General features: G+C 44.4%; 3 protein-coding genes and 2 non-coding genes across 7 annotated transcripts in view; 2 read left to right on the top strand and 3 right to left on the bottom strand.

Moving 5' to 3' along the window:
• PPP1CC (protein phosphatase 1 catalytic subunit gamma) overlaps positions 1-16,646 on the bottom strand; it is a 17,923-nt gene extending 1,277 nt beyond the window's left edge. Inside the window, exons 1-7 of the mRNA XM_006048318.3 lie at positions 16,368-16,646; positions 6,095-6,226; positions 5,146-5,376; positions 2,545-2,649; positions 1,348-1,571; positions 1,005-1,139; positions 1-53 (exon numbers count right to left, since the gene is read on the bottom strand). The exon at positions 1-53 is cut by the window's left edge and continues 8 nt beyond it. Coding sequence (XP_006048380.1) covers positions 1-53; positions 1,005-1,139; positions 1,348-1,571; positions 2,545-2,649; positions 5,146-5,376; positions 6,095-6,226; positions 16,368-16,422 — 935 coding nt within the window. The 5' untranslated portion in view covers positions 16,423-16,646. The remainder of the gene's footprint in view (positions 54-1,004; positions 1,140-1,347; positions 1,572-2,544; positions 2,650-5,145; positions 5,377-6,094; positions 6,227-16,367) is intronic.
• Positions 16,647-61,372: 44,726 nt separating this feature from the next.
• LOC112580033 lies at positions 61,373-61,479 on the bottom strand. The gene has a single exon (XR_003104391.1). It is a non-coding gene; the product is annotated as a U6 spliceosomal RNA (small nuclear RNA).
• Positions 61,480-61,848: 369 nt separating this feature from the next.
• On the top strand, positions 61,849-61,921 carry TRNAG-UCC. Its single transcript has one exon. It is a non-coding gene; the product is annotated as a tRNA-Gly (tRNA).
• A 19,326-nt stretch (positions 61,922-81,247) lies between these two features.
• On the top strand, positions 81,248-134,294 carry CCDC63 (coiled-coil domain containing 63). Its single transcript, XM_006048319.3, has 14 exons — positions 81,248-81,482; positions 94,388-94,475; positions 96,395-96,609; positions 104,482-104,579; positions 104,978-105,144; positions 108,568-108,757; positions 113,944-114,063; positions 114,701-114,882; positions 116,323-116,504; positions 117,677-117,897; positions 122,630-122,704; positions 127,194-127,386; positions 131,567-131,770; positions 134,161-134,294. Exons 4-14 carry the CDS (start codon positions 104,571-104,573, stop codon positions 134,292-134,294), a joined length of 1,677 nt encoding a protein of 558 aa, XP_006048381.3. The 5' UTR covers positions 81,248-81,482; positions 94,388-94,475; positions 96,395-96,609; positions 104,482-104,570.
• Positions 134,295-135,594: 1,300 nt separating this feature from the next.
• MYL2 (myosin light chain 2) lies at positions 135,595-143,706 on the bottom strand. Of its 3 annotated transcripts, XM_025267624.2 has the most exons (8): positions 143,562-143,706; positions 142,179-142,268; positions 139,771-139,920; positions 138,654-138,792; positions 137,720-137,798; positions 137,566-137,614; positions 135,802-135,919; positions 135,595-135,684 (listed from the first exon to the last, which is right to left on the bottom strand). In XM_025267624.2, exons 1-7 carry the CDS (start codon positions 143,562-143,564, stop codon positions 135,821-135,823), a joined length of 609 nt encoding a protein of 202 aa, XP_025123409.2. In that variant the 5' UTR covers positions 143,565-143,706; the 3' UTR covers positions 135,595-135,684; positions 135,802-135,820. The 3 variants fall into 3 exon arrangements, with proteins under 3 accessions (XP_025123409.2, XP_044786135.1, XP_025123410.1); XM_044930200.1 differs by having other exon boundaries at positions 135,595-135,919; XM_025267625.2 differs by having other exon boundaries at positions 135,595-135,919; positions 138,654-138,758; positions 139,845-139,920; positions 143,562-143,701.
• Positions 143,707-144,179: the final 473 nt, after the last annotated feature.

The following is a 144,179-nucleotide window of genomic DNA, read 5'->3' as shown; positions in this document are numbered from 1 at the left end:
GGTGTGACAGGTCTCGTGGCATTCGGCTTCTTTTTCTCTGCAGGCTTTAATATCTGCAAAGATTCAAAAAACAATGCATTTTAGGAAATACACTTAACCTCAAGTCTTACATTTCACTCAAATCTTTTGTTCAGAAAGTCTGTTTAAAATTGCCCCAACAACTTTGAACGCTCCACTGGCATATTAATACAAACCAAGCTGACAAACATTTTGGTAATAAATACTCTTATAAACCACTATGATATATGATCTGGACAAATTGTTTCGCCTCTGGATAAAATGACAGTTTTTTGAAGTCACACCTTTAGGTATTCCCTCTGACACAGGGGGTAAAGTTCTTTAGAACAGTGTTTCTCAAACCCCTAGGGGATCATGTCATAATCTCTAGGGGTTGCAAGACCTCCCTGATAATTAAAAGAAAAAAATCAAGAACACTTCTTTTAATTCAGTTAACTGATGACTTGACTTCAGTGGCTGTGTTTTTGTTTATGGTTGGGTGAGCCTGAAGTTGTATAAGTTTAATCATAGTAACTGAGAAAAAAATTGCAGTAGACTTTGTGTGTAAATGATTCTTTTGTGCCAAGTGAAGGCCAAATGATGTCATGGTCAGTCAATAGAGGTTTTCTAGAAACAGACATGGTGGGAGAGCTGAGCAATCACGTGGCACACCTGGACAGTGGCAGTAAGTACTACTTTCATGCGCAAGTGGTGATTTAATTTTAGCTGAACACGGTACTAACACCGTAGCTTTAGACTTGATGTATCATAACTTTAATGTATTCAAATAATATAAAAACAGTTAAATTCAATACTTGGGACAAAAGTTCTACGATCATTTCATTCTTTTAAAAGGAATTCACTCATTACTAAACTAGGACAAACACCAATGAAGGGAAAATAAAATTTTTCAGTCTACTCCAAATGAATATAGGCAGAAACTAGCACTTTTTAAAAATCAATAAAATGCAGAAATAAAAGGAAACAATGCTGAAAACATCCTCTACCTGAAAAGAACACATTAGTGTTTCGTCCACACTCATCATGGCACCTGCATTGTCAAACTCTCCACAATAATTGGGCGCAGAAAACAGAGTGACCAACTGCCTCTTTGCAAAAAATTCATATCCATCTTCAACCACCTTGGAGAGAAAACGTTTTCAATGTGAACAGGTGCAAACTTTAGGTGAGTAAAACCACTCTTCAGTTTCCCACTGAGCCTGATATCCTATAGGTCACTTCCAGAGACATTTTGTATAAATAAGCAATACCTACCCACCAAAATCAACAAGGAGAATCTGTGCTCACACACATGCTCTTAAGTGTACATGTAAAATTCAAAATCAATACCTGATGGGCTCTACATATAAGATCCAAATCATGCTTATGGAGAAATTTTGCAACCACTTCTGCACCAAATGTGAAGGACACTCCTCTGTCATTTTCACCCCAGCCTAAGACATCTTTATCGGGGTCAGACCACAAAAGATCACAAAGAAGACCTTGATCTGGTACATCAGTTGGTCGCATAATTCGCCGAATCTGCTCCATAGATTGAAGATCTGGTGATAAACCTATTAAATGGGGGGGGGGACCAAAATGGAAGAAAACACAATTTTAAAAGCAAAATTAGCACTTTACTATTTCCCTTTCTCTACAGAGAGACTCAATGACTTACAAAAACTTCCATGAAATCTTTGGTTATCTTTTCTTATTAGCTTTTGTTAAAAAGGGGCAGGGAGCGGCGGGGGGGGGGGGGGAGCCCACTGGAACTTGTTACATGTATTAATTTGTGGGGCAGTGTGTGCCTGAACAGGACAAGGAAAGTTACTTCAACATTCAGAGCACCCTAATGACCATTTGTAGTGACTGGGCGTAGAAGATGCAGGCACTCAGGTGAAGCTTTCTAGGAAACCTGCACTGGCCAAGGACTGTAATGTCAAACCAGCTCAGATGTAACTGGCTCTCAATCTGACTTTAAAAATCGTATGTCCAACTCTACCAAAACCAGTATGTAAGTACATAAGGAGGGCAAGGATAATGGTTTTATTAAAATATAGTTGAGTTGGCTTTTTGATGGTTTTCTAACTTCTGACACAGATGAAAAGATATCCTCTTTGCCAATACTATTTTAATTACATCATATAAAGTACAACCACCAAGCAAAGTAACTTTTAACATCTACGTCAGAGAAATTTCTGAAAGGAAAGGATCAAAAACAGTCCAAGGCAAAGTATATTCACATTTTCAGTATCCTAGAGGATCTATGGTATAGTGCATTGTTTATTTTATATTAAAAAATACTTTCTACTCTATTTTCAAGGCTAACTGTTACAGAGCCCAGAATTCTCTGTAACAAATCAACTGCATACTTTGGACTTGTATCCGGATGATCCTGGATGTGCCAGAGTGGACTCCTGGTGTAACACAGCAGTACAGGAGAGTCACCTCACAGAGGAAGTCATCCGAATGTTAATTCATCAATGTCAAAGTGTACACTCTTTAGAAGAATCCAAATCTATATGGAATTAAAATCAGCCCACATACCTCCATGACAGCAGAATATTTTCTCATCCACGATGGCTGCTATCGGTAAACAGTTAAAGCAGTCTGTGAAAGTTTTCCATAGTTTAATGTTATATCTTCTTTTACCTGTAAAAATTTTGGGATGGTTAAAAAAGAGACTGGTGTTCTGCAGGTACATACTCTCAGGATAAGTCCTCCAAGGCAATATTCAAAAACTATGCTTTTATTAAAAAAGAGAGAATTAGATATATGTAATATTTAAGGGATGTGTGATTTATAAGCAACAACTTATAGTTTCATATGCACTATTTTAAAATTCCATGCAAGGTCTGAAAACAGAATTCCAGATATACTGATTAAGGATTATCATTAAGCCTCAACAATTATTTGATAGCACCAACTCTGTTTACAATATAGTCTGCTCTGTCCACTCTCAAACCATAGGTGGGTTCCTATTTCCAAAGGCAACCAAGAACAACTCACAACTCACTCTGTCGGCTTCTTCATCAAAAATTAAGATTCTTCCTCCTGTTGCCTGAGCATCTTATTAACTTAGTCCCGGGCTGCTGCTTTCTTTCCTCTGTACATTTCCCCCCTAAGGCCACCTCAGACCGCCAGGAGCATCTGGCTCCAGAAAGATTCCTGGATAACTGCCAAGGTCTCTCTTCAAGCTTCCAAATCCTCAAGATTCTGAGCCAGAACCCCTAACGCAGTTTCCTATTACTACAGACCAGACAGCTCTGGCATCAGAAAAGTGTAACACACATTCACATTTTATCCAACAACAAATACCTCAGCTTTTCCAGGACTACAGTCGTAACACGGGCAGGGGGAATGGAGGAAATGGTAGCTCAGAGTGCTTGCTACACTTAGGAAATGTCTATCACGTTCAGCAGTGGTTTTAAAATTCCTTCATGGAAATCTACATTTGAATAAAAAATTTCAATACAGTACAATTTTAACAAAATTATCAATGTTTTCTTAAGTTGGTAAACCATCCACTGAAAACCACCTATGTCAGGATACTTTCAGGTCCACAGACGGGGTGGCAAACTATACCTCCCTGATGGGAGAGGGGAAAGTTGGAGTACAAGGTCATTCATTACATGAGTCTTGAAGACAAAGAGTCAAAATTGATACTATTCAATGCTGACCTTCTAAATCATTAAGGCTTCTAATAAAAAAGAAACCAAAAATGATGTAGCCAACACACTAGGAAGTAGATCACAACAAAGAGATTGTGTGAATTTGAACTTTATCAAATAAAACATCAAAATATTGGCTAACCACTATATAAAAAGGAAAATGCTCTAAATAGTAGTACCTGTAACAAATTCCTAAAACACAATGTTATAAAATTCTCTGCCTCTCATTTCATTACCTAAACAGTGACTGCCTTACTAGTACCTCTCTGGTGAGACTCACTGTCAATATCAAATATCCTTCTCACCCACCTCATTCTTTTTTAATTTTACTGAAGTATAGTCAATTTTCTCCCACCTTATCTTATGAGCTGGGTCTTGGACTACATACATACATACAGTCAAGGGAGAGGCTGTAAGTACGAGGACTAAGTTTATGAAGGGAACCTTTCTAGCAATGTACTTCTAACAAATAAACTAGATGAACACATCTAAGTGAAACTGAGATGGAGTAACATACCTTGAGAGACTATAAGTTATGATTATAGTGTAGGCTACGGCCACAAAGACAAAACCAGTCTTGTTATAATTATACTGGTAAGTGCTAGTAATTCAAACTCCTTAACCACTCCCACTCACAGAAATGATGAATACAAAAGGAAGATGGAGATAAGGATTAAAAATTTTTTTTTTTAATTTATAGTTACTTAAACAGCAGCATCAATAAAAACTCCACTGAAACTGATTATTTTCAAGGCTTTAGGAATCTTGTTCCTGTCAATTATCAACTCAAAGTGCACCTTCAAAATGGGTCAAACAATGTATAAATTATTCAAATACTTTTAATTAGCTTCCCCTTGCTGCCCTGTTTTCTCCTTTCAGCACACAATTTCAGATAGTGAGTACTGTTTTTCTTGGGTTTGGATGTGCCAAAGGAAGAAGAACTATATTACAAATTACAGAAGTTATTTGTATATTCCAAGTTTCCATTTATATGCAGCGTCTAGAAAAGGCAAACCTATACAGACAGAAAGTAGCGTAGTGCTTACACAGGACTGTGGTGATGCTTGTGTAATTCTATCAATTTAATTCACTGAACTGTACACTTAAAATGGATGAAATTTTATCTCAATAAAGTTATCAAAAACAAAGCTATCTATTTGGACAGGTTTTCAGAGTTGTACTAAAAATTAAAGTATCTGCAACTATTCACAACAATTACCTTAAAAGAAATCACCACTGTTATCACTATTCCTTAATCTAATCATCACATCATACAAGAATCCAGGGCATTATCATACTGTAACAAATGTTAATTTTTTTACCCCAAGAAAGCAGCCAGGACAAAAACTAGTTAACAAAATAGTAAGCATGAAAAATGACAACACTACATCTAAACTCTCACAAATCCTAACAGAAAATGTTCAGTTTATGACCACGTATCTCAATATAAGTAAATCTTCCTGTAGAAAGTACTTACATTCATCATAAAATCCATAAATTCTATTGATGCTGGCACATTCGTGGTTTCCTCTGAGAAGAAAAAAATTCTCGGGATATTTGATTTTGTAAGCCAACAAGAGGCAGATAGTCTCCAGTGATTGTTTTCCCCTGTCCACATAGTCCCCAAGAAACAGGTAATTGCTTTCTGGCGGGAAACCACCGTACTCAAAAAGTCGAAGCAAATCATAGTATTGCCCATGGATATCACCTAGAAGCAAGAATTTTATTACACAGTGTCTTTATTAGTATAGTTCAAACCACCCACATAACTAATTTACACCGTTGTGTAGTTATTTATTTAGTCCAACAGAGCTTAGTGAAAATTTTAAGTGTATATCAGAATCACACACAAAACTCAAGTAATTAATAATTTATCTTGCAGAACGGATTATTAATGGTTAGGCAGGCCTTCCTGCCAAGGAAGACCGTTTCCCTTTCAGGATGGCTGATCAATATCAGATGTCCAACAGCTCAGTCTCTAGGGACCGTGCCAGCAGAAGCAATGCACTCTTAACAAGCCCTGACCCCATGTGACAAAGGTACACACACACACACACTACACCCACCAATACATTTGGCTTTCAATCTCCCTGCTAGATACTGCCAAAGAGTATTTTCCTTTGCTTTAAGCTTATATATAGGTTCAGGCCTTTTCTTAGCTCTCCATTCTGTTTCCGTTCCTTTCTTCTGCAATGTTTGTATTTCTTTAGCAAAATAATTTTAAGAAAATTTGAAGCACATCTAAGTAAACTCGGTCCATTAGAGGTATTTATTCTAAAGCTACAATATATAATGTAATTCTAGGTTATTCATAAACAGTACATGATTCTACTGGCTAACATAATATCGTCTATATACCATCTATATATACCCTTGACTCAGTCAATTAATCACATAACCAAAGGAAACAGTGCACCAAAACTTACCACATATCTTGAGTGGTGCTTCAAGTTCTAGCAGGATAGGCTGACTGAGAAAGATCTCTCGGGACTTTAAGCACAGTCCTCTGATTTCATTCTCCTGTAGCTGGACATTCTTACCAGGCTTGGACCCTCTCACTGTAGGGGGAGAAAAACCCCAATTTAGTCAAGTGAAGTCAAAGTAAGATTTCATATAAAAATTAAACATATATGAAAAGGCACAAGCTTTAAATAAAGAGGAGACAAGAACATGGTTTAACTACTTTCTGACTAGGCAGAGGACACATAAAAATAACAATTGGCCTTGTTCACCTACAGCCCACTCACCAGATCAGCTCTTTTTGCCTCCCGTCATCTTCTCTTCTCCAGCCTTATAAATGAATTAGTATTTGTAGAGCAGGAGGTCTTAGAGACTGTCATGTTACTTAGTCAGTTCTAACAATTCCTTGTTTTAAAATATGAGATTGGAAATGCTCAGGATCTCTCCCTCCCAATCAGTGTTTTTCAGAGGACCAAAGGTCTCTCTCCATGGTCCAAGATCTATCTTATGAAAAAAATTTACTGTGCTGTTTTTCATTAAAACACCATATATGTGTGTTGTGGGTATTTTGCTATGCAACTTTCTAGGCCTGAATTTGTGAATACACTCATGTCTATACAGGGCAAAGGATGTCAGCGTGTGCTGTGAGAAAGGTTTCCTAGTAACTGGAACAGGTAAAACTTGAGAAAAAGGAAGAGATCATGGCACAGCATGCATCACATCAGAAGACTCGAGTTCTACTCACTACCAAACTGAAGCACAAGATATCCTCTGGCCTTATAATAATTCATTTATCAGCAGGTAGGCAGCAGTAAGAAATGAAATTGTTTTGACTCTAGTTTCAACAGATTAGACAGTTATTAAATATATAACAAACAGCACCGCACTGCCTGTTGTTTAGTCATCAAGTTGTGCCCAACCCTTTTGCGAGCCCATGGACTGCAGCCTGCCAGGCTCCTTCCTCTGTCCACGGGATTTTCCAGGCAAATACTTGAGTGGGTTGCCGTTTCCTTTTCCAGGGTAATAAATAACAAGTAGCACTGCATTACTAAACTTACCTTAATCTTACAGTTATGAAGTGGCTGCTGTTCGGTCTCTAAGTCGTGTCTGACTCTTAGCAACCCCGTGGACTGCAGCCCATAAGACTCCTCTATCCATGGGATTCTCCAGGCAAGAATACTGGAGTGGGTTGCCATGCCCTTCTCCAGGGGATCTTCCCAACCCAGGCATCAAATCTGTGTCTCCTGTATCGTAGGTAGATTCTTTACCATCTGAGTCACCAGGGAGGCACCAGGGAAGCCCCTTATGAAGTGCCAGGGTCTGGTTAAATATGGGGACTGATTACCATCAGTTTGCAATCAAAATCTTAACACTTGTTTTGTACAAGGGATTCATGAAAGGAGGCATTCTCTGAACTAGAACTGAAGCAAAGACACAGAACCAGACTAAGTACAGAACTAAGCCTACATCTTTCTACCATTAAACCCAATATAAAGTGATAAGCAGATTAAATCAATGTTAATTTAAACTTGATCAGTTTTGAAAGCTTTATATTCAAATTCAAAATCATCTAGCCTAATGCTAAACAAGAGCAATATGTTTAACTGGTTTTTATCTAGCTTTGTTCTGTAAATATCTAAGTAACATTACAGAGTAATAAAAATTTCAAGTTAAAAAAATCCCTGGTATCTGCGGAGAATTTTTTTTTTCTATTAAAAAGGGCTGTGCCTAAATTTGAAAAATACTCTTAGGGGAAGCCCTCCTTCAGCCTGAATAGCCACTGAAATGAAATTCTCTGAGGAAACAAGCTGAGCAGAAATGGAAGGGGGTTATTTTTTTCAATCCAAGACAATATGTAAGAAAGGATGACAAGGGAAAAGAGTCAAACTCTTAGGGGGTACAGCAAAAAGAAAACGTTGAGTGCATTGGACTGGCAACTAGAAGCCAGGTTTCTGTATTGGTTTTATAGTCTTGAGCAAATCACCTCTTTGGACTCCAAAACATGTAACTGAACTAAGAAACCACCAGTCTCATGCTGATCAAATATTAAGAAACAAGAACCGACTCAAGGGAAAGCACAGTAAGAATAACCTTTGAGGGACTACACTAATGGACACACACACAATACAACAGCAACTGAGTTGTTTGTGAAACAAAACCAACTTTTTTCCTGAACCAAAGTCACTTTTTCTTTCTAGACACACACATAGGAGAGAACTCAAGAAACCCTCCTAGTGAAAAGACAGTGGGATCACTGCTTTACTGGCCAGAAAACCCCAGTCATCAGTGATTTTTCCACAAGTCAGCCAGAAGGTTGGGCATACTGACCAACAGGAAACTTTATTTTTGGCTAGGGGACTCCTAAACGCTTCTGGTTTCAAAGGGAATCTTTTTCAGCAGAGGCCCACACTTATAAGGGAACAGCCCACTCTAAGTCTTTTAGAAGACTTATACCTATAGGGAACACAAGCCATACTTTTAATATGAATGCTATCAGATTAAATCAATGCTGCTAATACACATTTTACTGGTTTGGAGACTTCCCACTACAACCTTTAGACACAGTTCATGATAATAATAGTTTTCTTAATATGACTGTCCCCGAAGGATCAGAGCTCAGAGATTAGTAAAGAACAATACTAACAATTTTTTAAAATTTATTTTTAATTGGATAACTGCCTTACAATGTTGTGCTAGTTTCCGCTGTATAATACCTTGACTCAGCAATAGGTATACACTTATCTCCTTCCACCCTCCCATCTTCATCCTACCCCTCTAGGTCATCACACAGTACCTGGCAGAGCTCCATGCAACACTAACGATTTAAAAAGTGTTCCTAATGTGGACTGAGGATTAAATACAGTTTTTCCAGAACAAATCAAGATTCAGTTTATGTCTGAACAGTGCTCATTAAAAACACAGTCACAAAGCTTCTTAAATTCCCAACAATTAGCTCAATAAATAAAACTATATAAACAGAAACTCCATCAAAACCATCTACCAACCGGCAAATACCTGCTCATCTTTCGAGACTGCTTAGATATCACCTCACGCTGGAAAACCCCTTAGCCATCTTCTCTCCCCTTAACAAGCCGGCTTTATGCTTTCTGAAATGCTCTCCCAACACCGCCCAGCACACACTCTGTATTATAATTGCCAGTTCACTTCCATCTATTCATCCTGGTAGAATGTAAACCTCAGGACCACACCACTAGCCCTGCAGTGTACATGCCCATAGCCAGTACGTGGTAGGTACTCAAAATCTGTTGCATGAATGAAGTCTGAATAAATCTGTTCATTTGTGGCATTACAATTAGCATGCACCCCAGACTATACACTGATTAGCCAAAAATAAGAACAAAAACCGTGTCTGTGTTTTCAAATGACAAAGCAACAGCATCATTCTTACAGGCTTTACTAGAGTATTTTTCTAGTTTTGAAAATTTAGGATTACTCTTAAAGTTTTATCTAACAGAAAATGAAGATTTCAAAATGGGTTTTGGCAGTATGAGTGAACACAGCAGGCATTTCTTAGAGATGGCCTATTAGCTGACAGCATAAGAAGTCTACTTCACTGTTTTCAGTGTCCATCATAGAGAATCATGTACTAGCTGTAGCTAACACCTAGGGAGCACGTCCCACGTGCTGGGTGCTGCTGCACTAAGAGGCTTTATTCACAGCGCCATTCAGTACAGCAATCCCGTAAGTCAGGCGCTGTCACTTCTCTGTGTTACAGGCTAAAGAGGCTCAGTGACTTGGTCCAAGGTCATAGAGCCTGTGAGGAGGACACCAGGCCCAACTGACTCTAGCTCTGAAGTGGTGCTTCCACCAGACCACTCTCCCATTTAAGAATTTGTTCATCTTGAAAATATGTTTAAAAAATATATGGCATTAACTTAGAAAGAAAACAAATGAAAGCAAGTAAACAGCACACAACTGTTTTTGCCATTTTATAAGTTCATAAGCAATAACAAAGAAGAAAAAGTTAAAAAAAAAAAAAAGGAAAGAATTTGTTTTCATTATACTTCTAAACCAAAAGAGATTTTATAGGACAAACTACTAAACCTCTATACAGTCATTGGTGCTTAAGAAAAATTTGATGAGTATAAAAAAATCATAAGGCATCCTTACAAACAGGAAGCATTAAAAATTAAACGATGCAATCTACTTGTTAAGACTATCAATATTCATTTTTACCATGCTTCACGCAAATATTCAACAAAATACCTGCTGGGCACCTCCTACCTGCCAGAACCAGTGACAGATGCTGGGCATCCTCTTCTGGCAACAGGAGAGACAAGAACTGTGTCCCTTTTCTTCAGAGGTTTACATTCTAGTACAGGATTTAGAAGATAAGACAAACTAGGTAACTGCAGATTATTATACATTCTGTACCGAGAACTCCTCCTCTATAAAAGTTGTAAAACTAAAAGTTTATCTTAGGGACATCTTCAACACCATTAAAAAGACAAAGGCTTGCATATCTATTTTATCGCTATTAGCTACAAAGAAAAAATGCAAACAGAACAGTGCTGCTCAATAAACATCAGTCACTATGTACTTCAGGGCTGCCCAGGTGGCTCAGTGGTAAAGAATACACCTGCCAAGCAGGAGACACAGGAGACTTGGGTTCGATCCCTGGATTGGGAAGATCCCCTGGAGAAGGAAATGGCAACCCATTCCAGTATCCTTGCCTGGTAAATCCCATGGACTGAGGAGCCTGGCAGGCCAGTCCATGGGGTCACAATAGTCAGCTAGGACTCAGTGACCAAGCAGCAGCAGCACTGCCTACTTCAACCTCACTGTGCTGTGCATGACAGAAGAGATGTAAACAAGAGCGACCCAAGCTGGGAAGTTCATGGGTTGTCTCCTAATGGTATCTTCCTAAGTAGCAGTTCAAACTGCATGTATGAAGTTATTTCAACAATTGCCAATGAGATACAAAATATTCCAAATTCCAAAACAATTTCATTTTCCAGGCAGAATGTTTCTACCAAGTCCAGGTGCTAGGTATTGTATGGAAATAAAATCAGCAGGCACAGCGGACATATACAGATTACTGACTGATCCATTAAAATGGTCAACTTAGGTCTTAGGCCCGGGACTTCTTCTTTTTTTTTTTTTTTTTGCAGCACTTCGAGGCTTGCAGGATCTTAGTTCCCTGACCAGGGATTGCCCTCGACAGAGACAGCTTGGAGTCCTAACCAGTGGATGGCCAGGGAATTTCCAAATGTGCAACTTTTGAGTAAAAGCTTTTATCTGGCTAAAATGGCAGATTCAGAAAACTGCATTAGGGTTGTTACCAGCAAAGACTGTTCTGTTCTAACTTATATCATCATTTATCTATCTGGCAAATCACGCACATGAGCACATGATAAAAACTCCCATGCAATTTTATAGTAAACAAACTGATGAAAACTTGAAATAACTTAAGACTACTTTGGGGTTACTTATGAAATAACTTAAGACTACTTTGGGGTTACTTAAGAGGGATAAGCATGTATTCTTCTTGCCCCTTAATTGTTGAAAGAAGGTCATAGAAAAGGAACAGCATACCCACCAAAAAGCCTCAGCTCAATTATAATCAAGTTTTAAAACCTAAAATTGGCACAACCAGTATAAAAATGTCAACAGAGATTTTGCTAATAAGATAATCCTATTAAAAAGGTGGTAATCTTAACAATATGCCACATCATATTTATTTTAGGGACAATAACCTCACAACACTTGACAAATTTAGGAAAATAAAACCTCAAACCAAAACAAACAAAAAACACTGAGTTTCTATAACATCAAAACTTTCTCACAAACAACTGAGGTCTTTTCTACAAAAACTGTAAGCCACAAAAAAGTTAATCAAGAACCATTCAGTTTCAGTGCGAAGTCACCAGCAGGAAGACATCCACTTTTTGGCCATTTTAATTTCTAAGCCGCCCTCTCTCCACCTCGACTTTGCTAACTGCTGGTGTTATACTTTGGGCATTTATTGGTGACATCAATTTTCTCAAGGCATATATAGAATCAGGATATAGCTGCAAAACACTGTCTATTGCTCTCAATGAAGAACCTTGAGTTTTCTACACCTAGAATGAAGACAATTAATTGAATAATCTTTAACTCTCTACAGTCTAACCACCTACACTTGATTAGACTTGACATCTGACCGTACATTTGTGCTGAGCGGCATTTTCGTAAGGCTTAATATCAGTAACAATCTTCTCTAGATAAGGGATGCCAGTAAGCTGCAGGGGGGGCGGTGAAATTGGAGATTTCAGATAAAACATCAAGACCATTAAGTAAATCATCTATTCTTACATGGTTTGCATACAGTGGTCTGATCCTAAAACAGAAAATTTGCCCCAGAATTCTGTACATTGTTCTTGAATTAAACAACAAACAAAAATGTACAGAATTCTGTACATTGTTCTTTCCAGTTTCCTCATTTACACAGCGATTCGTATCAGGATATTATCTCCTTCACATTCCAGTTTTCAAGGTCTACTAACACCCTTGAGAGTAAATTGAGTGAAATGACCAAGTCTGTATATCATCTCCCTGCTTCAAGATCAGTAACCCTCACCTACTCAGGCAGACTGAATGGCAATGGCACATGACTGCAGTTTCACAGATACAGATCGATCTCACCAACCTCTACAGCGGATGTGCTATTAATGCATGGTGCAGCCCGGCATCCATTCCCCCAGCTTGGAAGAGGAAAGCCTGCCTGCTCCCACAGCTTACATTCCCTCAAGCACCACAGAATGACACACCCCATCCTGTTAGATTTCACTGCTTCCTCCTGCTACTGTCAGGCGAGGGGCACTGTGGGCACAGAGTAACCCTCCCCTAGCTGCGCTTTAGGATTGGTGCAAGCTGCAGATCATAGCTCTAAGACCTTTCTCTTCTTACTTGTAGGAGAGAATGCAGCATACAATTGACATGTGGGAGGGGAGGGGGAGGTCCTCACAATACAGGCTTCTTGGAAGTTAAGGGTACTAGTAACATACAACTTTACGATTACTGTCTTAATCAACAAAATGCCCTATGATCATTAATCCCAAGAAAAGCATCTATTGTTAAAATGATCTGATGTGTAAACTCATTAAGAAAGATTATTTTTGTTTTCCTTGGTCAGCATTTTAAGAATTTTTTTCTTGTGCCATTATGTTTGTCCTTTATTATCTTCAGGACCAGGGACCACTGTCTTTTTTAAACATTACAATACAAACATGTTTCATTTCACATCAAAAAACTAAACACAGGGACTATTTTTTACAAATTAGAGGATTAAATTCGTAGGGCCAGGACAGAAGTCACATTTAAATCACTAATGCAAATCAAGCAATTGTGCAGAGCCTGACACAGTCCTGCAATTTGACAACCACCATCTTCAGAGGTGAGATGCTTCTCTCAAAGCAGGATGCTAAATTACAACTGTCTGCTTTGCAAGAAAATCACTAGCCATCAATCATTCTCTGTACGAGATCACTTAACCTCACTCTAATCTCACTTTTCTCCAACACAGTAGGACTATCAGACAAATCAGCAGCTGATTTATTCTCTAAATCCAAAGTTTTACCGTGCATTTAAGCAAGTGAACATGAATAACACACAAGAGTGACAATCTCAAGGTTTTATCACCTGCAAGGCAGACCTTCCCAGGTGGGTGGCAGCATGTTGCCTCCTTAAAGAAAATCTAAAAGTTTAGAGTAGAAAATAACTGCAAAGCTGTAATGACTACAACTTAAAGCAAGGTGTTTCATTAGATAAGACTTCACTTTTGAATGGTCTTTTTAGTACTATCACTGAGCTACTTCTCAACTAGCTGTATAGTCCTCCACCTTAAAAGAAGAGACAATTCTGAACATGTAAAAAATTCTAAAAAGGTCATAAAACTCACATTCCCTCCATCTTCAGATATACTTAAATCTTAATGAAAATTTTTAGGGGAAAAACTTTGTGAGGCATTAAAAAAAAAAAAAATCACAACTTATCAACATCTTCTACCCTGGAAAGATATACACATATATCTTCAATAAATCATTTTCAAGTTTCTCTGCCAATCTAACATTGATGAGAAAAAAAAAACATTAAAAATGTTGAGCAGCTAGTTTATACCCGAGGAATGAAAACGCACTGCTTTACTAATTTCAATGAAAAAAATGAAATGTTAAAAAAACCCTGGTTTTCCAGCGCAACATAACATGTATAGAAACTATTAAGAAATGACTGATCTCACTATAAATGATCCAGGTTAATCAACGCAAATTTCTTAGCACAACTTAAAAAATAAGATTAAAATTAACAAGATGTTATATGAATATGAAAGTTATGGGCAACCCCACAATTAAGACCTAACTAATCTTAAAATTCTGTTTCTAAACCACAGCTTCCATTTTTTCCAGCTTTCTCAAAGAAATAAAGCCACACATGTCCCTGCATAGACATGCAGAATTTACAATTCCTGAATGAGAAAAATTAAAGTTCTTTTCTTACAGCAAATTGTTTTAATCCGATTCTGACCCACTGCTGTCTCACATAAACCAAAGAACTATATTAACTAATATTAAAAGTGTGATTCTTCTAATAAATGCCAGATACTGAATGAACAAGGTTTTCACCCACAAATGGCAGTGACATTTCAGGGGCTCATTTAATGAGTTTTTCTTTTGAGACACTATAAAAGGAAAAAATCTTAACACAGATTAAGAAAAGATGAAGTTTCATTCTCATGACTTAAAAGATCTGCAAATTCTAACACCAGAGCTATCCAACTGTTTACGCTCGACTCCATCTCTGACCATTTACAGTCCAACAATATTTTAGAATATAAAAGCAAAAATGCAGTTAAAATTCAGCCAAATCTACATTATCCAACACTCAAGAAAAGGATCTGAATTCTTTCAAAGTTCGGAATTAGACGTTATTATTAATAGATGTGCTCTAGAATTCGGGGGTGGTGGGTGATTTTATTTCAGCGTCTCTCCTTAAAATCCGAACTTCATCCCCCTCCCACATTAATAGAAATCAATCGCCAGACACCTCAGGAGTTTTAGGTGAGTCAAAATTAAAGATTTATTTTAACCTTTGCTCAACCACTGGACACCTCCTTCTTTCACACATAGGGTGACTTGAATGATGTTGAGTTCCTGGCTGCTTGGGTTTGAAACTTGACTGTCACTAACTGGTTAAGTGACTACACTTCTCTGGGTCTTAGGAAAAAAAGGGCATCTACCTCGTGTATTACATGAAATCTGTGTAAAGAGCTCCAAAAAAATGCCTTACACACAGTAAGCGCTTTAGAACCGATGGCTAATATAATTTATGCGATGCACGCAAAGTATTGGAGACAACTCATTAGAAAAGACCCTGATGCTGGGAAAGATTGAAAGCAGGAGAAGCAGACGACAGAGGACGAGACGGTTGGATGGCATTACCGACTCAACGGACATGAGTTTAAGCAAGCTCCGGGAGACTGTGAAGGACAGGGAAGCCTGGCACGCTGAAGTCCATAGGATCGGAAAGTCGGATGCGACTAAAAGACAGCAAAATGCAGTGAACGCAAAGCGCTTAACAGAGCTCGGCACATTGAAAAGATCCTAACGAAACTGTCATCACTGCCGGTTTCACGATTCAGAGGCATGTTCAGAAAAGAGCGCGGAGACTTCCCAGGGATAAAGACAACTTAAAAAGAATATCTGGGAGGGCAGGAGAAGATGGGTTCCAACATCTCCCTGAGAATGAATGTTCGTTACCAAGTAACAAGTAACGGGGCCCTCGACCCCAAGCCTCACAAAAAAATAAAAATAAGCAGGCTAGAAAGAAGCCCTCAAGCTTGGTGAAATCCATATCCGCATCATATTGCTTTCCAAAATATTGAGAACCACGAAGTTCGGAACGAGCAGTCCAGTAGGTTGGACTGGGGCCCCCAATATTCTCCAAAGATTGGTCCCGAGTGCCGGGCGCACGGGGGTACGTACCGGAAACGTGGGGGTGGGGAGCGGAGTTTTCAAATTTCACGGCCAGGAGAAAGGCTGCACCCTCAAGCAATGAATGAGCGGAGGCAAGAGGGTCCGCAGGTTGGGCCAAGTGCGGAACCCCGGGCAACCTCCCTCCCGCGGCAGTCCCCGGCCCGCGGGCGAACTCGCGGGGCTCACTCGTCTCGGCGCGGCAAGCCCGACAGGCCTCCCAAATCCCCCTCCCCCGCGAGTCTCCGGAGCCGCCCGCCGCCCCCTTCACCTTCCAGCAGCCGTTGGATGATGCTGTCGATGTTGAGTTTATCTATATCCGCCATCGCCTTCCCACCGCCGACCTTCCCGCAGCGGCGCCGCCGCCGGCTCGCGCCCGGGATTCACACCTCCTGTCCCACGCCACGAGCACAGAGATGGTGGTGGCGGCGGTGGCAGAAGCCGCGGTGGGTTCCCCCCAACCGCCCCGCTCCCTGCTTCCTCCTTCTCTCCCCACTGGAACCACGAGAAGAACAAAATGGCCGCCGACTCCTTAGCCAGCCTCGGGCGGCGCACGAATGCGCGCGGGGGAGTGCAGCGGCCCGGCCGGGACTTCTTTGTGGGCCATAGGGCACCCGGGAGGGGGCGGGGCCAGGGAGAGGGAAGGAGGCGGGGCCAGAACGCGGGAATGGGGAGGAGACGGTTGAGGGTAAATGCGATCGCGTGCGGAATCCTTCCGCCAAACGGGCCGAGCAAATAGGCCCCCTGGCGGGAGCGTGAGTTGCAAAGTTAAACGCGGGAGTTGGGGATGGGGGAGAAGATGCAGCTGTGCACTCGAGGGTTGCGGGCTCCGCAGGACACTGTTCACTGCGACTAAGTGTTTGCAGACCTGGCCATGTGAAAAGCCCACGGAGAGAATTTGGGTGTTCTGGAATTTCCCCTTAAGATAAATCTGTGGTAGAGGTGAACAGTGAAATAGGTTGACTCTCTTTGGCTTCTCAAATTTGCTAGAATTTAGCGGGGGAGGGAAAGATATATTTGATGGCTAATTAAAAAAGTCCTCTCCCAGATAAATAAAAATGTTAGGTTATTCTTTCTTAGTGGTGGAAATATGGGTATTTGTATGCACATTTTTGTGCACTCTGTAACTTACATTTGGGGAAAAAATTCTTTTTAATCCACCCTCAAAAAAATTTCATCATCTCTCTCTGGATTATCTTCCTTGAACTCGCGAAGTTATATAATCATCGGAACGGTTTACCCTGATTCCGGCCAGAACGAAGATGAGCGAGCGTGTGCAGCAAATAAAGGAGAATTTGCAGATTTCGCGCGTCGGAGCTCGAGGCCGGAAGAGAAGAGCGAGTTTGCACCCGCTGGCTTTGCGGTCGGGTCCCCAGTTCTGCAGATACCTCTGAAAACTTTGGTCAATTTCCCTTGGCTTCTCAGTCTCCCCAAATAATCTCTCTCCAGGAGATTCCTCCAAAATGTGCCACCTCCGGGGGCTGCGTGTCGTCTTAGCTGGGTTTGAAAGGGCAGTTACATTCAGCAAACGCATCTGCTCTTTTGGATCCTGACCTTTTCATTTAACTGCTTTTTTCCTGCAGCGCTTTACAGTTTGCAAAGCCGTTTCCCTCCCGCCAGAGAAATTAATTTTGTCTCTCAAGACACACAAAATGCACGAATTCCCAGCCCGAAATATCGAGATCATTGTGCCACCCGGGCATCCAATCTCAAAACCGGTGATCCCCCGGGGGCCCAAAAGTGGTGGGGCCCAGGCTCCTTCCACATAGACCCGAGGCCTCCCTGCTGCTGGCTTGGAGGCTTTAAGGTTCAGAGTTCCCCCTGCTTGGCGCAGCTGCTCACTCAGCTTTCCTCAGTCACCAACTTACCCTCCCGTGCTGTAACTCTGTTCACCAGAAGACAAACGTGTCCTTTGTCAGCCCAGGGCACAGAGCCCAGTTGGCGACATTCGAAGTTGATGCACAGCACCGTTGTGAACAGCTGGCTGTCAAGGTCATGGTGGCTCTCCCCGGAGTCCACGAGACTCTGGGCTCCTCCAAGGCACATAGTCGGAATGGCAATTAAAGCAGGAATATGAAAGACAGCGATTCATTCAGCAGACAAACATTTATGGAGCACCTCCTCTGTGCCAGGCATTGTTCCCCGGGGGAGAATCAGGGGTGAACAAGAAAGACAAGGCTTTTCTCTCATGGTGAGTCATCTAGTAAGCCAGACAGACAAAAACAAAAACACAAATAAAAAATATCATCTTCTGATGCATGCTACAGGAGAAAAACAAAGCACTGCACTCCTTTTCTTTGTATGTGTCAAAAATTATCTCTTTGAATCACCAAGGCAATCCTAGGAATTATGTACTATTCCTATCACACTCATTTTACAGATGAAGTGAGACACAGAGAGGTTGTTTGCTTAAAGTCACACAGCTGGTAAGTTTCAGAGCTAGAGCTGGAACTCGGCACAGTCAGAAACCAAAGCCCTTGTTCATATTTAATAAATTCCCACTGCGAATCCCCAGGACCTAGTGCAACACTGGCACACACTAGGTACATAAATGTGGGACTCAATGGAATAATCTAAAAGAGTCTTTATGGACGATGAGTGCCGTAAAATTTCCATAGACAAAGTAGCAGGTGTGTCCACATCTGCTGACATCATCAGGGCTGGAGGAAAACTTCTGACTGGACTGGGACATGGGGGGGGGCCTCTGTCTCCACACCATTCTCTGCCAGGCAACTCCCCTCCAGAGTCCACATTTGCTGAAACATGTCTAAGAGAATTAGCTAGTTCTGAGCCTGAGAGTGGCATGAGCTCACAGAGCGGGCCTGAAGGGCTCCCAAAAACCAGCAAATAACTCTGGAAGGAAAGAACAGATCCCTTATTGGCTTTCTTCCTGCCACTATCAACACTCAGGACTAGCAGACAAACAACTGCCAGAAAGGCTACTGTTCCAATTGGTGGAGTGTCTCTTCCCTCCTGTAGTTTGCCTATAGTGAGGAACATGGATTAAAATATACTTTTGAAGGGATTTCCCTGGTGGTCCAGTGGTTAAGACTCTTGAGGATCCACTGCAGGAGGCACGGATTCTATCCGTGATGGGGGAACTAAGCTCCCGAATGCCATGCAGAAAGGCCAAAAAAAAAAAAAAAAAATGTTCTTTTTGAACTGTCTTCCTTGGATCCACAGAGGTTTCATAAGGGCCTGCTGAAAATGATGGAGAGCTGATAGAATTCGGGTCCCCAAGCCCTTGAGTCAACCAAAGCAGAACCACAGCACACAGTAAGCACTCAATCAAAATGAACTATAATCACTATTATCTATTTTAGATATTAAACTTCCATGTAAGACTTGAAGAGAGGGGCTAAAGTGAAAATATTTGAAACTAACAGTATTCCTAAGGATACTTTAGACTTTGAGGGGAATCTTAGTACCCAAAGGGATTAGGCTGATAACATGAAGGAAATAAGCTGGGTGGATGTGGATGTGTGTGTGTTCAGTCACTCAGTCGTGTCCGACTTGAGGCCACGACTTTGCAGCCCCATGACTGTAGCCTGCCAGGCTCTTCTGTCCATGGAATTTTCCAGGCAAGAATACTGGAGTGGGTTGCCATTTCCTGATCCATCTTCCCGACCCAGGAATCAAATCCACATCTCTTGCATCTCCTGAATTAGTAAGTGGATTCTTTACCACGAGCACCATCTAGGTAGCCCAAGCAGGGTGGATAGGGACTGTGATAAACTGAGGAGCACACACCCCAACTCTAGTCCATGGGGACCCTGGGGACCCAGTGGGAAACTTGGGCCCAGCGAGGCCAGGTCCTCTGAGATTTCAGGAGAACTTGGGCATTTGGAGTTTGATGTGAAATGTTCCAATTTTTAAAAGTTGGTCCTGAACTCAAATTCCTCTAAAACACTATGTAAGATTTCCAAAGCATATCCATGAGCTACATTTGACACTAGGTCAACAATTCGGGATTCTGTTTTAGAACGTTGGGGGTGAATTCTTCCTCATTCTTTCCCCCAATTTATTAAGCATTGGGATTATTGTTAAGTGATACAAAGAAATGTTTATGCAGTTTGCCAGCAGATCTGGATCTGCCTGGATATCCTGGAAATTTTGAACAAATTAGGAAACCATAGGAAAAAATATGCATGAAAGCTGTTTGACAAAATTCATAGTTTTATTTTGATGGTATTACCAACAGACATGGTTTATTTTGCACACATGCATGCATGTTCAGTCACTTCAGTCGTGTCTGACTCTTTGCGAGCCTATGGACTGTAGCCCTCCAGGCTCCTCTGTCCATGGGATTCTCCAGGCAGGAATACTGGAGTGGGTTGCCATGCCCTCCTCCAAGGGATCTTCCCAACCCAGGGCTCGAACCCACATCTCTTATGTCTCCTGCACTGGCAGGCAGTTCTTCACCACTTTTGGGGAGGGGGAAAATGTTTACTGAGGCCTTACTCTGTGAGAGAAGCTGGAGAGGCAGCAGTGAGCCAAGCAGCATAGTCTCTGTGCCCATGGAAGTCCCAGTTTAGTGGAGGAGACAGAGAGGAGCAGAGAAACCAGTGTAGAAGATAATTTCAGAGAATCCAGTTTTATGAGAGAATTAGAAATGGTCATGTGATCACATGGGAGAGGGACTCAGGATTAGAGATTTGAGTCAAAATCTAAAGGATAAGAAAGAGAAAGTTATGGGAAGAACTGCCTATGCGGGAAGAGTATTCTCAACAGAAGGAACAGCAAGTGCAAAGGCCCTGAGGCAGGAACAATCTTCCAGTGTTGAAAGAATGGAAAGAAGACCAGAGTGGCTGGAGTGCAGAGTGACAGGGAGAGTGTTAGGAGGGGTCTCTAGGTTTTGGGTCAAGGAGTAACGTGATCTAATTAGTTTTTTTTAATTTTGAAATAATTCTAAACTTACCAAGAAGTTGTAAGGATAGTACAAAGATTTTCCGTATTCCTTTCCACTTGGTTTGCCTTTAATGCTAACATTTTACAAAACCATGGCTTTTTTTTTTTAAGGTAAGGAATGGATTTATTTAGAGAGGTACACATTTCATAGACAGAATTTGGTCCATCTCAAATGGCAAGAACAGACTTGGGAGAAATATGCTTCACATACAGGGTGTGGGCCATCTCAGAGAGCAAAAGGCCCCCAAATATGGTGTGGTTAGTTTTTATGGGCTGGGCAATTTCATGGACTAATGAGTGGGAGGATTATTCCAACTATTTTGGGGAAGGGGCGGAGATTTCCAGGAATTGGGCCACTGCCCATTTTTTTTTCAAATTAAATTTTTTTGGAGTATAGTTGCTTTACAATGTTGTGTTGGTTTCTGATATCATGGCTTTACTCTTAATTTTTCAAGATATTTAAATCATAAAGAAATGTTGGAGCATAATATATCATGTAACATTATTACCCAGAGAGCATCTTCTCCTAAATAAGGTCTAATTTCATTTTTAAGAGATCCCTTTGGTGTCTGTGAGGAGAACAGACCATAGGAGTAGAAGCTCTGAGATCAAGGAAAAGGCTGATGAAAAATGTGGCATCACTCACTGCTCTGAGCCTCAGTTTCCCCATCTACAAAATGGGAATGATATCACCCATCTCAGAAGGTTGTTGTAAGGGACTTCCCTTGTGGTTCATTGGCTAAGATTCTGTGCCCCCCAATGCAGGGGCCTGGGTTCAATCCCTGTTCAGGGAACTAGTTCCCACATACAGTAACTGAGAATTCTCATGCTGCAACTAAAGATCCGGCCTGCATGCTGCAACTAAGTCCTGGTGCAGCCAAATAAATAATTTTTTTTTTTTAAAGAAGGCTGTTATGGGAATGTACCTTCCCCTGTACCTGGGGAGATAATAGTTCTAATGAGGACAATGATGAAAATGATAATAATAATAATAACTAACATTTATTTAGTGCTTACTGTGTGCCAATTTCTGTTTTTCAGGCCCTTCGTGCAGAATCAGGAGAGCAGATTCTTTGGGATGCTCCCAGAGCCTTAAAGAAAGGGAAACTAAGATGGATCTTTCAAACCATCCTTGGCCCTCATAGAGTCCATGTTGATGTTGGATGTTTCTGTGTTTGAGAAGGCTCCAAGTATATTTCCATCTGGACTTACCCAACACAGAAATTAGGGTGATTATCGCCTTGCTAAATGTTCCTTAGCTTCACAAAATGACTCACTCTGGGTTGGGAAAGAAGCAAGTTATCCCAGTATTTGGAGGGTGGCTGACACTGTTGATTGGAACTATGTCTGGTAAGAGGAAGGTCACTTTGGAGTAGAGCCTCTCAGCCTGGACACAGCTGACCTTCCGGGTCAAATCATTCTTTATTGTGGTGTTGTCCTGTGCATTTCGGATGTTTAGTGACATACCTGACCTCTATCTACCAGATGCCAGAAGCACACCCCCTCTCCCCAACAGTAACATTCAAAAAGGTTTCCAGGCGCTGCCAAACATCACCCTCCCACTTCTAGGTGAGAACCGCCGCTTTGCAGCATCTGGGGCCTGTGGCAAAGTGACTTTGAAGTTGTTTTGCTCTTCTGTCAGTTTTAAATATATATATATATATATATATATATATTTATTTATTTAGTTACTTGGCTTTGTTGGGTCTTAGTTGCGGCATGTGGGGTTCATTTGTTATTTCTTTCCAGGTGTTTCACTGTGGCACATGAACTCCCTAGTTGTAGCTTGTGGGCTTAATTGCTCCTCGGCATGTGGGATCTTAGTTCCCCAACGAGGAATCAAACCTGTGTTCCCTGTATTGCAAGGCAGATTCTTAACCATGGGACCACCAGGGAAGTCCCCTTCTATCAGTTTTAATCCTATGTGTTAAGTGCTTTTCCAGAGTAGCCCCTCAACTGCTAATACTAATAGATTTTGGGGCTTCCTAGGTGTTTCAGCGGTGAAGGATCCATCTGCTAATGCAGGAGACACGGGTTCAATCCCTGGGTCTGGAAATCCCCTGGTGAAGGATTTGACAACCCATTCTAGTATATTTTCCTGGGAAATTCCATGGACAGAAGAGCCTGGTGGGCTACAGTCCATGGGGCCCCAAAAGAGTCCGACACACCTTAGCAACTAAACAATTCAGAGTTTACTATGTGCTAGGCATTGACATAACTCTTGCTTTAACCATGTATCTTCCAGCTTTATTGCCACTTAATGCAGAGCGTAAGTCAGTGTTCTTCATAAATAGACGGGGAAAACAAGGTTCAGAGAGGTGACTGCCCAAAGACACACAGCTAAGAATGGACAGAACCTGGTTTTGAACCCAGATTTGCCCAGCTCAGGGGCCATACCCTTTAAGCACTCTGCCACGCTAAACCTCTGAAGCCAGGGGTGTTAGATAAACCACATGGGGAAAAATATTTTCTAAACAGTAAAGTGCCATTTTTGTATAAAGTAGGAGAAGCAGCATGGAGACAACTTGCTTAGTACTCACAGGTTGAAAAAGTCAAGTTCTAGTGCAGAGTCCACACATGACTCATTGTGTGGCCTTGAGCAAGCCACTAACTTGACTGAGTAGGTGATACAAGCTTAATCAGCCCAGCCTCACCTTACCCACCACAGGAGAGATGGCTCTGAACAATGATGGAGGCACAGTGCTAGGAGCTTTGCACATGTGTCCTTTTAAATTTCATCCTCAAAAATTCTTGGAGGAACAAGTTTTCTTGAATTGAAATGAAACTCATATAACATAAAACTAACCATTTTACAGTGTACAATTCCATGGTGTGTTCAGTACAATCACAGTGTTACCTAGGACTGTGTTACCTATCACAGTCCTATCTAGGTCCAAAACATTTTCATCACCGCAAAAGCAAACGCTGTACCTATTAGCAGTCACTCCCTGTTCCTCCTTCCTCCAAGCTCCTGGCACCACTCAGCTGTTCTCTATCTTTCTGTCTTTGCCTATCCTGGACATTTCATGTAAATAGAATTATACACGAGACCTTCTTTGTCTGCCTTCTTTCACTCAGCATCATGTTTTTGATGTTCATCGACGCTGTAGTATGTGTCAGTACTTCATTTCTTTTTATGGCTGAATCATACTCGACTTAGCAGCAGCAGCAGCAGCACCATACTCCATTGTATGGAGAGACCACATTTCGTTTATCCATTTATTCGTTGATGGACATTTGGGTTGACCAAGGCCCCCCCTTTTTTTTTTCAGATGAGAGCCACAAGACTCAGTAAAGTTAAATGACTTCACCAACATCACAGAGGGATTGACAAGCTGGCAGCTCTGGATTTTATGCGACGAAGACCAAACTGTCTTTTAGCTGTCTTAACTCTGCTGGAAATTTTCTGATATTTGTTGATGATGGAAACATTTTAAATAAACTATTGAAAGCTTAGACCAAAGCTTAGATTATTTGGTTCACACTCCAGAGTTAACAAACGCTAACATTTGGCCGTATTTGACTTAGACTTTTTTTTTTTTAATGGCCTTGTTTAGCTCACAAGCCCTCAAAAAATTGAAGCAACACACTTGCCTATCCCTCCCCAGGCAAGTCCCAGTGTTACAGTAATAAAAGCAAAAGATTCGTTTCAAAAGAGAAACAAGAGTAGGAATGACTTGGACTTTTTTTTAGGTAACAAAAGAAATAAAGCATTAGAGTTGAGACTCTGAACCCCTTCTCCATTCTACTTGCTTCCTCCCCCTCTCCCCAGCAGCGCTTGTATAGGTGATTGTGTTTTTATCAATTTCCTGAACAAACTAACAATCTACAAGGAAATAACAATAAATGCATCCCCCCAGGGGGCAAATCGAATGCTTTTTTTTGGCTGTGTGTGGCTTGTGGTCCTCAGTAGTGAAACTCCACATCCTGACCAGTGCATCACTAGGGAAGTCCCTCGAGCACATTTTTATAAAGCCAGATTTATTCTATTAAAAAGACCGTCTTTGACCCTGACAGTAGGACTTTCCAATTTTATTTATATTACAATGTCCTTCCTAAAGTGAAATGGTGGTGATAGTGACAGCATTTTTTGGTAATGCTCCATTTGGCAAAAGAAAAAAATTCAGTAATGGGAGAACGGAAAAATAACCTGTGGCATGTTTATGCAGTGATGGAAATGAAGGAAACTAAGCTACATGTATCAATACGAATACATCTGGAAGCCAATGTCAAGCAAACAAATGCCAGGTGGGGAAGGATTAGAACTCTACCATACTATTTACATAAAAGTTAAAATGACAAAAAATATAATATTATGTTATATATCAGGACAACGTTTTTCAAACTTTTGGAGGTCACAGTGTGCTGTAAGCTGCTGCTGCTGCTAAGTCGCTTCAGTCTGTGTCCGACTCTGTGCGACCCCATAGACGGCAGCCCACCAGGCTCCGCTGTCCCTGGGATTCTCCAGGCAAGAACACTGGAGTGGGTTGCCATTTCCTTCTCCAATGCATGAAAGTGAAAAGTGAAAGTGAAGTCGCTCAGTCATGTCCGACTTGTACTCACCGCATGGACTGCAGCCTACCAGGCTCTTCTGTCCATGGGATCTTCCAGGCAAGAGTATTGGAGTGGGTTGCCATTGTCTTCTCTGTGTGCTGTAGGAAAGATACATTATGTCTCAACCCAGTACACATATATATAGATGTAAAACTTTTACAAAAATTTCACAAGACATACTTACCTTACTAAGTGTCATATGCTCCGATTATTTTTTAATCTTATCCTATAACAACAGAATGGGAAAGACTAGAGATCTCTTCAAGAAAATTAGAGATACCAAGGGAACATATCATGCAAAGATGGACTCAATTAAGGACAGAAATGGTATGGACCTAACAGAAGCAGAAGATATTAAGAAGAGGCGGCAAGAATATAAAGAAGAACTGTACAAAAAAGATCTTCACGACCCAGATAATCATGATGGTGTGATCACTCACCTAGAGCCAGACATCCTGGAATGTGAAGTCAAGTGGGCCTTAGGAAGCATCACTATGAACAAAGCTAGTGGAGGTGATAGAATTCCACTTGAGCTATTTCAAATCCCAAAAGATGATGCTGTGAAAGTGCTGCACTCAATATGCCAGCAAATTTGGAAAACTCAGCAGTGGCCACAGGACTGGAAAAGGTCAGTTTTCATTCCAATCCCAAGGAAAGGCAATGCCAAAAAATGCTCAAACTACCACGCAATTGCACTCATCTCACACGCAAGTAAAGTAATGCTCAAAATTCTCCAAGCTAGGCTTCAGCAGTACGTGAACCGTGAACTTCCAGATGTTCAAGCTGGTTTTAGAAAAGGCAGAGGAACCAGAGACCAAATTGCCAGCATCTGCTGGATCATGGAAAAAGCAAGAGAGTTCCAGAAAAACATCTATTTCTGCTTTATTGGCTATGCCAAAGCCTTTGACTGTGTGGATCACAATAAACTGTGGAAAATTCTTCAAGAGATGGGAATACCAGACCACCTGACCTGCCTCTTGAGAAACCTATATGCAGATCAGGAAGCAACAGTTAGAACTGGACATGGAATAACAGACTGGTTCCAAATAGGAAAAGGAGTAAGTCAAGGCTGTATATTGTCACCCTGCTTATTTAACTTATATGCAGAGTACATCATGAGAAATGCTGGGCTGGAAGAAACACAAGCTTTAATCAAGATTGCTGGGAGAAATATCAATAACCGCAGATATGCAGATGACACCACCCTTATGGCAGAAAGTGAAGAGGAACTCAAAAGCCTCTAGATGAAAGTGAAAGAGGAGAGTGAAAAAGTTGGCTTAAAGCTCAACATTCGGAAAACTAAGATCATGGCATCTGGTCCCATCACTTCATGGGAAATAGATGGGTTAACAGTGGAAACAGTGTCAGACTTTATTTTGGGGGGCTCCAAAATCACTGCAGATGGTGATTAGAGCCATGAAATTAAAAGACGCTTACTCCTTGGAAGGAAAGTTATGACCAACCTAGATAGCATATTGAAAAGCAGAGACATTATTTGCCAACAAAGGTCCATCTAGTCAAGGCTATGGTTTTTCCAGTGGTCATGTATGGATGTGAGAGTTGGACTGTGAAGAAAGCTGAGCCCCGAAGAATTGATGCTTTTGAACTGTGGTGTTGGAGAAGACTCTTGAGAGTCCCTTGGACTGCAAGGAGCTTCAACCAGTTCATTCTAAAGGAGATCAGTCCTGGGTATTCATTGGAAGGACTGATGCTGAAGCTGAAACTCCAGTACTTTGGCCACCTCATGCGAAGAGTTGACTCATTGGAAAAGACCCTGATGCTGGGAGGGATTTGGGGCAGGAGGAGAAGGGGACGACAGAGGATAAGATGGCTGGATGGCATCACCAACTCGATTGACATGAGTTTGAGTGAACTCCGGGAGTTGGTGATGGACAGCGAGGCCTGGCGTGCTGTGATTCATGGGATTGCAGAGTCGGACACAACTGAGCGACTGAACTGAACTGATCCTTACTATTGAAATGCTGCTGCTGCTGCTGCTAAGTCGCTTCAGTCGTGTCCGACACTGTGCGACCCCATAGACAGCAGCCCAACAGGCTCCTCTGTCCCTGGGATTCTCCAGGCAAGAATACTGGAGTGGGTTGCCATTTCCTTCTCCAATGCATGAAAGTGAAAAGTGAAAGTGAAGTCGCTCAGTCGTGTCCAACTCTTAGCGACCCCATGGACTGCAGCCCACCAGGCTCCTCCGTCCATGGGATTGAAATGCTAGCTGTGACCCTTTAAATTGATTTTAAAATATACCAGTTTAGGAGTATACCCCATGCAGTAAAAGTATAAAGTCACATGAGAAAGAAGCATACAACATTCAGAAACATGTTTCCATGTAGTGAAAATATAAAGACATTCACGAAACACATCATATTGAGGAGGAAGAAAGAAAAGAGGAGATTGGGGAGGGGTACACAGGGGGTGCAATTTTTTTCCGATGTCTTGTTTCCTGTACTGGAAGGTGGTTATATGGGAGTTTGTTATTTTAGTCTTTAAAGTCAGCTTCATTGAGGTACATCTTGTATATGATAAAACACAACCATTTTAAGTTTACAGTTTAATGAATTTTGATCAATATATATACTCATGTAGCCTTTTCCCCAATAAGATATAGAACATTTCCACCACCCCCGAAAGTTCCTCCAAGCCTTCCCCTTTTTTTTCTTTTTTTCAAAAAATTTTGATGGTACACTGCGGCATGTGGGACCTTGGTTTCCAGATCAGGGATGGATCTTGAGCCCCTTGCATTGGAAGGTGGAGTCTCAACCACTGGACCACCAGAAAAGTCCCTCCTCCTTTTGGAGTTAATCTCCCTCCACGCCTAAACCCCAGTTGCAGGCAATGACTAATTTCCTGTTTGCAATTATAGGTTACAGTGATCGTTTCTAGAGTTTTAGATGAATGGGATTATACAAAGTAGGTTCTTTATGTGTCTTGTTTTGTTCACTCAACATCATGTTTTTAAGACTGGTACATATTGTGTGTGTTGGTAATCCATTCTTTTTTATTTCTGAGCAATATCCACAGTATGAATAGATAACAATATGTTTATCCATTCACCTATTAGCAGGCACTTGGGTGGTTTCAAGATTTTGGAAAATTTTTGGTAATGTTTATGTCTGAGATGGTTTAATAAACAATAAATATACAGAGACTCCCTGGAATTCCAGTGGTTAAGATTTCATACTTCCAATGCAGGGGGCACTAGTTCAATCCCTAGTCAAGGAACTAAGATCCCACATGCTGTGCAGCATGGCCAAAAAAAAAAAAAAGAGAGAGAGAGAGAGTGATGTCTTTTAATTAAAAAAAAAAAAAAAACAAAAACAGGAATCACAAAACAAACAAACAAAAAATAATAAATGCAGTTCACACACACACACACACTCCCCTCCCCCCCACCCTGACTATGTTATTCTGGCAGTTTTTCTGGTATCACATCCCCAAGTCCCTGCTTCCTCAGCAGCATTCTGGAAAACCACTGAAGGCTGCCTGCAGTGGAAGGTGATGATGGGCTACTGGGCAGAGAAACCAGAGGTCCCAAGGGCCCATCTTGGTTTCTGCCCTGAGTTGGCCTTTTCTCCTCGGAAATATTGATTATGGTAAAGAGGCTGCTGGCTTGGCTTGGAAGCCTTCTGGGATCTCAGATTTGTGTGGCCTGAAACGCCCAGCCCTCCAGCTCCCTTGCTGAGGCTCTGAAACACACACTGACGGTTTCTGAAAGAGCTTTCCACCAGTCCTTCCATCTGCCCACGCACTGGCCCCTACCCAGCCCAGCAGGGAAGCTCCATCCAGATTTAGAGGCCTTCGTGAACCAAACCAGATCAGGCTCCCAGGGCCTGATTCACAGCAAATTGTCTTATTTGCCCACGAATGTTCAAATCTCATCTTCTCTTCACAGCCCTGACATTACAGTAGAGCTGTGGCCTTAGAGCCAGTTGGGAAGCAAGGTCTAACCCTGGGAAGGACAGAAGGGCTGTGAGTGGGCTCAGAGCAGCCAGCTCTGCCCTGCTGGTTGCCCCTTCTCTGGGTTCAGCTCCAAAGGCTATTCTCTGCCACTTCTAAGTCTGTTCCATCAAGTGCCTCCCTGTTACCTGGAATCAGACTCCAGCTCTTTCTCCTTAGTGGTTGAGTAGCCTGGGGCAAGTGACATTGGTAAGCCTCAGTTTTGTGAAGTGAGGACAGTGCAGTATTGAATGAAATGATGTACATGGGCTGCTTAGCATGGTACCCGAAACATAAGGTAGTGAGTTGTATTCTCTGAAGTTGGCCATGACAATATTTCTGGTCCAACTCACTTTCCTAGAACCCTACCCTTCCCCTATCAAAAGATGAAATCTAGGTTCCCTCCCCCTTGAGTATGGGGGGACTCTCTACAGCAGAAGTGATGCTATGTGGCTTCCCAGGCTGGGTCTCAAAAGGTAATATATACCATCCTACTCTCTCCTGGCCTGAAGTAAGTCAGACAAATCCTGTATATTCTCACTTTTATGCTAAATCTACAAAAGCCTAACTGATAGAAATAGAGAGCAGAATGGCTGCTAGGGGCTGGAAGGAGGTGGGAGAGATGGAGAGATATTGATCAAGGATTATAAACTCCCAGCTATAAGAGGAATGAGATCTGGAGATCTAACGCACAGCCTGGTGACTAATTCACAAGACTGTATCACACACGAGTTGTTAAGAGAGTAGATCTTTAAAAAATTTTTTTTCCATTTTTATTTATTTATTTGACTATTCCAGATCTTAGTTGCAGCATGCAAGATCTTCAGCTGCGGCATGTGGGATCCAGTTCCCTGACCAGGGATAGAACCTGGGGCTCCCCACCCCATTCCACTTTGGGAGTGTGGAGTCCCAGCCACTGGACCACCAGGGAAGTCCCAAGATAGTAGATCTTAAATGCCATCACTATACACATACAAAATAGTAATTACATGAGGGGATAGAGGTGTTCACCTAATGGTGGTAATCATTTTACAATATATACATGCATCTAATCTTCACATTGTGCACCTTAAACTTGCCTATGTTTCAGGTCAGTACTATCTGGATAAAGCTGGGGGGAAAGGTAGAATGGCGCTCCCAGCTCTCTCTTTCTCTTGGGACCCTGCCACTGTGCCTGAGGAAGCTAAGGCCACGTGCTGAGGGTCCAGGTAGGTGCTCTGGCTGCTGCCCCAGGTGAGGTCTGAGTTAATAGCCAGTATCCACCATCAGTCAGCATCAAGCAGTCCTTCCAGCCCCCTTCTCTTCCAGCAGCCCCTTCTCTCCACTCCTGAGCAGAGATGAGCTGTTCCCATGGAGCTCTGCCCAAATCACAAATTTGTGAGCTAAGTAAAGGATTGCGATTGTTCTTCTGTTTGTTTTTAACTTTTTATTGGAGTCGCTGTTGTTTTAAGTCAACAAGTTTGAGGGTGTTTTGTTAAGCTGCTGTGGATAACCAGAGCACAGAAAGGCCACGATACACATCGGGGCATCATTGTTTCTGTCCCTCTTTCGCTCACACTCCATGTTCCTCATTTACAGCAAATCCAAATGCATCCCAAATACAACCCTTTCAAGTTCAAGCCACCATCATCCCTGGCCTGAAAGACTTAAAACCATTTCTGCTCTTGTCTCTTCTCCAGCCAGCAGGTGAACCAGCTCTTAGAAATGGAAGTATGAGCATGCCTCTCTCTGTTCTGAAGCCTCTAATGGCTTCCTGTTAAACCTGGAATAAAATCCAAACCCTGACTGTTGCCTACAAACAGTAGGGTGCTGGAAAGTGGTGTGTCTGCTCTGAAACAAGCAAAAACAAAAAGCCCTGATAAACAGGGTTTGCCAGCTCTTGGAATTCATATGAACAAGCCTGAGACATACCACGGCTGCCAGGCCCTGCGTCACAACTCTTGTCTTAGACTCTCACCTTCCCCCTTGCACACTGGCAACCGCTCTGGCCTCCTTGCTATGTCTCAAACATCCTAAGCATGTTCCCATCCTGAAACTGTTCCTTGGCTAGAATGCTTTACCCCAGGTATTTGCTCCCTCACTCCTTTCAAGTCTCTGTTCAGCTATCACCTTGTCAGAGGTCTTTCCTGACCAACCTACCTAAAACAGCCTCAAACTCTTTCATCACCCTTTCTCTCCTTAACCCTGTTCTATTTTTCTCCACGCCACTCTCAGTTGTCTGTCATCGAATTATGTCTTTGTCTATTTTCTGTCTCCGCGTGGGCAGAGATTTTTGTCTGCTTGGTTCGCCACTATATACCCAGTGCCTGGCATGTCCAAAATGCGCAGTAAAAATTTGTCAAATAGACAAATAAATTGAAGCTACTGTAAGAGAGAACAAACCTGACTCCATATTGAATCTATTCCTTTAGCTCTAAACTTTGTGCTCTGTGGTTTGTGCTTAGTCATGCTGACTCTGCACCTTTTGTAAAAGAATATTTCCTACAGGCTGAAGTATGTAGCCCATTCTCAAGGTCCTGACCTTTAAAGCTATATAACACTTCCCCATTCAAGTAGAGATAAAAAGTTGCAGAACAGAGAATAACATTTGTCTGGTTGGAGGTTTATAGGAATTTTGTGATCAGATCTAGTGTACAGCTGTAAGAACAAAAGATTCCAGCATCAATTTGCAACTAGTCATGCCCCCTCCCATTTTGGTATAAAAGAAGCCTGAATTCTAACTCTTAGCAAGATGGTTCTCTGGGCCACTAGTCCACCATCTCTGTGGTCTGCTAGCTTTCTGAATAAAATTGTTATTCTTTGCCCCAACAACTCATCTGGATGTATTCGCCTGTCCTGGGGAAAGCAGTGTAAGCTTGGACTTGGTAACACTATTAATAATATATATGCAAAATGGGGATGATAATAGTTGAGGGCAGGACTCAATGAAATGATGCAGGTACGTGCTTAACACAACACTCTACTCTGAGGAGGAGTGTGTTGTAAAGTTGCTATTTACGTCACATCACAAGATAAGCTGAGGTCCAAGGGACAGCACCTGGGGACAGTGAGGAACAGTGGTTATCTCTGTGCAACTCACATGACAGAGCAGGCCTCTTCCTGGCCCTAGAGTGCCCACCACTGCAGGGTAAGAAAGCAGTCCCTAGGGTCAGAACACTCTGGCCTCATCGCTTTATAGACCAAGGAAGGAAGAGCACCAAAGTAATTCTCAGGGCTTGAAAAATATTGCTTGTCTTGATGGTAGGAATGTAGCCAAGGGACAAGTGGCTCTTTACTGATTCTGTTTTCCAGAGTTTCAAATTTGTGTTACAATATCATCAGGAGAAATAAAAATTAAAAGAATAATTAACTTCCTTCCCCTAACCTCCAGCTTTGTTCTTACTCTGATTTTTATTTGTTTGTTTGTGGTTGTGTTTAAAAGTAAAAACAAAGTCCTGATCTTTGGTAGTAGTTACTGAAATATTTGTGGGTGAAATGACATGCTGTCTGAGATTCGCTTCCAAGTAATTGTTTGCAAGTTGAGTTCTTTGGAAGCAGGCATTGAGATGGAGGTTGGGAGTGCAAGGCATATGCACTGCTTTGAAAAAAGACAATGGTTTATTTATCATTCAGTGTGAAAATGCAAGTTGCAGAGTAGTACATAAAACATAATTCTGTTTGTGCCAAATAAGAAGCATGAAGATAGAAGACGTTTCTGGAAGGATATACGAGAGACTGTCAACAGCAGGGAGTGAGACTGAGTGGGAGTAGGTATCTACATCCCCTTGCCGCTGTCTATGGGGTCACACAGAGTCGGACACGACTGAAGCGACTTAGCAGCAGCAGCAGAAGCCATCCTTTGCACTGTTTGTATTTTTAAAATATTCGGTTCAGTTCAGTTGTTCAGTTGTGTCCAACTCTTTGCAACCCCATTGACTGCAGCATGCCAGGCTTCCCTATCCATCACCAACTCCTGGAGCTTGGACATACATTATTTATATACTAAAAGTCCCGGGCTAAACTGTTGGCCATGATTGTTAGTCTACCTGTTAAAAAATTTATCAATTTATTACTCATTTTTAAATAACACAACAAATATATGTGCTATGGGTTGAATCATGTTTCCCAAAATCCATGTGCTGAAGTCCTAGCCCATAGTACCTCAGTGTGGCTGTATTTGGAAATAAGGTCCTTAAAGAGGTAATTAAGGTAAAATGAGGTCATTGGGATAGGCCTTAATCTAATATGACCAGAGTCCTTATAAGAAGAGGCAATTTAAAAAATTTACTTATTTATTTATCTGGCTGTGCCGAGTCTTAGTTGCAGCATGCAGGAATCTTCAGTTGTGGCATGTGGGATCTAGTTCCCTGCCCAGGGATTGAACCTGGGCACCCTGCAATTGGGAGCTCAGAGTCATAGCCACTGAACCATGAGGCAAGTCCTCAGGAAAAGAAAATTGGACACAGACACACACAGAGAGAAGACTAGGAGAATACATAGGGAGAAGACTGCGAATAATGGCTAAGAAGCAAGATCTTAGAAGAAACCAACCCTACTGACATCTTATCTTGGACTTCTGGCCTCCAGAACCGTGAGAAAATAAATTTCTGTTGTCTCACCCACCATACTTTGTTATGGAAGCCCAAGCAAACTAATACAGCTTCAAATATTTGGAAAAGACAGACATGTGGAAAGGATAAAGTCATACATAATTCCACCACTCAGCAAAACCCGTAGGAAGATGCCACTTCTGGCTCAGAGTGAGAAACATGGGGCTCTGACCACAGCTCTTCTCTCAATAGCGAAGGTGTTTCTGGCTGTTGCCTTTAGAAAGCTGGGAGGATTTTGTACCTAAAGAGCCTGCTTCAACACAAACTGGATGACATTTGGCCTTTTCAGACTGTTGTGGGCTTTTTATTCCAAAGAGTTGCTTCCCTTAAAAGGTGATAAAAATCCACACCAAAGAATTCGAGTGTGATGTGATTTAGAGCAGGGGTCAGCAAACTTTTTCCATAAAGGGCTAGACAGTAAATATTTTTGACTCTATAGGCCAAATGATCTCTGTTGCAATTACTCAATTCTGCCACGGTAACATGAAAGCATCCTGCTGCTGCTGCTGCTAAGTCGCTTCAGTCGTGTCCGACACTGTGCGACCCCATAGACGGCAGCCCACCAGGCTCCCCTGTCCCTGGGATTCTCCAGGCAAGAACACTGGAGTGGGTTGCCATTTCCTTCTCCAATGCATGAAAGTGAAAAGTCAAAGTGAAGTCGCTAAGTCGTGCCCGACTCTTAGCGACCCCATGGACCGCAGCCTACCAGGCTCCTCCATCCATGGGATTTTTCAGGCAAGAGTACTGGAGTGATACATAAATGAATGGTTGTGGCCATGTGCCAATAAAACTTTATTTACAAAAATATGTGACAGGCCATGGATCAGTCTGAAAACACTTGGTTTAGAGCAGTTATTTACATTTTAATATTATTTAATATTTTATTTAGAAGCAATGATTATCTTAAGGAGAAAGTCTCAGATATTTCTAATAAGTCCTAACCCTGTCATCTCTTTTTAATAAAGAGAAATTAGACCTCAAGTCCAGCCTTTAAGTGTAAAAAGATCCCATTAGAATTTAAGTATATATATTTATTGTTATCTTCTATTTATGGCAAATGATACTGGTTTTCCATTTATGAACATTTTCTTTTTAAAATAGACTTTAAATACGAAAACTGCAAGTTGATTAAACATGTTAAATGTGTAATAGTATAGAGGATATAAAGATACAGTATGGGACTTCCCTAGTGGCACAGTGGATAAGAATTCACCTGCCAATGCAGGGGACATGAGCTCAATCCCTGGTCTAGAAAGATTCCACATGCCGCGGGACAGCTAAGCTCATGCATCACAACTATTGAGCCCTCACATTACACCTACTGAGCCTGCACACCGCAACCACTGAAGCACCTAGAGACCACGCTCCACAGTAAGAGAAGCTACCACAATAAGAAGCCCAGGGCCCCACAATGAAGAGTAGCCCCTGCCGTTTGCAACTAGGGAGAGCCCATTCGCAGCAACAAAGACCCAGTGCAATCAAAATAAATAAATAAATATTTTAAAAAAGATACAGCAAGCATTGTGAAGACATTTGAAAAATCTTTGGAACACCTGGCACTTTTAATTTTATTTTTTACTTTTAAATTCTGTCTTTTAATATTCTGAGGGTAGTGACACATATGTTTCAGTCTGTTTGGGATGCTATGACAAACATGCCATAGACTGGATGGCTTATAAACCACAAACATGTAGTTCTCACAGTTTTGGAGGCTGGAAAGGCCAGGGTTAAGGTGCTACAGATTGAGTGTCTGCTGAGAGACTGTTTCCTGCTTCATAGACAGCTGTCTCCTCACTGTGTCCTCACAAGGCAGAAGGGGTGAGGGAGCTCTGTTAGGTCTCTTTTATAAGCACACTAATCCCATTCATTAACCTCAATTTTTTTCTCTGTAAACTGGGTTAATGATGGCACCTACTTTGGTGGAGATGTTCATGTAGAGGGCTGAAAATTTCTCTGACAGAAGCAAGAGTTCAATAAATGGTAATGTCATGGTGACTATACAGTCCGAAGTATGATAAAGGAACTTTGGTGCAATATAATGTAAGAGCAGTGGACCTTGAGCCAGGATCATTTGATGTAAATGTTAATTTGTCCATTAATTAGACCAATCACTCTGGATACATTCAGCTTCTTAGCTTCAGTTTTCATTATCTGCAAAATGGGGGCAAGGTCCAAATGATATTTTATATACATATATATATATATATTCAGGCCTCTTTATTTTTCTATTAAAAAGATGTATTGAGCCTCTACTATGTACCATGAGCTCTTCTGGGCTCTAGGGCTATGGCAGTAAGCAAAGCAGACCCCTGGCCACCTCCCCCCTCCCCCTCAAAAAGAAGCACTGGGGAGTGGCAGGGGAATTCAATAGGGAAGAAAAACAAGTAAACTGCAGAGAATGTTTTATGTATGTATGTATGTACATGTATGTGCTCAGAATTATCCAAATCTTTGCAGCCCCATGGACAATAGCCCACCAGACTCCTCTGTCCATGAAATTTCCCAGACAAGAAGACAAAAGCGGGTTGCCATTTGCTACTCCAGGGGATCTTCCCAAACCTGGGATTGAACCCATGTCTCTTGTGTCTCCTGCACTGGCAGGCCAGTTCTTTACCATTAGCACCACATGGGGAGCCACCTGAGAATGTTGTATGGTTATATAATGAAGGAAAGGGGATAGAACATTGGTACTTCTATTTGCAAGAAACAGAAAGCCAAAATCCAAGGGCTTAATCAGAAAATTTAGTTGCATATGTGAATGAAAAAAATGCATGAACAATTAAAAAAAAATTCAGGTGTGGCTTGATCCAGGAGCTCAAATGATGCTATCAGGGATGGTCTCTCTCCTGCCATCACTCAGTTCAGCTCCTCTTTGTTCTAACTCCAATCTCTCAATTAAGCACTGCCCTGTGGTGGAAAGACAGCTGCCAGGAGCTCCCATTCTCATAACACCAAGACCAGCAGAGTAGGGAGCCAGCTTCTCCCTAATAAGCAGAACACAAGTCCTGGCCTGACTCTTAGTGGTCCAAACTGAGTTGGCAGTCATTGCAGCCAGAGACATGTGAGGATCTGACTGGCCAGATCTGAGTCACATGACCATCCTGGTCATAGGAAGTGGAGTTTCTAACACTTAGACCAAAAGAACTTCCAGATGTTCAAGCTGGATTTAGAAAAGGCAGAGGAACCAGAGATCAAATTGCCAACATCCGTTGGATCATAGAAAAAGCAAGAGAGTTCCAGAAAAACATCTACTTCTGCTTTATTGACTATACCAAAGCCTTTGACTGTGTGGATCACAACAAACTGTGGAAAATTCTTAAAGACTTGGGAATACCAGACCACCTTATCTGCCTTCTGAGAAATCTGTATGTAGGTCAAGAAGTAACCCTAAAACTGGACATGGAACAACAGACTGGTTGCAAACTGGGAAAGGAGTACATCAAGGCTGTATACTGTCACCTTGCTTATTTAACTTACAAGCAGAGTACATCATACAAAATGCTGGGCTGAATGAAGCACAAGCTGGAATTAAGACTGCCACGAGAAATATCAATAACCTCAGATACTCAGATGACACCACCCTTATGGCATAAAGAGAAGAGGAACTAAAGAGCCTCTTGAAGAAAGTGAAACAGAAGAGTGAAAAAGTTGGCTTAAAACTCAACATTCAAAAAAACGAGGATAATGGCATCCAGTCCCATTGTTTCATGGCAAATAGATGGAGAAACAATGGAAACAGTGACAGACTTTATTTTCTTGGGCTCGAAAATCACTACAGATGGTGACTGCAGCCATGAAATCAAAAGATGCTTGCTCCTTGGAAGAAAAGCTATGACAAAACTAGGTAGCATACTAAAAAGCAGAGACATTATTTTGTCAACAAACGTCTGTCTAGTCACAGCTATGGTTTTTCCAGTAATCATGTATGGATGTGAGAGTTGGACCATGAAGAAAGCTGAGCAAGAATAACTGATGCTTTTGAACTGTGGTGTTGGAGAAGACTCTTGAGAGTCCCTTGGACTTCAAGGAGATCAAACCAGTCAATCCTAAAGGAAATCAGTCCTGAATATTCATTGGAAGGACAGATGCTGAAGCTGAAACTTCAATCCTTTGGCCACCTGACGCAAAAAACTGACTTATTTGAAAAGACCCTGATGCTGGGAAAGATTGAAGGCAGGATGAGAAGGGAGCAACAGAGGATGAGGTGGTTGGATGGCATCACCGACTTGATGGACATGAGCTTGAGCAAGATCTGGGAGTTGGTGATGGACAGGGAAGCCTGGCATGCTACAGTCCATGGGGTCGCAAAGAGATGGACACGACTGAGCGACTGAACTGATCTGAACTGAGACCAAAGGAACCATCATTTGGGGGAGGGGATGTCATGAGTAAAATCGAGGTGTTGTTCCTTGAAGAAGGGTGAAAAAGTAGGGGTAGAGAAACAGAGTAGGCAGTCAGTAGGTGGCAGCCAAACTTGAAAGGAATAGTTGGCCTCCTTTCTCCAAAGTTCCAACCCATCTATCTTTGGCTGAGTCAGAAGATTATTTCTGAAAATTGTCCAACAGTTCTGGTGTGTTTTGCTAAAAAAAAAAAAAAAAAAATCAGGCCGGATATGAGGCCCAGTTGTTTAATTAATGGGCCTGGAGGAAAGATAGACAGATGTACTGTGAATAGAATGAACGCCCATTGAGGTCAGGATAGAGGGGAAAAGGAAGAAGGCTGATGTGGTTTCAGGGCAGCTTCATCCTTTCAGGCATGATCTGACGCTGATGGATGTCTCCCCTTGGGTCTTTAGAGAAAGCAGGAGTCACCTGGTTGGATCCCTTTGACAGCTGACAGAGATAAGAGGAGGGCTAGACTCCAGGCTGGGAACAAGGCAGCAAAACTCTGTAGGAGTTAGCCTGGAAATCGTTGTTTCCTTTCTGCAGGACTTGAGAACTTTCCTGGGCAACTGCCAGATCACACAATTCTCCCTCCTTGCCCTGCTCAGAGCATAAAAAATAATAAAATACAAAGAAAGATGTACATCAGAGAATTAATGTTGGCTGCAAATACCAGAAACTCAGCCCATATTTAGTGTTCTCTCACATTAAAGCAAGTTCATGGGTGGGCAGCTCAGGCTTGTGTTGCCACAGAATCATCAAAGACCAAGTTTTTCTAACTTTTCCCTCTGCTTTCTTTTGAATTGGCTTATGATCTCAAGGCTGCTGGAAAACTTACTCTGTCCACTCAAGGGAGGAGCAAAGCAAGGGCGTGAATGTGTGATTCTATTAAGGGAGGGATGAGGGAACTCCAGTCCCCCCAAAGGGCCAAGTGTTAACACTTCTTTTTAAGAGTCCTCGCTTCCTATCTTAGTGTCCTGCAACTTGCAGGTGTGGAGTAAATATTGCCAAGAGAATTACATCTTCCTGGCTGCTTCGACACAGCAGCAACTCCTGCTGGTATGGAAAGTTGAACACGAAGCATTCATTGCAATTTCACTTCAAGTCAGGCACACTGCTTAGAGAAACATCTTGCATACACCCTTTTTTCCAATTGCAAAGTATCCTATTATTTAATAGTGATTTTAAACATCAAGCATCTGAGGCCCAGAGAGGTTAAGTGACTGGCCCAAGGTCACACAGTAAGTGGTGGATCGGAGACTTGAACCCTCATATGCCTGACTCCAGAGGATCTTTTCTTAGCTATTAGGGAAACTTGTTTCCTTGATTTAGAAAATGTCAGTGCTATAGCATTCATTGCAACGTCATCAGAATGAATGTTTCTGGGAGGCTTATTTTGTTCCCAATTTTGTTCTAAACATTTTATGTGAATCAACTCATGTAATCCTCAAGCACAATCCTATGAAGTAAGTACTATAATTATCCCAGTTTACAGATGTGGAAGCTGAGCCACAGAGAAGTTATTTGAGTAGTCCTTGAGTAGCAGAGCTAGGATTCAAACCCAGGCAGCCTGACTCGAAAGCCTGTACCAGATGCTCTCTGAGGCTCCTTAATATCCTTTCTGTGCAAGCCAATCTGTTGGTTCATACTTCCCACCCTGCACCTGAACAGCCCTGAGAGTGATCTTTACCTTAAAATTTGCAATCTGTGCAAGTCATTAATTTCCCTCTGGTCCTGGACCTGCAGACTGCCAGCACCTGGACTTGGCTCCATCCACCAGGGCTGGCTGGGTAAGTATGGCGGCAAATCAGAAGTGCCAGGAAGTTAACGTTCTCTGGGGAGCATCCCTCAACCAATGACTGGCAGGAGTTGGATAGATACCCCAGCTCCTGCCCCTCAGCTGGGATCATGCTGTGGTGTGTTCTACATAGTTCCAAGTGCTCCTCCAGAGCCTTGGCTGCTCACAGTGGGACTCTGTGCCCTATTATTCTGTGTATCAGACCACCTTACTTGCCTCCTGAGAAATCTGTATGCAGGTCAAGAAGCAACCGTTAGAACTGGACATGGAACAACTGACTTGTTCCAAACTGGGAAAGGAGTACGTCACGGCTATATATTGTCACCCTGCTTATTTAACATACAAGCAGAGTACATCATACAAAATGCTGGGCTGAATGAAGCACAAGCTGAAATCAAGACTGCTGCAAGAAATATCAATAACCTCAGATACCCTGATGACACCACCGCTATGGCAGAAAGAGAAGAGAAACTAAAGAGCTTCTTGATGAAAGTGAAAGAGGAGTGAAAAAGCTGGCTTAAAACTCAACATTCAAAAAACAAAGATCATGGCATCCGGTCCCATCACTTCATGGCAAATAGATGGAGAAAGAATGGAAACAGTGACAGACTTTATTTTCTTGGGCTCGAAAATCACTGCAGATGGTGACTGCAGCCATGAAATCAAAAGATGCTTGCTCCTTGGAAGAAAAGCTATGACAAACCTAGGTAGCATATTAAAAAGCAGAGACATTACTTTGCCAACAAACATCTGTCTAGTCACAGCTATGGCTTTTCCAGTAATCACGTATGGATGTAAGAGTTGGACCGTGAAGAAAGCTGAGCGCCGAAGAATTGATGCTTTTGAACTGTGGTGTTGGAGAAGGCTCTTGAGAGTCCCTTGGACTGTAAGGAGATCCAGCCAGTACATCCTAAAGGAAATCAGTCCTGAATATTCATTGGAAGGACTGATGTTGAAGCTGAAACTCCAATACTTTGGCCACCTGACACGAAGAACTGACTCATTGGAAAAGACCCCAATGTTGGGAAAGATTGAAGGCAGGAGAAGGGGGCGACAGAGGATGAGATGGTTGGATGCCATCTCTGACTTAATGGACATGAGTTTGAGTAGGCTCTGGTAGTTGGTGATGGACAGGGATGCCTGGCATGCTGCAGTCCATGGAGTCACAAAGAGTCAGACACAACTGAGCGACTGAACTGAACTTCCTTGCTCTCTTCCTGATATTTCCTGGAATCACCTCTCAAACAATTTGTAGTAGAATCTTTACCTCTGAGTCTCTTTTGTGGGGAATCTAAACTAAGTAGACTCTAAAGTCCCAACCACTACACAGACTGCCTACACATATCAACGTTATTTTTAAGTGCAAATAAAACTAGCAACTTAGAAAATACCTGGAGGGTACCTTAGACAGGGAATTGGCTAAACCAATGTTTGTTCACAAGTGTGTATATTGTCGTAGGTGCATGCGTGTATGTGTGCAAGGAGTCACCTAGACTCCTTGCCTTAAAAATGTCATCCAGTCCAGCCAAGAGCAGGCAGACTTTGAAGAGTGGATCAATTTCTCTTCCAAACAGCCTAACAAGGAGGAGCATCTAGATAAGATCAGCAGAAACGAATTTCCGTTTGTTGCGACTTTTCAGAATTCTAGCCAGAGGACTTGGAGCTGTGGGTTTTCTGTTCTTGTGGAGTTTTGATGGGGGAGGGTTTGTTTCAGAGGCCCGAGACTGGGAAGAGGAGGTTGGAGAAAAGAAACTGATGCAGCTTAGATTGAGGCTGCTGTGGGGTTCTTGTCAGCCGACACTTTACATATATTTTTGCCAGATTATATTTATCAGTACTTTGTCAAAGTCTGACTCAGCTTACAAGCCCAGTTGGAGGCCTAGGATCAGGTCATGGTCAGGCCTGGTATCTGAAACATCAGTGGAACTGGTCCTTCCACCTCAAAGAAAAGACTGTGCCTTAGACTTTGTTCTCTCCTTTTAATTTCTCCCAACATGAAATGTAAGTGCTGTTATTATTGCAATCACAGATGAGGAAGATGGGGCTCCAAGGAGTGAAATGGTTTCTTCAAGGTCAACCAGCATTAGACACTTGGCAGAGTTGGGATTTGAGCCAAAGTCTGTTTTCCTCCAAAACCCTCAGCCCTTCCCAGAAGGGATCTGTCATTGTGTGGGGTTAGCCCCATGAATGACATGTTCAGATTGCTGTTCTGCTGCTTCCTGGCTGTGTGACCCTAGGCAAATGACTTCACCTCTCTGAACTTCAGTTCCTTCCTCTGTGAGATGGAGGTAAGAACAGTGCTTACCTTGTACAACTATTGTAAGGGGAGGGATGCAGTCACAGATGGGAAGTGTTCAGTCTGGCCCATGAGCACCTGACACAATTGAACTATTATTACTATTCTCCATGAAATTTTAAAAAGAGTGTCTCATAGAGATCAGGCTTGTGGCTGCCAAGGGAGAGTGTGGAGGGAGAGGAATGGACTGGGAATCTGGGGTTAATAGATTCAAACTATTACATTTAGAATGGATAAACAATAAGGTCCTACTGTATGACACAGAGACCTATATAAAATTTCCCAGGATAAACCATAATGGAAAAGAATATTTTAAAAAGAACGTATGTATGTGTATAACTGAGTCACTTTTCTGTACATCAGAGATTAGCACAACATTGTAAATCAACTATACTCTAAAAAATAATTTTAAAAAATCAAACTTAAAATAGAGTGTCTCCTTGAGCAACTGTTTAGAAGGGTACTAGCCATTAGAATGGAGAAGGAAATGGCAACCCACTCCAGTGTTCTTGCCTGGAGAATCCCAGGGACAAGGGAGCCTGGTGGGCTATCGTCTATGGGGTCGCACAGAGTCGGACGCGACTGAAGCGACTTAGCAGCAGCAGCAGCCATTAGAAATAAAATATGAGCCAATATGGAACTTAAAATTTTTCCATTAGTCATATTAAAAAACTAAAAAAGAACAAGTGAAATTAATTTTAATTGTATGTTTGATTTAACCCAATATATCCAAAATATTGTCATTTCAACATGTAATCAAATAAAGAACATGTTATTGAAATATTATATACTCTTCTTAGAGCATTAAGGATACAAACCCCTTCAGTTCACAGCCTTACTGTGGTAAAGGGGTTTGTGTAACTCAATGAAGCTATGAGCCATGCCGTGCAGGGCCACCCAAGATGGACAGGTCAGAGTGAAGAGTTCTGACAAATAGTGGCCCACTGGAGGAGGGAATGGTAAATCCCTCCAGTATTCTTGCTACAAGAACCCCATGAACAGTATGAAAAGGCAAAAATATATGACACCAGAAGATGAGCCTCCCAGGTGGGAAGTTGTCCAATATGGTACTGGGGAAGAGTGGAGAGCAATTACTAATAGCTCCAGAAAGAATGAAGCAGTTGGGCTAAAGCAGAAACGATGCTCAGTTGTAAATATGTCTGGTGGTGAAAGTAAAGTCTGATGCTATACAGAACAATATTGCATAGGAGCCTGGAATGTTAGGGCCATGAATCAAGGTAAACTGGATGTGGTCAAGCAGGAGATGGCAAGAGTGAACATCAACATCTTAACTAAGTAAGTGAAAATCACTCAGTCGTGTCCAGCTCTTTGCGATCCCATGGACTATACAGTCCGTGGAATTCTCCAGGCCAGGATACTAGAGTGTTTAGCCGTTCCCTTCTCCAGGGGATCTTTCCAACCCAGGGATTGAACGCAGGTCTCCCACATTGCAGGCAGATTCCTTACCAGCTGAGTCACAAGGGAAGCCCAAGAATACTGGAGTGGGTAGCCTATCCCTTCTCCAGCGGATCTTCCCGACCCAGGAATCTAACCGGAGTCTCCTACATAGCAGGCGAATTCTTCACCAACTGAGCTATCACAGAAGCCATGGTCAAGCAGCAGATGGCAAACTGAACATTAACATCTTAGGAATCAGTAAACTAAAATGGACAGGAATGGGTGAATTTAATTTAATTCAGATGACCATTATATCTACTACTGTGGACGAGAATCCTTTAGAAGAACTGGAGCCCTCACAGTCAACAAGTACTTGGGTGCAACTGCAAAAATGACAGAATGATCTGTTTGTTTCTAAGGCAAGCCATTCAACATTACACTAATCCAAGTCTCTACCTCAGCCACTAATGTTGAAGAAGCTGAAGTTCACCAGTTCTATGGAGACCTACAACACTTTTTAGAAGTAACACCAAAAAAAGATGTCCTTTTCATCATAGAGGGTTGGAATGCAAAAGTTATGACCCAGAATAACAGGCAAGTTTGGTCTTGGAGTACAAAATGAAGCAGGGCAAAGGCTAACAGAGTTTTGCCAAGAGAACACCCTGGTTATAGCGAACACCCTTTCCCAATAACCCAAGAGACAACTCAACACATGGACATCACCAGATGGTCAATACTGAAATCAGATTGATTATGTTCTTTGCAGCTGAAGATGGAGAAGCTCTATATGCTCAGCAAAAACAAAACCTGGATCTGACTATGCCTCAGATTATGAGTTCCTTATTGCAAAATTCAGGCTTAAATTGAAGAAAGTAGGGAAAACCACTAGGCCGTTCTGGGATGACCTAAATCAAATCCCTTTTGATTATACAGTGGAGGTGACCAGCAGATTCAAGGGATTAATCTGGTAGACAGAGTGTCTGAAGAACTAAGGACAGAGGTTCGTAACATTGTACAGGAGGTGGTAACCAAAACCATCCCAAAGAAAAAGAAATGCAAAGTGGTTGTCTGAAGAAGTTTTACAAATAGCTGAGGAAAGAAAAGAAGTGAAAAGGGAAAGGTATACTCAACTGAATGCAGTTTCGGAGACTAGCAAGGAGAGATAAGAAGGCCTTCTTAAATGAACAAATGCAAAGAAATAGAGGAAAACAACAGAATGGGCCAGACTAGAGATCTCTTCAAGAAAATTGGAGAGATCAAGGGAATATTTCAAGCAATGATGGGCATGATAAAGGACAGAAACGTTAAGGATCTAACAGAAGCAGAAGAGATTAAGAAGAGGTGGCAAGAATACACAGAAGAACTATACAAAAAAGGTCTTAATGACCTGGATAACCACGATGGTATGGTCACTTGCCTAGAGCCAGACATCCTGGAGTGTGAAGTCAAGTGGGCCTTAGGAAGCATTACTGTAGTGTAGGTGATGGAATTCCAGCTGAGCTATTTAAAATCCTAAAAGATGATGCTGTTAAAGTGCTACATTCAATATGTCAACAGATTTGGAAAACTGAGCAATGACCACAGGACTGGAAAACATCAGTTTCATTCCAATCCCAATGCTAGCAAGGCTGTGCTCAAAATCCTTCAAGCTAGGTTTCAGCAGTATGTGAACTGAGAATTTCCAGATGTTCAAGCTGGATTTAGAAAAGACAGAGGAACCAGGGATTAAATTGGCAGCATTTGTTGGATCATGGAGACAGCAAAGACATTTCAGAAAAACATCAACTTCTTCTTCATTGACTACTCTAAAACCTTTGACTGTGTGAATCACAAGAAACAGTGGAAAATTCTTAAAGAGTTGGGAGTACCAGACCATTTTACCTGTCTCCTGAGAAACCCGTATGCAGGTCAAGAAGCAACAGTTAGAACCGGATGTGAAACAAGCTGCTGCTGCTGCTGCTGCTAAGTTGCTTCAGTCGTGTCCGACTCTGTGTGACCCCATGGACAGCAGCCCAGCAGGCTCCTCTGGCCACGGGATTCTCTAGGCAAGAATACTGGAGTGGGATGCCATTTCCTTCTCCACATGAAACAAGGGACTGATTCAAAATTGGGAAGGATTATGTCAAGGCTGTATATTGTCACCATGCTTATTTAACTTATATGCAGAGTACATCATGAGAAATGCCAGGCTGATGAATCACAAGTTGAAATCAAGATTGCTGGGAGAAATATTAACAACCTCAGATGTGCAGAAGACACCACTCTAACAGTCTAACAGGAGAAAGTGAAGAGGAACAAAGCAGTGATAGATTTTATTTTCTTGGGATCCAAAATTACAGCAGACAGTGACTGCAGCCATGAAATTAGGGGTGGTTGCTTCTTGGAAGGAACGCTATGGCAAACCTAGATAGACAGTGTATTAAAAAGCAGAGACGTCACTTTGCCGACAAAGGTTTGTATAGTCAAAGCTATGGTTTTTTCAGTGGTCATGTACCAATTAGCAATAGCAAGGTCTCAGAACCACAGGTCAGGAATGACTGCCATGTGAATGACGTAAGTGATAAGCGATCCTTCTCTGGTTTTGTCTCTGTGTAAGCCAAAGAAAGGTTATTATGCAACCACATCTCTGGGACCTTGGCCGAGACTATCTGACAGAAACTTCCAGGGCATTTGTATGTAACAGATCTTCAGAAAACACAAGGTGAGACTATCTCCAGTCCCAACTCAACCTCCTTCAACCTCAGGTTTTCTGCCTCAACTACTGTTCTAGAGGCCCGGGGGAGGGTCTGAAAGGTAGCAGTAAAATGTGTACATAAATCTGTAGGAAAAAGTCCAGAAGTCTTTTCACCAAATTGTCAACAGAGGAAATTAGGTTTAACGTCAAAGCAAACTTTGTTTTTTATCTATAATACTAATTTTTTCTACCTGAGAATGTTCATGTGTTACGTAAGTAAAAGCCAAATGAAGGAGAGACAGAGAGAGAGAGAAGGCAAAGAAAAGCAAGCATGTTTTGAAGTGCATCTCCAATAGTTTGAACAGACAACACGGTGAGTGTGGGGGATTGAAGGTGGGTGAGTAGATGGAGTGTATCCTCCCCATCTACTAGTTGTGACACCTTCGGTAAGTTTCAAATGCTCTTTGGGCCTCAGTTTCTTTATCTTTAAAACAGGAATGAGGGATTTCCCTGGCAGTCCAGTGGTTAAAACTTGCCCTTCCAATGCAGCGAGTGCAGGTTCGATCCTTGGTCAGGGAGCTAAGATCCTGCATGCCTCACAGTCAAGAAACCAGAACATACACAACAGAAGCAATATTGCAACAAATTCAATAAAGATTTTATAAATAGTCCACATAAAAAATATTTTTAAAATAAATAAATGGGGATAATGGAACCCTGATTGTTCTGAGGATTAAATGAGTGACTGTGTGAAAGGTATTGTGTGGCACATAGAAAGAGCTCAGAAAATGTTTTTGAGATTTCTGATTGGGGGAAGGTAGCAGGAAACTCTGTGAAAATACTCTGGTGTGAAAGCTGGGGGATCTGGGTGCTAAGTTTGGGTCTACCATCAACTAATTTGTGTGAACCTGAGCCTCAGTTTTATACTAATACTGTTACTAACAACAGCAATGTACGTTTTTTGAGTACTTCCTATCACCCAGGAACTTTACATGTTTGATTTCATCAGACTCCAGAACATCCCTCTGAGGTAGATACTATTATTATTTCCCTTCTCCAGGTGAGAAACAGAGGGCTTACAGAGCTGTAGCAGCTTGCCCAAGGCCACACAGCTTCTGTGTTCCAGCAGAGCGGTGTGCAGGGACACCTGAGCTGATGCCCACTGCACTTCCTGCCTCAGTAAGGTCTGCTCCTGCTTTGCTGGACTGTGACGCTGGGTGTTGAGTTGCTTGCTGGGAGCTAACAGTTCTGGTTAGAGAAGTGGTTCTGATGAACTTTGGGGCTATAGAGTTGGCCTACCTACTTTTTCATCTACAATGGAACCAAGAATAACACAGTGCCCTCTGCCTTTGAGGGTTTTCTTTCGAGCTTTCTCCTTAGGTCTTCCTCTAGATCTTCCTACCTCATTTTCTTTTCTCTTTCCAGACACCTCACTCACAAGATCATGATGAGGATCACAGGATGGAGGTGGGAGGTCTCTGAGATGCTTAAACAGCTCCAGGTCTCTAAGCCAGATGGCACAGGAAGAGGAAAAAGAGGGACGTTGTGGGGAAAGAAATATGACTCTGATTACACTAAAGGATATGAGTGGGAACTTTTAGAGAATGGTGACGTGTGCACAAGGTCCCAAAGGGAACACACGGTGTGTACACACGTGCGTCCTCACACAGACTCACTGTCTGAAACGCCCTGGCGGCCCATGTTCCGGGGAAAACAAGGAAGTCGTTAAATTATCCAGCTGTTCTGTCTAAATATGGTGTACATCTGGTGGCCTGGAAACCTCTGGGTGACTTTTCAGTTTATATTCACTGTCTTGCTGTCTGCACCCAAGCTCAGGGCTCTAGATGAAAGGGGGAAGGAGAAAAAGAGAAACGGGTGGATTGGAGGCAAAGGGTTGGTGAGTGGAAAAAGCACAGAGAGAGAGAGGGAAATTGAAGGACAAAGACAAACAGAGACTTTGAGGGTGGACTGGAGGCAAGGAGTGGGTGAGAGGAAAAAGCAGAGAGAGAGAGAGAGACAGAGATTTGCTTAGAGACAGACACAAACATACAAAGACAGAAAGAGAGACAGAGGGACAGATAGATGGGTAGTGGGAGGAAGAGAGGAAAAGGAAGAGGAAGCTCAAATAAGGAGATGGAGAGAGATAAACAGAGAGAGTGATGGAGAAAGAGAAATTCATATAGAGACGGAGACACAAACAAAGGCAGTGGTAGAACGATAGATAGATAGACTCAGGTAGAGAAGGCCTGACACAAACACACCGAGTAAGATGGAGAAATTGACAGACTGAAAGCAAGAAGTCCACATATAGAGATGGAGAGGAAGAAACATAGACAAACACATGCGTGTGTACACACACACAGAGAAATACTCAAAGAGACAGGTTCCCATAGAGATGGGCTGTCAGTCCACCGGGAAAGAGGGGGACAAAGGTAAAGAGAGACAGGGAGATTGAGACTGAGAGAGACAAATACACACACAGAGCTGGGAAGATAAAGAGACTGAGAACGGGAGAGAAACAGAAAAAGGCAAAGAAACTGAGATCCATGCAGGGAAAGAAAATAAACCCTTCAAACAAAAAGAGCCATCAGGATTTTCTGTTCTGCCAAAAAAATGCTGGGAGTCAGAGTGTGTTGTGTTAGGATTTACTGCAAAATATTAATCTTTTCAGAGGAAAGAGTGGGCATTAAAAATGTTTTTGATATAAATAATTGCTCTCCCAAAGGGGAATTATTTTATTAATTTTTTTCTTTTCTCTTAACAACATCAGAACGTTCTTAGGAGCACCAAAAACAGAATTTGAGGGTTTATCTACTTTCTACAAACATCTAGCATCCGCAGTTTCTTCTTAACAAGAGAAAAAAGAAAGTTTCCAGAGAAGAATGAGACTTGATGAGTGCTGTGGGGTGCAGAGCAGACTGCCATGTAGAAAGTTTTAGAACAGGGAAGGAAATCCCCTTGCACCTCTCATATAGTGGCTTACCAGAGGGCTGTGTAAAAAGCAGTTCTGAGGCCAGGTTTCAGGGAGAAAGAACACTGTAATCTATTACCGACGTCTGCCACCATCAGGGAGGGGCAGTCCAGATGGCGTTTGCCATACTTTTGCTATTTCTTTACCAGAATCCAGTCCTTGCCTGGAACACTGGCACAGTCTGGGATAAGAGTACAAGGGGAAACCCGAAAACCATATGTCTGAGTACATTAAAAGTTAGAAAACGGTGAGGGAGGGGACTTCCCTGGTGGTCTCTCTGTGTGTGTTAGTTGCTTAGTCATGTCCGACTCTTTTCGACCCCTTGGACTATAGCCCTCCAGGCTCCTCAGATCAGATCAGTCGCTCAGTCGTGTCCGACTCTTTGCGACCCCATGAATCGCAGTACGCCAGGCCTCCCTGTCCATCACCAACTCCCGGAGTTCACTCAGACTCACGTCCATCCAGTCAGTGATGTTGATGCCATCCAGCCATCTCATCCTCTGTCTTCCCCTTCTCCTCTTGCCCCCAATCCCTCCCAGCATCAGAGTCTTTTCCAATGAGTCAACTCTTCGCATGAGGTGGCCAAAGTACTGGAGTTTCAGCTTTAGCATCATTCCTTCCAAAGAAATCCCAGGGCTGAATCTCCTTCAGAATGGACTGGTTGGATCGCCTTGCAGTCCAAGGGACTCTCAAGAGTCTTCTCCAACACTACAGTTCAAAAGCATCAATTCTTCGGCGCTCAGCCTTCTTCACACTCCAACTCTCACATCCATACATGACCACAGGAAAAACCATAGCCTTGACTAGATGAACCTTTGTTGGCAAAGTAATGTCTCTGCTTTTCAATATGCTATCTAGGTTGGTCATACTTTCCTTCCAAGGAGTAAGCGTCTTTTAATTTCATGGCTGCAGTCACCATCTGCAGTGATTTTGGAGCCCAGAAAAATAAAGTCTGACACTGTTTCCACTATTTCCCCATCTATTTCCCATGAAGTGATGGGACCAGAATTCCCCAGGCAAGAATACTGGAGCGGGTTGCCATTCTCTTCTCCAGGGGATCTTCCCTACCTAGGGATCGAACCCAGGTCTCCTGCATTGTTGGCAGATTCTTCACCATCCACAGGAAAGCCCTGGTTAAGAATCTGCCTTCCCATTCAGGGTACTTGGGTTCTATTCCAGGTTCGGGAACGAAGATGGTACATACCGCGGGGCAACAAAACCTGCACTGCACATGCGCACACATCACACTCACTGAGCCTGCGGCGCCTCGACTATTGAACGCGTGTCCTGCAAATAGCCCGAGGAAGAGCCCCTGCGGGCAACTAAGACCCAACGCAACCCAAAATGACTAACTAAATTTATATATATATATATATATTTATTTATTTAAAGGTGAAGGAAGACTGAGGAGCCCTGGGTGAGGTAGGGTGTGAGGGAGCCCTGGGTGACGAGCTCTGACTGAGGGAGGGTGGGTGTGAGGAGTCCTGGCTGAGGGAGAGTGTGAGGGAGCCCTGAATGAGGGCGGGTGTGAGGAGCTCTGACAGAGGGAGGGTGTGAGGAAATCCTGACTTGAGGGAGGGTGTGAAGGAGCCTTTGCACCAGAAAAGAAGAAAAAAGGAAGGAAAAAAGTAAAAAGAAATCAAGTTGCCTCCATAGCCTGTCCTACGTTCTTGCTCATGGCCCTGGCAGCCCAGCCCCTGGGATTTCCGTGGCAGCCCAGAGACTGAAGGAGCGGAATTTCTTCCTGGGCCAACCTTGTCACAGCAGTCCAGACTGGTAGCTAGATTTGCAGGGTAGGGGAGGGTAACAGCTGAGCCAGGCCTAAGATTCCCAGCTGATGACTGTACCTATGTTGGGACTTCCCAGGGAGCCTACCTCAGGATTTACGATGGGTTTTAAGTACCTCCAAAATTATAGTTCCCTATTAAAGGAACACGGAGAAGGCAATGGCACCCCACTCCAGTACTCTTGCCTGGAAAATCCCATGGATGGAGGAGCCTGGTAGGCTGCGGTCCATGGGGACGCTAAGAGTGGGACACGACTGAGCGACTTCACTTTCACTTTTCACTTCCATGCATTGGACAAGGAAATGGCAACCCACTCCCGTGTTCTTGCCTGGAGAATCCCAGGGATGGGAGAGCCTGGTGGGCTGCCCATCTATGGGGTTGCACAGGGTCGGACACGACTGAAATGACTTAGCATAGCATAGCATAGCATTAAAGGAACAAGAGGAAGAATAGTTAGTTTTCTGGGGAACGTGGTTCAAGACACCAGTTTTGGGTCATTTGAGGAAGGCAGCTTTAAACTGTCCTCACTGCCTAATTCAATTCTGGGACATAGTACATGCTCAGTAAATATTTGGTCATAAATGGAATTAATTCTTTAAATATACTTTTTTGTACATGAACACACTGAGTCAGTGATTCCTCCCAAAAGAGAGGGGCCTGAGAGTGGTAGGAGGAGGCAGGCGCTGTTTCTGTTTTATAAGCGTGCTGGCAAGTGACATTTGAACCATGACTGAAGAAAGTAAGGGAGCCAGTTATCAGGTTATCTGAGGAACTATATTTCAGGCAGTGAGAAGAGCCAATGCAAAGATTCAGAGACAGGACTGCGCCTGGTATGTCTGAGGAACAATGAGGAAGCTGTTGTGCGTGAAGAGCCAGAGCAACGGGTTTTGTGGTCAGAGGGCCCCATGGCAATGTTAAGGGCTTTGGCTTTGGCTCTGAGCAAGATGGTGGAGAAGGCAATGGCACTCCACTCCAGTACTCTTGCCTGGAAAATCCCATGGACAGAGGAGCCTGGTAGGCTTTAGTCCATGGGGTCACTAAGAGTCGGACACGACTGAGCGACTTCACTTTGACTTTTCACTTTCATGCATTGGAGGAGGAAATGGCAACCCACTCCAGTGTTCTTGCCTGGAGAATCCCAGGGACAAGGGAGCCTGGTGGGCTGCCCATCTATGGGGTCGCACAGAGTCGGACACGACTGAAGTGACTTAGCAGCAGCAGCAGCAGTAGCAGCAAGATGGGGACCCTTAGAGTTCAGAGTCCAGAACAGACTTACATTATAAGAGGTTCCCTTTGGCTACTGAGTTGAGAACAGACCAGGTAGAAGCAGAGGTACCAGTGAGGTGGCTGTGGCCTAGTGTGGGTGAGAGGTTATGGTGGCTGGGCCAGTAGCATGGAGATGGGGAGAAATGCTCAAGTTCTGGACATCTGTTGGAGGCAAACAATGACAGAATTTGCTAACTAATAGGATTTGGCATTTGAAAGAACGAGAACATCAAGGATGATGCAAAGTTTTGGCCTGAGCAGTTAGAAGGATGGAGCTGCCACCATCCCTAAGTGCAGGTTAGACCATGGAAGGAACTGGTTTAGGGCAACAGATGAGGAGTTCAATGTCAGACATGAATTCTGGGGTGAGATGATAGAATCCAATTACAGGCAATACTGCATCAGGTGGTTGCCCTTTCTTGTTTTGCTCCTGGTGGGGCCTTTTAGCTTCTTTTCTATATTTTAATTCTTTTTCTTCTCTTTGCAAATAGGTTTTCTCTGAATGTTTGTCAGTGTGCTTCAGCCAGCGTGGAAACACCAAACCCTTTCCACTGCCACTTGAGCAGCTTTGGCCTCTGTCTCTTAGTTTATGGTTTAGAGCAGCATTTTTCAAATTGTGTGCCAAGGCACCCTGGGATTGTGGCCACATCACTCCAGTCTCTGCCTCAAGGAGCTCATGGTTGGATGAGTGAGATGGACAGGTGAGTCAAGACCAACAGAGTCAACTCTGAAGTGTTTCTAGAGCCTTTGACCCAGCCTGGAGAGGTCAAGGGAGGCATCCTGGAGGAAGTGACATTTCAGTTGAGACGTAAATGACTAGAAGAACTTAGGTAGGTAGGTGGGAGGAGTTGAGGAAGTGGGAGAGGGCATCTCAGGAAGAGAGAACAGGAAAGTAAAGTCCTGAAGGTGAGAAACAGAATGACGCACTGGGGAGCAGAAGCAGTTTGATGTGGCTGGAAGGAAGGGCGGAGGCGGTTAAAGAAGGGAAAGGCTTTGTGTGCTAAAAAGAGTTGGAAATAAAATACAAATTTAAAGGTATATATATTTTTAAAAGATTTATAACTGTGTGCTTGCTGCAAAGTATTCAGATATATATTAGAAATCAAAGCCCGCATAATCCCAGCCATTCCAGGAGAAGATATCTAATAATATTTGGGCATATGTCTTTTTTTTCCTTTTAAAAAATTGAGATATAGCTATATACAGAAATATGTACAATTCTTAAGTACAGATTAGTGAGTTTTTACCCATCTTCATACTGATCATCACTAAGATCAAGATATAGAACCAGCAAATTTGGAGTCTTTCTAGATTTTTTCTGTTTATTGGCTAATAACTATACATACATGTGTATATACAAATGTATATGATATATAAATGAATATGCTAATATGCAATATAATTTTATGTATATATAAATATGTATGTACTTATAGCACAGACATATATAATAACTTATGTAAATATGACTACAATCTGCAGTAGAATTCATTTATCAAAAATAGGATCGTTCTTGACTAAATATTCTGTGATATTCTTTTTTTGCTTAATGTGGACATTTTTCTATATCAGTACATAAAGATCAAGGGAGAAAGCATTTGGTTTATTCATGCATTTATTCATTTACTCACTCATTCAACAAATGTTCTTATTTTGAGGTTGTACAATATATTTAACTATGTGTCATTGAAGGGATTTAAACAGAGAAGGAGGAACAATGGAACTGGCTTTAGTTTTTAGATAGATCATTCTGGAAAAAGTATGGTATCCCTTATTCCCTTTGATGGAAGAGGAGGGGTAAATCATTTTCCTTCTCAAATATTAAGCATTTATTTTTGAGTAGATAGTGATTCAGTATTCAAGTAATTCAATATTCAAAAGAGACAAAGGACATTTTAGTGAAAAGATTTCCTTCCTTCACACCCCTCAAGCCCTCATTTCCATTCTGGAGAGAAAACGATCACCACTAACTTCTTTTATTTATTTGGCTGTGTCGGGTCTTAATTATGGATCTTTAGTTGTGGCATGTGGGATCTAGTTCCCTGACCAGGGTTTGAACCCAGGCCCCCTGCATTGAGAGAGTGGAGTCAGCCCCTGGACCACCAGGGAGGTCCGAATCAGTAACCTCAGTAACCATCAGCATCCTTCCAGAGATAGTGACTAGATATATGAGCAGACACATGTACATGTTTTTTTAAAAATCCTTTAAAAATTCATCTCTTCATACTCAACAATATCTCTTAGAGACCATTCTAAGAGATAAGGAGCATCCTCATCCTTTATTGTGACTGCACAGCTTTCTATTGAAGGGAAAGACAACTTTTGTTTTCAAATCTTGTCCAGGAGCCTGATATCTTTTAGTCCCTGCCAGACTTCTCTCTGCCTCTGGCCAGCAGACACCTAGGTTGACCGGGTGGGAGGCAGGGCTCTGAGACCTGGAGAAATTTTTTGGCCTGACCTGAAGTCTCAGAGGCTGGAGCTGGAAGGCCCCTGGAAGAGGTCTTGTGGCCCTGAGGCTGTTCCCGTTCTCTCTGTTATTTTAATAAGTTCTCTTGGCTTGTTTATGGTCCTGTCTCCCTTGTTCCTGTGGCCAAGTGGGTCAGCATTTGGCCTGAGGGTCCTCCCGCCCACATCTGTTCTTGATTTCTTTCCCATGAGGGCATCCAGCTGTTCCACAGCTGTCTCAGCGCCACCCCACCCTCGGCTTGCATCCACATTTTCTAGCAGACAGAGCCACCCTTGGTCATGGGATGAAAGCACTCATTTAATGAGTACCTGCGGTATGCCAGGTTGTCTGGTAGGCTTTTACAAGTTAGTCCATAATAGTCCTACCCTGTATACCACTTTATGGATGAGGAAACAGGCTTGGTTAGGAAAGGTTGGAGCTAGGTAATGGTGAAGTCTGAATTGGAACCCATCAACACCAGACATCTTGGTTCACCTTGTACCCTGGGGCTCCCCAAGTCATTAAGCAGTAAGCACTCAATAAATATGTGCTGACTAAATGAATGAGTGAATCTGAGAGAAATTTCCTGAGCAGGTCCTGTTTGTCAGTCACTGGACTAGGGGCTGGAGATGGAGCAGTGAACCAGAGAGCCTTCTTGGAGTAAAGTTCGAGGGGGAAGACAATCAAACAAGCAAAAGTAAGAGAGTTGGGTAGTAATAGGAACTATGCAGGAAAGATGACAAAATGAGGAAGGCAAACCAGGGTTGGGCCAGCTGTATGTAAGGACAGGACAGGGTGTGTGGAGGTGACCTTTGGACTGAGATCTGAATGGCAAGAAAGGTCCAGCTACACAATAGGTGGCAGGGAGGAGAGGATTCCAGGCAGAGAAAACAGCATGTGCAAAGGCCCTGAGATTGGATCAAGCTTGATGTGTTCAGTGATCAGAACAAATGCTAGTATGGCTTGAGCAGAGTACAAGGGAGTGTGGGAGGAGCTGAAGTTCAAGATCCAGGCAGGGGTCAGATCATACAGGGGCTTGTCAGCGACATAATGACTTGGAGAGCTTAAGTAGGGAAGTAATGTTTTCTCAGGTTACTATGTGGAGAATAGACTGTGAGGTTGCAGGAGAGGAAGCAGGGAGCATGGTGAGAAGGCAACTGTGGTCCCTGGCCTGAGATGGCAGTGACACAGATCATCAGGGTGGGAGTCATGCAGACATAGACAAGAAAATATACTGGGAATACATCTAGTAAGGAAAGTCAACAAAATTTGCTGATGAGTTATAGTTGGGTGATGGGAGAAAGAGAAGAATCAAAGATAATTCCTTGGTTTCTGGCTTGAGCAACTGGGTGGGTGATGATGGAACTGTTTATTGAGATTGGGGAGGAGTTGATTTCCCCCAGGGCTGTTGGGGAGAGAGGAGGATGAAGTAGAGATCCATTTTAGACAAGGAAGTTTGCTATGCCCATTAGACATCCCAGTGGATGTATCAGTTAACAGCTGTATGATGAGTCTGGGACTCAGGGGAGAAGGCAGAGCAGGAGACTGATGAGTCATCCATCATAAGGAGGGTATTCAAGCCACAGGTCTGTGTGAGAGTGTGTGAGGAGCAAGTGAAGACAGAACCCTCATCAGGAGATGGGAGGATGACGAGGATGCATGTTACCAGGGTGGGGGACTGCCTTCCAGAATGATGACCAGGACATTCAGCTACTCAGTCTCAAACCCAGAGGGACCCTGAGAAGCCCTGGCTGGGGTCACTGCAGTTTTCTGGAAGCTGGATCTTAGGTGCTGTCCACACGGCCTTTGATCTGCTCCCGTGCCCTCAATCTGAAGGCCCTAGACAACATTACCTGGCATTGCTATTTACCTAACACCTTCCTCCAAGAACTTCAAAATCCTGATTGGGGTCCCCAGGGAGCCTCCATTCTTCCCTTGGGGACTTTACCAGAATGCAGGCTAGGCAACTGAAACAGAATGTACCTGGTCTACGGTCACAAGGGCTAGGGTGGAGCTGCCTGCAGAATCAGGGAAGCAAACCCCTCATTCACCCATGTCCACATTGATTGGGTTGCTCATGAAGCTTTTGTTTTGCCAAGTGGAATATGAAAACAAAAAAGAACTTATCAGAATAATAAAGATATTTAGCAGGGAAGGATTGGGAGAAGACGTTCTGAATCATAGAGCCTAAGGACAGAGAAGTTTAATACAAAATTTGATAACATTTGGCTTGTAATATGTGGTATAGTGAGCTGCCCAGGTGGAGCTAGTGGTAAAGAACCTGCCGGCCAGTGCAGGAGACATAAGAGATGCAGGTTCAATCCCTGGGTCAGAAGATTCTCTGGAGGAGGGCACGGCGACCCACCCCAGTATTCTTGCCTGGAGAATCCTGTGGACAGAGGAGCCTGGCAAGCTACAGTCCATAGGGTCACAAAGAATTAGACATGACTGAAGCAACTTAATCACTCCAAAATCACTGCAGATGCTGACTGCAGCCATGAAATTAAAAGACGCTTACTCCTTGGGAGGAAAGTTATGACCAACCTAGATAGCATATTGAAAAGCAGAGACATTAGTTTGCCAACAAAGGTCCGTCTAGTCAAGGCTATGGTTTTTCCTGTGGTCATATATGGATGTGAGAGCTGGACTGTGAAGAAGGCTGAGCGCCGAAGAATTGATGCTTTTGAACTGTGGTGTTGGAGAAGACTCTTGAGAGTCCCTTGGACTGCAAGGAGATCCAACCAGTCCATTCTGAAGGAGATCAGCCCTGGGATTTCTTTGGAAGGAATGATGCTAAAGCTGAAACTCCAGTACTTTGGCCACCTCATGCGAAGAGTTGACTCATTGGAAAAGACTCTGATGCTGGGAGGGATTGGGGGCAGGAGGAGGAGGGGACGACAGAGGATGAGATGGCTGGATGGCATCACTGACTCGATGGACATGAGTCTGAGTGAACTCTGGGAGTTGGTGATGGACAGGGAGGCCTGGCGTGCTGCGATTCATGGGGTCACAAAGAGTTGGACACGACTGAGCGACTGAACTGAACTGAACTGAAGCAACTTATCACACATGCATGCATATGATATAATACCATCCTTGGTCTCTACTTGGAAACTTCAGCAGAATCTGCTGTACATCAACGCTTTGGGGGTTAAATTTGTGGTTTGGTGATGGATCAATGTGCTGAAACAGGTTTCTGGAAAGTCCTGGGGTCTGAACCATGTATGGCTTATGTTGGGAGTAGCTTTAAGGAGACTGAGGAATACCATGGAATGTTCCTGCTCCAAACTGGAACTCTGGAAGGTCAGGGAACACACGTGACTCACTTCTGTGTCCCCAGTAACCCACTGTGTAAGAATAAAGTAGGGGATCAGGAATTGTTGTGGAATGAAGGAATCAAGGGAGGAGAAGTTGAGTGAGTGAGTGAAGTGTAGAGAAGGTATGCATATGAGAGGGAAGATAAGTGGACTGACACTAACAAGAAAAACAAAAATTAAAAATCTAACAGTATCAGGTTCTAGTAGCCAGTCTCAAGATGGCCCCCAGTAATGTTGCCTTCTGATACTCACACTGGTATTCATTTTCTACTGCTGTGTAACAAATTACCATAAATTTAGCAGCTTAAAACCGCACCTGTTTATTCTCACAGTTTCTGTAGATCAGAAGATCTGTTTTCAGGGCTTCCCAAAGCTGAAATCGGGTGTCAATGGGGCTGTGATCTCATCTCCGGCTCAGAGTCCTCTTCTGAGTTCATGGGTCATTGGCAGAATTTATTTCCCTCTGGTTGTCTAATGGAGGTGCTCATATTCTTGCTAGCTGTTGACTGGGCAACACTATTAGCTCCTAGAGGGTGTTCTTGGCTCTTTGCTAAATGGCCTTCTCCATAGGCAGTTCCTACATAGTTATTTACTTCTTCAAAGCCAGCAAGAGAAATCTTTTTTGCCTTTTATTTTCTTTTATGCTTTAAATTTTCCTGATCTCTTTTCAGGGCTTACCTGATTAGTTCAGGCCACTCAGGATATTTTCCCTTTTGATTAACTCAGAGTCAACTGATTAGGGGCCTTAACTACATCTGCAAAATCTCTTCTGCCAGATAGTATCACATAACCATGAGAGTGACAGCCCATTATATTCACAAATCTCACACCCAAGGGAGGGAAGATTCTACTGGGCACATACACCCGGAAGTAGGAGTCTTGGGGGGCGATTTTAGGATTCTGCCTACTGCTGATACCCTTGTACAGATCTCTCCCACATTGAATAGGAATAACCTGTGTAACTAGAAGATTATTGCAAAAATGATGGTGTGTGAATTCTAAAACTAGGTCATAAAAGATATGGCTTCTACCTTGTGCTCTTGCTCTCTTTCATGGATTATTCTTTTTGAGGGAATCAGCTGCCATGTTAGGATGCTCAAGCATTCTCAGATATCATAAGCATGGGTAAAAAATGCTTGGACATGAATTTGAGCAGACCCTTGGAGATAGTGGAGAACAGAGGAGGCTGGTGCTACATCCATGCGGTCACAAAGAGTTGGACACGATTTAGCGATTGAACAACAAACAACAATGCACACAGAAAGAAAGAATTTATTAAAAGCACATGGAGGTGTCTGTCACTTGGCATCCGGGGCTGTCGCAGAGCAACCTGTAGTCCTAAACATGCTCTTTCCTGATTAACATCATTCAGCACATCTCCCCATTTCTTAGACTTTAAAATAACAGTTGTGTCTGAAGGCAAGAAAGGTTCATGGGTAGTGCTGCTGTCAGCGTGGGAGATGAACATTCTCGTTCTGGTTCTAGTGGAGGGATAATTTGAAAATTGGAAGCATTCCGATAAGAGCAAACATTGGGCGGGCCAAAAAGTTCCCTCAGATTTTTCCAGAACATCTTTTTTTTAAGTATTGAATTTGTTACAGTATTGCTTCTGCTTCTTTGGGGGTGGGGGTGGCTGTGAGGCATGAAGGATCTTAGCTCCCCAAGCCAGGGATCGAAACAGCACCCCTTGCATTGGAAGGTGAAGTCTTAACCACTGGACCACAAAGGAAGTCCCTCCAGGATATCTTAGGGGAAAATTCCGAATGAACTTTTGGGCCAACTCAATATACTATATTATCTTGCTAAATCCTTCCTCTTTGATAGCATAAATGCGTAAGGAACTCTCAGGCTTCTCCTTGCATTCCAGTTTGTGGTTCTGGATGTACTCACACATTAGTGCAATCTTTGCAAGCAAGGTGCATGGCCATTATGGGGTACAGAGTCTAAAATGCCAGCCCCTGCTCCCCCCACCTAATTCTCACCTTCTGGCATTCACACTCCTGTGTCATCTTCTCGCCTCTTGAGTAGGCAGAATCTGTGACTTGCTTTTAACCAATAGAATACAGCCAGGCTGATAGGATTTCATATCTGTGATTACCTTGCATAAGATGTAACTACTGTCTTGCTTGCTGACTCTCCCTGTTGACTCTTTTTTGCTGGCTTTCATGAGATAAGCCACCATATGGAGAGACTCACATGGCAAGAAACAGGATGGTCTCCAGCCAACAGCCAGGAAGGAGCTGAGATTCTCTTCTCAGTCTGGCAGCCCATAAAGAATTGAGTCCTGAACCACCACATGAATTTGGAAGTAGTTCCTTCCCCATCTGAATCTCAGCTGAGACCCCAGCCCTGACTGACATCTCTACTGCAGTTTAATAAGAGGTGAACTGAATCTGGATTCTTTTTTTTTCGTGCGCGATTTTACTTCCCTGACCAGGCATCAATCTGTGCCCCCTGCGCTGGGATCTCAAAGTCTTAACCATTGGACTGCCAGGGAAGTCCCTGAGTCTGGACTCGACCATAGAAATTGTGAGATAATAAATCTGTCTTGTTTTAAACTGCTAAATTTATGGTAATTTGGTATACAGCAATATGTAACTAACACAGCAGCAAAGGATCATTTTGAAATATTAAAGATTCACATCACTCTTAAATTTGAATATACATAGATCTAGATGTAAAATGCATGAAGTGTGCTATGTTTCTTTACATTAACTATCAGACATTTGGACTCTAGGATTGTTAGCAGTTTTATTTTTTGCTGCTTCTTTTTTTAATTCATTTTTGTTGGTGTTTAGTTGCTTTACAGTGTTGTGTTAGTTTCTGCTGCAGCAAAGTGAATCAGCTATATGTATACATATATCCCCTCTTTTTCAGATTTCCTTCCCATTTACTTATTTTTAATTAATTTATTTATTTTAATTGGAGGCTAATTACTTTACAAAAATATGGAATGCTTCATGAATTTGTGTGTCATCCTTGTGCAGGGGCCATGCTAATCTTCTCTGTATTATTCCAATTTTAGTATATGTGCTGCCAAAGCAAGCACTTATTTTTTAATATTTATTGGAATTAAATTTAAAAATTAACATCTCTAGCTTTATTGAAGCAGTTTATCTTCAAATGTTACTTTAATTTTGTCATTTGTATTTTGCCTTTTGATTTTAAAAGATAAAGTATTTAATTTTAAAAGAAAAAACATAAGTAAAATATTCTAGAAGAATAACTTCAGAAAATATCTAAAATACTTTTAATTTGCTAATTAAAAAAATTTTAATTTATGCATTTTATGAAAATGTATTCAAGTTTTGTGTCCTTTGAGCTGTAACTTCAATTTATTTTTTATTCCTTTGGATCATTACTGCCAATAGCACACAATTACATAAAAATCTTGATTATAACAACAGGGTTAAGGACTTCCCTGGTGGTCTAGTGGTTAAGACTCTACACTTCCACTGCAAGGGGCCTGGGTTTGATCCCCAGCTGGGGAACTAAGATCCTACATGCTAAGTGGCATGGCCAGAAAAAGAAAAAAACCAGTGTGAGTGATTTTGCTAAAATGAAGGCAAGAAAAACAAATTTTATGGAATAAATATATAGAAATTTCTTAATTATACTTTTTAAAAGTTTCTCATTTAGATATCACTGTTACATCAATACAACATAATTTAGTTCCATCGTCTTTGATATTTTTCCAATTTTCAGACATGTAAAAAACATAGCTTTACATGTATATTTTGACTATTTTAATGAACATATATTTTTTAAAATAAGAGGTTAGAACATGTTTTATTTGACAAATTTGTGAGCTTAATTTTTACCATGAAGACTTTTAGACACATGGCCTGTGGGCCTCCATTTGTACCCTTGTCCTGGGTGCTCTGTCAGGGTAGGTAACCTACCCAAGGTTACCCAGCTGGTAAATAGGGCTGAGATTCGAACTTCCACCTGTTTGCACTCCAAGGTCCGGGCTGTGTGACATGTGACCTGCCCTCGGTCAGCTTCTCCAATGGAGGGAGCCGTGAATGTCTCCGAGGCTGGGATACTCTGTGTGCTCAAGGGCAGAAGAGGCTACAGACTTTGTGGTTTCCAAGGCAAAATGAAAATGCATTATAATTATAGTTAATACAGTATTAAGAATTCTAAGATGCTGAGAGTAGAGCACTGAAGTAAGCAGGAGGTCTTTCTAAGTGCAAGGTATGCACAACTGCGTGGTCAGGGGCTTCCTGAAGGTGGTGACACCCAGTCCCCTCTTCCACTTATAGCAGGTATGCTTGGGTTTGGTGAAAAGAAAGGTCAAGAGATAATGGGAAAGATGAGGACCCTCCATTTATAGCACTTTCTTTTAAAAACCAGTTTATTTAAATAAAAATGTGAGTCATTCAAAGGAAAAAAATAAGGAAATAAAAGCATATGTGATATGTAGATATGGAAAAAATGTGATGAGTTATTTAAATGACGGGGTTGGGAAATTGCTGTGTGAGTGTGTATGTCTACAAGTATGTAATTGTGAGTGTGTGTGGATGAGTCTATATATGAATCTTTGTATCACTAAACATGAGTGTGAGTCTGTGTCTGACTGTGGGTGTGTGAAATGTTTGTAGAAGTGGATGTGTGTCTAAGCATGTGTAGGATTGTGTGAATGTGTATAGGGAAGTCTGTGTAGATGTGTGCACACAAACCTTTCTTATCCTGGATTCCTATTAAGAAGAATGTGAAATTTGAGCTTGCTAACATTGGATGCATTTCTAATATCTTGTGTGTGTGTGTGTGTGTGTGTGTGTGTATATATATGTATATATGTCAGCTGTCACTACAATAACGCTGTATAACAGTGAACGGGGAAATGGGAAAAGACTGCTAATGTATTGAATATGCAGTTTTCTTTTGGGGTGATGAAAATGTTCTAAAATTGATTATAGTGATGGCTGCATGAATCTGCCAAAAAAATTGGATGGTATTATTTGAATGGGTGAATTTTATGGTATGTGAATCATGTTTCAATTTAGTTGTTAAAAGCCAACCACAAACATCTATTTTCTTGTTTATTAGTCTAGAGTGAACTGTAGCTCTGCTGGAATCATCTGGGGCTTGGCCTCTGGTTGCTGATGAGTTCCAGCATATTCCACATGCTTTTTCTGTGTGTCTTTCACCCTCTCTGGCTCCGCAACAGCTCAGGTATGTTCCTTTCATGGTGAATAGCTGAAGCACAAGGAGGTGAGCAGATACATGGAAGGTTTCCTTACAGCTTGGCTCAGAACTAGCACATCACTTCTGCCCACATTCTGTTGGCTGAAAAAAATATCCTATGGTCAAGTCCAAGTACAACATCCACAGGACAGGGAAATATACTTGTCTCACTCTCAAGCCCTTCAAGGTCATATGGGGGAGGGAGTGAAGACTTGAGAAGGATAATCCAGTCTACCACAGCTGCATAATTTGTTGCTCATGACCCTTTGGAGATCTGGTGAAAGAGGTCACAGCCCCGAAGGCAACCTCAAGTGTCCCCAAAGTTTCCGTCCCTTCCTGTATTTTATTTCCTAATGCTTCTCTCTTCCCTGAGCTACTCCTTGTCTCAGGGGCTCTTGTGTCTATGTGAGCTTTTTTTTTTTTTTTAATTAACTTCTCTTTTTTGTTTTCCCTCCACTTCTTGTTAATTGGAAAGTGAAAGTGAAAGTCACTCAGTCATGTCTGACTCTTGGGACCCCATGGACTGTAGCCTGCCAGGCTCCTCTGTCCATGGGGTTCTCCAGGCAAGAATATTAGAGTGGGTTGCCATTTCCTCATCTAGGGGATCTTCCCGACCCAGGAATCGAACCTGAGTCTCCTGCATTGCAGGCAGATTCTTTAGCGAGTGAGCCATGAGGGAAGCCCCACTTATTTGGGTCTTAGTTGCAGCATGCAGGTTCTTATAGATGTGGCTTGTGAACTCAAACTCTTAATTGTGGCATGTAGGCTCTATTTCCCTGACCAGATATTAAACCTGGGCCCCCTGTGTTGGGAATGTGGAGTCTTAGCTACTGGACCATCAGGGAAGTCCCTATGTGAGCTTTCTTGCTTCCTCCCTGAGTCAAACCCAGATAAGAAACCTAGCCTCATCACTGTTTTTAAAAGGAAATCCCCTTAGTGAATTTTAGCAGCTTTTCTGAAGATATCAAGGCTTATGGATAAAGATCCCATGGCTTTTTGCACAATCTTCTGTATTTATGGGCCCACCCATCTTCCCCTCTGCCTGGAGACTGCAGGGCACTTCCTAAAGGAAGTGATGTTTGATCAGATCTTGAAGACATAGGAAGAGGTGGGCACTAGACAATGATGGGAAAGAACATTCCAGGCAGAGGGAACAGCAGGGGTGAAGTGAGAAAATGTCTAGAATATGTCTAGAAAAGGCACGTACAGTTGACCCTTGAACAGCATGGGCATTAGGGGTGTCCACTTCTACAACACACAGTTGAAAAATCTTCCTATAACTTTATAGTCAACCCTCCAAATTTCTGGTTTTGCATCTGCAGATTCAACCAACCTCGGATCACCTCGGATCAGTAGCCATTGTAGTACATATTTATTGGAAAAAATCACGTGTAAGTGGACCCTCATAGTTCAAACCTGTTTTGTTCCGGGATCAACTGTAGTCACCATGGCTGGAGTGGAAGGTATGAGCCGGGCAGTGCTGGCAGGTGAGGCTAAGTGTCCCTCTGGTCCATGAAGTGGCTTATACTGTGTCCAGCTGGGCTAGAACTCCTTTTCCAAAATTACCTTCCTTGTATAATTCTGGGTTAGCATTGGCCACAAGAGAAATTTGTGTGAGTTTTGGAAGATGGATGTGAAATTAGCAATGTTTTCATGCTCTGAAGGTCAACTCAGGGCCCCAGGCACTATAGACACCAGTGCCAATCAGTCTTCTCAGTTCCTGTGGCTCCAGTTTCATCCTCCCAGGTTCTACCTTGTCCTTGCTCTCATTCAAACCCAGGGTTCCTCCTTGACAAGTTATCTAAGGGACAAGGTCATTGAATAGATTCCTCCACAAGCTCCCACCATTATGCCCAGTCTCATCCCTGTAATCCTTTCTTCATAGTGGTTTTCTGACTGAACCCTGACTGATACAGGCAAGGATCATAAAGACCTGTGTGGGCCACCCTGAGAAATTGGAGCTCTGTTTTTAAAGTAGCTTTTCTCAAATATCATTTGTTTGAGGGCCACTGTTGGAGAAGGCAATGGCACCCCACTCCAGTACTCTTGCCTGGAAAATCCCATGTGCGGAGGAGCCTGGTAGGCTGCAGTCCATGGGGTCACTAAGAGTCAGACATGACTGAGCGACTTCCCTTTCACTTTTCACTTTCATGCATTGGAGAAGGAAATGGCAACCCACTCCAGTGTTCTTGCCTGGAGAATCCCAGGGAAGGGGGAGCCTGGTGGACTGCCGTCTATGGGGTCGCACAGAGTTGGACACGACTGAGGCGACTTAGCTGCAGCAGCAGTAGCAGTGGCAGAGGTAATGCACAATGTTCACCAAAGCTCCTTCTTCCCAAGCTTATGGCAACATCTCCAACCTCTCATGCAGCTAGGTGGGACCATGGTACAAATTCTAGCCAGCAGAATGTGGGCTGAAGTGAAGTGTGTATGTTCAGGCCTGGCCCCCACATCCTTCCGTGTGACACTGCAGACGGGCTCTTGTTTCTCTAATCTGCCAGCTGAGTGCAGCAGGTGCGATGGTGGACTTCAAGGCCTGAAGAGTTTCAGAGCCATTAGCTGGAAGGACGGAGAAGGCAATGGCACCCCACTCCATTACTCTTGCCTGGAAAATCCCATGGACAGAGGAGCCTGATAGGCTGCAGTCCATGGGGTCTCTAAGAGTCGGGCACGACTTAGTGACTTCACTTTGACTTTTCACTTTCATGCATTGGAGAAGGAAATGGCAACTCACTCTAGTGTTCTTGCCTGGAGAATCCCAGGGACAGGGGAGCCTGGTGGGCTGCCGTCTATGGGGTCACACAGAGTTGGACACGACTGAAGTGACTTAGCAGCAGCAGCAGCAGCAGCAGCTGGAAGGAACCTGGGTCCCTGAATGACTCCCTGGAGCAGAGGCCCTCATGGCCCTGCATTGGGTTGTGACTTCAGATACAGAACTTTATTTTGTAAAACCAGTGGGGTTTAAAATTGTTTGCTAGAGGGGGTTGTTGCTGTTGTTTAGTTGCTAAGTCGTGTCTGACTCTTGCGTCCCCACAGACTGTAGCTCGCCAGGCTCTTCTATCATGGGATTTCCCAGGCAAGAATACTGGAGTGGGTTGCCATTTCCTTCTCCAGGCGATCTTCCAGACCCAGAAATCGAACCCATATTCTCCTGCATTGACAGGCAGATTTTTTTTAACCACTGAGCCACCAGAAAAGCCCAGAGAGGGTAGCCGATCTTAACAAGACACCCACCTTCACAGTTTTAGCCATAATCTTTTATCATCTGTATCATTATAGATTTAATCACTTAAAATTCACTCTTTATGGCCTTAACTTATTTAAAAAGAGAGCTTCGTGTCATTATCCATAAATAGAAAAGCAGCAGTAGAGAGAATGTAATAGTAAAAAATAAATGCAATGGAAATTAAACCATGATATGAAATTCTTGTTATAGCTGGTTCCTGCCAAGGGCTCTAGAGCCCGAAACCTGCTTATATTTTGTTGTAGAGAGATTAATGAATGGTTGATAGGTGTTAAAGACAGGTAAACACCAAATTGAGACTTTCTCTTTAATGTTCTTGAACCACCAGGGATAATCACCACACTCTATAAAACTACATGAGGCAAAGAAAGCTGAAGAGTTTAAAAACATTTCTCATTATGGAACATTTCTAACACATGTACATAAATTTAATGAGAATAGTCATATAACCCGCCTTGTGTGCATTACCCAGCCTCGATAGCTATCAACTTTTTGCTATTCTTGTACATCTATTCTCCCTGCTTCCTTTTTATGATAGAATATTTTAAAATAAATCCCAAACATTATATCATTTCACCCACAAATACTTTAGTATGTACTTCTAACAATAAAGACATTTAAAAATTCACACAACACCATTATTGCATTTTAAAAACCAACAATTCCATATTATCATTTAATACTCAGCCTATGTTCATTTTTTCCCTAATGACTACAAAAATGAGTTTTTGCAGTTGGTTTCTGTAAATATGGATCTGAACAAGGGCACACATTGCATTTGGTTGGCATGTCTTTTTTAATCCTGAAGTGGATTGATTATAGTAAATGGCTTCTCTCCACATTCACTGCCTTAGCAATCTGACTTGGCAGCTTCTCCTATTGAGTGGTGGAGTCTATTTCTTGATCCTGAAATCTGGGTTTGATCATGTGTCTTGCTTTGGTCAAGAATGCAACAGAAGGGATGCTGGATGGTTTCAAGTCTGGGCCTTGGGATGTCTCACACGATTCCACTTACTCTCTTAGATTCCTATTTCAACCAGGAGAGCAAACTTAAGCAGCTTGTTACGGGGTAACTGTGTGGTGGGGTACTTTCCTGAGTGAGGCCATTCCTGACCAGCTGGTCCACAGCTGACCTGCCAGCTGACCATAGATGCATGATCAAGCCCAGCCCACATCAGCTGAGCCTAGGCCAGACCGAAAGAACCACCCATCTGACCACAGAACTATGAGAAATAGTACATTGTTATTTTAAGCCACTGTGTTTCAGTGTGGTTTACTACATAACATTATTGTGGCTGATACAAATCTACAAAATTTCTGCTCCTTTTCAAAATGTCATTTATGTGCTGAAGACACTAGGTCATTGGTTCTTTATTTTCTGCCAGTCTAGATTTTTATATCCCATGTGTCATTATATTACATTCTAGATCAGTATATCCCATGTATCATTTAATGTTAGTTCCTATATTTTTTATAAACTGGTGGTTGGTTAATCTCTAGGGCTTCCCATATGGCACAGTGTAAAGAATCAGCTTGCCAATGCAGGAGACACAGGAGATGCAGGTTTGATCCCTGGGTCAGGAAGAGATCCCTCTTCCCTGGAAGAGGAAATGGCAACCCGCTCCAGTATTCTTGCTTGGAAAATCCCATGGACAGAAGGGCCTGGAAGGCTACAGTCTATGGAGTTGCAAAGAGTCAGACATGACTGAGCGACTGAGCCATGTAAGTGGTTAATCTGGAGGCTGGATTTGATTCAGCTTGGTTAGTTGGGCAAAGATACTTTGTAGCGATGCTTCCTGGGCATCACATCGCAGGCACACTATGTCTGATTATTCCCCTTTTGAGTAATGTTAAGATTGATCAGTGGGTTCAGTGAATAATTTTAGACAAGATTGGGATACCCAGAGAGATTTCCTAGAGGAATCAGGCTTGAGTTGGACCTCTTTGAAGGGCAAGTGGGATATGGATAGGGCAAGGGAAGGAAGAAATATTCCAAGTGAAGAGGGAAGGATATATGGGTGAGTCAGAGAGTGTCCTGAAAATACAGAGCAAAAACTGGTTAATCTTCTCTCATATCAGTTTCCATTGTTGTCCTCTGCTCTAAAGGCCAGAGCAGGAATCAGATTTTAATCTCAGGTTTTAATTCTAATAGGTGCATGGAGTATTTTGTCGGAACACCTTGTGAAATCACATTCCTGCTCAGTAGGAAAGATTGCTGTGATCAACTAGTGATGTCTGGCTTGGTGGTATAGTTGCTTGTGAATCTGCCAGAAATCAATGACTCTGTCCCACCTCGGGGTCTTTGACATTGGACCCTAGAAGGAAATAAGGGCTGAGTAGCATACCTGACATGAGCTGTGGCAGTCCTTGTTGGTTGTTTACTAATCTTCATTCACTGTTTTGTCTTTGCTAATGGAATCTTCTGGCTAATGAGAAATAAGGGGAAGTCTGGTTCTGGGGCTTCTGCAGAATTTTTTCTTCCTGAATTGAAAGAAATGTGCTGTGAAGTGAAGCTTCCTATTCTTATTTGAAGGTGGTTGTATAAGGACATGATGCCTGGAGCAAAGGCAGCCATCTTGTGACTATGAGGAGTCATGGCCAACATGTCAAAGATGCTGGAGAAGAAATATGGAAAAAACCTGGGTCTTTGAGGAAGGTGTTGAGTCATAAACAAACTCTGGAACCACCCATTGCCAAGCCTGTTAATATGTAAAAAGTAAACCTCTATTACGCAATTCATGTTCGATTGGGCATTCTTTTACATACCCCTAAGGCCCAAGGATACACCGATCATCCTTCATGCTTCATGAGCATAGTTCAGACTAGCGTTTTCAAAGCATGGCTGCATCATCAAATCAATGTATTGGATTATGACCAACATGTTTAAAAGTGAAGTAACATAGATTATTGGAGAAGGCAATGGCAACCCACTCCAGTACTCTTTGCCTGGAAAATCCCATGGACGGAGGAGCCTGGTAGGCTGCAGTCCATGGGGTCGCTAAGAGTCGGACACGACTGAGTGACTTCACTTTACTTTTCACTTTCATGCATTGGAGGAGGAAATGGCAACCCACTCCAGTATTCTTGCCTGGAGAATCTCAGGGATGGGGGAGCCCGCTGGGCTGCCGTCTATGGGGTCGCACAGAGTCGAACACGACTGAAGTGACTTAGCAGCAGCAACATAGATTATATGGGAATGCACAAGGCAGGGAAAAGATAAATATTGGTTTTGCTGAACTCTTGTTTTAATTATGTGGGTTTGGTTTAATATGAGAACCAGATCTGGTTCTCCAAGGAAGCATACCTTGAGACAGAATTTAGTGTTTGGAAGTTTTTATGAGCAAGTATCTGTGAGATCAACTCCTGTGGAAGGGAGGGGATAAAAGCAGGAGTGGGCAGAGGGAGAGGTTAAGCTGGGATGGAGGTCTAGCAATGACCTTGGCTAACCCCGTAAGAAATCTGGGAGTTAAAAGGCTCTTCAGAATTGACCTGAGTTGAGCAAGATGGCCAGGCTTTTATCTTCCCCTCATTGGATATGAACTGCCTCTGGAAAGAGATGTGACCTTGGGCAAAGTTGCTCCATGAAGATGAAGCAAGGGACTCAGTCCAGGGGGTTGACAGCTGGAGACTCTCTGCAGTAGAGCCTTCCTGGAAGAGGACAGAGCGTTTCTTGTCTGTCATTATGTGTGTATGTGTGTTAGAGTGAACTAGATTGTGGTGCAAATGCATTCCTTATTGTGGGTCCTGGTCAAAGCAGTTTGCAAGCCTCTGGTAAGTCTGGATTGTGCTTCCACCCAAGTTGTTTTCCTCCTAATTGCCTTCTGGGATATAGTCGCTTTTTCTGAGGCTCCACTTGTAAGAAGCAGCCCTGTCTTGGTGAGATGGTGCCCTGGCATATTTGAACACCAATGCTGAACTGAGCTGTTGGTGCCACCCATGCGTTAATAAATGGCGGCTGCCGCCAGTGTCCCCAGGAGGATTAAGGTCAAGTGATGTCATCACGATCCCTGATGAAAAAAACACAGGAGCCCTCTGGTCCCCCAGGGTACCCCTTTAGCCTGTCTTGGGGGCTTCTTCTTTACTCTCCTTTAATTTCTTCCATCTCCCTTCCTCAGCAGGTTGTCTTTAACAAAGTGTATTTTAAGTCATGTGGTTATAAGTGGGCTAGGGGATCAGAGCAAGCTCTGCTTCTGACACAAATCTGGAGGAACTCCTGTGCTGTTGGTTTGTAAAACCCGCCATTAGTGGCTCCTTGATTGTTGCCTGTAACAAGTGGGGGAAAGGAAGGTAAAAACTGGAGGGGCTGTGCCTCTGCCCTCTGATTGGGAAAGAAGACCCCAGCATTCTTCAGAGCTGGGATTACAGTCAGGCTTCCTGTGTGCTAGAATCCCCTACAGACGTTGCTAGAATGAAGATTCCTGGGTCCCTTCAAAGATCCAGTGAGTTTGGCTCTCCAGGAAGGCAGGAATGTGACACAAATCCTTTGAAATAACTCCACTCTTACAGAAGAGTTGCAGGGGTAGTGCAAAGGATTCACGCATATCCTTTGCTCAGTCATTTCTCTCTTTCCATATATAAATACCTATATTATTTTTCATAATCATTTGAGAAGCTATAAATGTGATTGCTCTTTAGCCGTGCTTATCTCCTAAGAACAAGGAAGAAATTCTCTTGCATCACTGTAGCATAATGATAAAATTCAGGGTATTTAGCACTGATACAATGTGCATGCATGCTAAGTCACTTCAGTGGTGTCTGACTCTTTGTGACTCCATGGACTGTAACCCACAAGGGTCTTCTGTCCATGGGATTCTCCAGGCAAGAATACTGGAGTGGGTTTCCATTCCCTTCTCCCTTCTCCTTCCCCACCCAGGGACTGAACCTGTATCTCCTGTGTCTCCTGCATTGGCAGGTGGGTTCTTTACCACTAGCTCCGCTATTATCTAATCCACAGTACATGACAGATTTCCCTAATTGTCCCTCCCCCTTCATTTAAAAAATAATCCAGAATCAAGCAATGCTTTTAAGTTGTCATTTCTCTTTTGTCCCTTTTAATCTGAAACAGTTCCTTAGCTTTTTTTTTTTTTTTTTACATTTTGAAACATTTGTTGTTGTTCAGAGACTGTCCCTCAGGTTGCATTTGTTGGGGGAACCTGTATTTTTAACATTTTCCTTGACCTTGAGTCCTCTGAGAGGATTGGGCAGCCCCAAGATGCAAGTACTCAGAGCTCTTACCTCTCAATAATGCCAATGCTTAGAGGACTTTTAAAAAATAGCTTCATGGGGTACCAGACTTAGCTCTTCAGTGGGGTTTAGAGTTTGGGACTCTTTTTTTTTTTTTTTTTTTTTTTTAAAGATCCAATTTGCTCAGAACTCAAATCTAAGAGATTCTTTAATTGCCTGAGTTGCTAAGCTGGTGGAATCCCACTGGGCTTTTAATTTCTCCCGGCTTTGAATTCTGGCAAGGTCAGTGAGCAGGCTGCTGGTGTGGGGTGGAAGGTGGGCTGGTGGAGAAGGAGCCAGAGGGGTCGAGCCTTGGCAAGTAGAAAAACAGCAACTCTCTCTCCTCCACATGCACCACGTGCAGGCAAGCTCTGGAGGACTTGCTCAGTCCCCATAGCCATTTCCAGGGTGAGATATCATTAGGTCCTTTTGGCAGATGGGGTGATTGAGGCTGAGAAAGGTAACATGACTTATCCTTCACTGCTAAGTTTGAAAGTGGCTGAGGGGATTTGAACCTATGTACATCTGACTCTGTAGCCTGTGGTTACTTAAGCATTAGAGCATCCCACTCATCAGAGAATGAGGCACTGGAGGGAAATTTGTGGTCTAAATGTGAATTCATGAAGCAGGAGGGTGGGAGTGGGTCAGCTAAACCCTGGGCTTGGGATCAGATGCCTCTGGGCACTGTGTCTGGCTGGGGAGCAGGATGGTAGCGAGGTATTTTGCTCTGACACAAGGCCCAGGATCACCTGCTGCAGTCTCTGCTCGGCCACTTCTGAGGCTTGTCAGCTTATGCCTCAACTTTCCCTGCTGTAAAATGGGGATAACCACATCACCCGCCTCATAGGATAGTTGTAAGGATTACATGAGTTAATATAGTAAAATGCTCAGAACAATATCTGGTAAATACCATTGTGCTTTACATTAACGTTAATCATCGTCTTCATTATCATCATCATCTCATTATCTGTTGCAAACCTATGAGTGTGTGGAGCTGAGAAAATCAGGCATCTTTAATGAATTCACTGTTTCCCCTGCTGCCTGGCTCTGAGCTGGTCTCTGCTGAGTCACTTTACTTCTTTGTCCTCACAGGCCAAATGGAGACCTTGCCCCAACTCCCTGGACTTCAGACCCCCTCAGAAGGAAGTTAACCCTCTGTGGCCTTGAGAATGCCAAAATTTTATATTTCAGGATTAAGTTGATGAGTTCAGTTCAGTCGCTCAGTCGTGTCTGACTCTTTGCGACCCCATCAATCGCAGCATGCCAGGCCTCCCTGTCCATCACCAACTCCCGGAGTTCACTGAGACTCACGTCCATCGAGTCAGTGATGCCATCCAGCCATCTCATCCTCTGTTGTCCCCTTCTCCTCCTGCCCCCAATCCCTCCCAGCATCAGAGTCTTTTCCAATGAGTAGTTCTTGTTAACTGCCAGCACCTCCTGGAGGGTCAGCCTGGGTCCAGCTCACTTTCATAAGCTGTCCTAACACCCCAATTTCTCATTCACTCACACTCACACACACACACACACTCGGTGCCTTTATTGAACACTTACTGTGTGCCAGTCACTGTGCAGAGGGCAGGGGCTGTACTGTATCAAGGAAGATAGGAGACAAGGTCTCTGCCTTCATTGAAGCTCACGTGCTAGAGGGGGTGACAAATACCTGGCAAGTAAACAACAAATAAATGAATATATAATAGCAAAGAAAATGAAAATGAAAGTAAAAACAAGGCAAAGCAGAGAAAGGGCTAGAGAGTGACTGGGAGGGGGAAAGGAGTGTGGTGTATGAGAATTTTAGGTTCAAGGAAGTACCTTTCCCTTGATGCTCTGGTATGTTCTGGGATACATGGGACAGCAAGTTGTATCCCTGAGAATTTGTTGCTGATGCTGCCATCATTTCTAGGGGGGGTTTCCTGTCAGTAATTCTGCCCTTCCTCCTATCTGTCCTCCACATTGTGGCTAGTGTGTATTTTTTCCAGATACGATCACATCCCTCACATGTATCCCCCTGCAGCGAGGATGAGGACCAAAATCCTTCCCTGCAGTCTCTGACCTGCCTTTTCCAGTTCCTCCAGCCTCTAGCCTCAGCTCCAGTCACACACTCTCCCATGTGGGGCTTGGCCAACCAGGCTGCCCAACTCCTACCTGCTGGGAATATCCTTCCTGCCTCAGTAACACTCATTCTTCATCTCAGCTTAAAAGTCTCTTCCTCCAGGAAGCTCATAACTAAGTCAGACACCCACTTATAAACTGCCACTAACTCCCAGGACTTTTCCTACTTAGCACTTGCAATAAAACCAGCATGTAATGAATCCAATATAAAGTGAAACCCCCAGTGAAATTCCAGGGAACTCCTGGTCCTGTTGGATATTGCTAGTTTGTTGGGATCTAAGAGGATTTGCTAATTTTAAAATCAGTAAATAAAAATTGCCCCCTTCCAAGGAAAACGTTCAAAGGCCACCTTTGGCCTCCTAGGAGCACAAATTGTTCCTGGAGACTTTGGCTTGCTTCCTAGAGGATAAGGGAGGCACGAATTCACCTCTGACTGTTCCTGGGTGGTGAAGCAGGTCTGAAGCTTTTTCTAGGCAGCTCCCTGTCATTCACCCAGTTGGTGAACCCGATTGAACCTGGGCACACCCTTGTTTGGCACAGAAAACACTGACTTCTTTTTTTCCTGCTTACTTACTACCAGGATATCTTGCTAATCATCATCATAATCACTAACATCTATTGCCAATTTACTAAGCTCTTGATACCCATTAATTAATCTCACAAGGACCTTATGAGGCAAAACTATTATTATCTTCAACTCACAGAAGAGGAAATTGAGGCCTGGAGAGCTGTAACAAAGACGGCTGTGTATCCCCCAACATCCATTCTAAAGTTTCCTTCGTCTAAAGTAAAAGTAATCCAGTTTTTAGCAGAGAATTTCCCAGCCTCCTTTGCGGGTAGGTGTGGACATGGAACTGAATTACGGCTTAAGGATGTGAGGGTTCTGGAGAACTCTTCCTAAGACATGTAGACGCACTTGCTTTGTTGTTACTTCTTTGTTCCTCTTTCACCTGCTGTCTGGAACACAGACGCCATCATCTTGGGCCATGAAGTAGGGCCCTGATTGAAGGTGCATTTGGCTGGGAGAACCCTGGGTCCCTTACATGCTTGATGACAATAACCAGACCTGGTCTGGACGTTTTCAGCAGGGTGAAAGGAACATCTTTCTTCTTTAAAACTATTTTTGTTCTTATTTTTAAGAACTTTTTATTTCATATTGGAGTGTAGCCAGTTAACAATGTTGTAATAGCTTCAGGTGGACAGCAAAGGGACTCAGTCATACATGTATCCATTCTGCCCCAAATTCCCTTCCCATCCAGGCTTCCGCATAACATGGAGCAGAGTTCCTTGTGCGGTACAGTAGGTCCTTGCTGGTTGTCCATTTTAAATATAGCATGTGTACATGTCCATCCCAAACTCCCTAACTATCTCTTTTCCCTATCCTTCCTTCCATGGTAACCATAAGTCTGTGAGTCTTAAACAAATTTTATTTATTGAGCTGACTTCAGTGTCAAACACAGTGGCTGGCAGAGCTAGGATTTGAACCTATATCTGTGGGACTCTTAACCAACTTAATTGTAATTGTGGGGGTGTGTCATATAGCTCTCTAGGACAGGTGCCACTAGTGTGGTGGAATTTGGAACCAAATCCCAGGTCACCCCCACAGGCCTTCTCTGCCTGGCTGGTCTGCTGTGGACTCTGGGTAAGAAGGAAGGCCTCCAGCGAGGATTTGAGGTCATGGGGAGTAGGGACTGAGGGAATTCACTTATTTATTCCACAGATGTTTACTGAGAGCACACACCGTGTGCCAGCTCCATGTTAAATGCTAGAGCCTTCCAGATCAGAGGTATGGACTGCAGCGTGGCCCCAAGTCCCTCCCATCCCTGTATGCTCACCCTTGTCGCGATGGCATTGCTGTCCTTTCAATCAAGAAGTGGAGTCCATTTCTCCAGCCCTCGAAGCTGAACTTGGCTGTGGGAGTGGCTTTGGCCTGTTGGATGCTAGTAAATATGATACAAGCAAAGGCTTGAAAAGCATCTGTGCTTTGGGGTTTGTTGCCGTCAGCTGCTGGGAACCCTGCAGTTGCCACTGAGGGGTGGGGCCAGGCTAGCCTGCTGGATGATGAGGGATGCATGGTCATTGAGTCAACTGCTAGACCTGTGAATCTTGAGGACCACTAGGTCTTCCAGTCCCAGTTGGGCCAGCCAAGGCCAGAACTACCCAGCTATCTCATAGAATAATGAGAAAAAGTAAATGTTTAGCCACTAAGTAGTAGCTAAGTTTTGGAGTGTTTTGTTATTCAGCAAAGCCAACTGGTTCAAGGGGCATTAGTGGGCATGTGCTGGCTGTAAGTATTCTGCTTTTGGATGCAACTGTTGATAGGATTCATTATTTCACAGATCAGGAAGTCTGGAGTGGGTTAGGCAGTGCTGATTCAGCAGCTCAGTGATACTATCAAGGACCTAGGTTTTCTCTGTTTGTCTGACCAGTCATTGTGAGCGCGTCCCCCTCTTCCCTAACCTTGTCCCTTCATGTTGCCAATATGGTTGTCACATGCCCCAGGCAAGACAGTATCCCAAGCATGATGGTACAACTCAGTGGGTAAGAGCCTTCTTTTTTTAAAATATTAATTTATTTGGCTTCTCCAAGTCTTGTTTGCAGCACACGGAATCTTTAGTTGCGGCATGTGTGATCGTGTTCACCAACCAGGGATTGAATCCAGGCCCCTTGCTTTGGGAGCATGGAGTCTTAGCCACTGGACCACCAGGGAAGTCCCCCTGAGAGCCTTCTTTTTGAGCAGCTCAAAAAGAAAATATTTTCTAGAAGTTTCCACCTATAGTTCTCTGGCCAGGACTGGCCATGTGTCCACACCTATGCCAGTTGTTGGCAAAGAGAAATAAGATTGACACATTTGGCTTTGACTAATCATGATTTGTCCCCCTGAGGGTGGACACATTGCTGCCCAAACAAAATTGGGGTTCCTCTAGTGAGCAAGTTGGAGGGGAGTGGCTATTGGGGACAGTTCCTGCAACACTGGAGACATGATATGAACAGAGTTTCTGTGACCGAAATGTGCAAAGTGTGTTCAAGAAAGCAGGAAGCAAACCAGTGTGGTCAGAGGGAGGAGGTGTCTGAGGAGCATTGCCCAGAGTTGCTGTCACAGGTGTGCTGTGAAGATTAGAAAAGGGTTCTTTGGTCAAGTCAGCTTGACAAAGGTCGAGTTGCACAATGTCCCATAGTTTGTTGCTGCTGTTGGAGACACCCTAGGAGCCTTGAAAATGCCAGAATACCCCCACGAATTTCCAGGGACAGAAGCAAGGGAGGTGGACTGTGTGTCTTCCTAAGCTGGGTTGACCACAGAAGGTTATTTCCCTCAGAGAATCTCCTGGTATTTCCACTTGTAAAACAAGCTTTGGGAACTGCTAAGGGACAGTTTTGGTGCAGTAGTTCTTGACCAGGGTGATGCAGCCACCCAGGGAACAGTGGAGAAATTTTTGGTTGTCACAACCTGGGGGTTTCAGTACTGCTGGCATCTGGTGGATGGAAGCCAGGGAAGCTTCTAAACATCCTACAGTGCACAGGGAAGCACCTACAACAAGGAACTGTCCAGTTGAAAGTGTCACTAGTCCACACAAAAACATGTACATAAATGTTCACAGCAGTATTATTCACAATGGCCAAAAAGCAGAAACAACCCCAATGGCCATTGACTGATGAAAGAACAAACAAAATGCAGTCTATCCGTACAATGGAATATCATTCAGTCGTAAAGAAGAATGAAGTACTTACTGATACACATCACAAGATGAATGGACCTTGAATACATTATGCTAAGTGAAAGAAGCCAGGTACGGAAACCACACACTGTATGATTCCATTTATGTGACATCTTTAGAATAGGCAAATCCATAGAGACAGAAAGCAGATGAGTGGTTGCCAGGGGCTAGGGGAAGAGGGTATGAGTAGTGACCGCTAATGGGTATGGCGTTTCTTTCTGGATGATATAAATGTTGTAAAATTGATTGTGGTATCGGTTATCCAACTCTATGGATATACTGAAAAGCATTGAATTGAACACTTTAAAAGGGTGAATTGTGAGATATAGGAATTATATGCCAATAAACCTGTTTTTCTGTTGTTTTTTCACGTTAGTAGTGCCAAGGTTGAGAGACACCGAACTCGTAGGTAAATAAGATGACAGAAGAAAGTGGGAGGATCAGGTTAAGGGACCATGAAGGGGAGGCTAAGTAGTTTGAATTTTATTAACACTGATGGGTAACAAGATTACTGGACTCACCCCTGTATATCCATCCATAGTTCAAGATTCTTTGAGCACCTACCATGTGCTGGGCATTTTCATGTACATCAGCCCATGTAATCCTCATGATGAATTTGGAGTTAGGTCTGCATATCATCGGGGTTCCCTGGTGGCTCAGACGGTAAAGAATTTGTCTGCAATGCAGGAAACCCAGGTTTGAACCCTAGGTCGGGAAGATCCCCAGGAGAAGGGAATGACTACCCACTTCAGTATTTTTGCCTGGAGAATTCCAGGACAGAGCAGCCTGGCAGGCTACAGTTCATAGGGTCACAGAGTCGGACATGGCTGAGTGACTTTCACTTTTGCTTCACTTCTGCATCCCATTGTTGAGATGCATAATCTGAGGCCCAGAGAGGTCACTGACTTGATCAAGACTGCACAACTGGTAAATTGTAGAACTGGAGTCCGAATGCATTTGGATTTGCCCTTGACCCCATGGGCTTTCCACTGCTGTGTGCTGACTCTCAGTGAGCCATCTGCCTTGGCACTCTCCTGCCTCAGTGCTGGTTGTAGCCTGTGGTCCTGGCGATGCCCCAGGAGGCCCTCCCCAGAGTGCTGACGTTCGTCCCTCTGCCCAGGCTGCAGCTGGCATCTGGATAGGGGTTGGTTGCTTAGCAACATGGGTGCAGATTTTGCCCTGAGCCAAGGGAAGCATTTCCTCAGTCTTGGCTGCAGGAACTTCAAGGAGAACAACCCTAGGAGGGCCTGAGGGAGTGGGGTGTGGAGAAAGCAGGAACAACTATGTCCCCCAGAGGGTCTGGAGATGGAGACCCTCCTTAAGGGGAAGACTCAGCTTCAGGGATAGTGAAAGAGAACTAGGAAACCTGCGTCAATCATGATGATGTTCTTAGGGCCACAGCTACGTTTTGTGAGCACTACCTGTGTTCCAGGCACGCTGCTAAGTGCTTTACAGTCTATGATCCTTTCCAAACCCCATGCAATAGGTTACTATTATTATGCCCCTTGTGCAAACGAGGATCCAGGGCTCATGGAGGTTAATTGACTTGTCATGCAGCCAGAAAGTGGGGAAGCTGGGATTTGAACCCAGGATGTCTCAGACACCCCAGCTCAGCTGCCATTACAGCCCTGGCTGTGCACTTGTTGGAGAAAATCCACCATGGGACTCCCCAAGGCCCTGGGGAGCCTGCCCCACTCTGTCACTCTGCTTGCTCCAAACATGCCATCCTGGCTTCATTTCCTCAAACACCCCAATCTCCTTTCAGCCACAGGGACTTTGTACATGCTATTCCTTCTGCCTAGGATGCCCTTCCACCAACTCTTTTCACTTCCTTACTCCAGTTTATCCTTCTGGTCTCCAATGGAACATCACTATAGTCATTCATCCATTGATCCAAACCTAGTAAATGAGTAACTCTGAAGGCTGGGTAAACATTAGTAAACAAAATGTACATGACCCCAGCCTTCTTGGAGTTTCCAAGCTAGTGGAAGAGACAGTAAATGAATAAACAAGCTACAATTGCAGGGAAACATTCCCTGACTGCTCTGTCCTTTGGCAAGAAAAATTATCAATTAATTGTATGATTATTTATTTAATGCTGATGTCCCCTCCTAGGCTGTGGATTCACAGAGCCCAAGGACTGTAAAGCTGTACTGTGAGAGTCAGCTCCATTATTAGCCCATTTTACAGATGAGGAGACTGAGGCACAGAGAGTATGAGCAACTTGCCTAAGGTCACAGAGCTGGTAACTGATGGAGCCAGGATTTGATCCCTTGGCTCCATGTTTTCGGTAAGTAGGTTATGAGCAGGTTAGGAAGAAGGAAGAAAAGAAAGAAAGAGAAAGAGAAAAAGAAAGAAAGGGAGGGAGAGAGAGAGAAAGGAAGAAAGAGAAACAGAAACAAAGAAAAAAAAAGAAGGAAGAGAAAGAGAGGCAGGGAGGAAGGGAGAAAGAAAAGTTGAGAGAAAGGTGGAAGTGAAGAAGAGAGAGAAGGGAGAAAGGGAGTAAAGGAGGAAGAAAGAAAACAAATAAAAAGAGACTCCATCGATGGTCTGGTTGTGCCTTCCATGGACAGACAGGTCCCACAGGAAGTTGTGACCTGTTCAGAGCCAGACCCAGCCACGTGGGTCCAATCTTTCCTGCAGCTGTGTGGCAGCCCAGAGTTGCACAACAGGCTGGGAAGATCATTGCTGCTCACCTACTTGCTTTGGGAGATGGGGAGGGAGCAGGAGAAGACAGCTTTAAATGTCAGAGGGAACTTTTGGGATCAGCATTTCAACCTCAGCTTCTCTGCTGGGAAATGGGGGTCTCAAGAGTAAGATCTCACAGCTCCTGAATCCAGCCTAGGGATCTGCCCCAGTATTCTAGAGAGTATATTCTCATAAGTCTGTGTGCCAATAACCTGGGCTTTCTGGAGTCTTCTGTGGTCTCTTATCAAGGAAAGATTCTGGCCAGAGAGCACTTGAGAACAGTTTATACAAGCCTGTGGCCTCAGAACAGAGCCAATATCTTTTTATATAAAATAAGTTTGACATTATTGATTTCATACCAGGTGCCAAGCAGTATGCCAAGAATTTTACGTGGCTCCACACCTCCAATGATACATAGCGAAGACCTTGTTTCTGACACGATTTTGTTCCCCTTCTTACCAGCAGTGTGACCTTGGGCAAGGCTCTTCATTTTTCTGAGCTTCCATTTCCATTTGACATTAGAAACATGAAGGTATTAAACTTTCCTGAGTTCTTAATATAGGAAAACTTATAACTATTTTGGGGCAGGAAGTGGGCAGAGCTGATTAAGACTCTACTACTGCTCTCAAGGAGATTATAATCTCTAGGAGGAATAGCAAATGGGTTTTTTTCTTGACAATGCTTGAATCAGCTGGTAGTGGCTGCCTGCCTGGACTGCAGGCATCCTGGATCTGCAGGGAAAGAGTTCCAGGATTGATTAGTGATGTCTGCCGCAGGATCCAATGTGAGGAACTCATTATTTGCTGTGTTTGGAGTCGGAGATGCCAAAGGCGGAGTTTGGAATGGCCTTTGACGTGCCAGAGGTGGACTACTAAGAACAAAGTGAGGGTCTGCACAAAACTCTGCTGGGGTCGGGGAAGGAGAGATGGGAGACAACCATTTGCACTTCAGAGAAAATTCTGTTGGAGATGATAGAGGTGCCCAGAGGGGAACGAGGTGGACTCTAACTGTGAACAAAGTGTGTGGGGCAGCTACCCAGGCTGGAGGTCTTACAAAGTCTAAAGAGGGCGCAGGCTCTGGATGAAAAGAAATCTGAATTCAAATCCTGACTCAGCCACTTCTTTAATGTGTGACTTACCTCTCTGAACCTCGGTGTCCTCTTCTGTGAAATGGGGGGATTATTGGGTTGATTGCTGAGTGCTTGTTCTTGCCATAGTGACTGCTGGCAAGAGTAATCCAGGGAGGTAGTATTGCCAGTGCTGCTCCTTTCTGAGCTCCAGGGTTAGCGTTCCCTCCATAGCCTGTGAATATTGTCACCCTCTGGTATGATAATGTGAGAGACTGTCTCCCCGTGCTGTGCCACCTGGCTGCCTGGGTGAAGGAACAGAGGCCCAGAGAGGATAAGTCGCTTGTCCAGATCACACAGCTAGGACGTAGCAGAGGTGGGATTTGAGTTCAGGTCTGTCTTGACTCCACAACTCAAGCCTGTGACCAGCATGACCTCCTGCCCACGACCGATTTGCCAGACCTGGAAAACAGTTCGGCATCTATGATGGTTGCTGAAGTTGTGTAACTTTCCCACATGGATTTTCCTGCAGGGATCAATAGCAAATGAACTCATTTTCATGCCTGTGAAAATCCTGAGCACGGTGCCTGGTGCCCAGTGAAAGTAACTCTGAGCAGTGAGCTTGAGGGCTGCTGGGAGATTGAATCCCACTCTGAAACTAAGTGTGAGAAGAGCAACCCTGAAAGAAAGAGAGTGGCAGTTGAAGGTCCAGTGAGAAGGAAGCAGATGAGTCCTGGGGCCTGGGGAAACAGACCTGGGGATGAGAGCCCTGCTCAGTTCTCAAAAGGGCTACTGGTGTATCCATCTGCAGGGGCATCAATCAATTAAGGTCCCCCAGGGGACACAGGGCAACTAATGAGCATTAATAAAAGGCTTGTAACAGCTGTGAGCAGGAGAAAAGGAACCAGCAATGGGTGGGGCTGGCAGGAGCAGAGAGCTCAGGGCCTGAGGGGAAAGGTTGTTCTGGAATCTGGTGAGAGCTGTAGCTTTGAGAAGGAGCCAGGCTGTAGGCAGATGCAGCCTGCATCCAGACAGAATGAGGGCAGCGCCCCCCACCTCAACCTCACAGACTAAGAGGGGTCAAGGGATAAACCTGCAAAGGGAAATTGGGATGCCCTTACCACAAGGAGGCAGGAAAACTCGACAGACGTTCATCACGTGACCCTGACCAGGATGATCTCTGAACATTCGGGCAGCTGTCAAACTCTTTAATTTAATGACCATTGACTCAATCAGCTTTTATTTTCTGGGACATTAAATAACATGGAATCTGGTGGAGCTTTCGAATGATGCAGATTCAGGGCGGGTAGCTGGGGGGATTGAGAATGAGGGTTGAAGAGCTGCGTGTTTATCTACAGCCAGCCTCCGTGTTCAAGCTGAAGAGTTTCCCAGAAGGTGAGGAACATACCATCCCCAAAGCCCCTGCTGTTATTAATCAGCAAATGTCTCAGGAGCAGGTGTGCATGGGTGAATTTTGGGGTCACAGCAGGTAATTGGGTCTGGCCAGGCTGTAGCAGGTGACCCGACTGTCCGCCTGATCCTGAGCCACTGGCTAAGGAGATTAATCTAAATCTAAATCTCTTGGAGGAGAGAATGTTTTTCGAGAAACCCTGGGACCCAGAAAATGAAAGCTGGACTTAGAGACCTCAGACTCTTTCCCTTGGATCATTTAGAAAAGCTGCCACTGTGGTTGAGACCCCCCAGGGATGTGGGGCTGGAAAACAGAACTCAAAGGGGTCCGGGAGGAATGGAGATAGAAAACCAGGGAGACAGAAAATCCAGGGAGCTCATGCCCTTCTCAGGAGGGCAGTTAAGACCCAGTGCTAGTTGACGGTCACTGAATGGAGCCAGACTGGCTGGATTTGGATCCTGGCTCTGCCTCCTATGCACTGTGTGACATTGGGGAAGTCACTTCCTCTCTCTGTGACTCAGTTTCCTCATTGGTGAAATTGGACAATAATAAAAACTCACTTCTTAGAGATGTTCTGAATGAATGAACATTTGTAAATGCCTAGAACAGTGCCTGGTTTGTAGTGAAAAGCTCTGTATATTAAATGTGTGCTAAATAAACAGGTAAATTAGAATATAGGTCCTTTGTTGTCATGTCTTCCAATCTTTCAAGGGAACTAAATCTGGAAATCCAAGTTTTAATAATCATATCAATGGCAAACACTCAGGCAGTTTAGAAACACCTTAAATGTTGACTTAATGTTGTAAGGTAGATACTGTCATTATCTCCTTTTTATCAATGGGGAAACTGAGGGGCCAGATGATTTGCCCTAAAGGTACATACTAGAAAAGATTAGAATTGGAATGTAGGGTGACCAACTGTCCTTGTTTTAGTACTAGAAGGCCCACATCCCAGGAAACTCTACAGTCTGGGAGAACCAGGACTGTTGATGATCCTAGCTTCAAACCTGGTCAGTCCTAGCTCTAATATTCTGCTCTTAGAACCCATAACTCTATTTTCTTTTGCATGAATGCTCCTGATTTTTAAATTCTGGCCACTGTGGGCCAAACAATTTGCAGTTGATGAAAGAATCTGATATTCCTTTGCATCAAATTTCCTGCTTGTTGTAGAGAAATGCCTGTTTCTTCATCTGTAGAATGGAAAAAGAAAAATACAGATCTCATAGGGTTGTGGTGAGAATTCCTTAAGTACAAATGAGTTCATGTACTTAAGGCACTTAGAACAATGCCTAGTATGACAAAAATGATATATATACATCTTTGCATGTATTACTGTTGTTGTTAAACAGATAATCATCAAGATCCTCTCAGACTTCCTGAGTCTGAATCTCCTGGCTTGAGGTCTGGGCATCTGTGGTTGTTGTTGCTGTTGTTTTTAACACCAAGTTCCTTAGGCAACCGGGTTTGGGAGTCGGGAATCCTGGGTCAAGTCTAAGGAGTACAAAAGTGCACTGTGTGACCTTGAACAAGTTTCTTCACCTCCCTTTCCTTTGTAGAGAACCAGGAGTTCTGTCTCACTCAGTGGGTTAATGTTTAGAGGTTTAGAGGCTTCTCAGTTCAATTGCTCAGAAATGTCTGACTCTTTGTGACCCCATGGACTTCAGCCTGCCAGGCTTCCCTGTCCATCACCAACTCCCAAAGCCTACTCAAACTTGTGTCCATTGTGTCGGTGATGCCATCCAACCATCTCATCCTCTTTCATCCCCTTCTCTTCCCACCTTCAATCTTTCCCAGCATCAGGGTCTTTTCCAATGAGTCAGTTCTTCACATCAGGTGGCCAAAGTATTGGAGTTTCAGCTTCAGCATCAGTCCTTCCAATGGATATTCAGGACTGATTTCCTTTAGGATTGACAGGTTGGATCTCCTTGCAGTCAAGGGACTCTCATGAGTCTTCTCCAACACCACAGTTCAAAAGCATCAATTCTTCGGTGCTCAGTTTTATTTTTTCCTTTTAATTTATCTTTTATTGAAGGATAATTGCTTTACAGAATTTTGCTGTTTTCTGTCAAACCTCAACATGAATCAGCCATCAGTTCAGTTCAGTCGCTCAGTCATGTCCGACTCTATGCGACCCCATGAATCGCAGCATGCCAGGCCTCCCTGTCCATCACCTACTCCCGGAGTTCACTCAAACTCACGTCCATCGAGTCAGTGATGCCATCCAGCCATCTCATCCTCTGTTGTCCCCTTTTGAAGCTCCTTCTCATCTCCCTCCCCATCCCACCCCTATAGGTTGATACAGAGCCCCTGATTGAGTTTCCTGAGCCATGCAGCAAATTCCTGCTGGCTATTTTACATATGGTAATGTGTGAAGAAGGAAATGGCAACCCACTCCAGTGTTCTTGCCTGGAGAATCCCAGGGATGGGGGAGCCTCGTGGGCTGCCGTCTGTGGGGTCACACAGAGTTGTACACAACTGAAGCGACTTAGCAGCAGCAGCAGTAATGTGAGTTTCCATGTTACTCTCTCCATGCATCTCACCCTCTCCTCTCCTCTCCCCATGTCCATAAGTCTATTCTCTATGTCTGTTTCTCCATTGCTACCCTGTAAGTAAATTCTTCAGTACCATTTTTCTAGATTCCATATATATGTGTTAGAATACAGTGTTTATCTTTCTCTTTCTGACTCACTTCACTGTGTATAATAGGTTCTAGGTTCATCCACCTCGTTAGAACTGACTCAAATGCGTTCCTTTTTATGGCTGAGTAATATTCCATTGTGTATATATACCACAACTTCTTTATCCATTCATCTGTCGATGGACATCTAGGTTGCTTCCACATTCTAGCTATTGTAAATAGTATTGCAATGAACAATGTGCCTCTTTCAATTTTTGTTTCCTCAGGGAATATGCCTAGGAGTGGGATTGCTGGGTCATATGGTGGTTTTATTCCTAGTTTTCTAAGGAATCTCCATAACATCTTCCATAGTGGCTGTATCAATTTACATTCCCACCAACAGTGCAAGAGTGTTCCTTTTCTCCACACCCTTTCCAGCATTTATTGTTTGTAGACTTTTTGATGAGGGGCATTCTGACCGGTGTGAGGTGATATCTTGTAGTTTTGATTTGCATTTCTCTAATAATGAGCGATGCTGAGCATCTTTTCATGTGTTTGTTAGCCATCTGTGTGTCTTCTTTGGATAAATGTCTGTTTAGGTTTTTTTTCCCCTACTCTTTGATTGGGTTGTTTGTTTTTCTGGTATTGAGTTGTATGCCGCTACTGCTGCTGCTAAGTCGCTTCAGTAGTGTCCAAGTCTATGCGACCCCATAGACAGCAGCCCACCAGGCTCCCCCGTCCCTGGGATTCTCCAGTCAAGAACACTGGAGTGGGTTGCCATTTCCTTCTCCAATGCATGAAGGTGAAAAGTGAAAGTGAAGTTGCTCAGTCGTGTCCGACTCTTAGCGACCCCATGGACTGCAGCCTACCAGGCTCCTCTGTCCATGGGATTTTCCAGGCAAGAGTACTGGAGTGGGGTGCCACTGCCTTCTCTGTTGAGTTGTACGAGCTGCTTGTATCTTTTGGAAATTAATCCTTTGTCAGTTGTTTCATTTGCTGCTATTTTCTCCCATTCTGAGGGTTATCTTTTCACCTTGCTTATAGTTTCCTTTGTGGTGCAAAAGCTTTTAAGTTTAATTAGGTCCCACTTGTTTACTTTTGTTTTTATTTCCATTATTCTAGGAAGTGGGTCATAGAGGATCTTGCTTTGATTTGTGTCATTGAGTGTTCTGCCTATGTTTTCCTCTAAGAGTTTTATAGTTTCTGGTCTTACATTTAGGTCTTTAATCCATTTTGAGTTTATCTTTGTGTATGGTGTTAGGAAGTTGTTCTAAGTGATTCTTTTACATGTAGCTGTTCAGTTTCCCCAGCACCACTTATTGAAGAGGCTGTCTTTGCCCCCATTGTATATTCTTGCCTCCTTTGTCAAAAATAAGGTACCCATAGGTGCATGGGTTTATTTCTGGGCTTTCTGTCTTGTTCCATTGGCCTGTATTTCTGTTTTTGTGCAAGTACCATACTGTCTTGACTGTAGCTCTGTAGTATAACCTGAAGTCAGGAAGCTTGATTCCTCCAGCTCCATTCTTCTTTCTCAAGACTGCTTTGGCTATTCGGGGTCTTTTGTGTTTCCATATGAATTGTGAAATGTTTTGTTCTAGTTCTGTGAAAAATGCCATTGGTAATTTGATAGGGATTTCATTAAATCTGTAGATTGCATTTGGTAGTAGCTCAGCTTTCTTTTGGAGAAGGCAATGGCACCCCACTCCAGTACTCTTGCCTGGGAAATCTCATGGACAGAGGAGCCTGGGAGGCTGCAGTCCATGGGTCGTGAAGAGTCAGACATGACTGAGCGACTTCACTTTCACTTTTCACTTTCATGCATTGGAGAAGGAAATGGCGACCCACTCCAGTGTTCTTGCCTGGAGAATCCCAGGGATGGGGGAGCCTGATGGGCTGCCGTCTATGGGGTCCCACAGAGTCGGACACGACTGATGTGACTTAGCAGCAGCAGCAGCAGCAGCTTTCTTTATAGTCCAACTCTCACATCCATACATGAATACTGGAAAAATCATAGCTTTGACTAAGCAAACCTTTGTTGGTAAAACCATGTCTCTGCTTTTTAATATGCCGTCTAGGTTGGTCATAGTTTTCTTCCAAGGAACAAGTGTCTTTTAATTTCATGGCTGCAGTTACCATCTGCAGTGATTTTAGAGCCCCCCAAAATAAAGCCTGTCACTGTTTCCATTGTTTCCCCATCTATTTGCCATGAAGTCATGGTACTGGATGCCATGATCTTTGTTTTTTGAATGTTGAGTTTTAAGCCAACTTTTTCACTCTCCTCTTTCACTTTCATCAAGAGGCTCTTTAGTTCTTGACTTTCTGCTATAAGGATGATGTCATCTGTGTATCTGAGGTTATTGATATTTCTCCCAGAAATCTTGATTCCAGCTTGTGCTTCATCCAGTCTGGCATTTCACATGATGTACTCTGCTTATAAGTTAAATAAGCAGGATGACAATATACAGCCTTGAGGCTTCTAGAACCTCTTAGTAAGGGTAGACATTTGATATGAGGCAGGTGAGAAGGTAAAGAAGTAAGAAGGGAAGCCTTCTTCACATTGCACTTGGAGGGAATTTAGGATTCAGGCTTGGGCGCTAGGCTACAGGATAATCAGGATGGACTAGGCTCTGCTGAGTAACAAAGAGTCCCATGAACTCAGTGGCTTAAAACAAGTGTTTATTTGTCACTCTCACTCCACATGTTAGTTATTAAGCTGCTGTCTCTCAGCTCCAAATTTCCCCTCCCATACTTTGCTTTGTGATGCTGGGGCTGAAACCAGCCACATTCCTTCCTGGTAGGTTCTGCCAATAGGGGGCAGGCTGGAGGAAAGAGAAGTGACTTTTGCTCCTTCCTTCTATTGTCTGTTCAGGTCAAGGTCACCCAAGCAACACTTCTGCATCCTGGCAGTGGCTACTGGTTCCAGTCTCTGGTTTTATACATACACCCCTAGAACCAGCCTCCTTATGTCTCCACAGATGCTAGGCACTCCCCACTCGAAGGTCTGAGTCCCAGCCCCGAGGAGGCCTCTCTTCCAAGGCTCTGGGTTCTGACACTCCAATCTACCCTGTGTCTGCCAGCCCCAGGGAGAGTATCTGCTTCCTGCAGTTAGCATCTCTGTGTTGTCTAGTTGCACTCCTTTGCTTTTTTTTGTCCTTTAACATCCATTCTAATTCTGTTAAAATGACTGCTATGGTTTCTGTTTCTCTGTCAGCCACCCTGACCCACATACTCCATGCCTACTCTGAAACCCAGAGTAAGGGAGCAGCCCACCTGGAAGTTGTCGGGTGTTGTGGCAGAGGGGAGAGAGCCTGGTGAACCACACACCAGCTCTTAAAGCTTCTGCCCAGAAGTAATGCGTCACTTCTGTCCAGATTTCATTGGCCAAAGTAAGTCACATGACCACGTCTGAGTTCAACGCAGGATGGGCAGTGAATATTTATGGCCAGTAGTACAATCTACTGGTGAGTCCTTGGAAAGACCCAGAAACTATACTCTGCTCTCCTTCCCCACAGTCAACCCTCATCAGGTCCCTAATTAGATTTTCTTGAATAATAGTAACCAGCAAGTTATTGTGCATTTACTACGTGCTAGCCTAAGGCATGATTTCCAGAGAGTCCATGGGTAGGTATAGTTATTACTTCTGTTTCTCAGAAGAGAAACTGAGGCTCGGAGAGGGGATGGGACTTGCCTCACATTATAGAGCTGTAAGAGGCAAAGCTGAGATTTGCACTTGATCCTGTCAGATTGAAGCCTAAATTTATCATCTGTGTACCCTGTGGGGTGACCTTTCTTGCTCCTTTCCAGAAACCCAAGGTGGGGCAGATAAGGAAAAGCAGATATTTAAACTGGCTCAGCCCCTTCTACTGGGAGACCCCGTCTCCCACTCAAAGTTGCAGGCTCTCTGGAGGGCAGCCCAGTTCTGGAGCTCAGCAATCTGGGAAAAAAACCCCCAGATTCTGCCCCAGGAGCCCACTTCTCTGGCCGGTCCTACTGCTGACTTTGGCATTTGGTTTTCACCTTCTAGTTGCCTCACCCTGCACCCCAGTCAGCCCTAGGCTGGCTCAGGATCTGCCCAGAGAGCATTCCCAGTAGGAGAGACAATGCCCAGGGTCTGGGAGCCCATGACCCTGAGCTTACCCAGGGCTGTGTCACCCTTGACATTAAGGGGACACTGGGCTGTGCTTGGAGAAAAGCCACTTGAGTCTTGTTCCAGCAGATTTCCCTAATTAGAATATAAGCCCTTAGAGGGCTGAACTGTGTCTTTTATATCTTCTGTACAATATTATTGCATTCAGCTGGCAAATGAGCCAGGCTGGCAGATCCAAGAAAGCTTCACTCACATGTCTAGGGCCTTGGTGCTCTTCCGTGTGACCTCTTCATGTGGCTAGCTTGGGCTGCCTCACAGCATGGTGGTCTCTGAGTAACTAAGTGTCTTTCACACCTTCTGGGACAAAAGTGGAGGCTGCCAGGCCTTCTTAAGGCCTATGCCTAGAACTGGCAGAGTATCACTCTGTGGCATTCTATGGATCAAATCAAGTCACAAACCCAGCTCCCATTCAAGGGGAGCTGTTATCCCACTAAAAGTAAGAAAAGGAAGGAAGGAGGACTTCCCTGGTGGTCCACTGGTTAGGAATCCACCTGCCAATGCAAGAGACAAGAGTTCGATCCCTGGTCCGGGATGATTCCACATGCATGCCTTTGGGCAACTAAGCCCGTGTACCACAACTACTGAGCACCATAAGTAGAGAGTAGCTTCTGCTCACTGCAACTAGAGAAAGTCAACGAAGACCCAGCACAGCCAAAAATAAATAAATAAAAATTTGTAAAAAAAAAAAAAAAAAAAAAGAAATGGAAAGAAGGAGAAAGAGTAGATATAGGGGAAGTAAACGTCAGTGTCTCGCACAGTGAAGCTTCAGTTTCCCCGTGAAGACGAGACCAGACAGAGACCATTTTTCCTTAGAGCGGCTGAGAGACATGCTGGGCGCGTATGCTGCTGGGGCACCAGCGTAATGTAGTGGCATCCAGTGCCCTCTTTCCCTTTCTGTCTCTCTCCTAGCTCAGCATGCCTCCTACCTGTTCAGTGCCTCGCCCACGGGGGTGGGACCATGGCAGGGAAAGGATGAGAGCACATATGGGAAGCAGGGAGAGCCCAGTTATTCACTTTTTCAAAAAGATAGAAAGGTTTGGCACGGCTCCTGGTGCCAAATTGAAATTAATGCTGGCTTCACTCCTGGGCTGGTTCCCATCCTCTCTGGAGGGCAGAGTTTCTACAGCATTGAATCCAGGAAGGTCACTTGCTTGTCACAGGGGATGGGGCGGGCGGCCTGCAACAGAGTCCTGCAAGAAAACTGAGACCAGTTCAGATGCTCAAGGGGCTTTAAAGAAGGGACTACTGTCAGAGTGTTCAGGGTTAGGGGATCGGAGAAGGGAGGTAGAAGCTCTGAGAGATTAGCATCAGAGGGAAACCATTACTACAGAAAGGCAGGAAAAAATCAGACAAGGAACTAGTGTGGTCACCACCTCCCCCCACCCCAAAATCCTCCTGTTGTTCTTTGTAGAGAGCTGTTTTATTGAAGTGTTTATGTATGTATGTATGTGTGTGTGCTCAGTCATGTCTGACTCTTTGCAACCCTTGGATTGTAGCCCGCCAAGCTCCTCTTTCTGTGGGATTTTTCAGGCAAGAATACTGGAGTGGGTTGCCATTTCCTCCTCCAGGGGATCTTCCCAACCAGTGATCGATTGAACCCAAATCTCCTATGTCTCCTGCATTGCAGGCGGATTCTTTACCTGCTAAGCCATCAGGGAAGCCCATTGAAGTGCAGCATACATATATATTGGGGCTTCCGTGATAGCTCAGTTGGTAAAGAATCGGCCTACAATGCAGGAGACCCTGATTCGATTCCTGGGTCAGGAAGATCTGATGGAGAAGGGATAGGCTACCCACTCCAGTATTCTTGGGCTTCCCTTGTGGCTTAGCTGGTAAAGACTCTGCCTGCAATGCGGGAGACGTGGGTTTGATCCCTGGGTTGGGAAGATCCCCTGGAGAAGGGAAAGACTACCCACTCCAGTATTCTGGCCTGGAGAATTCCATGGACTGTATAGTCCATAGGGTTGCAAAGAGTCAGACACGACTGAGTGACTTTCACAGAATTTCCCTGATAGCTCAGGTGGTAAAGAATCTGCCTGCAATGCAGGAGATCTCAGTTCAATCCCTGGGTTGGGAACATCCCTTGGAGAAGGGAAAGGCTACCCTCTCAGGTATTCTGGCCTGGAGAATTCTATGGGCTGTATAGTCCATGGCGTCACAAAGACTTGGACAAGATTGAGCAACTTTCACTTTCATACATATATAAAAGGGACATGTCAGAAGTGCACAGCTTGATGAATTTTCACAAGGTTCCATGTAACCAGATCAAGAAACAGATTTTTCCCAGCACTCCAGAAACCTCTTGAGTCCCCTCCAGTTATCACTACTCCAACTCTCCTTCACCAAAGAGCCTGGATTCTGACCCCAAAAGCACAGGTTCATTCTCCTGTGGAGATAATGTTACAATGAGCATCTTTGTGTCTATGGATTTTTCTTTAAAATTTTTTTTTTTTTTGCCATTGGCTTATTTTCTTAGGATGAATCTCCAGGTTTAGGTTTCCTGGGTTGAAGAGTATAAACATGTTTATCACTCTTGCTGTATGAAACTGCATTACTTTCTGTAGGGTGTACGGATTCCTTATCTCAGAAGTCTGCCACTGAGATAATAATCGGCAACTCTGGCTTCAGTGAAAAGGAGGCCAGGAGTGGGGCAGTTCTGGATGCCATTAGAGAATAATTTGAAGCTTTTAAATACCAATAATGCCCAATCTCTTGGTAGATGATGTTTCTGACTGCAAATGACAGCAGCTGGTATGTGCAGACATGGAGATTATTACAGGCAATTAGGCAGTCCATGGAGTCTCGGGTGGGTTTACAGCTCTGCAGCAGGAATATAGTTCAGATCCCTCTGCCCCTGGGCCCGGCACTTCAGCTCACACCTCTGTGCAGTGGAGGTTCACCTAGCATTTGGATCTGTCCCAAACCTCCCAGTGGACTCTCCCTCACATCTCACTGGCTGCCCCCAAGATTTCAGTGGGCTCACCTTCTGTATGTTCAGTGTTCTATACTCAATTCTGGAATACAAATCAGGATTTTATCAGCAAGGAAGACGTGAGGGAAGGGCTTTGTGTGTAGTCAGCCTCTGAGCAGTGCATGTGTGTGCGTGCGTGTGCGCCCAGGTGCACGTGCACGCACACGCTAAGTCACTTCAGTCACGTCCGACTCTTTGCGAGAAGTACATACACTTGGGAAAAACTGGCTGCCCCAGCCCTGACTTCACACAGTCTCCTGGCTCTGGCACCCCATACCTATTCATCAGTCTTTTGTTTCACAGGGACTTTTTTGGGTCTAAATTCTGTCTAACTTGGGCGAGGGATTCTTGTCCAGTCCTTCACAGCAGAAGGCAGGGCTGGGTGACGCCACATGCCACTAACAAGGCCATTAGGCAGCTCAGCAGTGCTGGGCTGGAGGGGGTACCCTTTGCTGAGTTACCCAGAGACAAATGAAAGCATTACCAAGGGCACCAGTAAAGCAGGGACACCCAAAAGTACTTTTCCCCCAAACAACTCATCATTTTATTTGAAAAAGCATCATGGCAGAAGTCAGAATCCTATCAGACTACTTGACCCTTATCTTATGGATTAGTACTGTTTTTATTTTCAATGCTGTAAGTGGGATGAAATATTTTACAGTCTTTTCAGGCTTTAAAATTCTCAACTTGGCCCTGGCAGGCTGAAGAAATTAAGGCTCAGAGAGGTCAACTGACTTTCCTAAGAGCACACCACACTTCAGTGGCAGAGCTAGGACTAGAATCTGGATATCATAACCCCTGGTCCAGAGTTCTGTCCACTATACGACTGTGCCCTCACCTGTTTCGAGAATCCTTTTCACAGGCTGTGGAAGGGCAGTTGTGTCACCTGATGGCGGCTCCCTGGCCACAGCAGTGGACAGCAAATCCAGACTGGGTTTGGATTTGGGTTCTCTTTTCTGGGAAGCTGAAATTAAGAAGACCTTGATTTCTTTTAATGTGGACTTTAAAATGGGAATTCATAAGAAGCAAGCTGAGGGGAGGAAAAATTTGTCTTTAAAAATAAGACCAAGTTGAGAGATCAGGTGATTCAAAAGAGAGAGAGAGAGAGCTGGAGAGAGGAGCTATTTTGATTTCTGACAGCTTTCTAGTTCTTGATTCTTGTTCCTCGTGGGGATCTGCCTTCGGTTTATATGCAATAACCATGATATTCATATAATTTAGTATACTTTTGGCTAGAAGAAATAGAAATCCGGATTGGCTTAAACAATAAAAAAAATGTGTTAACTTCTTTAATAAGAAGTGTGGCTCTTCCCTGGTGGTCCAGTGGTTAAGACTTTGAGCTCCCAGGACAGGGGGCACAGGTTTGATCCTTGGTTAGGGAACTAAGATCACACATGCCTTGTGGGATGGCCAAAAAAAAAAAAAAAACCCACCAAAAACAAGAAGTGTGGAACCAAGGTAGATTTCAGGTATGGTATGATTGGAGTTCCAGTTATACTGTTCTGCAATTCTCTTTAGGCTCCCCCCGTATAACGTGTTGGCTTTAATCTCACATTTCCTTCCCTTATGCTTACAGGAGGGCTGCCAGCAACAGCAGGGCAACATGCTTCCTTGTTCCCATCTGTGGAGCTAGAAAAAAAGCATCTCCTCTCCAGCCCTGGCCTGTAAGTTCTTCCTTTCTGTCTGACTCGGCCACTGTCAGTTACGTGCCAATTCCTGGGCCAATTGCAATCTCCAGGAGAATGCTATGCACAAACTGGCTTAAAATTAGCTTCCAGGTCCAATTATTGGCAAGGAGGATGGGATAGCTGTGATGGGCTAAGAGTAATTGAGAGTGATCCTGGAGATGTGTGTGAAAATCAATTTCTCCTGGCCACATAGGCTGAATGGGAGAGGGATGGTTACCTGAACAAATTGGGATCTTTTTGGAGGGAGAAAGGGGAACAGATGCTGGAGAGAAAAAAAAATCATTTTGAGTTATTTCAGGTGGGTTTCTGATCCCTTGTCAAAGAGTCATTTGGACAATCAGCTTCCTGGTCTGTGGCCAAATGCCTTTGCCTAGCCCCTCTGCAGCCTGATTCTAATTTCCTCCTCCATTCTGTAGATGCTGCTTTCGCCAACACTTCTCACCGCTGGCTCATCATTTTGGCAAGTTGGCATCTCACTCTGCTCCAAGCCCCACTGACGGAGCTGAAGATCCCTTTAGCAGAATTGATTCTGGCATGTTCTAATTTAAAAAGCCTTGCACTTCTCTGCATGGAGGCTGCTGAAATCTGTGCCCATAAAGGCAGAGAGAGTAAATTCTTCTGAGGAAAGCCTATTTTTAACAAGTCCTGAACCTAATTGAACTTAATCATTTTTCAGTCGTTGACACTTGAAATTATGAGTCATTGGGCTATATATGGAGCCGAGGGCTAGAGCAGCCCTTTAAATATCAGAGAGATGGTAGATACCAGCTACCAGAACTTCTCAGGCTTGGAGCTGTGGATTCAATCAGAATTGTGATGAAGCATGAGTCTCTAGAGACAGCTCTGGGTTCAAATCCTGGATCCTCCACTAACTGTAAAAGTCACTCTGTTTCTGGGAGCCTCAGATTCCTCATCTGTAAAATGAGACTGGTAACACTTGTCCCCAAACACATTGTGTGAGTCATCAAGGCCTAACATGAAGCTGCTTATGATCTTTATTTATTCTACTTCTTATTCATGTTTTCTTGCAGAAATATCAGTGTGTTTGATTTTGACATGTTGCCCAAATCTCATTTGTGATATACACTGTCCACTAACTTCCCTCACGGTTACATGGTTGCCAGCAACATCAGAGGCAACATGCTTCCTTGTGCACCAAAGCACCTTTCTGAAACCCCAAACACAGTAACTTCTAAAACACATCTTGTCCCAAGAGTTTAGGGATAAGAGAATGGAGAGCTAAGTGAGACTGAGCTACCATTCATTCAAGTGGCTGGAGGTAAGGTGGAAATCACAGGCATCAAAATTACGCTAGAAAACCAGTAATCGGTTCCCTTCAGCAATGTGGCTGCTTCTTGAGTTTAGCCTCAGAGGAAGTGGTTGGCTTGTATTTCAGGGCTATTTGTATGAAGAAATGTTTATCTTTAAACAATCAAACGCAGTTAGGCCCGTGAAAAATGCTGACCACCTATGGTGCTAGTCATAGGTAAACAGGATCAGACTGGGGTGCCCCATGTTAAGCTCACAGAGGATGAGGGTGGGTGCTCCTGAAGAAAATTCACGGACAAATTCCCGTGCACCTGTGGGTATTTGTTTTCAAAGCAGAAAGATCTGGGTTCCTTTGCGTTTGTGTATGTAAAGTATGCACCCAGTAGGACTGCTGTAAGGACGTCGAATGTGAGGCGGGAGAAGATTCGTGTGAATAAGAGAGCACATTGGAGCTTGAATGGCGGTGTGAGTGGCCAAGTCACGGAAGGATAGCGGTCACTGAGTCAAGCAGTGCTGTGAGGGTTCAATTAGTCTGTAAGGGGTGTCTCCGAGGAGAGTGTCGCTACCCTTCTTGCCCTCCCCAAAAATCCCCTTTCTCTGATCGGCTGTTCTGCTTCTCACTTAAGGGTACTGCACCCTCCCAGCACCTTCCAGGAGAGAACGTCCGTCTGTGCGAGTCACAAAGGCGTCGTTCCAGGGGTCCGAGAACGCCCGGACCTGGGGCTGGGGGTCGGCGCGGCCCGGCGCAGCGGTGCAGCTAGCAGTTCTCCCAGCGCCGTCGGACACGCACCAGCGGCCGACGTCGGACACGCGGTGGGAGCCGTCCTGAGCGCCGCCGCTGGTGAGTTTCTCCGCGCTTGCAGCCGCGCCTGCTGCGTCACAGCGCTCCCTGCTGGGGAAATCAGATACCTGGTGGCTGCCCCTGGCCCCCGACTTCAGAGGTTTAGCTGCCCCTAAACTAAAAAAATATCCTGGCCCCCCTCAATTAAACGTAAATAAATTACAGTGTGTAAAATAACTCCAAGAAAGCCCAAGAAACTTTCACTCCCCCCCGAAACTGTTCCAATTTTTAAAAATTTGTGTTCTGCACCCCGCTTAGTGCTGCAAGCATATGTTTTAACATTCCACCAGGTTATGCATCCTTGACTTAATTTTGGTAGGATCCTTCTCTCTCAGACTTGGCATTTATAATCCACATAGTAGACTGTCCGAGGGGCCCTGCAGAGCCCTTCCGGGGTGGGGGGTGTCAGGGCAGATTGTTAAAATTCAGCAACAGAGGAGGAGTCTGCCCCCTCTACCTCAGCTAATTAAATATTAGACAATAAAGTCTCCACCCACTAGGAGACGTCATTCATTCCAATAGTATTTGCTAAGAGCTAATCATGTGCCCAGGATTACAGATACTGTAGTGGGTAGACTGAGGTCCAAGGAGCTGGAGGCACTTTCATGATGCTCCTTGACCCAGACCTCTGGATTTGCTAACACTTTCCATTGCATGGGCAGCTTTGAGATTCCTCCCAAGAACTGCATTCTCAAATTCTTGCTGGCTCCCAATACAGGAAATGTGGGAATTGAGGGGAGGAGGAGTTAGGCAATGGGGAGGAATAGAGCCTGTAGCCAGGAGAGAGAGAGCACGACCCACATTCACATTTAAAAACACTGCCTGCTAACCAGAACTGAAGGCAGGTTGAATTTGCCCCTTGGGCCTTGAGTTTGAGAACCCTGACCAAGAGGGTGGTGTGCCAGGGGCCAGGACACCCTGCAGGGCTCTCTGAAGTCCAAGCTGTGTGAATGAGGGTGGATTTCTTCCCAGGGAACAGAATGGGCCCAGCCCAGAGGGCACAGAAAGGTCTGTGTTGGCGTCTAGAAGCTGGAGAAAAGCCAGTGTCCGAGGAGGAGCCTGGTTCTGTGTGTGTGTGTGTGTGTGTGTGTGTGTGTTTGTGTGTGTGTGTGTGTGTGTATGTGTATCAGCAAAAAGGTAGAAGTTGATGGAGTCTCCAGTTCTTGGGGGAAAACACACAACACGGCCAATTAGCTCAAGGGCAAGATAAACTGATACTTAAAAATCGTGATTCACAGACAAGTACCTTCATCAGGCAGCTATTATGTGCTAGGCTCTGCGCAAAGAGCTTTATATACATTATTTTGTACTGAGCATGTGGATGAGTATCTCCATTTGACAGATGAGGAGACTGAAGATCAGAGAGAGAAATCACATTGTCAGTGAATGTCAGATATCTTTTAGTCATACTTTTAGAAAGGTGCATTACAGATCCACTTAGGATCAAAAGTCTTTAGATATAGAAAAGCTCCTGGACCATATGAAATTGGAGCTGTACAAAATTCTATAATTTAAAGAGGTCCTAAACTGAAACCATACTCACAAAAAACTAGTCAATCTAATCACACTAGGACCACAGCCTTGTCTAACTCAATGAAACTAAGCCATGCCCATGGGGCAACCCAAGATGGGCGGGTCATGGTGGAGAGATCTGACAGAATGTGGTCCACTGGAGAAAGGAATGGCAAACCACTTCAGTATTCTTGCCTTGAGAACCCCATGAACAGTATGAAAAGGCAAAATGATAGGATACTGAAAGAGGAACTCCCCAGGTCAGTAGGTGCCCAATATGCTACTGGAGATCAGTGGAGAAATAACTCCAGAAAGAATCAAGGGATGGAGCCAAAGCAAAAAGAATACCCAGCTGTGGATGTGACTGGTGATAGAAGCAAGGTCTGATGCTGTAAAGAGCAATATTGCATAGGAACCTGGAATGTCAGGTCCATGAATCAAGGCAAATTGGAAGTGGTCAAACAAGAGATGGCAAGAGTGAATGTTGACATTCTAGGAATCAGCGAACTGAAATGGACTGGAATGGGTGAATTTAACTCAGATGACCATTATATCTACTCTTGTGGGCAGGAATCCCTCAGAAGAAATGGAGTAGCCATCATGGTCAACAAGAGAGTCGGAAATGCAGTACTTGGATGCAATCTCAAAAACAACAGAATGATCTCTGTTCGTTTCCAAGGCAAACCATTCAATATCACAGTAATCCAAGTCTATGCCCCAACCAGTAACACTGAAGAAGCTGAAGTTGAACGGTTCTATGAAGACCTACAAGACCTTTTAGAACTAACACCCAAAAAAGATGTCCTTTTCATTATCGGGGACTGGAATGCAAAAGTAGGAAGTCAAGAAACACCTGGAGTAACAGGCAAATTTGGCCTTGGAATACGAAATGAAGCAGGGCAAAGACTAATAGAGTTTTGCCAAGAAAATGTGCTGGTCATAACAAACACCCTCTTCAAACAACACAAGAGAAGACTCTATACATGGACATCACCAGATGGTCAACACCAAAATCAGATTGATTATATTCTTTGCAGCTAAAGATGGAGAAGCTCTATACAGTCAACGAAAACAAGACCAGGAGCTGACTGTGGTTCAGACCATGAACTCCTTATTGCCAAATTCAGACTTAAATTGAAGAAAGTAGGGAAAACCACTAGGCCATTCAGGTATGACCTAAATCAAATCCCTTATGATTATACAGTGGAAGTGAGAAATAGATTTAAGGGCCTAGATCTGATAGATAGAGTGCCTGATGAGCTATGGAATGAGGTTCGTGACATTGTACAGGAGACAGGGATCAAGACCATCCCCGTGGAAAAGAAATGCAAAAAAGCAAAATGGCTGTCTGGGGAGGCCTTACAAATAACTGTGAAAAGAAGAGAAGTGAAAAGCAAGGGACAAAAGGAAAGATATGAACATCTGAATGCAGAGTTCCAAAGAATAGCAAGAAAAGATAAGAAAGCCTTCTTCAGCGATCAATGCAAAGAAATAGAGGAAAACAACAGAATGGGAAAGACTAGAGATCTCTTCAAGAAAATGAGAGATACCAAGGGAACATTTCATGCAAAGATGGGCTCGATAAAGGACAGAAATGGTATGCACCTAACAGAAGCAGAAGATATTAAGAAGAGATGGCAAGAATACACGGAAGAACTGTACAAAAAAGATCTTCACAAAAAAAAAAAAAAAAAAGATCTTCACGACCCAGATAATCATGATGGTGTGATCACTGACCTAGAGCCAGACATCCTGGAATGTGAAGTCAAGTGGGCCTTAGAAAGCATCACTATGAACAAAGCTAGTGGAGGTGATGGAATTCCAGTTGAGCTATTCCAAATCCTGAAAGATGATGCTGTGAAAGTGCTGCACTCAATATGCCAGCAAATTTGGAAAACTCAGCAGGGGCCACAGGACTGGAAAAGGTCAGTTTTCATTCCAATTCCAAAGAAAGGCAATACCAAAGAATGCTCAATCTACCGCACAATTGCACTCATCTCACACGCTAGTAATGCTCAAAATTCTCCAAGCCAGGCTTCAGCAATATGTGAACTGTGAACTTCCTGATGTTCAAGCTGGTTTTAGAAAAGGCAGAGGAACCAGAGATCAAATTGCCAACATCCGCTGGATCATGGAAAAAGCAAGAGAGTTCCAGAAAAACATCTATTTCTGCTTTATTGACTATGCCAAAGCCTTTGACTGTGTGGATCACAATAAACTGTGGAAAATTCTTCAAGAGATGGGAATACCAGACCATCTGACCTGCCTCTTGAGACACCTATATGCAGGTCAAGAAGCAACAGTTAGAACTGGACATGGAACAACAGACTGGTTCCAAATAGGAAAAGGAGTACGTCAAGGCTGTATATCATCACCCTGTTTATTTAACTTATATGCAGAGTACATCATGAGAAACGCTGGACTGGGAGAAACACAAGCTTTAATCAAGATTGCTGGGAGAAATATCAATAACCTCAGATATGCAGATGACACCACCCTTATGGCAGAAAGTGAAGAGGAACTAAAAAGCCTCTTGATGAAAGTGAAAGTGGAGAGTGAAAAAGTTGGCTTAAAGCTCAACATTCAGAAAACTAAGATCATGGCATCTGGTCCCATCACTTCATGGGAAATAGATGGGGAAACAGTGGAAACAGCGTCAGACTTTATTTTGGGGGGCTCCAAAATCACTGCAGATGGTGACTGCAGCCATGAAATTAAAAGACGCTTACTCCTTGGAAGGAAAGTTATGACCAACCTAGACAGCATATTCAAAAGCAGAGACATTACTTTGCCGACAAAGTTTTGTCTAGTCAAGGCTGTGGTTTTTCCTGTGGTCATGTATGGATGTGAGAGTTGGACTGTGAAGAAGGCTGAGCGCCGAAGAATTGATGCTTTTGAACTGCGGTGTTGGAGAAGACTCTTGAGAGTCCCTTGGACTGCAAGGAGATCCAACCAGTCCATTCTGAAGGAGATCAGCCCTGGGATTTCTTTGGAAGGAATGATGCTAAAGCTGAAACTCTAGTACTTTGGCCACCTCATGCGAAGAGTTGACTCATTGGAAAAGACTCTGATGCTGGGAGGGATTTGGGGGCAAGAGGAGAAGGGGACAACAGAGGATGAGATGGCTGGATGGCATCACCGACTCAATGGACATGAGTCTGAGTGAAGTCTGGGAGTTGGTGATGGACAGGGAGGCCTGGCGTGCTGCAATTCATGGGGTCGCGAGGATCAGACATGACTGAGCGACTGATCTGATCTAAAGTCAGTATCCTTTGGCCAAATCTTTTCAGTCTCTAAATCCTGCTATAGCCTCTAGGCCTACCTTGAGGGCTCTTCCAGAAATAACCAAGCTATAGAACTTTAGTCTTTACTCTACTTCCCTGTATGTGGAAAATTTCCAGAAATAGATATTTTCCTTCAGCTGTGATTTACCAAAATTCAGTTAGTCTCCAAACCCTCTAGAAACCCCCTAGAACATATTAGGGAAATGTCAAAGGTCCTATAGTCTCAGTCACTACTGTCCTGTCACCCAGCAGCTAGAGAATCATTTTCAAGGTAGCGGGTCATGTAAGGCAGGAATGCTGTCAGCTGCATTGAAGAAAATACTCGATAAGCGTACCTTAAACAGTAGTGACACTTAACTATTTCACTTAACAAGAAGCCAAGAGGTAGGCTGTTCTAAGAATGGGGCAGTGGCAAACAGTGTCAGTGAGGACCTAAATTTCCACCCATATTTCTTCTTCTCTCTCTTTAGTGTGACAGTGATATTTCTCCTCATGGTCACAGGATGGTTGCTCCAGCACCAACTATCATTCTTTCACAATAATTTCCAAAAGCAAAAGAAAGGGGAATATGGACAAGCTCTTTTTGTCATAAAGGAATAGGAATAGACTTTTTCTGAAGTCTCATTGGCCAGATCTGGGTCACATGCCCATCCTTTGACCAATCATTGACAAAGGGAAATAGGGTTACTAGGATTAGTGGGAACCAATCATGATTCATCCTCTAGAACTGGGCATATTGAGGAGGGACAAAATGAGTCCTGTTAAGAAGAACTTAGGCTGTCCTAAGAGTCATGCTAGCTATAGCATGTTATAGATAGCTTCTCTAACCAAGATATTGCCACATTTCATTGGCTTAACATAATAGAAATTAATTTCTTTTTTTGGTAACAGTCCAATGAGGATGTTCATGGTTGGCAGGTGACTTCTTCCACAAGTTGGTTTAGGGGACCTGTCTTGTGGCTCTGCCCATCTGTGGTTGCACTTCCCATAAATGTCAGAGTGGAGGAGAGAAGATGGAAATGTCACATCCACTTCTTAAAGTCATGGTCTGGAAGGGACACATCTCTGTGCTCACATCCCATGGGTGAGAATTCATAGGCCTGCATGGATTCAGGAGGAGTTGGGAAGTATAAGCCCTGGTCAGGCAGCTACCGTGGCAACAATTCTTCATGAAGGAGAAGTGGTTGTTGGGAGACAATTGCCTCATCTCTTAAAGGCTGATCTTCTTACACCCCTGCTTTTAAGAAACATACTGGCTTTTCCAAACCTCTTGGCTATTCCCAGTGGGTGCTGCGATCTATACTAGAGCACACACCTGTCTCTGAACACTCCTTTTATTAACTTGCTGCTCAGCCTTTGCCCAGGCAGTTCTCTTTACCCCCAATGTCTTCCCCACTTTTCTTCTCTGCATGGTGAACTCCTATTAATCCTTCAAAACCCAAATTGAAAATCATCTTCTTTGTGCACCTTTTCCCACTATTTTACCTAGGGCAGGGTTCATAGCACCTTGAAGATTGACTTACACCTGAATTCCCTACAATGTTTAGCACACAGTAGCCTCTTAGTTTTGGAGAAGGAAATGGCAACCCACTCCACTGTCCTTGCCTGGAGAATCCCAGGGATGGGAGAGCCTGGTGGGCTGCCATCTATGGGGTCACACAGAGTTGGACATGACTGAGGTGACTTAGCAGCAGCAGCAGCCGCCTCTTAGTTTGTGTGCTGAAGAGATTTAGTTACTTCAGGCATGAGAACTCATTTGGTTGCAAGCAACAGAAAACTCATCTTGGATTACTTTAAGTGAATATGCTGATTCATGTAATTGGACATGACCCAGAGTATCTTCAGGCTTGGCTATATCCAGGGCCTCAGATGATTCCCCCAAGGTTAAATTTCTCCTGAGTTTGTCTTCTGTCCTCCAAGATAGCTTTATTCTTAGGCTCCCTGAAGAGGCAAGATGGTTGCCAGCCACTTGCAACCTCATTCACATAGGTTAAAGTGCAGCGGGAAACAGAATTTCTCTCTTCCTGAATGTGCAAGCTTAAATTCCACCATTTACTCTGCTTGGGGTCATGGACTTATCATGGAATTGATCACTCAGGCCAGGGCCCTGAGATTATGCAGATTGGCCAGAGTTCTGGCACTATGACTGGCCCATCCAGAGTCACAGGTTCCAATCCGGAAATGACCAGGAGTGAGGGAGGGTGTGGCTTCCTACTGGAAATTCCAGGTATTGCTACAGGAGACAGAGGAATGCTGGATGCCCCATAAGCCCACATAAATATTTTTTATGCTGAACCGTCATCATATGAAAAGACCCATATCACACCATATCATAACACCTATCATTTACTGCGTTCTTACTTTGTGTCTGTTTAGTGCCTTACATGCTGAACAACCTGAAATGGCTTCTAGAATTTCTCCTATTTCCCAGATGAGGAAACCAAGGCCCAGAAAACGGAAATGACTTGTCCAAATTAATAAGTGGCCACGGAGGAATTTTTGCTGAGATTCGATGGTTGATACAGCAATGCTTTAAACCACTGCACCGTAGGACCCTTCAGTGGGTGGCGGAGCTCAGAGTTTCTAGTTTAGGAATTTAGTTCCTAAAGTCTGGAAGTTGGGGTGCAGTGGATCTTACAGCCCTATGGGCTCATAGTATTAGCATTGTTCCCGCCTCTGAATACCTAATGCCTCTCAGTACCACTGGCTCCTGCTTTTAAAAGCAAGGGGGGTTGTCCTCACAGCTGAAGCTGGGTGAATTTCGATGTAACCCCATCAGAGGACACACTGCCTTGATGCCATTTTGCCCCTCTTCTTTGGGAACACAGGGAGCAAGAGGGTAACCAACATGCCAGAACCATCTGCCTGGCTCCTAATAATAAATTGTGAGAGGAACAGGTTTCAGGAAAACATTGTTTAAAAAAAAAAAAAAAAAAGCCTCTTCTCACACCCGGGCAGCCATCTGTCGTGTCCTCCTCTGGTGCCAAACTGTGGGAGGAGGGAGAGGGTGCTGCTGGGTCCAGCACCACCAGCAGGGGTGGCTCACAAGTTTTCTTTGTTTTGCCACTGTGGACAGGGCATTGCAGAGACAGAAAGGAGCACTTGCTGGCTTTGAGCTCCCTTGGGTACGGTGTCTGAACAGAGGAAAAGCACAATTCCTTCAAGATGCCAACGGTGGGTAATAATAGCTCCTATATATAGAGGGTTTACTGTGGGGTTAGGCATTGTGCTGTCCACTAAATACATATTAGCTTATGGAATCTTGACAGCAAATCTGTGTGCACCCATTTTATAGATGAAAGACTGGAGACTTAGAGATGTTAAGTGACTCACCCAAGGTCACACAGCAAGACCACCTCTTCAGTATGTAATAATGAGGCCCAGCCTCCTCTCCACCCCAGCAACCCAGGGCAGGTTTTCCATGTAACACACAAGCAGTTGACATCACCCAAGGGTGGTCTTTCAACTCTAGCTCTGCCCCAAGCACCCTTCTTGCCCTCCATCCTTGAGTTGAAATGTGGGCTTTTCTAGTCACCTAATCGGTTGCTTAATACCCACCCTGTATCACCCAGAAGAAGCACAGGAGAAAAGACCCTGAAAGTCCACAGGAACCTTCAGAGAAGACCAAAGAGCAGCTGGTTGAGGGGGAGCTTCGGAAGCTGAGGCAGCAGTTCCGGAAGATGGTGGACAGTCGGAAGTCCTTTAACTTCCGCTCCCAGCAGAAGATCATGAACCAGCGGTAAGTGATGGTCAGAGAAAATTTGGGGTTTTGGTTTCATGGGGCTTGCCTTCTGATGTGGCCTCTGGGGCATGGACCCATTTGGGATAGCTTCAGTGGGGAAAGGAGATATATTCTCAGAGTTCAGGGTGTCTTGGGGACCCCAAGGGGAGCAGAGCACCCATGTTTCAGGGAAGGACCCAAACTAGAAGCCATTTCTGGTTCCTGTTTCTTTCAACACGTGGGTTTTGTTTTTCCTTCTCTTAAATCTTGGCTGTGGCTGGTGGGAGCTGGCTTCCTCCAATTCTTGAGCTACCAAGGGCCACAAAGAGAGACTGTCCTTAATCAATTCCAGAATTCTGAGAATCCATCCCAGAATTCTCAGGAGAGGGAGAATCTGATTGTCTCAGCTTGGGTCTGGTGTCTGCTTCTGGCCCAATCACCTGTGGTCTGGGGGGTTGAACTATAGGATGGAAAATAGCTATGGGTATCCCCAGCGGTTCTAGCAGTGAAGGTGGGGAGTTCCCAGAGAAGGGGAAATCACCCGGCAGTGGATACCCCACAGGACGTTTCCTGCTTGTGTGGCCTTTTGGGATCTTCAAGACTGAATATTTGAAATTGAGTTGCCCGAGAAATTATGTATAGTTTTCCTTGGGCAACAGAAAGGTGTTCTCAGGGATTGAAGAAACACACGTTAAACAGGCATTCTTAGATTCCGTCCAAGGAAAGGTGATTCCTTAACTACGTCTAAAATGTTTATACAGAAAGTAACTGCCTGTTGTTAGAAAGAAAATTTGACTGTTAGATGATGTGTGAAGTTCCGAGGCTAGAGGAGTTCTTTAGATTTTCCATGGATTGGCTTACTCAGAGCCACTGCTAGTCAATATGCGATCACTATGTGAATTAGAAAAAGGCAGCCTTTTCTCAAGATTCTTTACTGCCATCTGTTGGAAACATCATTGTTATGAAGAGATTTTGTTAAAACATGACCAAAGATGCTTACTCCTGGGAAGGAAAGTTATGACCAGCCTAGACAGCATATTGAATAGCAGAGACATTACTTTGCCAACAAAGGTCTGTCTAGTCAAGGCTATGGTTTTTCCTGTGGTCATGTATGGATGTGAGAGTTGGACTATAAAGAAAGCTGAGCGCCGAAGAATTGATGCTTTTGAACTGTGGTGTTGGAGAAGACTCTTAAGAGTCCCTTGGACTGCAAGGAGATCCAACCAGTCCATCCTAAAGGAAATCAGTCCTGAATATTCATTGGAAGGACTGATGTTGAAGCTGAAACTCCAATACTTTGGCCACCTGATGTGAAGAGCTGACTCATTTGAAAAGACTCTGATGCTGGGAGGGACTGGGGGCAGGAGGAGAAGGGGACGACAGAGGATGAGATGGTTGGATGACATCACCGATTCAATGGACATGGGTTTGGGTGGACTCCGGGAGTTGGTGATGGACAGGGAGGCCTGGTGTGCTTCGGTTCATGGGATCGCAAAGAGTTGAACATGACTGAATGACTGAGCTGAACTGTCTCTCAGAAAAGTACAATAAATCAGCAAATTGGTGATACGTTTTCAAGTAGATGGTGCTCCCTTGGGCTGTGCAGTCCACAGCCTGCACTTCTGTGCCTGGAGATCTTGAATCACAGTCTGTCCTTGGTGTGGGCATCAGGGAATGCCTGCTTCCTGGTGTGTCTTCAGTTTTTCTTGAATCTTTCTTACTCTTCTGCCTCCTACTCTACCCTACCCCAGCCCATTTGATCTGGTTTCACTGTGATGGAACTGAAGCGGGGGAGGGGAGTGAAAGAGTAGACATAAACACCCCAAAATAGGAGGAAAACTGGGTTGAGGTAAGTGAGGTAGTTAGGGTACAATATTTAAGGAAGTGCTTTTCCCCAGTGCTGACCTTGCACCTATACCACCCTGAGAGTGACGATCTCCTTAATTTTTGAAGCACCTCACTCCCCTCAATGCAGTCCCAGCCCTGCCTAAAGATGGACAAACCTTCCTTTTGCTTTTTTTTCTGACCTCACTACACCCTGAAAGCCTGTCTTTGATGGATTATCCTGCTCTCTCTCTTTTTTCTCTGTACCTTTACAAAGACCCCTCCCATGAGGGGCTTAAGAGGGGCAGAGAAGTCCCCAGGGTCAGGTTTAGAAGACAAGATGCTCTAGAACTAGGTGTGCTCTCTGGTGGTCTCTAGTAGCATGTGGCCATTTACATTGGTAATTAATTACAGTTAATAGAATTAGAAATTCAGTTCTTCAGTTTCACCAGCCACATTTCAGGTGCTCAGTAGCCACATGTGCCTGGTGGATGCTATCAGATAGAGCAACTAGAGAACATTTCCATCACTGCAGAATAATCTACTGGACAGTGCTGCTTTAGAGCAGTAGTGGCTAATGAGCCAAGTCTTACTGGCTGCCTGTTTTTATGAAGTTTTATTGGCACATAGCCACACCTACTCATTTTTGCGTTTCATATGGTTGCTCTGTTGAGTAGATGCAACAGAGGTCCTCTGGCCCACAAAACCTAAAATATTTGCTTTTTATCATTAATAGAAAAGTCTTTGCAGACCTTTTGCCTTTGAATGTTCTTTACTGTTCTAGAGTGGTGCTTCCAAAACTTTAAAGTGCATAGAAGTCACCTGAGGATCTTGTTGCAAAGCAGATTCTGATTCAGTAGGTCCTGGGTTGGGACCTGAAATGCTGCATTTCTCCAAGCTTCCAAAGGACACTGAGGCAGCAAGCCTGCAAATCACACTGAACAGCAGGAAAAGGCTGCAAGGACTTTGCAAGAAATTCGGCCTCTGTGCCATTTCACGTTGTTCAATTGCTGTGCAGTCTCCTGAGCCTTCTTTTCTTTTCAAAGTCTCCATTTGCCCACGTCCTTGGCCCCCTTTCTTCTCCGGAGTAGACAAGGAAGAGAAAGAAGACTCATGTCAGCCAATTTCATAAATCATTAGCCCCCGAGTAGAGGAGCTGGTGGGGGTTAGAGGTTCCTGTGCAGCTCTGTGTTGATACACAGTTGAAAGATCCTGTCTGATGGGTTTGCCTGTCATTACCAGAGATAATTGGCTAGAAAGCTGGAAAAGAAGGTCTGCAACATCAGACAGATGCCAGTGAGCTGCTGACAAAAGAAAACTTGGGGGCTCCCACCATGTCTAGGTAATGGGTTTTGACAGGCACAGCTGCAAATTGTTCTGAGGGAAAAAAAAAAAGGTATCACTCAGAGAAGGGCGCAGAGCAGTGGAAGTTGCAGTGAACTGGGTCAGAGGTGATGTAAGTTCAGGACCTGGACTAGAGACCTTGTGTGAGTTCCTTCCAACTCTCTGGGTTGGGAAGTACCTCTCTGAGTCTCCTTTCAGGGTCAAGGGGCCTGGAGTGTCCTATCCAGGCAAAGCCAGGGGTTCAGAGTTAATCATGTGCTGCTTTCCCAACAGCAAGGAAATCAAGACCCTGCAGGAGGAGCAGGATGAGATCACCCTGCTTTTGAATCTCATCAAGTCCTCCAGGAACCTGGATCTCAATGAGAAAAACTACTTGGAACTGCGTTTCCTGCTGCAAACTAAGGAGGACTACGAGGCCCTGATTAAATCAATGAAACTGCTGTTGGCTGAACTGGATGAGAAGGTGTGGTCTTTCTCTTAAAGGGTTAACCAGAGCACCGAGCAAGGGGAAGGTGTACTCCCCACCACACGCTGCACTGCTGGCTTTTCTAAACCTGTCTCTGCCACCATTGTAACCCCAGTCTCTCAGTTCTGTTGATCCATTTCCCCACTGTGGTCTCCAGTGCCTCCCTATTACACTTAGAATAAATGCCCAAATCCTTACTGCGTCAGTCAGGAGAGGTTAGGTATGCTGCAGTAACACACACTCCCTCTCCCCAACTCAGTGGTTTAAAACCACAAAGGCTTCTTTTTCGTACATGATTTATGGTCTATTGTGGATTGGCTAGGGGCTCTTAAATCCTCTCATCCTGGGGCCAGGCTGATGGGTTAGCCCCCATCTTGGACATTGCCAGGGGTTGTGGTAGAGAAAAATGAGATCCTGAGGGTCTCACCCTGGCAATTGAGTGCCCCAGTGTGTCACGTCTGCTCATGACCCATTGACTCAAGACAGTCTACAAAACCCATAAATACCCCCAGAGCCCATACTCATCCAAAAATAGTCAACTCTACCCATTCACAAAAGGGCCTAGGAAGTACAGTCCTCATGGATCCAGAAAACAAAGAGCTAGAGACATTTGCTGGACAGCATTCATCCCTTACTGTGGTTTGAAAGTCCCTATGTGATCTAGCCCCTGCCTACCCCTCTAGGCTCATCCCATGTTATTCCTTCCTTAAGTCTTCTCACTCCAGCTGCAAAAGACTTTCTCTTTCCCCCCCCCAAATAATGCTGTCTTTTCTCACTTCAGGGCCTTTGCATATGCGGCCCCCAAATGCCTCACCCTAGTTGCTTATCTTTTTCTCAGCTTGCTGCTGCTGCTGCTAAGTCGCTTCAGTCGTGTCCGACTCTGTGCGACCCCAGAGATGGCAGCCCACAAGGCTCCCCTGTCCCTGGGATTCTCCAGGCAAGAACACTGGAGTGGGTTGCCATTTCCTCCTCCAATGCATGAAAGTGGAAAGTAAAAGTGAAGTTGCTCAGTCGTGTCTGACTCTTCACAACTCCATGGACTGCAGCCTACCAGGCTCCTCCATCCATGGGGTTTTCCAGGCAAGAGTACTGGAGTAGGTTGCCATTTGCCTTCTCCGTTTCTCAGCCTAAAGGTGACTTTCTCAGGTGTCTCAGGGAGGCCTTCTCTATGGCCTCTTTCCAGTTTAAAGTATATCCCCCTGGTATTAGTTTCCTGGACAGGAACAAATAGCACACTCAGTGGGGGTACTCAGAGAAGTAGGGCACTCTGGAACCTGGAGTAAATACCCCCACCTCCCTTGTCCTCTGTGCTCCATCTGCACTGGCTGCCTTTATGGACCCACACTGCTGTGTCTCATCTCTGCCTTTGCACATGCTGTTCCCTCTGCCTGGAGTGCTGGGCCCCATCCTCTCTGCTTGCGGGAGTCTTATTCATCCTTTAGGTCTCAGCTCAAATGCTGTTTATGCAGGATAGTTGTCCCTTCATTTTTCTCTGCTATGTGCCCCTTCTGTGTGTGTCCAAATTATCTTCTGTTTCCCCTCTTCTAGGACTCAACATGCTTCCTGGGTTGTTTCCAGTCCTAGACTGTAGGTTCCCTGAGGGCAGGGGCCACTCTGTCTTGGATACCGTCATACCCCTGTTGTCTGGCATCAAGCGGCGGTTTGATAAACATTGATGAATGAGTGAATGAATGAATATATGAATGTATGAGAAAAAGGCAATAAACGTGAACAAAGAGGGAACTTCCCTGGTGGTCCAGTGATTAAGACTTTGCTTTCCAATGCAGACGGTGCAGGTTTGATCCCTGGTTGGGGAGCTAAAATCCCACATGCCTTGCGGTCAAAAAACTAAAACATTAAAAAAAAAATCATAATATTGTAACAAATTCAATACAGACTTTAAAAATGCTGCACATCAAAGGAAAAAAAATGCTTTAAAAAGTGAACAAAGAAAAATTGAAAAAAGAAACAGGAATGTGGATTCTCAGAAACATTAGAAAAGGCAATTTAGTTTGCTAATCCTCCAAAGAGTATGGCACTCACTGCCCAGCACAAAAACCCTCTTGGTCTAATTCCATCCCAGCTCCCAGGATCCCCTCCTGCTGTGTCCACCACACAGTGTCCAGAACTTTGTCCTTTCAAGGGGTCACTGGAGGCAAGGATACCACTGGGCCCTGCTTGGCCTCACAGAATAATTAATAAGCTGATGCCTTCCTGCTGGGCATCTCATGTAGCAGGGCATTTCCCCTTCACCTACAGGCTTGGGTAATGTCTCCCATTGGGCTGAAGCCTAATTACTTTCAGCATCACAAAAGCAGTGTCTGACATAAAGGTGCCAAAGGGAATACAGCTCTGAATTTAGTCACAAGAGCTGATGCCATAACTTCTTTGGCAAGGAGCTGGAACCTGAGGACTCTAGGGGTCAGCTCAGGCAGGGATAGGCAGCCCTTCAGAGCTGCAGAGGCCACACCTGATATATGGGGGAGGACGCTACCCTCCCATAAATCAAAACAAGTCATTTGTTTTATATCAGAAGAGAGCTGGAGTGGGTTTGTGTTGAGGATGTTGCCTTGTGCATAGAACAGGAAAGGAGAGCCAAGTGGAAAAGGAACCTGGCTTGACTTGAACCTGACTTTGTCAGCACTGATGAAGCAATTTGATTTTGCTCTGAGGGAATTTGTGGGGGAGGGAGACAGTGTGTTCCAGCTAAAGTCCAAAACCTGGCTGATGTCAATCATAAGCAGCATTTCTATACCTTGCCAGTTTTGTGTGAGATCCACTTTTCCTTTGTGTGAGATCCAATCTTTCCTAGCATCAAGGTCTTTTCCATTGTCAGCTCTTTGCATCAGGTGGCCAAGTATTGGAGCTTCAGCTTCAGTATCTGTCCTTCTAATGAATATTCAGGGTTGATTTCCTTTAGGTTGACTGGTTTGATCTCCTTGCTGTACAAGGGACTCTCAAGAGTCTTCTCCAGCACCACGGTTTGAAAGTCTCAGTTCTTCAGTGCTCAGCCTTCCTTATGGTCTAATATCCATACACGACTACTGGAAAAACCATAGCTTTGACTAGACAGACTTTGGTTGGCAAAATGATGTCTCTGCTTTTGAGTATAATATCTAGATTTTTCATAGCTTTTCTTCGAAGGAGCAAATGTCTTAGGAATAGATTCTACCCTTCATCCGTATTTCTTCCTCTGTTTTCCTCCATGGAACATAACTGTGAAGGCTGGTGCTGTGGCAGCCATGTTTTGAGGGAGAAGTCAGGTAAATTATACAGATCTTGTCCTTACATCCTTCTGTTACTGAACCTAAGCCATCAATGTATTATGAGAGAAAGATAAACCATAATTTGTTTAAACCACTATTTAGCCAGGCTTTCTGTAATTTGTTGTTGCATGTGTTCCTAATTGATACAAGCTGCTACCCCTTAAGGGAGACTGCTGAGATCTGTGCCCATAAAAGCAGAGGAAGTTCTTCTGAGGAAAGCATATTTTTAACAAGTCCTGAGCCTAAATGAACTTAATCATTTTCTAGTCATTGACACTTGAAATTATGAATCACTCAACTGCCAGCACCTCTTTTTAACAGCAAATATTTTATAATACCTCCTTTAAAATCCTGAAGTAAAATTTATAGATGATATAATCCTTTACCCTTCTTCTTTTAAATCAATATGATGCTATAACTATAATATAAAGGAAACATAAAGGAAAGCTATTTATACTAAAATTATATGTATTTCGATATGTTCATATTTTGGCCTGACTTATCTAGAACAGGGCTGGCAAATTGCTGCACAGAGGGCCTGATAGTAAATATTCTGGCTTTACAGGCCACGTGGTCTGTGCTGCAGCTATTCCATTCTGCCTTCATAGCCTGAAAACAGCCATAGACAATGCAAAGAATGGGCATGGCTGTGTGCCAGTAAGCCTTTATGAGAACAGGCAGTGGGCCAGATTCCACACTGCACACTGATCTGGGCTTGTTGTATCCACAACTCAAAGAAGATGATCCATGGGAATTCCCTGGCCGTCCAGTGGTTAGCAGTTGCTGTGTTCACTGCAGTGGCCCAGGTTCAATCCATGGTCAGGGAACTAAGAGGCCCACAAGCCTCACAGCATGGCCAAACAAAAACCACAAGATGATCCAGGTTGTGCTGGTGTCAAGATTCCCAAAATGATGGCCAACTCTTGGTTAAGTTCCAGAAAAATCAATGAACATTCTTTTGATTTATACAGTGACTCCATTCCTGGATACTTGTCTATTAAAACTGAATGAAAGGACTTCCCTGGGGGTCCAGTGGTAAAGAATCCATCTGCCAATGCAGGAGACGTGGGCTTCACCCCTGGCTGGAAAAGATCCTACCTGCTGCGGAGCAGCTAAGCCCATGCTCCTCAACTGTTGAGCCTGTGCTCTACAGCCCAGGAGCCCCAACCACTGAAGCATGTGCACTCTAGAGCCTGTGCTCTGCAGCAACAGAAGTCACAGCAATGAGAAGCCTGTGCACCGCAACTAGAGAATAGCCCCTGCTTTCTGCAACTAGAGAAAGCCCATGCACAGCAACAAAGACCCAGCACAGCCAAAAATTAAAAAAAAAAAAGAATGAAAAATGTTGTGTGTGTATATGTAAAAGACAATTTGATTCTAGGTACAGAAGATTATAGAGAGGATTTTCACCTGCCTGACATCCAAGGCACACTGGACAGTCACAAGGGATGGGGGTCAATTTTTTGGATGTCTGGTGCTGTCTTACATGTTGCAGGGTGTCTTGACACCTCATGACCTGCTCTTTAAGGGTCGCTAGCATCCCCATTATTGTAAAAGTCAGAAAAAGAAACAAACAAAAAACCTGCCAACCAAACAAAAAAAAGGTTACAGAAGGCTTCTTGAGAGAATCAATGCCATTTCTCCAGGAAAACAGTGGCTTTAGGGTCAGGTGAAATTTTTGCCCATATGTGAGTGAAATTTACACGCACAAGTGAAAATAAAAACTCTTAGTTGCTCATTTTGTCCCAAACTGACTAAGATTGAGTCCACACCCAAGAGAGAAATTAAAATTCTATTCATAGGAAAAGAAATAACATGGTAGTTTTTGTTTTAGCATGCTTGAGTTAGTGAACTATTGCATTTGTCCCCATACAGATGTTAACACAGCTGGGTTTTCCCTCTCTCTCTTTTTTTCAGATTGTTCAGATGGAGAAAAAAATTGTAAACCAAAGACAGATCTTCACAAAAATACAGGAGGCCAATAACCCCCGGAAATTGCAAAAACAGATCCACATTTTGGAAACCCGTTTGAATCTTGTACGTAAGGTGTCTTCTGGGGGAATTCTCTGGCTGTCCAATGGTTAGGACTCCCTGCTTCCACTGCAGGGGGCACAGGTTTGATCCCTGGTTGAGAAACTAAGGGGTTTCCCTATGGTTCAGTGGTAAAGAATCCACCTATAGTGCAGGAGACATGCGTTCGATCCCTAGGTCGGGAAGATTCCCTGGAGAAGTAACTTTGCAACCCACCCCAGTATTTCCCAGTATTCTTGCCTGGGAAATCCCATGGACAGAGGAGCCTGGTGGACTGTAGTCCATAAGGTTGCACAGAGTTGGACACAACAGCACGTGTGCATGAATGCACCTGGAACACATGGGGAGTTAAGATCCCACATGGTGCAATGCGGCCAAACAAAATCTCTGCAAACAGCTCTCCCTCCCTTTGGAGAAGGAAAGAATGATGTCCGTGAAGCCATTAGAAGGCATACATTTCATTGGCTGAGTCAGGAGAAGGTGAACCATGGTGTACACACAGGCCAGGCAGTGCTCCAACCGTGGTTCTGTGGGCCTGGGGTGGGAGGTGCGGGGAAGACGCTTCAACGCTCCGGCTGCCTTCTGGAAGCTTGTCTCGCGCCCCAGGAGTGGGCCTCGTTTTGAAGCGCAGCCCTCCTCGCAGGTCACTGTACACTTTGACCAGATGCTGACCACCAACGCGAAGCTCCGGAAGGAGATCGAGGACCTGAGGCACGAGAAGGCTGCTTACGACAACGTCTACCAGCATCTTCGTCGGCGCCTGTTGACGCAGAAGAAAACAATGAATGTGGCCATTGAGCAGTCTGCGCAGGCCTACGAGCAGAGGTAGGCTGGGGGAGAGACTCTTGGGGGCAGAGATGTCTCAGCCACCTGTTGGGCTTCTTACCCCTCTACCCGCTGTGCTTATGCGTTGAGGAACCTGAAACCATCATCATCGTAAGTCCGAGCCCTGGTTGTGTGTCTGCCAAGCATGATGCTAGATGCTCTGGGTAGTATTTCAACCCTCACCACAACCCTAGGAGTTATTATCCCCATTTGGGATAATGGAATGGAGGCTTAGAGATGTCAAAATGCTTACCTGAGATCCAGATAAGTGGCAGATGTGGTGGAGCTGAGATTTAAACCCCTATTCTGTATAATCTCCACCAGGTGTCCCTGCCTGTAGTCCTAGGGATCCCTCTCAGTCTGGACTGTTTTCCAGCTTCACCCCCGGAGGGGGCAAAAGACATGCAGTTCACATGTGAAGAGTGCAGGTTTTGGAGCCAGAGAGCTCTGGGTTTGAATCCTGGCTGCATCACCACTAATTTATTGTAGGACTTCTTTGGGTGGAAGTGAGGATTAAATAATATTAGTATAAGGAATTCCCTGGTGGTCCAGTGGCTAAGACTTCACACTCCCAATGCAGGGAGCCAGGTTCAATCCCTGGCCAGGGAACTAGATCCCATATGCCGAGACTAAGAGTTTGCTTGCTGCAGCTAAGAGGATCCTGCATGCCACAATGAAGATCGAAGATCCTACATGTGGCAACTAAGACCTGGTGCAGCCCAAATAAATAAATATTAAAACATATGAGTATATAAGGGAGTGGCTGGGGCGTAGTATTCTACTTGACAAGGGGTGATGATAATGGTAATAGTGATAATGGTGATGTTTGATGATGCTGATGGTGGTGATGCTGACGGTGTTGGGAGTGGTGATAGGGGTGATGGTGATGCTGATGGTGGTGCTGATGGTGGTGGTGGTGGTGGCGATGGTGATGGTGGTGATGCTGACGGTGTTGGGAGTGGTGATAGGGGTGATGGTGATGCTGATGGTGGTGCTGATGGTGGTGGTGGTGGTGGCGATGGTGATGGTGGTGATGATGGTGTTGGGAGTGGTGATAGGGGTGATGGTGATGCTGATGGTGGTGGTGGTGGTGGTGGCGATGGTGATGGTGGTGATGATGGTGTTGGGAGTGGTGATAGGGGTGATGGTGGTGCTGATGGTGGTGGTGGTGGTTGTGGCGATGGTGATGGTGGTGATGATGCTAAGGATGGTGACAGAGATGATGATAGAAAATCATTTCCTGAGGGTGGTCTAGAGTTGTGAGCTCCTGTCATTCAGGTGTGGAAGGTGGTTCCTCTACTCCCAGGAATCTCCATGATTAAAAGAAGGGATGATCACTGCCCAGGAATGAAGTCTGTCTGGACTGGTAGGGAGAAGTGGGGGAGAAGGAAGGAGCCTCTGGACACTCAGACTCTGTTGTGCTCCCCTCCCCCCACCCAGGCTGGAGGCCATGGCTCGAATGGCTGCCATGAAGGACCGCCAGCAGAAGGACATCTCTCAGTACAACCTGGAGATCCGAGAGCTGGAGCGTGTCTACGATCATGAAATCAAACTCAAATCCTTCTTGCTCATCAAGCTGAATGATCGTCTTGAATTCGAGGAGCAGTCCAAAAAGGAAGAAGGTATCTCTCTCTCTCCACTGAAATACCTCTTTCTCTCAACTGAAGGTGCCCAAGTCTCCTTGTAGCAAGGTTGCCAAATTTAGCAAAGAAAAATACAAGACACCGTTAAATTTAAGTTGCAGATAAACAAAGAATAAAATTTTAGTCCCATGCAATATTTGAAAGATACTTACACTAAAGAATTATTTGTGGTTTATCAACAACTGGGACATATTTATACTTTTAAAAATACACTGTTTGTCTGAAATTCAAATTTAGCTAGATGAGTTGGATTTTATCCGCCATCCCTAACTACAGGATATGTCCTCACCTTGTGGCTCTGCTTCCATTATTTAGAGGAGGAACTTGTTTTATTGGAGGTTGCCACAGCCCTATCCATGTTTGGAGATTCTGAAGGAGGACTCACATGACTCAGCACATCATTGCAAACATGGCTATGATGTAGACACATCAGCAGGGAGAAAAGGTTCACGGGCCGAGGTCCAGAGGAAACCTGGCACAAGCTTCCCGGATCTTCTCCCAGTGGAGTCACACAGGATATGCTTAATTGCTCCAGCCTCTAATTTTGACAACACATGTGAAGAGTCATCTATATGGGGAGCTCATTAGAGACTCGATGCCCAGGATTCTTACTGGGGGCTGGTCGTGTAGGCCCTCTCTCCCCAGCACATCCCAAAATTCCAGCCTCCCAGCAGGAAGGCAGGTGTTCGGCCACACTGTCCATACAGTCAGGGCACAGGAGCCACTCTTAACCATTTGCGGACAGTTTTATATCAGTGTAGGGAAATGTTCACCATTTAAGTTCCCAGATGAAGGTGAAGGGCCAGCCTTGCAAACAGACCTTTCTAAGCAGAGCAATCTCAGGGCTGCTATGTTATCTCTGTCCTGAACAGGTTGAGAGATCTGAGTGCTTCAGAGGGCCCCCTGTGTAGTTGCATTTGATTTTTGGTCTTTTAGCCCTTCTGTCCCTTTCTACCTTCTCATTTGCAACTGTATGGCTAGAAGTGTGTTTCTGGGAAACTCCATCTCTCACTTTTCCCCTCCTTGTCCTGGGAAAGTCTAGCCCCCTCCCTGGGGCACAGTGATAATGTTATGCAGCTCTTTCCTCTGCCAGGCTGTGCTCCGAGCAGCTTCCCTTTCAGACTCAGAGCTGCTGGTTCTTCCTTTTCTAGCTCTCAAGGCAAAGAAGTATGGGAAGAAGAGCAAGGGTGCGAGTTTTGAGAGCTACGAGGTGGCTCACCTCCGGCTGCTGAAACTGACAAAGACTGGGAACCTGAATCAACTCATCGAGGAGTTTCTGGCCAAGGAGGAGAAGAACTTTGCTCGGTTCACATATGTCACAGAGCTCAACAATGACATGGAGATGATGCACAAGAAGATCGAGAGAATCCAGGTCGGGGCACCTCTCCTTTCCCAGGCCAGGGGCCCACCTGCTCCTGCAGTAGCCTTCCCCAAGGCAGGTTCCTCAGAATACTCTTTGAGCTGCTCTGCAGAAAAAAGGACTTCAAGTCAAAAAACGTTTGGGAAATACTATATGCCCCCAGTGTTCTCCCCTCTACATTTTAACCTTCCTGAAACTGGTATTTGTCTTTCAGTTGATACATACACTTAATAGGTTAATGTCCCCTCACCCCTGATAAGTGACATTTAAAATCCATGGTATGTCTTATAATCCAGAGTTCAGTAAACTATACCACAGCCAGATATGGCCTTTGACCTGTTTTTGCACAGCCCATGAGCTAATGATTTTTACATTTTTAAAGAGTTGTCGGGGAAAAAACAATGCAAGACAGACCATATGTGGCTTGCAAAACTCAAAATACTGACTATGTGGCCCTTTGCCTTAAGAGCTGGCTGACCCCTGTCAATAAACGGCTTTGTAGAATTGAGGAGAGATGGTAAATTGATCTTGGAGAGAACTGATGTACATGAGCATAGTAAAGGCTCTGATAAGTCCTGCAGTAAAGAAACTATTTACCTTTGTTGAACCTGTAATTTCCCAAACTTGACTCCCTGAGCTGCTGACTCCCCAGAACACACATAAACAGCCTTTGGAACTCTCTGCACACAGAGAGTCTAAACTTAGCATGACACTCCAGTCCTTTCTGAATTTGGCTTCAACCTGCCCCTGCAGGCTCAGCTCTCATCGCGACCCTCAAGGCACTCCCATCAGCTGCCAGTCTCAGCTGCCCCCTGTGTTTCCCTTCTCTGAAACTTTCCTCATGCTGTTCCCCACCCCTCCCACTTTTCTTCTGATGCAGTACCACTCATTAGTCCCGACAAATGTCCCCTCCTCTGAGAACTCATCACTCTCCCCTCTGAGGCCCTGTGCTGGATGGGAACCTAGGGGAGCCCTTCCTTTTGCAGTGTCACCATTTCCTGAATGTGGGGCCACACGCAAGTAGACAGTAGCTAGAAGACAGGGGAAAACATTTTATTTTTTTCAAAATGAGTGATTAATTTAATTTTAATGAGGATTAGAAAGAGCAGCTTGCAGAGCATTGTGATTCTATAGAGAGGATTCCTTAGGGTGGTAAGTAGTAGTAATGTCTGTGCATGCTTGGTTGCTCAGTCATGTCCAGCTGTTTGCGACCCCGTGGATTGTAGCATGCCAGGCTCCTCTGTCCGTGGGATTCTTCAGGCAAGGGGATCTTCCTGATCCAGGGATTGAACCTTCCCCTCTTGAGTCTCCTGCATTGGCAGGTGGATTCTTTACCACTGCACCACCTGGGTAGCCCAGGTAGTAATAATAACAGTAAACAAATAGTGATAAACAAACTACACAAAATTTGGTCAATTTAAAGAAAGCTTCTAATAGATAGTAATAACGATAGATAATAATAGTACAGCTGACACGTGGAAACGGAGGTGGGCTGTCACAGGAAACAGATGGCATGCCCAAAATGGGTAAAGAGAGGTGAGCTTTTAAAAAAGAGACTATTTACAAAGGTCTAAAGAAATTAAGGAAGGAATGTGCAGAATCGCATAGCTGAGCTCCAGAATGGGTGAGGTGAGTGAGCAGTTTCTGGAACCAGGAGGCAGGTATGTGGAGAAGGCTGTCTGTGTGTCTTTCCTGGTGGCCGGTGGCCAAATGAATGACTTGCCAGGAGGGTGGGCAAGTACCCCCAATCTCACTCTCCTAAGCTGGGGTCCCCCTTTGGCTGGGTGGCCCAGAGAGCTAAGGGGACAGGAGGCCCGTCTTTCAGAGGACAGGCGCCCTCGTGGGTGCCCTGTCCATTCCCAAAGCCCAGGACTGCCCTGCACACAGTGGGAGGCAACAGCAACTGACCTTGACCTTCCCAGTCACCTTGAGGGCACTCTCCTTTCTTCTTCAGCCACACAGCCTGTCTCTGTTGTGAGGACAAGTGTGTCTGAGGAAAGATGGCCAAACTCCCGCCTTCTCTGGGCCTCAGTTTCCCCACCTGTAGAATGACATATTCGGACTGGAGTAGTAGCTGCCAAGCTTTCGTTAAAAGCTACCGAAGTTTTTCTTTAAACTAGGGTATGGGGAAACATGAGTATATAAAACAGATGACATGGAGTGGTTCTGGATGAAGGGGGTGGAGGTGAGATGGGTTACTGGAGGGGGTGTTTGAGATCTTATCTCTGCCCTCTTGTGGCACCTCTGCCCAAAGTAGGGTTCAGATTTAAGTCAAAAACATTTAGGATTCTAATATCTGACTTCACTCTTACCTAGAGGGCTGGGGTCAGAGGTCATAAACTGATGAATGCAGCCTTCATTGTTCTGTTGCTTGGCCTCCTTCATACCCAAATTTTAAAATTAGTGAGTTGCCAACATTTAAAAGTCAGGATATTCCACATGAAAATGTGGATTTCTGGTTTCTCTAGGAAAATCAGATCTGACAACTCCAGCCCACATTCTCACAGGAAGCTGAGTGCACTGCCCCTATAAACTGGTCAGACCATACTCTTCGTCCTTTGCTGAGAGGAGCTGGGGTGTCATTTGCTCTGAAGAGACCAGACCAGCCTCAAGCAAGAGGAGCCCAGGTGGCCTCTGAGTGTGCCACCTCCCGATTGGGCGCTTCGCCACTTCCCTCTGGTGGCCATCTCCAGTATCGCAGGGAAGGTTTTTGAGGCAGCGAACAAAACGGTTTGCTGTTTTATAAACTTTTGTTCTCCAACAGTTTTGCCCAATATCATCTATGATTCTCTCCCCTGGTATTTTAAGTAAATTTACATAATTGTAAAAAACTTTTTATTCCTATGTTCTTTATAGTGGCTTCTGGAGCCCCTAGATGCTCTGTAGTAATAATATCACAAGATGCTTCTTAAAAAAGAAGATTCCTCAGGCCCTGTCTCATACCTACAAACCTAGATTCTCTGAAAATAACACTGGAATATGCATTTAAATTGTATTTTAATTTGAGACCCTTTCCCCCCATGATATAAATGTACCATTATTTACTTAACCAATCAACAACCAGTAGACATTCAGGTTGTTCCTAATGGAGATAATGAATAATAACTCAAGGGATAGCCTTGAGTGGCCACCTTTGCCCACGTGTCCTACTATTTTCTTGGGACAGATTCCTGGAAATGGTATTGCCCCATCAAAAAGTGCATGCCTTTTACATTTGGATACACTGTTCTAGCCCTGGAGTTCTCAGATCTGGCCCCTGGGCCACCACTGTGGCAGCATCTCCTGGGAACCTGCGAGAAATGTGCGTTCTAGGGCCTCACCCAGGCTTCCCAGGTAGCTCAGCTGGTAAAGAATCCACCTGCAATGCAGGAGATCTCAGTTCCATTCCTGGGTCAGGAAGTTCCCCTGAAGAAGAGATAAGCTCCATATTCTTGGGCTTCCCTGGTGGCTCAGACAGTAGGTGGCTCAGACCCAGGAACTTCCTGGGTCAGGAAGTTCCCCTGAAGAAGGGATAAGCTCCATATTCTTGGGCTTCCCTGGTGGCTCAGACAGTAAAGAATCCACCTACAATGCGGGAGACCTGGGTTCAATCCCTGGGTTGGGAAGATCTGCTGTAAGAGGGGATGGCAACCCACTCCAGTATTCTTGCTTGGAGGATCCCCATGGATGGAGGAGCCTGGCAGGCTATAGTCCATGGGGTTGCAAAGAATCAGACATGATTGAGCGACTAGGCATAGCACAGCACAGGGCCTCACCCAGACATACTTAATCAGAAGCTCTGGTGTGGAGCCCAGATATCTGTTTTCACAAACCCCTAGGTGATTCTGATTCAGAGTAGAGTTGTAGAACCCCTGCTCTGGAGCTGTCTGTCCATTACCGTAGCCACCAACATGGGAGATTTTAGTTTAAATCAATTTAAATTAAATCTAAAAATAAGTTCCTCATTGGTCCTAGCCACATTGTAAGAGCTCTGTGCCTGTGCGTGGCTAATGGCTGTGGTACTGGACAGTGCAGATAGAACATTGCCACCATTGCAGCAAATCCTATTGATTATAGGCAATTCTCCAGAAAGGATGAAGCACCCACCCACTCATGCCCTCATCCTCCTTTTAATTTAAAAAGCATCAGAAAACTTCCATGGACCTTAGAGGGGTCCAGGGGTTCTGGGGTTTCTTGAAATGGATAATTTAAATCCTCACTGCTGCTGCTGCTGCTGCTAAGTTGCTTCAGTTGTGTCCGACTCCATGCGACCCCATAGACGGCGGCCCACCAGGCTCCCCTGTCCCTGGGATTCTCCAGGCAAGAACACTGGAGTGGGTTGCCATTTCCTTCTCCAATGCATGAACGTGAAAAGTGAAAGTGAAGTCGCTCAGTCCTGTCCGACTCTTAGCGACCCCATGGACTGCAGCCTTCCAGGCTCCTCCATCCATGGGATCCTCCAGGCAAGAGTACTGGAGTGGGGTGCCATTGCCTTCTCCGAAATCCTCACTAGGGAGGGGATATATATGTACTTATAGGTGATTCACATTGTGTACAGCAGAAACAAACATAGCATTGTAAAGCAATTATCCTCCAATTAAAAATAAATTAAAATATATTCTAGATATTAAAAATTTTTTTTTAATATATTCTAGATATTTTTTAAAAAATGAAATAAGTCCTCATTAACTCTTCAAGGCTCGTTTTGAGGTGTGCTAGGAAGGGGGACACCACTTTCCTTATGGTCTGGTTCTCTCCTGAGCAGAATGAGATGTTGCACTTGCGGTCCCAGCAGAAATCATCCCATGACGACAGCTACTCCAAGCTGAGAGAGCTGGAGGTAAGAGCAGCCTGGGAGGGAGGGCTTGGGAGTCCCTGCTGTCTGTCTGATGGCCTGTCAGTTGATTCTCAGTAGCGGTAAGATGTCTGTCCTGTGACTACTGGCCTGAGTCATGTCTTGACATGTTCTGACCCCTTGTCACAGGCAGCCTCTGCTACAGATGTTGCTGCAAACTTTTGCTCCTAAAAAAGACAAAGGCTTGCTTTTTCCATTTGAAAGACTCTCCCACGTCAGGAAGCCTATCCCAGGCCCTTGTGCCGGTAATTTCATCCCTGAGTTCCAAACAGATCTCTGCCTCTGTCTTTACTTCTCTCTCTCCCTTGTCCTAGCTGTGGCCTGTTCTCAATCAATAATAGTAATTATGAGCATTTCCTGAGCAAGTACTATGCGCAAGACACTGGGCTAAGGGTTTGGCTTGCACTATCTCATTTAATCCTCACAACAACACTATGAAGTAGGTGATATGATCTATTTTACAGATGACGAAACTGAGGTTCAGAGAAGCAATCCTCATCATCATGGAGTTGCAATACTGTATGAGCTTTGCATTGCATTCAGCTAATAATAGGGACCCAAAATAACTGTGGTCTGTGCAACGGAAGTTTATTTACTTTGTTAAAATGTAAATCTGGAGATTAGCACTTTAGGGCTGGTCATGATGTTATCAGTAAATCAGGCTTCTCCTTCCAGTTTTGCCATCTTTAGTGTTGGCTTACATTCCCAACGATGCCTCATGGTTGTATTATGGTCCAGCCATCACATATACATTCCAAGCAGAAAGAAAGTAGGGAAGGAAAAAAAGGCCTTGCTAATTGATTTAGTCAGCTTAAAAATTCTTTCCTTGAATTTTCAGTCAATAGCATCTGTATCTGTGTCTTACTGGCCATTCCTATTTCAAAGGATGGTTGGAAATACAACTTTTAGTTGGCACATTGCTACACTGAAATGATAACCATTTTGTTATTAAGGTATAAGGGGAGAATGGATAGCAAGTGTCTGAGAAAGATATGAACCACAGAGTTTGATTGCAAAGCCCTGTTCTAATCCAGTAGTTCCTGTCACTACTACGCTCATGGGTCATTTCCCTTCCTTTTTCTGTAGCTGATTTCTGTTCTTGGCATTGGAGGTGGTAGACAGGGATGGCCATGCCATTCTCTAATGCACCACTGGAGGGCAGCAAAGCACCTCTCAGGCTCAGCAACTTCTCCCAGGATTCGGGAATGCGGAAAGTAGACTTGCAGGCAGGGCCCAAGTTCAAGGAGACCCCCCTCAAGTTGGACACATGCTTGGCATCCCACATCCTTGACTCTTGGCCACTCAGTGTCCACATGCTTCCTTGGGGTTGGGACTGTTGCTGCTCTGCATCTTGGGGTTTTGAAGGCCTAATGGGGGATAACAGCTTGGAGAGGCTGACCAGACAACCCCAAGCATCGCCCAACCTCTGTCTGAAGTCCTCCAGTAACTCTTTGTTCATTGGGCTTTCCTGGAGCCTCTTTTCAAATGCAAATACTCTTAGCAAGAGAATTTGTCTTAATAGCAATGGGCTCACCTAGAACCCACTTTTCTTACCCCCTACTAAAGATCACGCCCATCTCCTTTACTCTTGGAACCTTTCTACTTATCTTCCATTTGTTGTCTCCTCTGAGACAAGTGGTGGAATCAGTCCTTTCACAGGAGGTTTAGCATAGAAATTAAGCAACCAGGTCCTGGGAACAAAGGCTTGGGTATGATTCCCAGAAGAGTTACTTCCTGATGTTAGTACTTTGAGAAAGTTGACTTAACCTCTCTGAACCTCAGTTTTCTCACCTGTGAAATGGGAATAATAATTGTACTCACTTTGTACGGATGTGAAGATTGAATAAAATCCTGCAAGTACATGCTTGGCATACTGCAGGGCAGAGAACTATAAACATAACTATCATTATTGTTGTTTATCCTGTAAGTCAATAAAGCCTCAAGTCACCATCATCTTGTTACTAAATAATTGCTTAAATAAAGAGCCCAAGGTCAGGTTCTTAGACAACTCAACACAGATGAGGTAAGCACAAGTTCACTTTTCTTCTCTGACTTCAGTATTCCTCATCTGGAAACTGGGGCAATTGTGAGGATTAGTTAAGAAGGTGTGTGTAAAGTGCTTGGAACATTTTAGGTGCTGGACACGTGTTATCAGGCCTTCCAGGTGACACAGTGGTTAAGAATCTGCCTGCCAATGCAGGACTCACCAGAGACGAGGGTTCGATGCCTGGGTCGGGAAGATACCCTGGAGGAGGAAATGGCAGTCTATTCCAGTATTCTTCCCTGGAAAATTCCATAGACAGAGGAGCCTGGTGGGCTACAGTCTAGGGGGTCACAGAGAGTTGGGCATGACTGAGCATGCACACACATACATGTGTTATCAACATCACATCAGGCTGTTAAAAACCGTTTTTAACCATGTGATCTTTTACTGCACCTTTAGAATGAGAGGAGGGGCTCCGGCTGACATATGAGGAAATTCAGCCCTGGGAACTGAATATTCCAGTGGCTGGGACAGAGGAAGCTGCCCGGTGTGGTGGTTGAGGGACAGTTCAAATCACGGCTTCCCTCTCCCTTGCCTCAGAACCTCAGTTCCCTCACCTGGAAATGGGAGTGAGGGTAGGGCCCTCTGGGATCCTTGTTTGGAATGGTCCCTATGGAGCTAGTAGGGACAAGGCTGATCCTTCCAGGGCCCAGTTCACCTTTGCAAGCTGAGAACCAGGGAGAGAGGTGGGAAGCCATCAAAGCACTTACCCTAGAGCAGCGATTCTCAGTCTGGGCTGCAAGTCACAATCACCTTGGAGGCTTTAAAGTTCCCAATGCCGAGGCTGCACGCCAGACCAGGATGTCTGAATGTCTGAGGCTGGGGTCTGGGCAGCCAATGTTTTAATGCTCCCAGGTGATACCAATGTGAAACTAAAATTGTGATCCAGTGGACTCACAGAGGTTCTCAAACTTTACCATGTGTCAGGACCATCTGGAGGTTCATTAAACACAGATTGCTGAGCCTATACCTAGAGCCTCTGATTCAGTTGGTCTGGACTGGAGCCCGGGAACCTGCATTTCTGACAAGTTCCCTGGTGGAGCTGCTGCTGCTTGTCCTGGGACGCCACTTTGAGAACCACTGGTCTCTAGTAACGTGACTGAAACTGAATGGTGAAATCGGTTTGTTGGATTGCCACCAGCGTTTAAAGATAACAAGACGGAATAGAACAGAACAGAATGGAAAATATTAGAACACACAATAAGAACATTGATTTGTGAAACTTTAATTTCATTTGATTAGATAAATGTCTATAAATACACACATGTAAGGAAATGGCAACCCACTCCAGTGTTCTTGCCTGGAGAATCCCAGGGACAGGAGCCTGGTGGGCTGCTGTCTATGGGGTCGCACAGAGTCGGATACGACTGATGTGACTTAGCAGCAGCAACACACATGTAAAATTGGAGGCGAAAGGAGAAGCCGGCAGAGGATGAGACAGTTGGATGGCATCACCGACTCAATGCACATGAACTTGGGCAAACTCTGGGAGACAGTGGAGGACAGGGAAGCCTGGCATGTTCCAGTCCATGGGCTCACAAAGAGTTGGACACAACTTAGCGACTGAACAACAGTGTGTGAATGTATTGGACTGCAGTGTAAATATATTTCTTCCCGTGGGCCTTAATTTTTAAAAAATGAGTCAACAGCTTTAAAAAATGCTGCAATCCAGTAGACATGCAGACACACATACACATATGTAAGTGAAACAAATCTTTACATTAAATAATATCTATCCTCACTACTTCCAGTGCATACTAGCATTTTCTCCTCTCTTTATTTTCTGATCTATTTTATTTCACTTAAAAAATGTGGATTGAGGCCCATTAAATTGTTCTTGCAAACCCTTATGTGAAAAGTGTTAGTCGCTCAATTCAGTTCAGTTCAGTCTCTCAGTTGTGTCTGACTCTTTGCGACCCCAGGGACTGTAGCCTGCCAGGCTCCTCTGTCCATGAAATTTTCCATGTAAGAATACTGGAGTGGGTTGCCATTCCCTTCTCCAGGGGATCTTCCCGACTCAGGGGTCGAACCTGGGTCTCCTGCACTGCAAGTGGATTCTTTACCATCCGAGCCACCAGGGAAGCTCCCTTGCATCCCCTTGCTGTGCTTAGTCGCTCAGTCGTGTCTGATTCTTTGAGACTCCATGGACTGTAGCCAGCCAGGCTCCTCTGTCCATCGGGATTCTCCAGACAAGAATACTGGAGTGGGTTGCCATTTCCTTCTCCAGGGGATCTTCCCAACCCAGGGGTCAAACTTGGGTCTCCTGTGCTGCAGGTGGATTCTTTACTGTCTGAGCCACCAGGGAAGCCCCTTAGAGGTTTGCAAACCTGCAGTTTGGAGACCCTGGTTTCAGACTCTCACATGTGAGGGCTGAGCCCAGCCAGAGTGGCCACCTGGCTGACCTGGATGGGAACTGGGGGTCTGCCATAGGAGAAACTAAAGAAGACCACGGAGGAGGCAGACATGTACGAGAACAACTACAGGGAAATCACCAAGACCTTGGAGTATCTCAAGAACTCAGTGGAGAATCTGTTTAAGAAGATAAATTGTGATGCCACCAAGATCCTGGTGCAGTTAGGGGAGACGGGGAAAGTCACGGATATCAACCTCCCGCAGTACTTTGGTGAGTCAAGCCCACTAGACTCTTAGCAACCATTTCCAGAGATTTCTATGAGGAGGCACAAGGACTTGTTCTTTTGGAGGTAGTGAGCCTGGTGGTGAAGCCTGGCATTAAAGCCTTGGCACTAAAGCCAACCTGCTTGAGTTCAAATCGTGGTTGTACTCTTACTAGCTGTATGACTTTCGGCAACTGTTTTTTTTTTTTTTAAACCTGGATTTTTGAGTCTGTGTGTGTGTTTCATGTTTCTTTATTGGCTGCATCGGGTCTTAGTTGTAGCATTTAGTTGCCCCTTGGCATGTGGGATACTGGTTCCCTGAACAGGCATCAAACCTGCGTCCCCTGTATTGGAAAGCAGATGCTTAACCACTGGACCATCAGGGAATTTTCTGGGCAATCTTCTGAACCTCTCTGTGCCTCAGTGTTTTCATCTAAAAAATGTTGGGAAGGTTAAATAAATAAGTAGTTCTTAGAGAAATAGTTACATGATCATGTGAATAGATACAGAAGGAAGTATTTGACAAAATTCAATATCCATTCATAATAAGAAAACTCTCAACAAACTAGAACCAGAAGGGAAGTTCCCTACCTGATAAAAGGAATCTCCAGAAACACCTGCAGCTAACCTCATAGTTAGTGGTGAAAAAAAACTGAATATTTTTCTTCTAAGATCAGCAACAAGGCAAGGATGTCTGCTCTCACAACTCCTATTCAATATTATGTTGGTGGTCCTCGATAATGCAGTAAGGCAATAAAAGGAAATGAAAAGCATTCAGATTGGGAAGAAAGAAATAAAGTGCTCAGAGCAGTGCCTGGCATGTAGCAAATGCCTATTAACTGTAATACACATTTCTAGGCCTTGAGCTCAGGAGAGAGAGGGAGATGCACCCACAGAGATCATGCCAGTTTAGAATGAATGACTTCCACCACTCTTAGAATAGAATTGAAGGTTCTTAATACCATCTGTGTTTGGGAGGTTCCCAAGACACCTCCCTCCCGTCAGTTTCAGGGATTCACTAGGAGGGCTCCTGGATTCAGCATATAGTCATATTTTCATGGCTATGATTTATTACAGCCACAAGGTACAATGCAAAATCAGTAAAGGAAAAAGGAGCTTGGGGGAAAGCATGGAGGAAATCAAGAGCAAGCTTCCAAGGGTCGTCTCCCAGGATGTGCTTAATCCCCCCAGCCATGAGTTGTGACAACACACGTGAAATGGGTCAACCAGGGAAGCTCACTGGCTACTCATTGCTTAGGGGGGGCTGATCATACAGGCACCTCCAGCCTGGCACATACCCCAGTTCCAGACCCCAGAAAGAACAGCAAGTATTTATAGCATAAGCTACATTTTTTAATAGACAGATTAAGCATGCTGGCATCACTGACCCAGTGGACATGAGTTTGAGCAGACTCTGGGAGATAGTGAAGGATAGGGAAGCCTGGTGTGATTCAGTCCGCGGGGATCGCAAAGAGTCCGACACGACTGAGCGACTGAACAACAACAAAGGCATGGTGAGCCTCTGTTAACAGTTAATGGTGGTGGGGACCTTCCTGAAATCCAAGTTCCCTGATACTGTCCAAGGACCAAACTGCTAAGCAACCTTTTCGAAGGAGAGCAGTCAGACTTTGCTGTATTAACTCTTTCTTACCCACGGCCTATCAACTTCTTTATAGCCTGGCCCCTGCTTACATTTTTAAAAAAATTATTGACTTATTATGGATTTTTGGTTGCCCTGGGTCTTCACTGCTGTGTGCAGGCTTCTTGTGGTGAGCAGGGAGCTCTTCGTAGTTGCAGTGCACGGGCTTCTCATTGCAGTGGCTCCTCTTACTGTGGGGCCCAGGCTCTAGGTGTTCAGACCCAGTAGTTGTGGTGTACAGGCTGAGTTGCCCCAGGCATGTGGGATCTTCCTGGACCAGGGATCGAATTGGTGTCCGCTGCATTGGCAGGTGGGTTCTTAACCAGTGGACTGCCAGGGAAGTCCCCTTGCTTACACTTTTCATCATCTCTTGTCCTGCTCTTCCTCTTTGCTCACCTCCTGTGGCCACACTGTTCTCCTCTCTGTATTTCCCAATCTCTCCCCCAACTAATTCTACCTCAGGGCCTTTGCATGGGCTGTTCCTAGGATACTCATCCCACACCCAGTTCCTCATTCTCAGATCTCAGGTTAAATGTCCTCTCTCCAGCAAGGCCCCTCTCCACTGCTCCATCTGAGGCTGGTCCTGCTGTACCCAGTATTATTCACTCTCATCAGTTACGTTCAGTCACTCAGTTGTGTCTGACTCTCTGCGACCCCATGGACTGCAGCACGCCAGGCCTCCCTGTCCATTGCCAACTCCCGGAGTTTACCCAAACTCATGTCCATTGAGTCAGTGATGCCATCCAACAATCTCATCCTCTGTCAGCCCTTCTCCTCCTGCCTTCAGTCTTTTCCAGTATCAGGGCCTTTTCACATGAGTCACCTTTTCCCATCAGGTGGCCAAAGTATTGGAGTTTCAGCTTCAGCATCAGTCCTTCTAATGAATATTCAGTACTGATTTCCTTTAGGATGGACTGGTTGGATCTCCTTGCTGTCCAAGGGACTCTCAAGAGTCTTCTCCAACACTACAGTTCAAAAGCATCAATTCTTCAGTGCTCAGTTTTCTTTATAGTCCAACTCTCACATCCATACATGACTACTGGAAAAACCATAGCTCTGACTGGACAGACCTTTGTTGACAAAATAAAGTCTCTGCTTTTTATATGCTATCTAGGTTGGTCATAGCTTTTCTTCCAAGGAGCAAGCGTCTTTTAATTTTGTGGTTATAGTCACCATCTGCAGTGATTTTGGAACCCCAAAAATAAAGTCTCTCACTGTTTCCATTGTTTCCCCATCTATTTGCCATGAAGTGATGGGACCAGATGCCATGATCTTAGTTTTCTGAATATTGAGTTTTAAGCCAACTTTTTCACTCTCCTCTTTCACTTTCATCAAGAGGCTCTTTAGTTCTTCGCTTTCTACCATAAGGGTGGTGCCACCTGCTTATCTGAGGTTACTGATATTTCTCCTGGCAATTTTGATTTCAGCTTGTGCTTCATCCAGCCCAGCGTTTCTCATGATGTACTCTGCATATAAGTTAAATAAGCAGGGTGACAATATACAGCCTTGACGTACTCCTTTCCCTGTTTGGAACCAGTCTGTTGTTCCATGTCCAGTTCTAACTGTTGCTTCCTGACCTGCATACAGATTTCTCATGAGTCAGGTCAGGTGGTCTTGTACTCACTCTCATAGCAGTTCTATTATTTAATCCTTGCCTAGTTTGTCTCTCTATACAGGTAATTCTCATTGTGTGAATTGAGGAGGTTCTTGAGAACCAATAGCAAGTTTCAGATGTGAATCTTTTTGGTCCCTGATTTTCAGAGAGAAGAGAAATGGTATGTGTTATATGAAAATTCAAAAAAAAAAAAAAAACTTAAACCCAATAGTTACTGAATTCAGATGACAAGCATCTGGATAGTGAGGGGTGTGTGTGTTTATTTGCTGACTTGCCCTTCTCTCCTTCTTCCCATTCACACTAAAGCTCATGAGCTTCATCAGGGTTTGCATCTCTGTTATTGTTTATGGTCATTGTTTTCCCTCCATGCATCGTGGCATCTCAGGCACCATGCCTGGTCTGATAAGCATCCAATAATCATTTGTGCAATGAATGAATGAATGAATGAATCATTCTGATGACTCCATGGGGCTGTGAAACACAGTGGGAAGGACAGCTCCCCCAAACTCAGAGCACTGAGGAAAAGATCAGTAATTTAAGGCAGAGTTTGCCCATGGCTCCCAATTTTTAGTGTTAAAAAAATGTTCCTCAACCTTCTTTTTGTTATTGTCCCCTATGGAGCCTTTTCAGACATACTTTTCCTAACTGCTCTTCTTTATGGAATTTTCATACAGTTGATATACAACTGTTCATGTTTTTTATGTATATCATGCCTTATACATCAAAGAGTCAGATTGGTTTTGCCTCTTAAGAACCAAATTGTGCTCTCTAGGGAATGAATGATGTAACCCAAGAGAAAGCCCTTGTCCTTATAGGCATTCATGACCTGCCCCCTTCCTGTTACTTCCCTTCCTCTCCAGCATGGAGCGCTACCTCTAGTTCCCCTAGGGCCCAGGTCTCGTTGGCAAACTTCTTGGTTACGCCTTTTTTCCAGCCATCATTGAGAAGAAGACCAATGACTTGCTGGTGTTAGAATCCTACAAGCGGCTTATGGAAATGGAAGTGGCAGAGGCGGAGGTCCAGCCATCCTTCCTCAACCCTTTCTGGGGCGGCTCCGCCCTCCTCAAGCCTGCAGAACCCATCAAGGTCATCCCTCCAGTGTTCGGGGCTGACTCCCTTAGTGACAAGTTGGATGAAGGTGAGTTCTCTTCTTACCTGGAGTTTTCTTTCTACAGCGTGATGACAAAGCCACAGATTCTGTAGTTTAGTTATCTCGGATACTTTAAAAAATTACAACTACTCTGTGACCATTTCATGAACCTTAAAGTAGCCAAAATTTCCAAGTTGGCAAGTTATGAGCAGACAAGATTCCCTGATGCCGTCTCCTACCCTCACCGTATGCTCTTGAGTCTCACTCCACCTGTGACCTCCTTTCCCCAACCCCATCTGTGTCCCCCCACCCCATGATTGAAGCAGCTGAGGCTTGGTTCACACCAGAGATAAACTGTGGCCCTGCGGGCGCAGGCACGTGAATCTTCTTTGCTTTTGGAGGCAGAAGCTGGTGGTACTGTGGTTTGCGAGGGTTGAGGGAACTAGCCCTTCTCTCTGGAGGTGGGGGTAAATTCTGGCCCCAAGTAGTGTTTGGTGGGCAGTTTGGCAACATGTTTGGGAAGGTTGAGGAGTGGTTATGTTCCTGAGCCAGGTTGCATTTTTGCTATGCTCAGCAAGCCAGGCCAAGACACAGAGGGTCAGCAGAGACGGTGCTTCATTCTCAAGTCCGCAAAGCCAAGGAGAGGAGATGGGGAGACAAATCTCCAAGATCCGCCTCCCAGAAAGCAAGGGGCTCTGGTGTTTATGGGATAAAGAATAAAGATGCCTGGTGATCTGAGGCATGGAACATGTAGGGAAAGGCGATTGGAAAGCGGTGCCCTAATCCTGGTTCTGTAGAGGTGTAACTAAGTATGGGCCTCTGTGTGTTCAAGATGTCATCCAGCGACACTCGCATGTGCTCAGTGGAAGGATTGTGGCTCTATCCAGGGTTAACCTGCTCAGCTGGAACCAGACACAGCTGAACCCAAGCTCCTAGAAAACAACTCAGGCAGACACATTGTTTAGGCTACAGGTTGCCTGGAGGACAAGCGAGATGTTTGTACCAATAAGAAAATGACCTTGATTAGTGAAGGCAGGTTACAGGTGAAATGGGCTTACCTAATAATTACCCTGGATTTCAGACACATGCGTAGAGTCTGTAATCTTGATTGTGGGGATTGGTCCTTCAGAGAAAAACTTACTCAAGGGTCGAAGGTGGAAGTAGGAGGGCAGCCGAACTGGAAATGACTGAAACGCTCGCCCGTTAGAGATTGGTTAAATAAGTTACAGTTCATCCATGCATGTGATGGAATACTCTGCAGCCACTAAAAAGAATGCTGTGGGCTGACATGAACTGACATGTGTGTACATAGCATCTAGTGTCCAGGGATGCTGCGTAAAACCTACAGTGCACAAGACAGCCTTTCACAACCTGGTACATAAGAGAGAGAGGAGGGGAGAGAGAAAAGGAAGGAGGCGGAGGAGGAAGGGAAGGAAAGTGTCTTGATTATACATATAAAAATGAAGAGGATGTATATGCTGACTTACAGTGGGTATTTCTGGGTGGTGGGTTGCAGAGAACTTTGTATTTCTGAGTTAATTCTGTCATTGCTTAGAATTTTCTTTTACAGTGACCTTGTGTGATTTCAGTAACCAGAGGGGAAAAAATTGGTTTTTAAAAAAGTTTCCCCTCCTCTGTGAGCAGCATTTCAAGTGTGCAGGTGTGCCAAGAATGGAGGGAGGGAATTGCCAATATGTGCATATGCAGAGATGCACAGGTGTACACACATCTGTTTGACTTATTCAAGGCAACTGAAAGTTAGCAGGAGTGAAAACCAGGGCTGGTGTCAGCCACCTTAGCACAGCTTCCCTTGACCCTTTGAGTTCTTAAATGAGGAGGGTGTCAGAGAACAGCCATTGATAACACTGTCCTCACAAGGTCAGGAATATACAGATGATATCTTCATTTCTGTTCAAGGGAATATTGATAAGGGTTTTCTTAGCCCACTCGCTTCTATGGCTTGCATGTATAAATTAGAAGAGGGAAGCCCCTCTAGGCAGATTAATTAGGAAAAGCCACCCCTGCTGGATAGACGTGGCTTGGCAATCACATGTGTGTGTGTGTGGGGGGGCGGCGGGGGCGTGGGTTTCAGTCCTGCAGAAACAGGTGTCTTTGTGCAGTCTACATCCTGAGCAACTGCACGTGGTGGCCCTATCTCCTTGATATTAAATCCAACTCACCTTCACATCCTCGTCTGGGAGGAAAAAGACAGTTATTGTCTGGCCATCCCTGAGCAGCACATCCCTGCCTGTCCTCCCTCTCCCTGAACTTGGAGAATGTTCACACTCCCACCCCCCAGTGCTGTGGAGCATCACCAAACCAGGCTTGGAGTTCCTTGAACAGGGCAAAGGGGCGCTAGCCCTGGGAAGGAAGCCCACCCTCCTGCTGTGCTGCATTTGATTTTTGAACTCCTCACACGGGTCCCGTCTTTGGTGCAGTGGAGCAGCCCCTGGACCACAGCAGCCTTCGGCAAATGGTGCTCAGCCAGTACGCCGCAAGAGAGTCTCGAAACAGGGACAGCATGCCTGAAAAAGGGGACGAGCTGAAGTCCAAGAAGAAGGTAACAGTCTGAGGCAGCTCTGGCCATTTGTACATAACTAGAGAGAGTAAATGTTTTGTTCTGTAACCCCAGTGCCTCTTCACACTCATTACTAAGAGACTGGGGCGCTAGCACCTCCCCAGGATGGTGTAGAGGAGCAGGAGGGTGGAGATGCAAAGCTGGCACAGGTGGCAAGAGTGGTGTGAGGTCACCGTGGCCCTTGAGAACCCTTGAGATGGTAACCCCCCATCACGGCTCACCAGGTGAAGTGTAGGGGCCACATGGGAGCCAAAATACTGATTTCACGTCCTAGAACCACATAGGGTGCAGCAGACTCACAGGTGGGAACCGGGAGCCGTGGAGGCCCTGTGTCTGTATCTGTGTGTGTGAGGGGCACATGGATGAGTGTGTCACTGTAGAGCTGTGTCCAGGATGTCTTGTCCTGAAACACAAACTCCATTGAGTGCCATGAGCTGGGGCCTCTCCTAGCCTGGCCTTGTCTCTGCAGGAGGCCCAGGTCACAGGTTCTGGATGTGAGGGGGGGGGGGTCATCACAGGGTGTGGATCGTGAAGGGTCATCATGGTATGGCATGGGGTCCTGAGTCCTTGCCTTCTCAGTTGGCTTGAAAGGAACCCCATTTCCCAGCAGGTGATGTCATTGGAGCAGACCCTAAGCTTCTCCTCTGGGGGTCTCTGTTATTGTTCTTGAACCTTAAAGACTCACTTCAGTTCTGGCTCCTCCAACCACCCAGACCCTCTCATTCCCTCTAAGTGACCCCAGCTGCCACTTTGATCCCAGCTTCAGCTCTTTGTTCCCAGTACATCTTTTGCTTTGGCTAGGTCCCAGATTCTTGGGGTTCCCTTGAAAACTTAGACTACCTGACATCTACTCCCCCTTCCTCCTAAAATACATCTGGACTTTCCGTTGGGAATGGTCCTTCCCATCCTCAGGCCATGTAAGTTTTGGAAGGGGCTGATTTCAACCCCTGTGCGAGGGTTGATCATATGAGCAAGTCTGCTAGTCAGAGTGCTGCACCTGTTTCAGGGTTGGTTCCCGCATTGCACAGGCCCTGTTTTGGGATTTGTGTGGAGCTGGGAGAAAGAGAGAGAGGTGTCCTCTTTCCACTAGGATTGCTGAAGGGATAGACAAGAACCAGGAACTGCTGGTGACCCCACTGGACCACCAGCAGAGTCCCAAGTCCCTGAAGATCTGTTTTAAGTAAAGAGTCACTAAAATTCAATAATAACAACAGCAGGGCCATCCCTAACTCATATACTGCCTCATGGGAACTAGCAAAGGGTCTTCCTTACTCAAGGACACACCGTGAACAAATACACGACCTCCTTTTTATTTGAACACGGACTCTGGGTGAATTTCCATCTGCCAGCTGTGTTGTCACGTGGTAGCTCTAAGCTACCCAGGCTGCAAAGAAGATGGAGGTGGATAAATGAGGCAGCCACATGACCAACTGGCCAGGGTCGGGGGTGGTGCATTGCTGGGAAAAATGAGAAGAGGGCAAGGATGCCCCCATTTGCCCACCCAAAGGCAAGCCACTCCCTTAGTCCTTCTCTTCTCCGTGGGTGATGATGTGCACCAGGTTCTTATAGTCCAAGTTGCCAGTCACATCAGGGGGGAAGGCGGCGAACATCTGGTCAATCTGCAACGAACCAGCAAGACATACTGAGGATTTGCGGGGGAGGGCGGCCCACGTGGAGAGGCAGCTGGGGCCTGGAGCATATGGGGTGCCATGGGCATCTCCCTCCCTGCCCTCCTGCTTCCTTCCCCAGGTGCTGACCCCAAGGGCCATCCTGCAGGGATGTTCCTAGGTACCCAGCCTGCAATGGGGAAAGCAGGGATTGCAAACTCAATTGTGTGTGCAAAGGGGTGGGCAGGTTATGTAGGGGAGCACAATGGGCCTGGTGGGGACTGTGGTTAAATGGAGACATAGTCCATCTACAGAGATTGTAACTCCTCAGGGCCAGCCATTGTGGCCATGTGGGCAAGGAGTCAGACTCTTTGAGGAATTTGATTCTTCGAGGGGAATTAGAATTTTAATTTTTTTGAAATGTGTAATTTCTACATTAAAATTTTTTTTAGTTGTTTAGCTGCTAAGTCATGTCCGACTCTTTTGCAACCCTTTGGAATGTAGCCCACCAGCCTCCTCTGTCTACGGGATTTCCCAGGCAAGAATATTGGAGTGGGTTACCATTTCCTTCTCCAAGGGATTTCCTGATTCAGGGATCAAACTTGAGTCTCCTGCATTGGCAGGAGGATTCTTTACCATTGAGTCACCAGGAAGTCCTTAAAGAATATTGGCTAATTATTGTTTTTTTAATTTGGGGTTAATAATAGCTAACACATATTACCTTTTTCATGTATCAGCACTTTATACATTTGAACTCATTTAATCATCATGTGTACTCTGGAGTAGATTCTATTATTGTCTCCACTTTACAGATGAAGAAATTGAGGCACAGTGAGGTTAAGGAGCTTGTCCAAAGTCAAAGATAGTGGGAGTTTAAAGGCAGGCTCTTGCAACTGCTTGCATTTTAAGGAGGAAATTCAAATACAATTTTTAGTAAAATGTGAAACTTCACAGAATCAGGCCTGAAAGGCTGCAAGGGACTATTTTAAATAGATTCATTAAGATTAATTAGCAATGTTGACAAGACAGTTGCTTGTTCATACAGGGCCTTTGATGAATTATTGATAACAATAGTGCCCCTTCTTCCAGGCACATTACTGCCACCTGCCAAAAAGTCTTATGTTCTGATTTTTAGAAAATTATAGCAAGACACTTTACTGCCATCTGCTGGAAAAAACTTGCAACGAATATATACTCTGCAGTATATATTATTAAGGGCATCCAGGAGGATTGTGTGGTGTACAACCTACACAACAATACGTGGTCACCCTGCATGACACCTTCAGCCCATCAGGAAATGGATGCCGTCACCAGGTCTCAATGTGTTATGGGGAAGGCAGAACCTGGAGTCAGACAGGGGTTTGGGTCTGGGACCCGGCATTTCCCATTAGTGCTGTCCTTTTAGGCTAGTAACTTTGCCTCCCTGAGCCTCAGTTTCGCCATCTGTGAAATGACCATAGTGCTAGTCACTACCTCACAGGGTGATGGAGGGAATGAAATGAGATAAGGGCTCAGTAAACCAGAGCAGATTCTCTCTCAGTGTGGGGTCAGGGGTATCTTATGTAAGAGAGTCTGGGGGGGAGTCCCTCTCCAGTAACTGGGGCCAGTAAGTGAGGCCAGTGACTGGGGTACAGAGGGTGTCTGAAGGGGCCTGTTACCTCCTCTTTGGAAAACCTCTCCGCCTGCGTTGTCAGCATCTCCTTGACACTGCAGAGAGAGAAAAGCAGATATTGACCCCGGCTTTGTGGGGAGGGCTGTGGGGAGAAGCAAGGAACCCCCATGTCCCCCTCCCACCACTCACATCCCACTCACTAATCAGCCTTGAGCACTCCTTTGCCTTCAGGGTCAAACACTTTGAATGCATTGAGAATGGTCTCCTCGGGGTCTGCTCCTGAAACAGAAAATGGGGTAGATGTGCCATGGGTGGCTGAGAATCTTAGGTAAGGAAGAAAGGCCTCACCACTTCTGAGCACCGAGCCTTGGTGTTTTTGAAAGCGTGGGCTGAGAATCCAGTTATTTCTGGAGCAAACCCAAGGTCGGGCATGGATCTAGACTTAGAAAGACTGGGATTTGAATCCTGACTCCAGCATTTGTTAGCTGTGTGGCTTCAGGCACGTGACTTTCCATCTCTGAGTCTCAGTTCCCCTTCTGTAGACGAGGATAAGAAGAGAAGCTACGTCCTAGACTAAGGTGATGCATGCTGCTGCTGCTGCCGTCACTTCAGTCGTGTCCGACTCCGTGTGACCCCATAGACGGCAGCCCACCAGGCTCCGCCGTCCCTGGGATTCTCCAGGCAAGAACACTGGAGTGGGTTGCCATTTCCTTCTCCAATGCATGAAAGTGAAAATTGAAAGTGAAGTCGCTCAGCCGTGTCTGACTCTTAGCGACCCCATGGACTGCAGACTACCAGGCTCCTCCGTCCATGGGATTTTCCAGGCAACAGTACTGGAGTGGGGTGCCATTGCCTTCTCCGAAGGTGATGCATATAATGCATTTAAAGTGCTTGGTATGAGGTCTGGATGAGGGCCAACCTTGGAGCACTATTAACTGCTCTTTTTATTCTCTCCCTCTCCTATGTTACCTTGCCTTCATCTGCCAACTCCTGTATGTTCTCCTAGTGCTTTTAATTGATGCCCAAAGATGAAGACACATAAAGACAGACACACTCAGGTGCACAAACCAACGCACACATACACACATATGTACCTATACAGACATAGATGAACAGAAATACACATGAACTTACCCTTAAGTTTCTCCCCAAACATCTGTAGGAACACAGTAAAGTTAATGGGACCTGGAGCCTCCTTGAGCATTTCATCAATTTCCTCATTTTTCACGTTCACACGCCCTAGACCAGGAGACAGACACTCAGCGATTCTGAGCTGGGACAGAAACAGCTGTCAGAGCACTGGCATTTGCCCTTGTAATCCTACTTCAAGGAATCTTGTCTAGGAATAATCGGAGACACAGTAGACGGGGCCAGAGATTCACGTGAGATGTTCTCAAAAGTGTTATTTATAATAACCAGACAACTGGAAACAACTCACAGAGGGTTTAGTTATTTTTAAAACTGTGCGTTCAGGACCTGAAACATTTTATACAGATGTTTTAATGTTTTACTCAAATAAGAAATCCTCATATTATAAAATTAGCCCTTCTCACTTGGAGGTAGGAGAGACAGATCAGAATTTGAGGAAACTTTTTCAAATTATAGCTGCTGTAACCCACACAGCCTTGGAGATTCTGATATACCCGTCCTAGTCACTGTCACAAGCCCATATAGTACATGTGTATAAATTAGAAAAAGCCACCCCTTATTAAGATAACTTATGTTTTAAATGTAATAATCTACAGTGGCTACAAATACAAATAGTACTCTGTGTAATTGCTCAGTACAAAACCTGCCCAGCTGTTCATGGACCTAAGGTCTGGGGGTAGGAATGGAGGAGGAGGTGACAGATTGGACACTTATATTTTGAAACAGTTCCAGGTGCTCATGATCACCCTACTGAGATGTTAAATTTTAAAAGCTGAATCCAAAATAGAATGAGTCTAACTATTAAGCATGCACACACACGAGATGCCTAGGAGAAAAATTAGAGGCTCAGATGTTAACAGTGGAATATTGCCCTAGTGGTCAACACTGCCTACTCCTTTATACTTTTCTGAATTTTCCAAGTTTTCTGTTGTAAACTGCCATTGTATTCAAAAACATATAAAAATGATTTTAAAAGAAAAAGATATGTTAAGACACTCAAAGACTAAACACTTCTTTCCTGTCCTCTGAAATTTGCCTTAAAGATTGATCTTGGTTGAGCTGTTTCAAAATGACAAGCTCTTGACCTTTTTGATAGCCTCACCTCCTGCCCCTCACGGGAGTGGGATAAGAAGACCTTCCTAAGCTGGTGTTGGGTGGTGGTGCGGGGCGACGTACCAAGAGCCGCAAAGGTGTCCCTCAGGTCATTCTTGTCGATGAAGCCATCCCTGTTTTGATCCATGATGGTGAAGGCCTGCAAAAGGGAGGCGATTGTCTGGTCAGCCCAGGAGAAATTGTGGGAAGTAGCCCCAGAGATTGTGCCAAGGGCTGGGGGAAGTGGGATTCTGGGATTTTCAAGGAGCATCGAGGGATATTAGGTATTAGATCTGGAGTTACTATAGGACCCAGCAATTTCATGCTCCCGTGTATTCCCAAGAGAAATGAGAGCATGGACCCATACAAACACCTGTGTGTGAACATCCACATCAGCACTATTCACAATAGCTCCAAACTGATAAATGGATAAACAAATGTGGTCTCTCCCCACAATGGAATGTCATTCAACGATAAAAAGGAAATTCTGACACATGCTACAACATGGATGAACCCTGAAACATGATACTAAGTGAAAGAAGCCAGACACAGAAGGCCACATAGGGAACGATTCCATTTCTATGAAGCATTCAGAACAGGCAAATCCTTAGAGACAGAAAATAGACTAGTGGTTGTGAGGGGCTAGGGGGAGGCGGGACTCGGGAGTGACTGCTAATGGGTATGAGGTTTCTTTTGGGGGCGATGAAGATGTTCTAAAATTAGATAAGTGATGATGGTTGCAAAATGCTGTGACTGTATTAAATAACCACTGAATTGTACACTTACTTTAAAAGGGTGAATACATGGTATGTGAATTATAACTTTATCAAGCTGTTGTTGAAAAAAAAATGAGTTAAAAACTGGAGTCTGCTCACCAACTTGCAAGCCCACATTATCTGTAAAATGAAGCCAGTGATCTTTTCCAGCTGGCTCTGAGGGAGACTCCAGAGCTTTGTGAATGCCCAGGTATTTTACTAATGACGTATCATATCTGCGTTTCTTGAGTTCTTTTAACAACTGGTTCCTGAAAGTATTTGCACCCCCAGGTCATGCCCCCAGCAGCTGATCTCATTCCAGAAGTTGGGACAGAGGGAGGGAGAAGGGAGGATGTAGTCTTCTCCAGGGAAGAGAACTATTTCAGGTTCAGATGTGACATTTCATCCCAGGAATTCCTCTCTCCCTGGCAGCCCGTGGAGCGTGATGTTCCTGTGATCTGAATGCTGGTGGGGACAGAAGGGGCCAGTCTTCATGTCCCATTGGAAGCCCCCAGTGGTTTCTCCTTTCATATAAAATACTGTGGCCTCTCCGGCATAGCTTTAGAGTGTTTTCCTCTGAAGGGCCAGGTGAGAGAGTGGATAACTCAGTGTGAGCCATCAGGATGGCTGGAAAATTAATTCAGTGTATCCTGAGCCCGCAGCAGTGGTTTAATTTTACGTAATTGGTACTTAGGTTTGCTTACGAAGGCACATCCCCATAGACTGGGGTAGGGTTTCAGACCCAGCTAGCAGTCAACAATTAAGATGGTAAAAATTAAAATCTCAGATACTCTCAGACATCTCTCCGACTGGCAGAAATCATGTTTGAGATGTTAACACCCAGTGTTGATGGAGATGTGGCAGGAAAGGCACCTTCTTTTGGGGCTGATGGGAGTCAGAATGAGCACAGGATTTCTGGAGGGCAGCTTGGACCAGTGGTTGTATTTGGTTTTAGTTCCTTTTGTAAAAAAAAAAAAAATGTTCCTTCGATCCAGCTGTTTCACTTTTAGGAATTTACCCCAAGGAAATAACCAGAGATAGAAGCAAAGGGAATTGTAATAGTAAAACATTCTAAACATAACATCTAACCATAGGAGGTGATTTAAATAAATGATGGAAAATGTTGGTGCTGAATTGCTCAAGAAAAAATAACAGGTACAGATTAGTGTGCATAGAAGATGGTCACTATGTTTAACAAATATGTGCATACATAACAAAAACCACTGGCAGGGCATATACCAAAATGTTAACTGATCATCTCTGGGTCATACAATTATAAGTCAGGTCATTTTTATTCTTCATGCATTTTTGAAATTCATTCCTACATTTTCAACAAGACATAGGCTTTATTTTGATGATCAGCAAAAGTTAATTTCTTTAAGTCATTCACACACATGTTCAGACCAAATTTGGGGTGTTTTGGGGAGGATAAAGACAAGCTAGGACTTCCTTGCTGATCCAAGGGTTAAGACCCTGTGCTTCCACTGCAAAGGGTGTGAGTTCGATTCCTGGTTGGGAAACTAAGATCCCACACATGGCATGGGATGGCCAACAACAACAGAACGAAAACAAAGACAACATAACTGAGAGGTCCTTGCAGGGAATATGGAATGAAGGAAAGGCTCCTTCTAGCATGTGGGAATCTCCACCCAGTTGCACCCACCTCCTTAAATTCCTGGATCTGGGTCTGTTCAAACATGGAGAACACATTGGAATTGGCTCCCTCTGCTCTCTTCTTGGCTTTCTTAGGTGACTAGAGGGTAAAAAAAAAACAAACCAAAAACAGACCATCAGTTAAAAGAGTCAGAGGCTGGGAATTAGAAAACTAGATCAGGTTCCATCTCTGGGTAAGCCTCGGCCATTCATCTGTGAAATGGGGGTATGGTGCTGACACTCATCTCAAAAGGGCGGTGCTGGAAAGTTAAAAGGACATGGAATAAGACTTCTCAAAATCAACCTGGTTCTGGTGGATTGTAAGACTGTGGGCCTTGCAGTAGCTCCTTTGCAAACTAGGGGAGGTAGAGGTATGTCTCCAGGGATGGAGGCCAGCTTTCAGATTAGCTCCAGCAGGACTCAGCTGCTTTTGTTCCGATGCATTTCACAAAAAAGTTCAGTAATGCACAGAAGGAGAATTGATTGGAGGCGAAAAAAAAGTCAGGCTCACTAAACCATGAAGAATGCGAGATGAAATGACACATTTTCAGGGTGTTAAAACCCAACTGCTCTGTCCCCCTCGATTTTCCCCTGATCCAAATGGCAGCAACATCTCCTCTCTAAATGTTCTGTCCTTGCACCATGCAAACAGAGCAGAGGGGAGTGAGTTAACATTTCCCCACCTGCTTCTGACTTGAGTTACAGCAAACGCTTGAACACTGCATATGTTATTGCATTCAGTCCTGATAACTGCTCTGTCAAGTGGATGCTATTATTACCATCGCCATTTTCCCGGGGAGGCAACCGAGGCTCAGAGAGGTTGGCTCGTTTACCCAAGGTCACACAGTCACAAAACGGCAGAGCCAGTGTCGAACTCGGGCAGACTGACTCCAGAGTCTGTGCCCCTAACCACAGCCTTACACTGACCCTGATTTTGGGGGCTTCCTGCTTCTGGAGAGGGACACCTAACTAAACAACACAGGGAGAGAGGTTTTAACTTTGCAAGTTCAAAAGGTGAAAACAAAAAGATTCTTTTCCCCAGCTGCCTGAACAAGAGAAAAGAATTACAATTTGATCCTTAAAAGCGTTCAATCCCATTTTGCAAGCCCTGGGAGTTATTGATTCCTCAAGAGGTCAGTAGACAAGCCATAAAAAAGCCAACTCTCTTATTTTGTTTTTGCAAGTCCCCGGGAGCTGCTGTTATTTGTGGCTTATCGGGGGCATTGATTGGGGTTCCTCTGTGTGCACGCAGCAAGCAGTGCTTTTTCCTCCAGGATCTGGGGCCCCAGAGAGCTGCCGTGCTCCCCCTCCCGCCTGGTCCTTTGCTTGTAGGTGGTGTCCCCTTCTTGCCACCCAGCATCACTTACTTCCTCCGGGGGCCCTGAGTACTCACCATGGTGGAAAGGACACAGCACTGCTCCCCCAGAAGAATCCCACAGTCTGCCCAGCTCTCTTCAGCCTGGGAACAATAAATACTTCCTCCCCAAGTTTAAAAATAACCCCATGACCACTTTTGGCAGTGGTAGGTGAGGCGGACACCACCTAAGGCACCCCCACCCCATGCCGTTCTTCTGAAGTAAGGGCAGCTCAGTCGCCACCCGGTGACACGTGGGACCCAGAAAGGCATTCAAGGTTAAAGAGCCGGGCGGCTGGTGCACAGGGAGAGATGCTGCTCGCTTGCTGCAGCGCTTGGGCAGTCGGCACTTGTGCTTGTCAATTTTGAGGAGGAAAATGGCGGGGAGGGCAGACTTAAAATTCTCTTACATTATCAGTCACGGGTCTCATCTCAGGGCCTTCGCACCTGTGGTTTCCTCTGCCAGGAATGCTTTTCCATCTGCATCTGTGAACCTCCTTCCCTCACCTCCTTCAGGTCTCTGCTCACCTTCTCAATGAGACCTCCTCAGCACACTATTTTAAAAATAACCCTTTAGGGACTTCCCTGGAGGTCCAGTGGTTAAGAATCCGTCTGGCAATGCAGGGGACATGGGTCCGATCCCTGGTCAGGGAACCA

Source organism: Bubalus bubalis, chromosome 17, assembly GCF_019923935.1.
Source record: "Bubalus bubalis isolate 160015118507 breed Murrah chromosome 17, NDDB_SH_1, whole genome shotgun sequence".
Classification (NCBI taxonomy): domain Eukaryota; kingdom Metazoa; phylum Chordata; class Mammalia; order Artiodactyla; family Bovidae; genus Bubalus; species Bubalus bubalis.
This window is presented reverse-complemented; position numbering and strand designations above follow the sequence as displayed.

Coding starts and splice junctions, on each gene's coding strand:
- CCDC63 (XM_006048319.3), top strand. Junction 122,705..127,193: donor CCAAGCTGAGAGAGCTGGAG/GTAAGAGCAGCC, acceptor GGTCTGCCATAG/GAGAAACTAAAGAAGACCAC. Junction 131,771..134,160: donor TAGTGACAAGTTGGATGAAG/GTGAGTTCTCTT, acceptor TCTTTGGTGCAG/TGGAGCAGCCCCTGGACCAC.
- MYL2 (XM_044930200.1), bottom strand. Junction 137,799..138,653: donor GTTTGGGGAGAAACTTAAGG/GTAAGTTCATGT, acceptor TTTCTGTTTCAG/GAGCAGACCCCGAGGAGACC. Junction 135,920..137,565: donor AGAGGTTTTCCAAAGAGGAG/GTAACAGGCCCC, acceptor GGTTCGTTGCAG/ATTGACCAGATGTTCGCCGC.